Raw genomic sequence first — 142,509 nt, 5'->3', positions numbered from 1 at the left:
AGCGATGAAACTATGTATTTTAGAAGTGTAATGATTGGATTTATATTTATAGAAAGGTATTTTAGAAATGAAAGGGCAGCTTAAAAATGAAGAGTGTTGTTATGATTATGTTGAAGATTTAGTTGTTTTGTTAAGATTGTCTGTATATAGGTATTTTGTCCTACCCTGTTTCTTGGTGGGGTTGTTAATGGGAGCAGCCAGGGACTATAAAAACCTGTATGTTGGCCACATTGCAGGTTAGTTGGTGTGGCTGCTGCTAAGACCCAGGGCCATTGTAAGCAGGATTGTCTCTATGTTAAATGTTGGAAAATAAACACCTGGTTGGTCTGCACTATTTCTCTGCCTCAAGACTCCTCTGTAAACCAGCCGCTAAGGGCCATCCTAACAGCCGCGATAATAACTCAGAAATATAGTTTGGATGTACAGTATTTATATTTCTTTCCTACTTACGTTAGGTTTCTGTTTATATCATAGATTTGTGGTGCCTTTGTATCCTAAAGAAAGATATAAAACTTAATATATTTCACAACGAGATATTAACATTCATGGAAAAACCTTACATAACCTTATATTAAATCAGAAAGTACGGCGGCCACCGTAAGAAAGTCTTACAGTATTCAATTATGCCGCACAACTGATCAGTACAGTTTTGCGAGGGAACGCAAAAGGTTTTGCGAGGTAACGCAAAAGTTTTTGCGAGGGAACGCAAAGGTTTTGCGAGGTAACGCAAAAGTATTGCGAGGGAACGCAAAAGTTTTGCGAGGTAACGCAAAAGAAAAAAAATTCCCCATGTCCCCTAGGGGGCTCCGTAAGAGTGAAATGCTTTTGTATTTTAAGGCAAATTTTACTCTTAGAACACTTCTTAATGTAATAAACATTGGCATTCAAACATCACAGTGCAGCAAAACAAAGCTAGCAGTTGGCCAATTAGCTCTAGCAAATTCACCGAGCTCACGCTTCAAACAAATAACAAAAAATCATATCTTCTCACAACTAACATTATTAATAAAACTTACCACGTTGGGCAACACTCATAGGATGTGATTTTATGGTATATTTAGCGTTTTAGCTTCAGCTAACGACAATCTCAGTGCATTACTGGCCTGCCGTAAGTTTCTTCATTGGTTTCACCTTCCCTCCCGTCCCAAATGCAAAGCAACTACAGCGCCCCCTAGCGGAATGGGAGGAGAGAATCCAACGCCAAACTTTAATAGCTTCTAAAGGTTTTTCTATTTACTCCTTATTAAAGGGCACAAATCTGCATACGGATCACAAACGTTGATGTAAAACGATAATGGATGCACAATGAGCCGGACCGTCTCACTCGTTGCTTCAATGTAAAGCTTGTTACCATGCCAACATCTCTTCAAGGACTAGTCTCTGAAATCCATGGTGGCCAGAAAAGCTCTTTAAAGAGTCCTTCGATATCAAACAGTCAACAGTCTGACTTCTTTTCAGAGTCTCTGCTGCATTCGACTACTTTTCTCATGTGCAGACCTTTAAAGCTATTAGTCTGTCTCACTGTTTCTTTTCTGTTTTTGTAACTACGTTGCCTCCTGAAATGAATGTCACATACATCACTCTTGACGGTCACATAGAGGTTGAAAGATACAGATATGTCTATTTTGTCTTCATGTTTGCAGGTTATGTTCTGATCCTGTCCAGCAATTCCACAGTGTTTTGCCTGATTGTGATCCACAGAAACCTCCATGAGCCCATGTATGTCTTCATTGCTGCTCTGCTGATGAACTCCATGCTTTTCAGCACCGCGGTCTACCCCAAGCTTTTGATCGACTTTTTATCTGAGAAACAGATCATAACGTATGAAGCGTGTCTCTTCCAGAGTTTCTTGTTCTATTCATTGAGCGGTTCTGAATTCTTGCTGCTGGCCGCCATGTCTTATGACAGATATGTGTCCATATGTAAACCTCTGCAATATCCAACCATTATGAGGAAAAGAAGAGTGATTGTTTTCCTGGTTTTGTCTTGGCTCGTGCCTGCCTGCCATCTTGTTGTGCCGGCTGTTGGATTTGCCCACTCAAAACTCTGCAGCTTTACCTTGAAAGGCATTTACTGTAACAGCTCATTGAATTATAACTTCTGTGTGCCTTCAAGAGCGCTGTATATTTATGGCCTGGTGATTCTGTTCAATCTCAGCCTTCTTCCAATAGTTTTCATACTCTTCACCTACACAATGATTATCGTAGTGGCCTGTAGGAGCGGTGGGGATGTGAGGAAAAAAGCTGCACAGACGTGTTTACCTCACCTGCTGGTTTTATTAAACTACTCCTGTTTGCTGACTTACGACGTGATTATTGTCAGACTGAAGTCTGAGATTTCAAAGACTGTAAGTTTCGTGATGACGTTGCAAATAATAATGTACAGTCCTCTTTTTAACCCAATCATATATGGACTGAAAATTAGAGAAATTTACAAACACCTGAAGCGGTTGCTCTGTCACGCCAGAGGAAAATAACGGCGGCTTTAAGCTTTAGTTTTCACTCCCACATTGTCTAATTGATGACGCCTGTCTTTTTAAAATCTGTAGGTAACGTTTACCTACAGGTCAACCTACAGTGTTTCTCTGATTCATCGGAAAGCTTCTTATGTTCCTGCTAGTCGTTCTCTCTTCAAGTTTTACTTCAAAGCCGGAGACAAAACGTGGCAGAATGAAGACGAAACCCTTAGCTGCTCAATTGGACGTTCTGGCTGAGGAACAGATACTCTGTCATTGTTTCTCGTTTTACATTGTGTGGAAATACGTTTCAAAATGTGCAGCAATGTTTCATTATTAATGCCTTTAAAAAAGCACCATGTTAGTCACCACTCTGTCTCAAACTGTTATTTTAGATTCTTTATGGCTTTAATTGACACTGATGATGATAATGAGTCTTTGTAATCCAATCATATAAGGTATAAAAATGAGTGACGTGATTTCTCTCCTAGGAAGGTAGAGAAATGACTTTCAGCCTCTTGTGCTTCTGCTGTTTTGTCTTTTATCCTAAATACATTTTTAAAACTTTTCAAATATTATAATTAAGGCCCATCCTTGTTTAGATTTTATCTTAGAATATTTTACAAAAAGTACCGTTTAATATTTACTGCCAAAACAAAACTACTACTAGAAAATGTGTTCTTCTCACTTTGACAAAAATATTGGCTGCACAGATTAACAACTTTGTTGAAAGTGTGCTGCCTAATTTTATTGTAAAAGAGCTTCTTTTTTTTCTCTTTTTTTTAACAATAAACGTCTCACAAAATTTGTCATGTTCCCTGAACTTTTTCAAATTTTGAATGGACTCAGACGAACACAACGCCTGCGTCGGTCATCAGGAGCGTTTTTCAGACTAAAATCTATCAGAAACTGATCAGAAGGGGCGGGGGAAAGTCTTTCACTTTATTTTAAGAACATATTTTATAGAAAGTAATGATGTATGTAAGATGTGACTCTATTGCAGTTAAAATACTGACACCTTGGTTAAAGCTGCAGTAAGTGACAGTTTGAGACAGATATTCTACAAAAGGATCAAGCTGTTGCTGTCTGAAGAAAAGGACCGCCCACAGACCGAAAACAACCAATCAGAGCCTGGAGGAGGGTCTTAACGCCGTCAATCAACCTTGTGATCAACCGCTGCTAAATGAAACGACTTACCGTCACAGGAAAACCGTTAATCTACTTGTCAACGCAGACAAGTTCATAATTGTGAAGTGGATGAACAGTAATATGTGTTTTCAAGACTTTCCTCCATCCAGCTGAAACAGTCTTTTCTATTAAAACAATAAACAGTGCACTCACTGCAGAAAGCTCCACCAAGTTGACATTATTTATTTATTTTTTTTTCTGCAGAACAGCTAATCCAGTAAAATAATGGGAGAAACTACTTAATCTGGGTTGAACTGTTGGGGCGTCACTGATTGCACTCACTATATTTGAAAAAAATGACCAAAGGAGAAATGTACAGGGACATTAGCTGCATTTCCATCGACCGTAAAATTGTCCAAATTGGAAATAATTTTCTTTCTTCTTTTTATTTTAACAAAAATTACATTACATTTCACTCATCCAATATTTTATATTGAGTTGTAGTGTATTTTTGATGTGAAGTAGTGTAATTTAACATGACGCTATGTGCTGTGAGAGCTTCACTATGGTCCATTAAGGTGAATTTCTCCCCGCCTTCGAGATGCAGCTCCTCCTCAGGGCTGCAGTTTTTAGGCTTCTGCCTCACATAGCAGCTCTCTGCTGCACCGCTGACTCGCTCCTTCAGACTAGCCAGCAGTTTTACAGTTTTCTGGAAGTTTGTTCCAGATTTTTGGTGCATAGATGCTAAATGCTGCTTCTCCTTGTTTGGTTCTGGTTCTGGGGATGCAGAGCAGACCAGAACCAGAAGACCTGATAGGTCTCAGCAGCAGATCTTTAATGTATTGTGGTGCTAAACCATTCAGTGATTTATAAACTAACAACAGTATTTTAAAGTCTATTCTTTGAGCTACAGGGAGCCAGTGGAGGGACTTTAAAACTGGTGTTATGTGCTCTATCTTCCTGGTTTTAGTGAGAAAACACAACACCAAGTCAAGTTCTGATCAATGCAGCTGTTTGATTTGTTGGACAGACCTGTGAAGACGCCGTTACAATAATCAATACGACTGAAGATAAACGCATTGGATGAGTTTCTCTAGATCTGGCTGAGACATTAGTCCTTTAATCCTGGAAATGTTCTTCAGGTGATAGAAGGCCGTCTTTGTAACTGTCTTTATGTGGCTCTGAATGTTCATTCGGGCTCAGAGTCCATCACTACTCCCAGGTTTCGGGCTGATCGCTGGTTTTTAGTTGTAATAACTGAAGCTGTGCACTGACTCTAGATTGTTGTTCTTTAGGTCCAAAAATAATTACTTCAGTTTTGTTTTTGTTCATATAATTTGTTCCTCCATTATATAGTTCAATTTCTTTTAAGTCATATTTGATATATGTAAAAAAAATTTCTGACAACTGAAGGTAACATAGCTACTTGATTGTGTTATAAAATGGCACTTTGTGTCTGGAAATCAAGTAATGCTGCCCCTTTAAGAAGAAGTGAATAAAAGATGTTAAAAGCCAGATTCTGGAGCATCCACCAACATATAACCGCTGCATTTGTTTTTATTGTTTATTTTTTGGTAAAACTGATTTATTTACAGTTTCAGTGGAAACCAAAATGGATTTAAGTTGGGCAGAGATATGTAGTGTGGTTGCATTTGAGCGTACAGACTCAGCATGAAGGAATATTAACCCGTTAAGTAGAAACAGCACAACACTGAGTGAATGTTACAGTTCAATGTGAAATGTCATGTTTACTGCGTGAAACAATGTCAAAAACCTGAATCACTGCTCTTCAGTAACACGTTTTCCACACTTCTACACACTTGGAGTTGTTAACATGCCAACAGCTCCACTTGGAATAGACTGAATCCCACAGCGGTTAAAGGAGTGACTTTAAATAGGTGATCTTACTCCATTTTCCTTCAGAGCGTACAGAGGAATGACGACCCGTACACAAACGAGACACCAGTAGAATTTTTATTTTTTCTCATGAGCAACACTTTTAGACGTTAAGCCTGTCTCACTTACTTGTTTCTGTCAGTTTTTTAACATCGTCCTGCTTGCTGATTGTAACATGAATGTAACATACATTAATCTCAGTGGCCATGTGGAGTTGGAAAAATATCGGTACGTTTATTTCTCCATCATGGTCACGGGTTATGTTTTGATCCTGTCCAGCAACTCTACAGTCGTTTGTCTGGTTGCGATTCACAAGAACCTCCATGAGCCCATGTATATCTTTATTGCTGCTTTGCTGATCAACTCCATTCTTTTCAGTTCTTCCATCTACCCGAAGCTTTTGATTGACTTCTTATCAGAGGAGCAGATTGTGTCTTACCAGGCTTGTCTCATTCAGGCGTTTGCATTTTACACTCTAAGCTGTTCAGAGTACTTGCTGTTAGCAGCCATGGCTTTTGACAGATTTGTGTCAATATGTAAACCTCTGCAATATCATATGATCATGAGAAAAAGAACGGTGAGTGTTTTCCTCGTTCTAGCTTGGTTTGTACCTGCTTGTCACATCGTTGTGCCCTTCATTGGAAATGCCAATTCCAAGCTCTGTAGCTTCACTTTGAGAGGCATTTTCTGCAACAATTCTGTGAATTATCTTTTCTGTGTGGCTTCAAGAGTTTTGCTCATGTACGGCCTAGTTGTCGTATTCAACATTGCTGTTTTTCCCATGGTTTTCATATTGTTCACTTACACAGTTATATTTATAGTGGCCTATAGAAGCTGTGGGGATGTGAGGAAAAAAGCTGTGCAGACGTGTTTACCTCACCTGCTGGTGTTAATCAACTACTCTTGTTTGTTTGCTTATGACATGATTATTGTGAGACTGGAATCTGACATTTCAAAGACTGCACGGTTTGCAATGACGATGTGTATAATAATGTGCAGTCCTCTTTTTAATCCAGTCATTTACGGACTGAAAATGAAAGAAATCTATAAACACCTGAGAAGGTTGTTCTCCCAAACGAGGGGAAAGTGACTATTTGTTTTAAGGTTTTGTCATTTTTTTGGTTCTCTTTTTTTAAGCCCTATATATTACATTGTTATATTACCTATCTTTGGTGTGATTCTCAGATTTGTTTAATAAACAAAGCAAAGCTATTCACATTAATCACTGTCTCTCAAATATTTATAATAATGAGAAAAAAATGTTTGCCTTAATATGAAATTTTTTTTTATATCTGAATTGGTTGTTCAATAAAGCTAAAGAAAGTTTGTTTATTTTATGTAATGTTTTGGCCTTTCATTGTAAATACATTTTTAATTGTTCTACATATCTCAATTATTAATGCCTGCCTTTGGTGGTGTTGTATGTAGGAATGTCTTTGGGCTAAAATCAATTAAAAGATGAATTCTAAAAATCTCTCCTTTGTGTAGCTTATTTATTTTAAATATTACTTCTTAAAATACGCCATGAAAAATATTACGTGGAATTGTTGACGTTTACATTTTTGCGTGCTCCAGGGGGCGCCACTGCTTCGGGTGATTCAGCAGATTTGTGGGGGGGTTTTCCTGTCGACGTCAAAATTTACGCTCGATATGATTTTCGGTGATCATTGCTTTGTTTTTTTCCAACTTGAAATAACCAAAATACATCCATTGAGACTGAACCGCTCAGGCCCTTCTTATAAAAAATGTTATTTGCTGTATTTTCCATTTTGTTCTCCCTTTCCAGCAGTCTTTTCCCCCCTTCTTTGTTATGAGGTAAGAGGCCACACCAACATTAGCTGTTAGCTTGACTGGCTGCTCTATTCCAGCCACATAATTGGCCCATATTTGAACGAAGGATAAATGGAAAAGTATTTGTAGGAGTGTAAGAGTACAAACATTTCAACAGAAAGAGAACGACATTAAAACAACAAAGCTTGTGAATAAACAAGAGGTCTCACTTTAACCTAAACTGCAGGCGTGGGTCTGGTCCAGGTAAGCTTAAAATGTTTTTATTCAGTGACGGTATTTGAAGTGGAGAGAGGCTAGTAGCGTTAACGTATTACTCAAGTAAAAGTAAAAGGTTTTGTGCAGCATAATTTCTCCTAAAAATATTTTCCCCAAAACGGTACTCAAGGAAATGAGTAAATGTAACTAAAATGTACGGTAACTATGGCTATGACAAATTCATCTGTACTACAGGATTTTAATTTAAAGCAAGTTTTTAAACAGCAGAATTACATAAAAGCTCTAGATGAACATTTATTTCTGACAACCAGTCTAAACATTTCTCAACAAGGCCATGGTAATACAGAAACCCCATGAAACGAGGTCTTAGATCTTCTGAACAAACCTGATGTCTGAAATGCCAGGAATGGAAAAAAAAAAAACACCAGAAGAAATGTTTAAAATGAATTTTTTGAAATATTTAGAGTCAAGAAGTTCAAGGAGTTGAAAGAAAGTTAGCATTTCTTTTATTTTGACAGATGAGACAAAGGACAAAAATCCTCCCACATGTAAAAATCTTCTTTATGCACTACTCTCATTGTCGAATCAGTGTTATAGAAGATTAAGAGGAAAGTTGTAAATATCCCTAATTTAATTAACACGAGGAAAATCATGTTTTCAGTTTCACCTACCACATCCAGACCTGATTACTGCCAGAAATTTCAATAGAGAAATCACTACAATAGAACCAGTGACGTGCAGTGAGCTTCATAGCTGGTGAGGCACTGACGTCATCAGAATCAGATTTGCAAATAGATGCATAGATTGACAGCAGTTTACAGGTTATGTTTCACTTCTGCATCCTTACACATACAAACTGTAGCTCACAAAACACACATATTATCTCCTGCTTCGATTGAAAGTCCACTTGAGAAAACTTTTTTAGTGTTGTAATGTAGTCATCCATGTCGAAAGTCGGGATAAGCGAGAGAAAAAAAAATCACTTTCTCTATTATAATCTATCGCTGCACTTGACTTGCTTCCCGAATCGTTTAGCCTAGCTCGCTGTCACTTACTCGGCAGTTGAGGAGTGAACAAGACGAACGTCTGGGATCTTGAGCGCCCCCTGCCATGAGGCAAGAGAACTGCCTGCCTCACCTCGAACCTGTTCTCTGCCGTTTATAATCGCTCATTACACGAAACACGTTACACAAACACAGTTGGTGACAAAAAGCACTGTACATTATATACATAAGCTAAATTATTGGAAATAAGTTCACATATTAAATTTGTTTAAACCATTTTATTGTACATGCTACAGCTACGTGATGGTGTACTTTCTCCATGGTTCTGCTATTAGGTGACATAGTAGCACTAAGTCATTAATTGTGTAATGGGAAAATAAGAAAATTCAGCGATTTTGAACAAATAAAAATCGAAATTGGTGAAGCTACATGAAAAATAAATATTTTTTAGTACAAACCACCGGATGAATATAACAATTTAAATTACGTTATGATTATATATTTTCTTTCTTTCCATGATGGCTGGTGAGGCACTGCCTCACCTGCCTCCCCTGACCGCACGTCACTGAACAGAACCTGTCTGACAACATGAAGCAGGGTTTAAAAAAAAAAAAACCAACATAATCTAAAGTCTTTGACATGTAGAAATCTGGAATTGGTAACAAACCAATTTCTGAAGTTTTCTTGACTATTGCAGCAGTTTCCAGCAAACGTAGGCATCATGTTCAATCATGTTTAGGCGCCATGACAGGCATCAGAAGTAAGGGACGGGACTATTGAGCAGAGCAAATGCGATTGTTATTTTTGCCAGTATAGCTATGGCTTCCACTTGTATAATTCAAGCTAGCACCCTAGTTGAGGCTGATAGACGGTGATATTTACAAAAGTTGGAATAGCTTACAAATCGGTCCATACATTCTTCTTTCTGAAATGTTTGTTGATTTGATCAAATCTACCTGAGAACACGTCAAATGATTTATACAATTAGGTCATAAACAGCATTTCCCATTACACCATAACTGAAAAGGTACAAAAGTCTAGATGCTAACCTTTTTTTTGTACATGCTAAGCTACGTGATGGTGTACTTTCTCCATGGTTACGAATTATTAGGTGACATAGTAGCACTAAGTCATTAATTGTGTGGACATTAATGTCATCAGCCACCTGATATCTGGAGAAAGAGAGGATTAAAGAAGTCTGTTTTCTCCAGCACATTGTGAAAGATCTCACATGGTTTTCGCTAATAATTTTCACAAACGTTGCTTTTCTGTTTAGGAAAGCATGGGACAATTCTCAGTATTAAAGTCAGGGACAAACTGTTATTCTTTAATATTTCTGTGAAGGATGTATTCCCATCTCTACCGGCTGTCAAAAATGAATTATTTCTATATTAATAACTTAATTTGCGAAACCCTGAAACCAGGTGTACCTCAGAGTTACAAAGTTACCAGAAGGTTGTTTGGAAAGTGACGAAAGTTGTTGCGTTGCATTGCGAGTGTGTGTCTAAGTTGAAAGGAAAGAGCCAGTTCCACTTAGCGTGATGCAACATGTTTAGAGAACCTCGGCATGAAGCGGTCTCTCTTGACCTGTCAGAGTTCATTAATGACTGTGACTGGTGTCCTTTGTTTGGCCTCCCATGTGTTTTAACTGCACTGAGGTAAACAGGACCGGCCTCAGAGGACTGGCCTGACTAGAACCAAGTCAGAACAGTTAATTATCACCCAGTGGCTACGATGAGCTGAACCACTGGGATTTACAAAGTGTTGTTAAACTAGTCCAGTTAGGGAAAACTTTCTTTCACCCTCATGTCAATGTATCTATGCATAATGTTAAAAATAAATAAATAAATACATAAAACATATTGTTGATATGTAATAAATGTTAAAGGATTTTAAATCATCAGTGGCTAAATTTTATGGATATTTGCCTTATTATTATGGAGAAAAGTTGTGTTTTAGGTGCATTTTGTTCCCTCTAAGACTCTTCATTTAATCACCCAACATGTCACTGTATGGTGTAAGACATGGTTGCTTTATTGACAGCTGGCTTTTAAAGCCCAATATTGCTGTATTATTGCTGATTGTGGATTTCAAAAACATTTGTCTTACAAAAACAGTGAAGAAACCATGATGTGAAATGTGAACAGACTTTGACACTTGGAAACTATCAGTATGCAAAATTGTGCATTTTGCAACTTTCACCGACTAAAGACCTTGTTTTAGGGAAAAACTAATCCACATATATTGCAATGGATAAAAAAAAAAATTAGACAAAGTTTTAAGGTAAAAAAGTTAAAGATTTTTTTTTACAACAAAATCAAAGATGCTTCTGATCTGGTTGTTCAAAAAAACAGAAAATACGAAATATAAGAAGGCCTTACCTGAACAATAAAAGAAAACAAACTAAGACAAAGACTTTGGATTAATTTTGGAAACAGTGATTATGTTTATTGACAGGTATAAATAGATGCAAAGCAGGTGTGACAATCAAAAACTAAAACTAGGTGAATAGACAGCAAAAACACAAATAGAGAAGGTTTCACTTGGCTGTAAATGTTTATAATTCAAACTTTTTATATGCTAAAAATACTTTGTTGAGGTGTCAGAATTCTTTAAAGATGTAATGTTATATTCAATTAGTGTACTCACTGTAATATCTTAAGTATTTTGTATGCAAACCAGACTCTATTTCGGTCCTCGCGGTTGACAAAGCTTTGTCTTACACTGCATTGACTGCGACCATTACTAGAGGGCAGCATAACTCTTCTGCCACTCCTAGATGCAAACAACAGTTAATTTGGAGAAGACGCATCCCGTCGCCTCCTCAATGTAGATAAAATATGTTGTATTTTCTCTGAAGAAAACCAGCCTATGTCTGTTGCAAATGGTTTCTGGTAAATCAACTCTGGGTCGATACTGCCGCCTTGGCTTTGCCTCCAGGTTAAGCCACCAGTCAAAACGCAGGTATTTCTACTATAGGGTGAATCACACTCTGTACGCGGGATATTAATAGTTGATTTTATTTCAGGTTTGACACCTGATGATGTGGAGAATCCAGCACTGTATGGTCTTGATACAAGCCCTGAGCTCAGTCAAACGCCGGTAATGTTGTCTGATACACCTACAGTACAGACCAAAGGTTTGGACACCCTTTCTAATTGAATTCAATGAGAAGGTGTGTCCAAACTTTTGGTCTGTACTGTACAAATAATCAGTTTGTTCGTGGTGACCTTCACTAACCAGTTTTACTGACTGTTGTGGCCGCCAGAATGAAATAGTTCACAGTTAATATAGTTGGTGTGTTGCATGAGAAGGCCCTCGTTAATACCATGGGAGGCCTGAGGATTTCTCAGACGTACATGAATGAGTCAAAGCAACATTACAGGGATGTGATTGATGAGAGAATGACATGATACACTCTTTATCATTGATTCCTTTTAAAGTGCTCTTTAAAGCCACTATGTGCTCTGCATGCCCCAGTGTGAGTTATGCTATTACCAGTTTAAGAACTGGTAGATTGAACTTGACCCACAAATCGTATTTCTCTGAATTGACTGAACAACAGAGCACTGTTAGTTTGTAGGTGTGAAATATATCGTATAAACTGTAGTGCTGCTGCGACTTACTCGTTCCTATTTATGCATCGTAAGTGAACAGCTGCAGTGACTGCCCCATGAAAAGGCAAAGAAGAGGTAGTCTGTGTTTAGAAGTTCCCTGTAAAAAGGCCTATATGGACCTAAGAAAACTCATTTGCTGTCATTAACTGTACAACCCAACCAATAAAGAAAAAAACATGGCATGATGTTATAGTTTGAGATAGAAAACAATGAGTAGATGGGGTTTATCCTGTCTTTGAGTTGGAAGAATTGGCCGTTTTCTACAGGACATTTAAACTACTGATTAGTTTTGATATTTTCAACCCATTGGTATCAAAAACTTCTGTATTTTCAAACCGTTGGGTCATTAATGGCATTAATATCAAATATTATCAGATACATCCTTCACGTTCCATGTTCAAACTCAACTTAGGCAATTTGTTTCCAAAGAACCAACAGTCCTTGAAGCAAGTTTGTGACACTGATTGTTACATTTTGGCATCCTGGAAACTTTGAATTGCCACTGTCATTAATGTCCTCTGTGGGCACGTTGGTAAACAGCAGGGCATCCCTCAGGAACTGGATGTCCACAGCCAGTCTATACCCACTAATGAGGACCCAGTTGGTCACAGTGAGAAAGACTCTTGGGATGCTGTTGCATACATCTAAATGATCAGAGAGATGCTTTGAACTGACCTAATATGATGGGTCATACAGGTCATTACAGATTCCCTAGAGAGCACCCAAACACTTCTCCTTAATTACATCTCTAGTCACAAACAAAAGTAATTGTAGAGTTGGTCAACAGCTCAATGTCTCATGAGATTTGGACAGAGTCAATAACTCTAGCAAAACTGGAGCCAAGCCACTAAACTTTAACTACAATAAAAGTTGGTGTTTTATTTTCCTAAAACTAACTAAATTAATTCACAAGTCACATGAATCTGCATCATTTCATTTGGCTCATACGTTTTATGCAGCCATTGTGAACTACATTGTTCTTCAACACATACTCAGGCATTGTCAATATTAGCACCGGAGTTTTGCAAACATACCTATTTTCTGCTCCATTGCACCGCTTGTCCACATACAAATAGTTCTTGGTGACAAAGACGTTTGTAAAGGACAGATTTACCTTCTGACATTATCTTGTAAACCTATGTGAGGAAAATGATATTGATGTTACTAAAAAATAATCAAAAATCAATTTTATGCAGATTATCTGGATGTATGAGTCACATTGGTGTATTGACACACATATTGCATGGTTGACAAAGCAGTGGGTAACCATCACTCCCGCCGTGGAAGCCATGTCTTCGTCCATCTTTTCCTGTGTGCGGCCTCTCCGTCTCTGTTTCTGTGATTGTGGGATCAGTGGTAATCTCCGAAGAGGCGACCCACTGACATTTGTACCAGGATAACTCCTAACACACACACACACACACACACACAGGCACACAGCTGCAAGCAGCTGGCGTCTTCAGCACCCAGATGTTCCAGTGGGATTTAATGTAACGTAACTATGCATTTATTCCATTTTTGTGTACTTGCTGACAGAGCAACGTGAGGACCACTTGCTACCAAGTTGCCCTTAATATCCACAAGTGGGGTCCTTTAAAAAAGTAAGGAAGTGCTTTTTAGTTCTTACTTTCAGAAAGCTCAAGGAGTATTTGCATATAGTTTAACACCTGGATATTTGGGTTAAGACCTAATCTGGCATCAGGTTAGGTTAATAGATTATGTAACCAAAGGTCCTCATAAAGAACAGTGTGTGGGTTTGTGTGTCTGTGGCTAAAAGCAGCGACCGACTAAGAAGCTTTGTGATCCGCTGAGCTACACAGAATGAGTAAAACAGGGAAGGAAAGGACAAAATTTGAAAAAAGGAATTCCCTCACAATACAAAAATGTAAAAGAAAGCTAGTGCAATGAATTGAGTCCTACACAAAAGAAAACATGGAAAAGATTTGTGAATTTCATCGAGAAAGAGGGATGAAGTGGCGGCAGAGAGGGAGAGGTTGGTAGATTAAGCTGGGTTAGAGAGGATTAGTGTCAGGTTGGGTTTGGTTGTAAACTAACCTCCATGTCAGTCACTTTTGGCTGCGGCTGACATGCTCACACTGCCGATTCACTCCGTCTCAAATCGACACGCTCAGGAAACCCAAACCTAAGGGAGAAAGGCACATTGGATGCTGTTGTCTGTGAGCTGACCGGATGTAAGTGAGTTTGTTTTTTTATGCATTTAAATGTACAGATGAGAAAAATACAAACTAAACCGATTAACATTAAGCATTTATTGTCTTTCTCACAAGGAAAAATGCCTTTTTATTCAAGTTTATTCAGTTTATTTTACACAAATGTGATCTCAAGGCACTTTACAAGGCAAATGAATCTGACTTATAGCCAGAATATGTAAACAGATCAATCCAATCAAATATACGGGTTAGTTAGAATATAGTGCAGCTTTTTGGTGTCTAAGAACAACTGATGAGATATTATCAAAGGAAGCCTTCCTGATTGCAGGGGGTCACTGACTTAGGAGCAACTCCTTCTACACAAGCTTATGGTCACAGTGGACTTCAGGAAGCAGGTTATAAGAACATGTAGAATAACCGGGTAAACTGGTATAAAACAGGGATTTCCTTGCCCTATTTCCAGGCCTTTCAAAAGCACCACTATTTTTCTTCCTCAAATACTGTCAATCAAATTTTAAATCACTGCTTGTTTTTATTTAATTATCCATCCAACCACTATTTTCCTCTTTGGGCTGCTGGGATAGCAACCTAAGTAAGAAGGTTCAGACTTCCCTCTCCCCAGCCGTTTGGGCCAGCTCCTCAGGGGGAACCCCAAGACGTTCCCAGGTCAGCTAGGAAGCGTAGTTCCTCCAGTGTGTTCCGGGTTTTCTTCTGGGTCTCCTCTCCGTTAAACGTGCCAGGAACACCTGACCTTGGAGGCATCCTAATCAGATGTCCAAGCCAGCTCAGTTGACTCTTCTCGACCTGGAGGAGCAGCAGCTCTACCCTGAGTCGCTACTGGATGACTGAGCTTCTCACCCGTTCTGTCAGTGACCACCCAATATTTGTGACTACAGATTCGGATAGGAACGTAGATCGACTGATAAATCGGGATCTTTGCCTTTTGACTCAGCTTTCTCTTCACCACAACAGACCGGTACAGACGCTGCACCAACCTGGATATCGATCTCCCGCTCCATTTTCCCCTCATCTGTGGACAAGACCATGAGATACTTAAACTCCTCCACTTGGGAACATGATTACATGTGCTTGTTTTACCACAGATGCTAAAAGTGATAAGCATTAAGGCCAGCAGCTGCCTTCAACCTGTCCACCTTAATTTGAGCTGCTTTAGTCTATGACAGAAAGCTCAGACGAGCCATCTGTCAACAGCTCCAGCCACAAACTGAAATCAAAACCAGGGACCAGAGTGATATCGATAGGGTATTGACAAGAAAATATTGATTAGGCAGCAGGACTGTCAAGCTTCACATCACAAAAATATCATATACAATATTTAGATACCTGAACTACTAAGCTCATCTTTTGTTTGAGAACATTGGGGTTTTGTCTTGTTCTTGGATTTCCATTTGTTGCTTATATTTGCTCTTTGATTGAAGCAATATCATGGTTCTCTTTGGCACCAGTTGACCTGCTTGAGAAACATGCATACCTGTAAAACATGTGATGTGTAAATACATTGTTTTAAGTTTGCATTACAAACAAATATCCTGACCACACAGGGAAGATTCGACTTGCTCTGTAATGTTTTTCAGTGTTGACATCATAATGTGTTTTGTGTGATTTCTTTACAGGAGAAATAGCGTTTTTTTCTTCTATGGTGGTTCTGCATGATCACCATGAGAGAAACTATGGAGGATGGTGAGAAAACAAACACATTCAGAGACACACACCTGTTTGAGACCTTCAATAGAGTCTGACAAATCTCAACTCAATGAGCTTCAGTTCTACTTTGATAGTCAACTGAGGTTTGGGTATAATTAGTTATAATTAGTATAAGTTAGTCAACTAGAACATTGGTTCACTGATGCAGACATGTTTTTTTATGGAGATCTGAGGGGGAAAAGTCTTCACTCTTATGGAGGAAATTTTCACCATGATTTTCTGACATCACAAAATCACTGTTTAGAAATGTGTTTAGAAATTTCACCTTGTATTTGGCATTACAATAATCAGTAGCAAAATGATGCTTCTAAGGTTTCTATTATGGTATGCTTGCAGGGATCAGCGAAGTATTATCCAGCGTTGTGGAGGATGTTAGTGAGGCCGTCAACAGAAACATTAGTGGCTCTCAGCTTCTGCATGAACTACTGAGCGCTCCATGGCTGCGCGCCTTGCTAAAGGTCTTTCTATGGTTTAACAAAGCATGTTACCTACTATGGAGCTGGGTAATTCCTATACAATTGCATGTTTTACGTCTTCAGATTTACGAGTGCCTGATGCAGTTCCAGAGATTGTCGCCAAGCCCCCTTCTACCTTGTGCCTCCGGACTCTTATTTGAGGTGAGAAAGGGTGGATTCACACCAGACCTGTTTAGTCCAATTCGATCAAACTCTAGTTCGTTTGCTTAGAGAGTTTGTCTGGGGAGGTGTGAATGTGCCATCCAGCTCTGATGTGGACCACTCAGTTTGGTTGAAGTGAACACTTGTGTTGTTCGAAGCCTGGTTTAGTGGACAGACTCACCGCGTAGTAATGGCGCCTGCGGGAGCGTCGCTAGCGTTAGCGGCTAACAGGCCACGTCCAGACTAATAATGTATATCAACAAAGAAATCCTACAACCGCTAGAATCTGACACCACTCTCTTTTTGTTTAGTTTTTGTGAAGAATAAAGTTGCGCTGGTCTTCTTCAGAGGTTTTGTGTCGATTCCTTCAGTAGCAGCGCCACCACAGGCGACGGGGGGAACAGGTTTTTCAGTTAGTTTTAGTCGTTTGACAGTGGATTGTGAATGCAAACTACAGTTCTGAAAATGTAACAAATGTCACAATTTTAGTCCCCAAGTGAACCGAGTCTACCAGACTATCCAGTCTGAATGCATCCTAAGTTTTCAAGATGATCTGTTTCTTCTGACATGGCCCTTTCTAGCTGTGTTGTGTTTATATTGTCATGTTTTATTTGTTTTTCAACCAATTATTCTTACAACTTCATATCAGGACCATTAACATCAAACTTGCCAAGTCTTGTTGGCCTGGCAGTTGCCCAGAAGTGCTATTGCAGTCACCCAAGCTGATTTAATAGTATTTTTTGGATTCTAGAAAATCTCAGTTTATTTGTATCAAACTAATAAATACACTAAACTTTGTAGCTATAATAAGGCAAACCGCAAAAACATTTATTGGGAGGAAATATGTTCATGTCACTCTGTTCCCTGTCATATTAATTCAGGTATGAAACGTTGTCAGAACGTTGGAGAAATGTATGGTTCATTGTTCATCCATTTTCTTGCCTGTTTCGTCAGATCCTGGCCATCTTACAAAGAGCGCACCGTCCTTCGGCTGAAGCTCGTGAGCTCTACAACCTCCTCAGCTCACCACATGTCCAGGTCTGATTTTGAATTCCAGCAGAACCTCCCTACCTCATTCAGACAACATCACTGTTGATGTCTGAACACGCATGAATGTGTCCACTAGGCCCTGTTATCGTCTCACGACAGCGTGGCGCAGTCTGACTATTTACCCGTCCTTTCTCCGCTGCCCGATGAGTTACCAGAGGACGAGGAGGCCATGAGGATCGTTTGTCTTGTAAAGAATAACCAGCCCCTGGTAAGATATAAGTATGGTTTCTGTAAGAGAAAAAAATAAAGAAAGAAAGAAGTTAGTGAATATAATGTAATTTTGATTATCTCGTAACCAGTGCTTAATTGATTTCCTGAAACAGTTCAAAGATGTAACATTTCTTCATTGTAATGGTCATGTATTCCGAGAATTTGAAGCCCAAACAGAAAATGACAACTGACCAAAAACCCTCTTAAAACCCTAAAAAAAACCTGAGTTTCTTCTTGTTCATGCTCCAAGAGTGAAAAGGGTTCCAGAAGTTCAGAAGACCGGGTCGGAGTGGTCCGTAGCCGTTGGAGCAGTCTTCGTCGACTCACTTTGGAGCATCTGATCCCTGCAAGGAGGGCGTGGTCTGGGGAGGAGCTCAGAATGGCAGAGAGCGAGGCCAAGCGTCTGGCTCTCCATGGAAATCCACCCTGCTGCTTTCTTTCCCATTACGAGTCAATGGGAAGTGGTCGTTTATGTCCACAAAACACAGAACTTTGGAAGCGAAGGCTCAACCACTCGGCTCCGGGTGTCTTGAACCAAGAAACAGGTTCTGGTAAGAAAAGAACCGACCGGTGTTTTGTCTCCATTGTCACCAAAGTCACAAGGGTGAAAAATTATGATGACTCAACCCATCACCAGTCATCATCGCGTCCATCCAGTGTTCTTGGCATCAACCTTTCATGATGTGGATCCATCTTTATCTTTTAAACATTCCATAGGAACAACATCCGCACATCTTTCACATCAAATGCACATTCATTCCTTTCATCATTTCCTTCATGACAACATTAAACCTTGGGAAAAACACATCACTTGACTCCATTGCCGTGCTTTCATGGACCTTCTTACCTTCTCTACTTTTCTTCTTTTGCTCTCACCTACTGGTACTTTCAGAGAGACTCATGCCCAACAAAGAGGAAGATGCTTCTAGCGGAGGGAGCAGTGATGACTATTCTTACCCTCCCCCTCCAATCCCGGCCTACTCTGTCAGTCTTCCTAACTCTCCCCTCATGTACAAAAAGGTTGCTCCAGGAGGGGAATCGAGGAGCATTCTGACTCCTGGTAGGGTCAACACAGCACCGGTCATTCCTGCAACTCAAACCTCTACTAGGCAAAAAGGAGTCAGCACTCTCCCAAATCCTGTGAGGCATTGTCAGAAAGAGTCTTTAAGGGCTACATGTGCGGTCAACTCTTCTCCACATCACAACAAACCACAACAGCAACCGCAGAAACATCATCAACCTCCTGAGTTCGACAAAACCTGCAGCATGGAGGAGCTCAGGACCACGGTTCAGACCGTGGCCAGCAATGTCGAGCACAGTAGCCAGGACGTACGCCATCTGGAGCAGAAAATGGTGGCGGCGACAGAAATTATCACGGACCGCGTCGAAGAAAACGTCCAGGCCCTCAACCTTCTCGCCGAGGTGGTCGATAAGCTCCAGGGGATCATTGTGGCCAGAAACCACCCCGAAACGTCTCCTCCATGCAGGCCGAACCAGAACCGTCAGCCGCCGCCGCCGCCAAGAGTCTCCTCGTTATCTCCGGTGACGATCCGCAAACCTCCCACGCCTTATCCACGGCCGCTCTCGCACTCGTCTGCTTCCTCCATTTCTTCTTCCTCCTCCTCCTCTTCTACATCTGCCGGTTCCTGTGCAGACAGTTTTGCAGGATACCGCAGCCCAAAGGGATTACACGGAGGAAACAAGCCCTGCAAGAGATCAGAAGCTGCAGACCATAACGGACGCATTCGATTCCACAATGGAGCGGTTGCAAGAGCGCAACAAGAAGACAAGCAGGACTGCAACATCACGGGCTGCTTGACAACAAGCAAGAAGAAGAAAGATAAGCAGCTATTTTAAAAATAATGTCTGCATCGTCATTAGAAACAGGGGAAACTGATTTACCAATCTTTTTCTTACAAATTTATATAAACTTTTTCTCGCCACAAATTCAGACAGTTTTGCATTTTACTGGATCAACTGAAGAATGTAAAACGAAATTAAACGAAAGGTACAAAAACTTTTATGTACTTAATTTGAATTTTCATTAGGTTTATTTGTGACAATTGTTCCCATTTTCTCATCAAAACCATCATTTTATGCTGCTGTTCTGTTTGGGGCTTAAACGTAAAATCTTCATACCAAATCATATTTAGGCAATTTTCTTTCCGACATCCCATTATTTTCTTTTAAAAAATGACAAATAATATATTGATAAATATTTCCAAAAATTAGCTCTTATTTCAGTCATCCATACTGGCAGCATGCTTGTAAAACAATATGGTGACCTTTATGGGCAAACATCACTCTAAACAATGGGAACCGAAGGAGAGAAAAAAAATCCAGCTTTTACATAAATTAAATCTTGATAAACAAAATATTTGGTAAAACATTAAAATCAATGTGTACTTCTAGTAAAAGTGCAAATGCGAAGCTCTCATTCTCAAAGCTAGCTTTCATAAAACTTGGAATTATTTGTACAATTGTCTGAAGCACAACCTCCTGGTTGTGTCTTTACATGCCACCCAAATGTTTGGTTGGAAATAATACATTTTCTTCAGATTCCTTCCTGAAAGACGTATCTTTTTTTTTTTCTGAAGCCATTCTGATTATTATTATTTTCTCCCACTACACTACTGGGTTTCCACTCTTTTCTACATTCCTGTCTGAAGGCATTCTGCATAGTTTCAGAAGGCATTACAGGTGAGTCACTTCTGTCTGTCAGGGGGCGACTATAAGGAGGGAGGAGGTGACGGGAGACATCTACATTGCCCGAGTGATTCATGGAGGACTGGCAGACCGCAGTGGTGAGAGAAAACTCTTCACAGCTGTCTGTGAGCCTGCTGGAGAGTGTATTTGATTAAGAAAGGACAAAACAAATATTTTCAGGAGTTATCACTGACTTCCTTTTCAGGACTCCTTCATCCTGGTGACCTTATAGTGGAGGTGAATGGAAACTCAGTGGTGGGACTGGAACCAGAAAAGGTCATCCAGATACTGGTAGGTTTATCTGAATGTGGAAAAAATAGGCCTGTTTATAATTGTAGCCAGCTTAAAATGAGCTTGAAGTTAAGAAGAGTGTTTTTTTTTTTTTCTTCTTACAGAAAATGGCAACTTTGCTTGAATGACATTAAAGGGGCAGTATTATGTAAAATTGACTTTTTAGAACTTTACGTCATGTTATAATGTTTTCCCTCATCAGAAACATACCTGGAGTGTTGCCTTGATTCTTTCATGCATGGTTGAGAAATCCTTTCATCTCCATTCAGCCATGCAAAACACCTGGGTGGATCTAGCTCCGCCTTCAGGGACAAAGCTCCTTCTCCATGCTGCAGTTTAAAAGCTTCTGAGCTTCCATCTTACAGAGCAGCCCTCCCCTGCAACTCCCCCATTCAGCTCCTTCAGACTAGCCAGCAGCAGCACTTAGCAAACATCTGTTGGAGCTGAACATCAGCTGAGCTCATTATAGGAGCTACTTCTCAGAACAATGCTTGTACAAAGGGTTAATGGAGGAAAGATGTTGTGATGACTTCCTGAATGCTCAATTTCAAGGTGTTAAATTACAGTCAATTTTTCTTTAAGTCATATTTGATATATACAGCAGTTTTATAACAACTGAAGGAAACATAGTTACTTGATTGTGCTATAAAATGCCACAAAGTGCCTGGAAAATACATAAAGCTGCCCTTTTAATGCCCTTTCATGGTTTCATCTTTGTGCCACTCTATCAGTCACTGTATTTTAAAAACTTATTTTTTAATTCTATGTAACCTTTGTTTAATCTGGTCAAAAGAAATCTGAATATTATGTTATTTGGCAGCATAAGAATGAGATTTTTAAAATGAATATAAATGATAAAAAAGCATTATATCATTTACTGCATGATGCCACAAATCACACAGCAAAAGCTGAAGAAAACTTTATATGTCTATTTTTATTTATTTATTATCATTTGTGACAATACAAATGTGTGGATTAATTCTTTTGAGGGAAACAAATCTCAGTAAATTCTTGTAAAGGTAAAGAAATATTTACATATTTCCACTGTTCTGGAGAGAATTGACAATTCATTAAAATCAAATGCATCCAGTGAATCACATTTGTATATTCTGCTTGGTTTCCTTTTAACTTTTAATTTGTGGGATGGATTTTATTGACTTTGGTAGTGGAGTTAAATGTTGTAAATATCATTTGAACATTATTACGTGTAGCTTAATAATAACTAGGAAGCAGCAGAAATCCTGAAGCATCCTTTGCTTTTTATCCACTATCACCCCTTCTTGTAAGTCATTTTAGATTTAATTTGTAGACACCAAATTTCTGGTAATGTTTTATCTGTGCATATTTAGTCATTTTTCAGTCATATTTATTGCTCTGTCTGTGTTTCTCCCCGTCAGAACGGTTCGATTGGAACTATTTTGTTCAAAGTTATCCCGAGGTCAGCGCAGGTCACCAGCAGCCAGAAGCCGGTAAGAAAAAGGTTTAAACTGAGTCTAAAGTAAGTACAAAAAATATGTAAAGCATTAACTTATTGAATTGAATTGAATAAGTTCAATTATATATATCAAATGCCTTGGAAAGGTGCATGCAGAATGTTTTCCAAAATGAGCTGTAAGGAAGTGGAGATCCAATAAAGTGTCTCCACTTTGGGATGTGCAACCTTAGGAGATAAAGGACTTAAAGTTAAAAACGTCATGCGTGTTGGTAAAGCTTTAAGCCAATCAGGAAACAGTGCTGCAATCAGACAGGAAGTTGGAGGGCAAGAAATGTGGAGCAGCAGAGCTCTGGTTCAGGTGACTTTATTTATGCTTTATTTACTCTCATAGGTACTTTTATTCTGATTCCAGGTGATTCTGTGGACTTTAAGGTGACTTTAAGCTTAAAGTGGTTGTCAGTGTTATGTTAAAGCTGTATATTAATCAAACTGTGTCACTTCACAAAGCCGCTAATGATGAAGTTTTATGTATTTGGGGGGAAAACAATTTCAACCCATCATATGCTGGTTCAAAAGGTTAGTTTGTAATCTTATAGCATGTTCTTTCACGTTCTGTCTATTATAATTAAACAAATGAACTACATTTCTTTCCTCACAACCAGTACACTAAATGCTGTCAAGTGGATTTTTCAAATTACTTTTTAACCAACTGAGTACAGACCAAAAGTTTGGACACATAATTGTGTCCAAACTTTTGGTCTGTACTATATATATATATATAAAATCATCTAAAAGCACATTGGACATGTGGAAAACGAAATGCAGCGTTGCAACATTTGGACAACCATTCCACAAAAAAAAAAAAAGAAAAGAGAAGATGCTAGCTCCATTTATGCTAAGTATCCGTAGTGACTATTAGTACAAAACTTAAATTCAAAAATCAAAAACTCAAGACTTTAAGGTGAGCCAAGCAAAAGGCGAATTCAACTCAAATAGTCACCTGATGCACTGTGCATTCTGGCTTACGGAGTCCAAAAAGATCACAAAAGTCAAAATGCAGTTCTTTGTTTTATTCCACTGTTCAGACAAGCAAGTTACAGGCACCACCGGATTCTTCTGCTTCTCCTGCTCTGATCCCTGCACCTGTTCTCTGTCTGATTGACTGACTGATGACTGGTAAAATACTGTATGACCATCCACGTGCATGATGAGCTACCTAAAACCTACATATTTATACCGTGAAACACCCACGTCCCAAACTGAAATTAACTAATTAAGTGAATTACTAACCAAAGAACTTATTTTAAATAACAAATTAAACAAAAATTCTAGTTGCAAATTAATCAGAAAGTAAGCAAAAATAAAATAAGATACATAATCTAAATACTAAGATTTAACTGAAAATAGAGAAATGGCTCCTACAGTATCTCTCTGTTGATCTTGGTGTCTGTCTTTAAGGTGTACATGAGGGCGATGGTGGACTACTGCCCCCTGCAGGACTCCTCCATCCCCTGTCCGGTTGCAGGAATGGCTTTCAGCAGAGGCGACCTGCTGGAGGTGGTCGACCAATCAGACGCTCTGTGGTGGCAGGCCAGGAAGCTGCCCTGCGGCGCTTCCTTCGCTGGGCTAATTCCCTCTGCTAACATGCTGAGGAGGTGACACACACTAACACACACCTTAGGACTTTGTTTTGACTTCCATTCAGTCAGATATGCTTAACTCAAACACTTACCCCAATCCTAGTCGAAACCTATTTCACATTATATCTCTAAATCCAACCACTAACCCTGAACCCTAAAACAGAATTTCCCCTCATGGGGACCAAATGTCCCCACAAGGAGAAATGGTCCCCACATTCCCACATTGTGGACAGAAATAGGGCCCCACCAGGACATAAAAACCAGGTTCAAATACACACGCACGCACACACACACACACACACACACAGAAACCTGCCAGCAGCTCAAACTGCCACCAGAGGGAGCAACAGGTTTGCCAAAACGTTAACCTTTCATCTTTGCATTTTATTAACCTTTTTTTTGTTGTCGTTGAAAAGTCCTTTATTAGATTTCTAAATAATTCAAGAAGAATTAAACAATTCAGTATTAACCCCTCTAATACACAACTACTATTTTTAAATGTTTAAACACGTTTTCTTTATATTTTATACCCTACTCCAGTTTGATTTTCAATGTGAGACACGGATGGTAAATCTGTTAATTGATATTGCAGCAATTAGCAAAATAAAATTAATTGATTGGTTGATCCATTAATAACTTTGTCACCGCTACAGGCTTACTTTATTGTCGCTGCACAGAGACACAGCAGTGTATTTGGCTACAAATCGTCAATGCTTGGCTACAGAAGTGTTCCTGGTGCAGGTGAATAATAAAAAATAAATGGACCCTAAAGTAGAGACAAACTGTCTTTTAATTCATACCTGCACAGAACTAGAATTATGTTAATTCTAACTATCTCCCCACACAAACATTACCAGAACTTAATCTTTCACTTCAGCATTCTGACGACTTTGCCTCATTTTTAATCTCCATTCGGTGGCTCTCTCTTTCATGGCTTTAAATGCATGATTTGTACTTGTTGAGTGCTGGATCTTTACTCGACAACTTGCAGCTGTAGTCATTTCCCTGTTCGTCTCTATTTTTTCTTCACAGTAAACACAAGGAGCAGTGGTGGTGTCATCCATCCCAGGTTCACACGTGCATCAGGCCCTGTGAGAATATTTATCATTATCTCTGCATTCATGTGGGTTTCTCCAGCTGTATTCATCACATTTTGACATTTGGAAAATAAATTTGGCTTAATAGAAACACAGCGATTTTGAGGAAACTCTTTTTCTGCCGATGAAAAGTTTCAGCGACAGGATGAGGCGGTTTTATCGGCAGCATCGGAATTGGTTTATCTCGCAAAAGTGCAACAGAAACACTTTTTTTGTAACATGAGTCACGTGATCAGCAGCCAGATGTTACCACTGGCGAACACCACGCAGAAGAAGACGACAACAGGAAGTAGTTGGAGGATGATGGCGCAGCATGTTTCGAATGACTTACCCCGTGAACAAACTTATTCACCCGTGATTTTAATTGCGGTTCAAACTGAATGGAAACAACGCAATTGCAAAACTCTATTTTTTTTTTCAACATCACCAGAATATCGACAAGGTTTTGCACACATTTATAATGGAAAGGCAGGTAGTGACACATCCAGGCCCTCCAGATGTTTTACATTTTTAGCCAGCTGATCTGAACTGTCCAAAACTACAGCTGTTTATTGTCTGATATATCTTTTCTCTGTATCTCTAAAAGGCGACAAGCCTTCTACTTGTGACTGTAGTTTTGATCTTCTTTGATGCCACTTTTAAAGGTTTCTCATTGCAAAGTCATAGTTCTTGCAAACAGACTACATGGTTACAAAATCAACAGTGGAAAAAGTGCAATAAACACTCCTACAAATTGCTGCAAATGATAAAACTGGTGTAATCGGGACATAAATCCCATTATAAACTACATGGAGTAATTTGTTATATCCCTTTAACCAATTTATTTACCGGTTATTGTCTTTCTGTGAAGTCTAACAGTGTTTTTTAAGGGTGTAAAACCGAAGCTGCTATTGCCTCCCTTGTTTGTCATTTATATACACATATTACAGATATAATTAACAATGATCTAGTGGTTTTCTCCATATTTCTGCCTTGTTCCATTTAAATAGCAGCTGTTTGTTTCCCTCGCTGCCTACTGAAGACAGCCTGGCTGATAACGGTGAGTGTCACACCCACTAAAGTTACCACAATGTTCGCCATCTAAAAGTGTCTTAAGTTAAACCTTTTTTTAAAGGTTATGTGGATTAAAGGAGAAGCATTTTTATGATCATCTCAGGAATAAATGTGTTTCATTTTGAGACATTAGCTGAAGCCCCAGGTTGAAATTTTCGTCCTCATACAATTCTAGATTTCCCACAGTGTTTTTCTTTGCCATGAAATATTTTTTTTACAACAAATCAACATGGTGTATTTTTTTAAATTGAAAGACGTATTTATCCCCCACACTTAGAGTTGAAAGTAGATATGGATATAGACAGACACAATCAGTCCAAATGTACCTGCTAGAATTAACAAATTTTCTAATTATTTTTCATATTTGCTAAATGTCAGACAGAAAAAAGTTATTTTTAAATCAGATTTCTTGTTACTTTCTTTAAAGTCATACATTTACAAATGTTTCCTTGTATTTGGGTAAAATGTTCTTTTTAAACTGTATGACTTTGGATAGCTTTAATTTTGCCTCATTTCTCCTGATAAAACTGATTTATGGTTTTTTAATGGTTCAACGTCTCAGTTGAGCTCAAACGTTTTCACTGAATCGCTCTGAAGCCGACAGAACTTTAACGTAAACAAACGGTGCATTGTTCGCCGAATTAATCTTGGTATATGTAAATTTCAGAATTACAAAATAGAGTGAAAATAAGTCTATTGCTATTCTAGCATTTAGTAAATAACACCAACCTTGGCAGAAAAAGCAAGAAAAGATTTATTCTGATATCTGGTTTTAACTGCAGGTGTTAACAGTTGATCTATGTTAATAAACTCTGTGAAAAACGTCGGTGTGTATTTTATATAATCTTGTTGGTTCCTTTTAAAAATAAGTAAAAAAAAAAAATAAAAAATCATCTTAACTCCACGTTGTTTCTGTTAAATCTGCTGGATCTCTTTTTGACGTAACAACCACATCCTGATGCTCTGCTGTAATTTTTTTTTTTTTTTAAAGTCTTTCTTGATTTCGTCATTCGGTCACCAATGTGTCGCGCTGCCTTGTTGACTCGTTGCTGTGTGGAAACAAAGTTTAACTTTCGCATTCTGTGGGTTTTAGACGAGGATCTGACGCACGCTGATGGCAAAAGGATCCTGACAGGTAACGGCGCCGGTCCGATCCAGTTTGATACGCTGGAGACCGACTCCTGCTAAAGAAAACGTGTTTCTCCTTCCCACAGATATGGAAAAAAACAAAGACATAAACTTTGGTGGGTAAGTTTGTCCAGAACAGTCGTAGTTCATCTAATTGATGTAATCAAACAGGATTTAGACTCCTTAGTAATTCAGATTTCCTCATTTTTAACCCTGTAGATAAAGTCTGTGGAGTTGATCGACGTCTGTTTTATGCAAACAAACAAAGTCAGAAATATTTGGGAATTAATAACTAGATAAGAAGTTGTTGAATATGGCGGGAAGCAGGAGTTAACCTAATAGTTTTGAGATTTTATTTATTTAAATAAACAAAAGAAGCCATGAAAGTGAAGATTTTCTTGGTTAGCTATAATTTTAAGGGCAACCCTTTAACCAGATGAATGTTAATTTTTACTATAACAATTCAGTTTTTCTTATTGTGAACAATAAAGAGAATAAAGACTGAATGTTTCTTGTCTTCAGATGAGGAGGACCCAGATGTCACTGAAGGAATTTACCTGGGTGAGTCGCCTTCTTCCTGGATCCACAGCAGAATTAACCTGTTTATCATCAGGAATTTTATTTCAGTCAGACTGTTGAAAATTGTCCAGTCAGTTCACTAACTGTATCACATTTGTTTCTCATTGTGAGTTTCCAAATAAATGGAACGAAATCCAGAACTTACTTCCGAGTTCATGAACTTTCTCTGCCAAACTCGCCTCCTCTAATGTCTGAATAGTGCGGAGTACGACTGGAAAAGTGCAGTGCTAGCGCAGTTAATTTATATTTTACATAATTGAATGCAACTGCACTGCAAAGACATGAAATCTTACCGAGCATTGTTTCTAGCTTAAGTATCTTAGTAAACTTGTCATAAAACAGAACTAACTTACAAGTAACTTGTCACCAAGATATAGCAGCTTGTTTTAAGTCCATACTTTCTTAATATTTATTTTAAAAAGTGCCTGTTCCCCTGGCAGATTATTTGACTTATAACAAGACCTTTTAAACATGTTACAAGTGAAATAATCTGGCAGGGGAATGTGCACTTTTTCATAAATATTAAGAAATGATGGTCTTAAAACAAGCTCCTCTATCTTGGTGAAAAGTTACTTGTAAGTTATTTCTGTTTTATGTCAAGTTTACTAAGATATTTGCACTTACATATTTATTGTCTAGAAGCCAGACGAACAATTGTAAGACTTTTGTTTTCTTGCAGTACATTTTCTAGTAGCAAAATCATAAAAAGATGGCATTTTTTCATCCTGCGACATCTAATAATGTTAATAATAATAACAACAATAAGTCACCAGTCGTTAAAGCTAAAAGACATACTTTCATTGGTTTTGATAACTTGTTGTATCAGATTTAATGCTGTTATTTTCAGTCAAAAGCGTAACAATACTTCTGCACTTCAGCTGGCTTCCGCCGGAGCTTCCGCCTCTGGAGGAGGACGTCCTATAAGAGGAGGCGGCAGTCCTGCACCTCCTGCTCGCCCAGCAGCAGCGCTCTGTCCTCCCCATATGAGGAGGTGGCGTTGTACCAGCGCCTCCCGCAGGAGAACCACCGCCTCATCATCCTCATAGGTGAGAGAAGACCTGGCCCAAATCACACCCAAACACCCATATTCTCAAAATGTTTCATGTTCTTGTACTAAACCATATCAGGACAGAAGTTTATTTATCTTGATAGTTAAATAATCACTGCGCCATTTAAAAAAAAAAAACAACAACAACAAATAACACGACTCCCTCGACTGATTTCCTTCTTTTTGTTTTTTGTTGCGCTCGGACATTTTAGATCATTCACCAAACAAAAAGTTAGTCGGATGTGAGAAAGTATCTCTGCGTGTGTGTCCTCCTAACACAGGAGCTTCAGGAGTCGGAGTCAATGAGTTGAGGAAGAGACTCATCAAACTGAACCCGTCGACCTTCCAGGGACCCGTACCGCGTATGTGACCTCAACTCGTTCACCACAGTTTAGTTTAACGGCTTCACTCTGTTTTTACAGTATTAAAAGAAATGGAAGAAAAACAAAACAAGAAAATTATGTTTTTATCGATGCTGGGCTTTGACATGACGTTTACAATTTCTGTGTTTCGGTTTATTAGACTTAAATTAATTAAGCTGAACCTAAATTGAACTGAACAATAATTTATATATCCCCAAACTATATAAATAAGACAATAACAATTTCTCATCACTGATATTTGAATATAAAAAGTGACGCAAAAATAATGCCTTAATTATCTAATTTGCACAACAATACACACTTTGATACCAAAACAGTTTATTTTTATTTTTATTTTTTTATTGTTGGCAGTATTCTGCTCTCCACTACAAGTCTCATGAAGACCACAAATTATGTGTTAAAGGTGAATAGAAGTGAATTTGACTGCAACATTTAATACAGCAAAAATAATTCAGGAAAAAGTCAGTTGACATTTTCAACAAATAATACTGGGCGTCCAGGGACCAGAGAGAAAGAAGATTCTAAACATCACGATGTTTCATTTTAGGGCTCTATTAATACCATGAATAAATGACGACACACTGTGTTCTCCCAGACACAACCCGTCCAATGAAAGAAGAGGAGCAGGCAGGTAGAGAGTACCACTTTGTCACCAAAGAGCTGTTTGAGTATATGGTCTGCAACCACAGGTAGGGATACTTTACTTACATCATTTATCTCTGGCGTTGCGCACTACTTGTGATAAACTGAATTTTGCTTTATGCTCAGATTTGTAGAATATGGGGAGAGTAAGAGCCACCTGTATGGAACCAGCATTGATGCTATTGATGAGGTGATAAAACGAGGACGGATGTGCATCATCGACGTTGAACCACCTGTGAGTTTAACATGGATAGATAGACAGACAGACAGATGAACAGCTTGCTAGGTAAACTGCTACCTAGTGACAGCTAGCTTACTAGACAGCTAGATAAATAGGCCGCTAGCTAACGTGATAAATTGACAACTAGCTAGCAAGCTATGTACAGTAGAAGAAAATATTTTTAAAAATTAGGAATCTACAGAATAAAGACTAGTTAGAGTGATTATAGCTGTGTAATTTAAATAATGAATCTGAAATTGATCCAATGAATAAACTGTGGTAAACGGCAGCAGTGCAAAAGACAACAGACTGTTCATGATGTGATCTAGTAGTTAGATTTACAGGCTGATTAAAAAAATATATATATGATACGCAGAAAAATTATAGATGTGAATTATGCATAATTGTACATGATATTGTTTACGGTATAAACAGTATCATGTATGTAGCGTGTAAAATCCAGGGGATGAGCATCACCATACGTCTGTCATGCAGTAAGATGGAAAACAGGACGAATGATTTCCCAAGTGGTTCTTTGTGACAGACAGAGATCATTACGTTTTGTTTTTATCCTATTTGATTCCCAGGGCATCCATCTGTTGCGATTAAGGAACCTGAAGCCGTACGTGATTTTCATCAAAGCGCCGAGCCCAGAAACACTGAGACAGACCCGGAAAAACGCCAGGATCATCACCAGCTACGCTGTCAACAGGGCATTCACAGTAAGAGCCCCCATGCGTCTCATTTCTACCGTGATTTAACAGGTTGGACTGGAATGGAGCAGCATTACAATGAACAAACCAGCAGTGCTGAATGTCATGGAAGTAAGAGATGAAAGGTTTCCCTTTCTTGTGACTCAGGAGGAAGACTTTCTGGAGCTGGAGGACACGTCTCAGCTTATCGAGGCCAAATACAAACAGTGTTTTGACAACGTGGTGGTGAATGACGACCTGCAGGACGCCTGCATGCAGCTCTGCTCCATCATCCAGCAGGCGCAGAACGAGCCTCAGTGGATCCCAGTCAGCTGGCTGCATGGAGAGGAGTAGACCAGGAGAGGACGGGGAGCCGACGAATTAAATACGGCCAAACGGTGACGGCGTTGTGGACGGATAGGAATAATGTCACTAAAGCTTGCACACAAGTATCATTAGGTATTAATATTATAATAGTTTCATTAAATAAAAGATTTTCTTCAGTCTCAACTCTACCAATGTCTACCAGTCGACAGGGTTATTTCTGTCTGTCCGTGATGCTAAACTGTTTACCTCAAGTTAAATTTTGAGTCACTGAAGTATTAGCACTTAATAAAATGATGAATTAATTGACAACATAGACAAGGCAACATGAAATCTAAAGACTTAAAGGACATTCTGAAAGGGTTGGACAATGAAAGTTCAGTTTAATAGTTGATTAAAGATTTCATTATTAAAGCCTGTATGGAGGAAAAAAGATACACTCTTCGGTATGCACTTCGGATCTCTAAATACCTGTCTTTATTTTAGGAAAAATTTGAGGAATGACCTTCATGAAGTCCATCAACCCCTGTTACGATGAGGCTCAGAGCAAGTACTCTTGACTGATTTAATCAAACTCTTAATCCTTTTGCCTAAAAAGTCTAGTTTGCTTGGGGAGGTGTGAATGTGTACTCAAACTCTGATGCAGACCAAAAAGAAAACAAACTTACAAACCTAGATTTCGCTTTGGTTGAAGTGAATTCTGATGCTAGCAGACTGGGGATCGCTCCAAGACAGGAAGCGAACTATAGTGCAGGGCATTCTGGGTAAACAACCAAAACAAACACAAGAATCTAGCGCTATCGGGAGAAATGGTCTTTTAGCAAAGACAAAGGAAAAATCCTACAACCTGGCGGTACTCCATTTTTGTTTCAAATTTTGTCAAGAAAGAAGTTGCACTCATGCCTTCATGAATTTTTGTGTCGTTGCCTTCAGTGGTTCTTGGTGCATCGCCATCACAGGTGAGAAACCTACAAACCTGGGTCTTTGAAAAGGTTTGGTTAGTCTGAATCAGTGCCGTGTGAAGGCAAACCACATCGGCTGAAAACGTAACAAATGTTGCAACTTTGGTTCCCAATCCAAGAGAATCGACCGGACTGTCAGGTGTGAAGACATTCTTAAAGACAGGCCCAGTCTGGACATGGATATCACACACTGATCACAAATTATTATGATTTGTTAAAAAAAAAAAAAAAGGGGGGAGTAAGCGCAGATGGAGGGTTTTGGTCACTTTGCTCATAATTCAAACAGCAACAAGAGAGTTAAAGAAAAAACAAGGGAAAAAAATTCAATTGAGAGAAAGATGTAAAGGGTGAGAAATACAGAAGGTACGTCAACGTAGAGCATTGAAACGAAGACCTGCAAATGAAACTCTGAGACCAAAACCCTTCAGGTTGCTTTTTGTTTCCAGCGTTCCTCATTAAGAAACCGTCACGCACACAACAGGAAGCGGAGCAGCTTGTGACATCTCTCGTGTGTGGGAGGAGGAAGCCGCTCGTTTAGCCACACAGACAAGGTGTGAAGAATCCCCAACAAGGCCCCCGTTGTTCTCCTCAGACCTGCCCTGACCACTGCCACTCATTTTAGATTACACGCATTCTTTCGGTGCAACAATAAGCTCGAAATCCGGCCGCCTCCGAACGCTTCACCTCCAATTTGTTTAAACCTTCTAATAAAAGCGACAGCGCAGAACGCTAATGCTATGTCGTCCTGAAGCTTAAAACGTGAATCTACAAAGTATTGACTCAGGAGGGCTGAAAACAAAAGCACATCGTTGATAGAAGACGTTCTACTTTACTGTAATACTCTACTTTGTGTTGGTCTTTGACCTAAATACCAAAAAGTATCCGGTCGTTTTGTTTGTGGTTGTAATGTGACAAAAGTGTAAAACCATTCAAGGAGTGTGAATACTGTTGTCTGCAGCTGACAATGCAGAAATCATTTTTCTTGTCGTAGCAGCTAAAGAGGGAAACTTTTATTTATGAAAAGTTTCCCTCTTTATGTAAAGAAAGTTTCTTCATTTTCCTTGCATATGGAAATAGAGCTGACTTGTACCTTGAAATACGAAAACAACCAGTGACGTCACATTGGATGCAACTATTTTTTTACTTTTTTTAAATTTTTGTTGACACAAGATTTCTCTGGTAAATTCCTATTGATTTTATAGGACTTTAGAACGTAAAATGGTTAATAACAGTTATTGACAGTAATAGTATTAAAACATGTTTGTTTGTTTTTTTATCACCATCCTTGTCTTTTAAGGGTTAAGTAGGTTAATTCATTGTCATTGGTCAATTTTAAAGCTATGGACTTCAGAACAATTCACCCAGTCATGATGTCACTCAGGATCTCTTTAAGCTGCTAATGTCGTCACAATCCTGAGCGATGAAGCTAATAACAAGTTATTTAGGACAGAAAGATCATTTGTACCTACATTATCACACGTGTCGTATATTGTAAACCATAAAGCTGGAGAAACATGAAAGTTAGGCATCCAAGATGGCAACTTTATGTCACAGCTGACCTCCATGGGGTTCTGACCCAGTTTAACCAGCTGCTCTTTTGTTGCATTACAGAGTCACTGTAAGTGAAGCACCTCCTGATAGATTAATAACTGAAAACTGTTTGATGCAAAAAAAAGTCAATTTTTTTGTTCAGTACTATTGAATTATGTCTAAAATAAAAATAAAAAAACCCAAAGAATTTCATCCACGTATCCACAGCATATGATCTCCTATGAGAATAACTTTTCAGACTAAAAGTACCTTTTGAAAATAGCAAACTTTAAGCAGGCCTCAAACATACTTCTTATTAAGCTCCTAAAAAAATTTAGAGGTTGTTAGCCTGTTGTGATATTCTAATCTTAAATGTCCAGTAAGCTACTGTTTCACTTCATTTCACTATTCTAATTTATTGTACAGCCATAGTTTGAACAGAATACGTTATAAAAAATAAAAAAAAGATCGAAATAAAATAAATACAAACCTTAATGTTTCACTTTTTATTTTAAAAAAGGTCATTTCTACGTTTGAATCTCAAATGAAAAAAAGAAGAAAAGAGTACACAAAGCCCTTGTTATTGTCACAATAAGTAAACACAGTAATGATGAGCCACATGATCAGGAGATAATTAATATGGTCGGAAGAAGTCACATCTGTGAAGGAATCAATTTCGGGCCTCTTTGGTTTCCCTCATGACAAACCCTTATAAAGCTCAAGAAGACCAACAATCCCTCATCAGTCTCAGGACCACACACCAGGAAGTGACCTGTAACCATGACGACTCGGCTGATGGTCTCTGCTGTCCTTGTTGGAGTGTTTGGCTCCCTCGCTGCCATCCCCATCCCCTACCACGCTTTCTGCAGCTCTCTCTGGTGAGTACAGCCCATTGCCCACTTTCTGTCATATTCTATCATATCAGACACAGCTCAAAGTCCTGTGTTTCACTTTTCTCCTTCTAGGCTCTTTGAAATGCCCTGCACCAAAATCAGCACCTCACTAGTGAAGCAAATTGAAGCCTTCAGCCCCGTGATCGGCTGTGATAAATGCCATTATCAGGTAGAAGCTTTTCAGAGTCAACAGTGTGGTTAAATTCGACTTAATTCACGTTTACCGTGAATAAAACTGCTGTTGTCCTCTCCAGCTTGTGTCAGCCACTCCTGTGATTCTCAAAGCCAACCACACGTCCCCGGATGGCCTGCAGGCCGAGAACATCACGTTCACGCTAAATCCCACCATCATGGCCAGCGGTTGTCGAGTGTCTGTAAGAAGCTCCGTTGTTTAATTTTTTTGTTGTTTTTTTAAAAAAAGAATTTTTTTTTTTAGGCCATAGAGGCGTTTATTTGACAGTTTTCAGACAGGAAACGGGATGTGAGGGAGCGGAACTGGAACCTGTGACGGCCGTCGCTCGGGGTCGCCATGTTTTGTGTGGCGAGTTTATTAGCGGTTCTTAAAGCGCCACTTTAGAGCGGGAGTCTCCAAGCTATCTCATGCCACGACCCCCGAAACAGCGTTAGCTTCTGGCTAACCCACATTCAGTGTTACAAAATATATAAAGAAACATTGACTTAAGAATGTTTTTCCTCAGTTTTATTTACTATTTAATCATTATTACACTTGTTTAAATTCTGCCTCATACTTTCGGCCATAAAAGTATGTTTTCTTATTATTTATTTTCACGGTTTTCACTGCTGAAAAAGACAGAAGGAAACGTCCAGAAGGACACTTTGACTTTTTACAAAGCAGCTTGTGGACGTTTCCTTCGGTCTTTTTCCTCGTTAGAAACTTGCTATGCTAGCTGGAGGAGCAAAGCAGCTTGATAAATTTAAATTGATCAATAAGTTATATTAACTTATATTTCATAATAAGAAATAAAAACTAATTCAATTTTATTATTTATAAATTTGAATTAAAAATTTCTCATTAAAATATTTTAAGATTAGATTTTTCTTTTACGTTATTTATTTTTTTTTTTTACAAATTTTTCTCATCGTCCCTCCTTCTGTTTGTTAAAGACAACATTATTTAAAATGATAATATTTTACATTTGCTGATTGTAAACATAAAAAAAATTGTTTATATTCCGTGGAAATTGTGAGCTTTTGGTTAATACAACATGCAGTTTTTAGATTATCCACCAGGGGGCATCAGAGAAGAATATTATTACATGCAGCTGTTTTCTTTCACATTTTTGGGTTTAAGAAGATCTTAAAACACCTGAATCAAAACTACAGCTGTTTTTAGGTGTTAGGTGTGTGGCTTATACCATATGGCTAAAATGTATACACATTGAGCTTTTTACAAAGCTCTTATGATTATTTTGGTCATCATATAGAAGCTTAAAAGCATATTTTTGTAATATTTTTGCCAGGGTCAGTCCATTTCTCTGGGCTTCACCAGCCTTCTTGATGACGGACTCAACTACTGTAACCTTTACAATCTGCTCTCATGTGAGTAAACAACCTGAACCGTTTATTTTCCATTACTATTGTCATATAAAACACTAACTGCTTCAATAAATCTGTCTCATCCTTACTGACCTAACCCTCCATCTCGTTTAAATCTTATTGAAGCTAGTGATTATGCATAGATGTAAAATGATGTGATATATTCATCACAAGTGTCTATATTTCAGCAAGCGGCCTCACATCGTCTCCCGGCTTCATAGAGATGACAAACGAATGGGCCTGCCTTGGGTATGGACTCGCCACCTGCAAAGTCTGAACAGCTGACATTTCAAAAGAAGACCAAGATCGAGTTCTGCATTAACAAATTATGTGTCAGAAAATAAATGTTAAGGCAGAATGCATTTAATGTAGCTGAACACAAGAATGACAGTGTAAATTCTTCGTACAAGATTGGTAATATTAAGTTAAAAATCTTCATGAAAAGGACACTTTAGCTCCTGCAAAGCTACCTCTTGTGTAGCACGTTACTAGCAGCTGCTAAATGTGTGTACCGCGGTTCTCACCTTTAACATTTTCTGTCAAACTTTGATCTGTATTTTGCTGAACTAGTTTAAAAAGAAAAAGTCTATTAAAAGTCCTAAATACACAAATAACCAAGTCTGAATGTAATTGTTCATGATGTCACTGACGATACAAAGTCTGAAGGAATCAAGGTACGACACTGGGCTGGTTTAGATCACATTTGGCTGACAGGGGGGTACGAAGAACTCGTAACTAAAACAACAATAACAGCACAACACATGACTTGTTTGGAAATTCTCCTAACCTCACATGTCCAGATGACATATAGAATACCAAATTTGTGCAAGATTAGTCAGATCACTCCACACAGAATCACTGAGTAAGAAGCATATCATAGGATTTCAACGTAAAATCTTTTATCTTGGTCTTCATATCATATCTTGACAAGATGACATGAGATCTTGTCCATTACTTCAAAGTTCAAATTTAAATTTGTCTTTCTGCAGAATGTTTGCAAAACAGTTTCCACCAGAAATCTCCAGACTACCCAGCCAAACATCCTCTGTTAAAGGAAAAACTTTCTTGGCTGCGTTTTAAAACTAGAGATTCACCGATCCAATTTTCTTACTTCCGATACTGATATCTGTGATATAGTTTTGGCCAATACCGATCCGATACTTTCTTTTTAAAAACGCAGACATAAATGTACTGAATTACAAATTTATTTCATAACTTTGGACCAGTATAGTACACTAAAATACAACAATAACTTCACAAATTTTAGCAAACATGTAAAAACAACACTTTGAATAATACTGAAACAGACAAAAACAATAGGCTGACTACCTTGGTGAAAAATAAGCTGCAACAAACTTTCTTTCAATTGGTTCAGAAAGTGCAAATAGGAATTATGCATGTAACATAAGATGAATAATTAAGAATTAGTTTGGGCGACCAGTAAAAGGTGTGGAGTCGATAAACTCAGACTACAAGATGAGGTGTGTGTTTGAATCAAATCCAAAATATACAACAGGCCCTGTTCATATAAAGCTCTGTGCTTTAAATGAAACAGATTTGATCAGCATGCGGTGCAGCAACATTAAAAAAGTTCTGCATCAGACGAGTTTTGAGCCTGAAGGCGAGTCAGTCCCTTGTTAAAACACCTAAACAAGTGAACAGATTGCAATGTCGTGAAGAATGTTATGAGGACGCACTTTGATTATCATAAGGTTTCCTAGAATCCACGAGCAAGCAGAGAAACGTGACAGTATGGAGTAGAAACCAACAAAAAAACAACTATATCAATTCTCATTTCCTGTTCAGAAATTCTACCCACCTCAAATATCCATGTGATTTATAGTACGAATGACCAGACCAGATGTAATCCTAAACACACAACCATTTAGTTGTGGGAAAACTAACTTTTTAAGATGTTTTAATCAGCTGCTGTGTGGTTTTTTTAAATTTTACATGTTAAATCAGATTATATGTGTAAGTTCTGAAGGCGCAACATCTTTTCTTCTATTCCTAAGCTTTGTTTTCCTCTTCATATCATTGTGCAGAAGATTTTCATGAATCAACAGTTGTTATTACCCATTTATCAAAATATAGAAAACCGTACAGTAAGGTATCCTAATTTTCCCACATAATAGACACAAAATGACTCCTATACATTCAAATAATAATCATGAGTTTCTATTTAAGAAAAAACGGAGAAAAACAAGTTAAATAAAATATAAAACAGATACAGAATAGAACTGTGGCACTTTTGATATTAGCTATGGAAGTAAAAACGGGAAGAGAAACTTGTCTATGGAAGTAATGAAACGTTTTTTTCCGACAGCAGAAAAAGTCTGTCAAAGGTTTGCGTGTCAAATAGGAAATAGGAACCTAAACGTTATGTGAATTAACACAGCTGTTAACCACAGTTTCAAAATTAAAACATCCTGTAAAAGCTGAAGCAGTGGTCACAGCACGTTGGTCTGAACTGGAGGGTAAATCATAGACCATGTGGGTTTCTTCAGATGACTCAAGGTTATTATGCAGTTATGCTATTGCCTGATTCCATAATAGTCTGGAAAAAGTTTATCAAATCACCACTACACTTCATTTATTTACTTATTTATTTTTACAACCGCTAGCAAATATTTAGCTTCAAACAGTTCAACCACATTGAACTTTGACTTTCCAAGAAACAGACACTCTTTTTACACCACACACTAACTTTACCAAAGCAAAAGGAAACTAACTGAAAATCATCTAAAGTCATTCAGCCAAACATTAACAAAATATTTTCTGCACACAAGGAACGAGGAAAGGTGCACCGGCTTTTAAAATAGAGCGTGTCCCGTCAGACCGTCAGTTCCCAAAACCACACAAAAGCACACGTGGGGTCAGTGCGACTCTGCTGGACCACGCACAGTTTAAAAAGCTCACAGGTTTCCAATGGACTCCGTCTCTTAAGACCATGCTGGGGTTTTAAAGAGTCTAGTGCAATCACAACTCAAAGAGCGTTATCAATGCGCACATCTTCAGAGCGAGAACAAAAGGATTCAGATTTAAATTTTTTTTATTAAACAAATAAAACCCCATTGAGATCAAGACCTCTTACATAAGGGAGACCTGACCAAGACAGGCAGCAGCACCATAGACAGGACAAGTGAACAGAAAAAAACCAAAATGATAAGCATCCAAAGTACATCTTTCTATAGCGCAATGTTCCCTAAAATTACAAAATGTTGCAAGGTTTCAGAAATCTCTGACAACTGAAAGCAAGTGGCACCCTCATTATGAAAGCAGGCTACAGAACAGTGCACACTGCGGTTCACCACTGGCTCACATTGATTGTGGTTTAGTTGTGGATAAAAAGTGGACAGCAGCAACTTCACCCAGAGTGGAAAGCGAGAACATCAAGAAGACGTCGACACAACCAGAGCAACCTGGCAGCGGCACAGACTTCCAGCTCTTCAGACACTATGCAGCACATTCCACAGCCCACGACAAGAATCTTGAAGCTGGTGCAACATGCAGTCAGCCTGTTCCTGCTGGTGGTCCTCTTCTCCATCCTGCAGTATGTATTTGACATGCACTTTGTTTGCTCCTGCAGGCCTGGTGTACATGCCAGCGGTATCTACTACTTGACTCTCCCTCCCTTTATCCTGACTTTTGTCGTCAACATCGTTGAGCCTTTTTACCGCCGAAAACCTTCTTCCAGTAAACGATTCTTCAAATTCCGTTTCCCAAATAGATGTGTCTGCCACTACATCGTAAAGCTTATCATAAGGTATATCAGTCTCACAGCTCTCTGGATTTCTCTGGTTTTCTTCGATGGAGACTGGTACTATTGCCTGAAGACAAACCTCAACTCAACTCTGACCGGAATGCCTTGCAAAGCAAATCTGACCTACGAAGAGAAACGCATCCAGGACGATTACAAGACCAAGTCGCTTGTGAGTATCACGGCACTGATTATGGAGCTCCAAGCAGATTAGTTTTGATGTCAGTTTCAAGTAACTTTAATAAACTTGTTTAGAAACAGAACATTCCAAACTTTAGCTGTGATGTTGGCATTTATTTAGTGAAATTTGCTGTCAGATTGAAGACAGGAGTACAAGAAGGTTTTGAGTCTTTGACTTTACAACATGCATTACCTTAAAATACAATATTATAAAACATCTAGTTACAGTTACCCTTAAAGTGGCTGGATGGTAAACAAAAATGTCTTAAGAAGAATGCAGATTTTTAAAATTTGTTTCTTGTTTTTTTTTCAGGACATTGGTCTTTTCCTGTGCTGTGGTTTTCTGTTTCTCTGGAGCATCTCAGAAGTTTGGAAAGCCTGCACACTGAGGTACAAATGCGGCGCTCCCTATTACAGCGTGGTGTATGACAACCTGCTGGCGGAGGAAGTCGGCAACCATTTGAGTGAGCAGCTACAGAAAATGGCAAAAGACAAAGCGGAAATACTCTGTAAGGACTACATTAAAAGCATCAGGTACCACCAGCATCTACCAGACGGTGAGGATGTCATGCAGATTTCTGAAGTCTGGGAAAAAGTCTCAGCATCGGCCTTTTACGAGACAGAAGTTGAAAGAGAAGAAACTGGAGACAATGACCATGAACAAAAACGAACAGCATAGACACCAACTTTATTTGTATCATGCAGAAGGACGGGACTGTTTCATAATTCTGTCATTTTCACTTTCATTTACAAGCATATGTTCTATTATTCTTTTTTATTAATTAAAATGTTGTAATGATTTAGAATTGATTTGGTTTCTTTCTCATTTGTTTCTACTCCACCCTGTCTCTCTGTTTGCTCCTGGATTAATGGAAACATTATTGTCACAATCATAAAGCATCCTCATGATATTCTCTTTATGATTCACTTGTTTTCATAAGGAGGAGTTGGCTCATCTTCAGATTGTCCAAGGTTCTACAAACCCATACATCTCTTGTTTTAGTGTTGCTACACTAGCCACCAATCAGATCTGGGTTTCATTTTAATATTTTTGTCAGACCTTTACAGGGTCCATTGTATATTTCAGATTTGATTCAAATATAAGCCTTTTTCTGTATTCTGAGTGTATAAACTCCAAAACCTTCAGTGGTCTCCCAAACCCAGAACCAAGAGGAGAGCGATCTTTCCAAGACGTTGGACCCAGACTGTGGAATGGACTGTGTAGAAACTATTAAACAGCCGCTAAAAACATTTTTATTGCAATATGCTCTTATATAAACTTGAGCCTTTATTCTTTATTGTACATTTCTTCCAATTTGTTTACCGTTACCCTTTTAGTCGAGCACTTTATGAGCTCTGTCTGTGAAAAGGTGCGACATAAATAAACTTCTGCTTACGTACTTTACTTTACCGCATCGTACCAAATGTTGCATTCAAATCCAGGGTTTAATCATAAAGTACGACACACTAAAACGACGTAAATATGATCTTTATAAACAAGTTGGAGCAGCATAGACTACAAAAAGCCTCAGAATAGGTTATAAAATAGCGCGCCAAGAATTTAAGCGTGCATTGATCACGCTTGCTACTTCAGAATTGGAAAAATGCAATAATGATAATATGAACATTTAAAATGAACCAAACCAGATACCGACTGAATTCTTCCACCTGTCACGCTGAAGCTTTTATTTTGCAGAGATAAATGAGCCGCTGTGACAACAGAACGAAGCCCACACCTACAGTGTAATGTTTACTCATGGTGTTGTGTTCGACATGCAGAGAGGAAGGCAGGAGACAGTCGCTGCAGGATAAACATGTACAGGAATTATCTGTGGAGATAAGAGGCACACGAGCAGAACATCTGGACCGGGACTGAGCTAAGCAGCAAGAGGATCTTCTACACTACAGAGGCATGGCTACAGTCGGACAAATCATTTTTTTCACGTAAGATTTGCAGAAATTCGACTGATAATGAAGAGAACTTTTTGAACATTTTGAAATGAGTTATCTCTACAGATGATTCTGTATTCTTATCATGCCAGTTTTGTTGCACGATATCTAGGACTATGTTATTGTGCTAAAATGTTGTTTTATTGTCTTCCCAGATGTACTTGCAACTGCAGTTTCAGGTTATGAAGTGCAAAAAAGTGATATGCATATATAAAGTGATATATATATATATATATATTACTATATCATAGTGTTCAATTAAATATACGTATGTAAAATGCAGAGCCACTCATGCTGCTATCAGAATGAAACGATGAACTTCTGTTTTCAAAATATTTTTATGAGAGGACGTCAAACAGATTACAATAAATATATGATTCTTGTTGAATATATGCACCTTAACATAACACTGACAAAATAGTGTATCAAACAAATGCAATACAATGCACTAGTTTTGAGGATTTTTTTTTTTCTAAGCAAAACGTCTTTGTTTGAAAAATAAGAAAGAAAATATTGCTGGGTTTTTGTTTTTTTTTGTATAACCATTTTTCTACATTCTTGTAAAGTGCATGTAATTTCCTCAAGGTTCTAAAAACAACCTCGTGTCTTTAACCCACATGGATACTGAGGCACATTTATCAGACTTCCAGCGTAACAATAAATAACATCTAGCAGTTAAGGATGTAAGAGCAATAGTATCCTGAAACAAGGATGTTTCCGTCTCTCATATGTAAATGGATTATTAAACCTGCTTCCTTCCAGTTTCCTGATTGTTTTTCTCCACATGTAGCATGGTGACCCTCAATGTCCTGTTAGCAGCCTTCATCATCCTCATCTTGTCCCTGGCCTTCTCAAGTAAGACCTGCAGACCTATAATTATTATATTATTATTAGTAATAGTAGTAGTGACTCAGTCAGGGTTAGTAATGGCAGACATGCAATGGGTGTGTTCAGTATGTTCTGTGTTTGTTTATACTGAAGAGCAGTTGATCCTTGTGGAGTTCCAGGCATGCAACCATATGTTTCTTTATGCACAGAGCCGTCCTAATACGTAAACCTCCGTCTGATTCCTTGTTCTTGTTGAAGTTACCCTGTTAACAGTCACTTTCCATTGGCCATAGAATTGTGCAAATTGGAACTTGGAAAATAGATTTGCCGAATGGAAACGTGGACATTTTGATTAAAACAAACTCACGTTTTTCAATTAAAGTGTTTTGTGGAGGATGAGGTAGTTTTTCGGGTGTACTGAAATAAACTGTTACAAAACTGCAATGGAAAAACTTTTTATGCATCACACAAGTCCTGGGACCAACAACTGGATTGTATTTAGTTGCAGAAAAGACAAAGAAGACAATAGGAAGTGGTAAGACCCACCAAAGTGTTTGAATTATCACGTGAACAAACTTATTCAAGTACGATTTTAGTTGCGGCTCTTATTGAATGGAAATGGAAACACCACAATTGAAAAACTATGTTTGTTCAATGTTAGCAGACTATCTTCATATTCGTAACGGAAACGCAGCCAGTGTTGAGTCGCACTTCTAAAACGTTTTTCCACCTTATACATTAAAGCATTGGGCTATAAGACACAAAATACATTTTGAGACCAAACTGTCGTCCGCAGAATCCACGTCCAAGGTGATGAGCAGTAACACCAAACCGGTCGCCAGCCTCGGCGAGGACCAGGTTCTCAGCTGCTATGTTTCTGCAGAAAGTCAACCAAACAGGCTGGGTGACGTGTCGGTCAGCTGGGAGAAAACGGATGTGGGAACGGTTTATCGTTACGAGAAGGGAGCACCGGCTCTTGCTGGGCAAGCTTCAGAGTTTAGAGGCAGAACTCAGGTCTTCCCTGACGCTGTAGCCATCGGTAACGCCTCTCTGCTGCTGCGGAGTGTGAAAAGCAGTGACGAGGGAGAGTACACCTGCACCGTTAGGTCCTCTGCTGGACGAGGGACAGTCAGCATTCAGCTCCGGACAGCAGGTAACCTTTCAGTTCCCCTAAATGACTTTTTCTGAGAAAATGGTCCTGTGCGTAATAAAAACGTTGGTTTGCTGTCGCAGTCTTTTCAGTGCCGACACTAAAGTTCTCTAACAACATCCTGACCTCTGAGGCGAGCAGCTGGTTTCCTAAACCAGATGTTACGTGGCTGAACCAAACCGGGAATGAACTGAACGCAAACACAAGTTTCACTGAACGCTCACCAGGGATTTACAGTGTCCTGAGCTCTCTACAGTCAGTGAAGGTCAGCGAGACCTACAGCTGCAGGATCGAAAACAACTTGGTGGTGGCAGTCACCGAAGCAACTATAACAGGTACAGTCTGGGTTGAGTCTTTATGATGCCCATCTACTGACGTAACAAGAGCTCTTGACCACTGAACAAAGGGAAAATTTACATCATATTTACCATTGACGAAACTCATGAAATACAGCATAACTCAAACAAGTATGTTTGTCCTGGATTTCCATTGTGCTGCATCAAGTCCAAGTAAACCAAAGTGTTTAACGCTACCTTCAGTCGCTCACCCATTCATACACTAATGGTGCTAAGCTACATTGTTGCCCTGAGGCATACTGACAGATGTGATGATCCTAAGTGTTTACTTAGAAGGTAACCGGACCTGTTTTCTCATTTCTTTTAGACATTTCACTTCTTATTCAAAAGGCTTTCTCGGTTCTGAACATGCTTTGGAAGTATTAGGCATATAATGTGTCGTCAGAACAATCACACCACTAGAGTAGTTTTGATCATGTGTGTCCCTGTCCCTACCCTCCATTTGATTCACTGCTTGGCTCTCTGTCACTTGGCAAACATGTTGCCCAGTGAGGCCATCATGTGAGTTATTTGGGTTCCATTTTTCCTGTCTAAGCTGGTCTCTGCGATCTTCCAAAGAGAATACCTCGTCATTGAGGAAAAAGTGCTGTTGAAATATTTAATATAAAACATCTACTTGTCTAAAATCTACAATTCTGTATTCAGTGTCTAATCTTGTGTGTTTTCCAGGCGCTGGTGTTTTGGGAAGGACATTCTTCACCTTCAGTGTCGCTTCAACGCAGCTTGTGTCAATTTATCTAATTATTATTACTAGTGTCCTATGCATGTTTTATGTGGTGTAGGTCAATACAGCCTTATTATCTTTGCTTTAAAAACGTTGTCAAATATTGTCTATGTACTGGGTACATTCAAGAACAGAGTAAGTGATGCAGTTTATTTAAGTGTCGATTACTAAAGTTTAGCTGTCCGTTTTTATTGTAACATATGTCATGGAATATTGTGCTGATTATTATATATATATATATATATATATATATATATATATATATATATATATATATTATATATGTAAATAGTGTTTAAATAGTGTCTGACGACAAGAAAATTATTTAGAAGTCTGTTTTTCTTGCCGTACTGTATTTATTTTTAGCTTCTGGTCTTCTATTAGATGACGTAAATCCCTGTGTCGTTTTGGATAAAGTAACTGCAACAGTACTGGAAAATACGTCACAAAAAGTTGGATTAAAGGGAATATGCAACATATAAAATGATTTTAAAAAAGTAGCCAAATAGAGACTTTATTTGTAGCTAGATATAAAATTATTACAAATTAAAATCTTCCAGTATTAAATGTTAAGTCGAACACAAAGAATAATTTTTTTGATAACCTAATTTTTACATTTTCTTTATTTTCACAATAAATAGGATCAGGTGGCGCTTTTATTTTGTTAAACTCGATATAATATTGCAAATGTTTTTAACAGAAAGACTGACTAAATATTATTCCCGTTGCTCAGAATAATATCTTTATTTCCATTTTTTCAATCAAGCCCGAAAGAAGTTGCAAAACAAAATCCTTTCTTTAAATCAACAAATGTGAAAAGGTCCATTTGAAGTTTAAGATACTATGATTTATGACGTCCCTTTTTCAAATATAAAAAAATGTGTCCTTTGTTTAATTAAAATACTGCATTCTCTTATTACTGTTGGAAATATTTTCTGACTTTTTATAAAATACTTTTATAGTATAATCTGTATGGCAGTAAAGACTCCAGGAATGTTTATGGAAACTCCCCGAATAGCGAAGAGGAGCTTCCCATTGGTCCGTTAGTTAGTGAGGTGTCATATGTCCCATGCGGCTTTGAACGCAGCTTACTTTACCGAGGAAAAGTGGATTTTAATTAGGCAGAAAAGTTTGTAGAAGTAGTTTTATGAGTCGTGTGAGGAAAACAGTAATTCGGTGCGACTTGCAGAGAACAACAGGGATATAGGGATGAGTTTTCTCTAAACTCTGACAACTCGTTTGAACTCGGTGGGTTTCACGGTGAGTTTTGCTCTGATTTTGGCACAGGACGTCCCCCAAAACCAACGATGTCCCAGTCAGAGCAGAAAGAAACCGCAGACAAGCCGACAGTGAGCTCGGAACCGGAACCTAAAAGTGCTTCTGTGAACCCCAGAGCAGTCTGTAGCGTGTGCAAACACTTGTACCGGGAGCCCAAAATCCTCCCCTGCCTGCACACCTTCTGCTCCGACTGCATCGGGCAGCTGGAGCCGTTTTCGGTGTCTCCGCGGGGCCGCTTCACCTCACAGGAGGCGGCGGAACAGGACCGAGACTCCCTCTCGTTCACCGTGCTCTGCCCCGAGTGTGACACCGAGGTGGATATCCCTCAGTCCGGACCGGCCGGGCTCAGCACAGACCACCTGGCGCTGGACGAGGTATTCCTAGAGACCCTGGTGAGCGACGGCCCGCTGGGCTGCGACCTGTGCGGCGAAGGAAGCGCCGAGAGCCGCTGCGAGGTGTGCAGCCTGAACCTGTGCGAGTTCTGCCGCCAGGCACACAGGTGGAGTAGGCCCTACTTTCTGGACTGTTTCTCAAGGAGTCTGACAAAGTTACTAAATCTGTTTTAGTCTCTCCGTTTTAGCTCAAAACGCCACCAGATTTTGTTAACCACACCCGAGAACACAATGTGTCGCTATGCTCTAAAAAAAAAGACTAACTTTAAACACTTTATTCTGAAAATAGATCTAAATTGAATTCTTATCATTTCAAACCCTTTCAAAAATATTCATGCCTCTTTCTTTATTTTATTTTTGAAGTTACAATCCCTAACTGTAATATTCTAGCGGGATGAATAGACCAACACAAATTATATTTGCAAACTTGAAAGTAAACCTTTTATTTATTTTTTAAACTAAAGCTATAAAATGTTAGGCCTATAAAACTTTAGATTTGCAGCCTCTGCACCAGAGTTACAGATGTAAGTATTTTGGGGCACATCTCTTCTAACTTCAGAAATGTAATTTTTTGCCTCTTGATTCTTGAAAACAATTAAATACAATAGGAAAGACTGCATAAGAAAACATCTGTAGTTTAAATGGATTAAGAAAATATTTTAGCCCACAGTCTCAAGCTTTTAAAGTAGATGTCATTTATTTTCTTCATCATTAAACGTTTGGATGTCAGCCATCAAAATCAGTGAATAAGAATCATAAACAAAAATCTGTTCTCCCTCCTACCTGCAGGCGGCAGAAGCGAAAATACTCCTTTTGGCAATTTTCCCCCCTTTAATATATATAATGGCCCTAATACTTTGTTGGACAGTCTAGATGTTCTATTCTTTGTGCATTGTTGACCACACTGACTTATTTGACCTCTGTTATTTGGCAGAATCTTTTTTTTCTAATATCTTGCCATACATTTTGAAGAACCGAAAGGAACAAGTAGTGATGACAAGGTTACGTCTTGGACATACAGGGTTAAATAAAACTTTACATTTATCGACTGTCATGGCGAGGATCGAGCTGGTCAGATTGGTTCGTGTGGAGCGACTGGAGGACTCGCTGCAAAAGGTCCCCAAAAAGACCCATTTACATATTGATATTCAATATAAGCTATACACTTAGATTTTTTTTATATTCGGATGTAAAACATAACTTTTTTATCTTTCGCGTTCTAATCCTCCTGTAGGTGGAAATTTCTCAAGAAAATTTGCAGGTTCGAGTAGATGAAACCGCCAATCAGATTAGAGCTTTCTCGCGAGAGTACGCCAGCGCTGTGGAGGCTCACTGCTTGTCTCTGCTGCGCCGCCTGGAGGAGATCAGGGTACAGCGCAGGTAGGACATTACTGCACGTTGCTGCAATGTGCAGTAACGTGCACATTGCACGTTACTGCAATGTGCACGTGCAATGTGCGCACATTGCACGTGTGCACATTGCACCCTCCTAGGGTTCAGCTCCTGAACCCTAGGAGCTGAACTCCTAGGGTTCAGCAACCAGCAACCCTGGTTGCTGAACCCTCCTAGGGTCAGGGTTCAGCAACCATGTCCTTTCAAAGAGCTACTGCTACTTATTTTAATTCCAATGTTAGAGCAAATTACAAAAAGAGAAAAAAAGCTATTCTTTTGGAAGGAGAAGAGAATCTTTTTTTTTTATTTGGAAAATAAATAAATATAGGTAAAATAATGTAGTCACTGTTGTAGATATTAAAAGCAGATTCTGTAATGAAAACACAGCTACTACTCCCTGCTGTTTGGTTTACCATAGGGCTGTTGTAAACAAATATTTTAGTAATCGAGAAAGCTATTCATTATTCTTACAATTAATTGGATAAAAAAAAGAGGTAAATCTGGCATAACAGTGGTATCACGATCAGATATCAATATCATAGATATCAACCATTTCCCTCTAGGAATTTTAATCATCGAGGTACTCGAATCATTCGATGAATCCTAGTTTACCATAAACACTTCCTTCCTTCAGAAACCACCTCCTCCTGCAGAGGGCGCAGCTGCATCAGGCCCTGCTTGACGTCAGAGGGAGCGTGGAGTTCGCGGAGCGGCTGCTGAGCTGTGGCTCCGATGCAGAGATCCTCAGCGCTAAAGGAGTGACCCTGAGAAGACTGACCAGCCTGGCGGAGAGTGGGTACGACCCCCACCCAGCGACAGTTGCCCCTGACGATGGCGGCAGTGTCTGCTTCCTGCCCAGGGAGCCGGCAGGAGAGGTGGAAGGATACCCGTTGGTGGGCGTGATCCACTCCAGGACAGTGGACGTCAGCAGGTGCACCGTTGAAGGAGAAGGTGAGCAGCTGACTGATGAAATTACGTGCTTCTATCGATGTAAGAAAAGTTTGCATCTCTTGTGGATTTTCTAATGCCACGCAGTTACAATTCAGCGACGCCATTTTTTCCTTACCTTCCACCCGTCATGGTCACAGGTCTGCAGCAGGGAACGGTAGCTCAGCGGGGACATTTCACTCTGGTGTGTCGGGACTCCGGTGGGGAGCAGTTGGCTCGAGGAGGCGAACACGTCCTGGTCAGCCTCATCCACAAAGAGAAGAAGAACTGGTGAGTAAATATGGCCGCTCCGCCAGCCAACGTTGATTCAGAGAAAGTTAGAAACTTGAGACATCCAGCAAGTTTCTCTTGAATTCTTTGCATAAAGTTGTGTATTTTATAAATTATTTAATCTATCATTCAATGTGAATGAACTTTAACAGGCCCTTATGTTCAAAGTAAGTTGAATAAGTCAGAGTAACACACTTTTGTGTGCAGTTTTGTTCTTTCACCTAATACAGATAGTCAAGCTAGAAAAAAAAAATCCCATAGAAATAATTTATATATTTTCACAGCTCATTCTCTGATTTTCCGATCTTCTGCTATTGAAACAAATTATTTTTGTCCCTCAGCACAGTGGAGACGATAGTGGTAGACAACAGTGATGGAAGCTACAGCGTCTCTTACAGAGCAGAGGAACCAGGAGAGTACTCTGTGTGGGTCTGTGTCAGAGCCCAACATGTTAAGGTGCTGAACCAGTCCAGGTCCAGAAAACCTTCTGCTGTAATGTTTCTGTTTCTCCTGTTTCAATCGCTGTTAATTTGACTACAGTACATGATTTCTATAGCGTCCTGGCAAAACTTGGAATAACTGTGCAAATGTTTTGGCCACTAGATGGCAGCGAAACACTTCCAGTAGATCCTTAAGGGAAATCTGCCACAACACAAAACGTGTTGAGTTTGGGCTTATTTCTGAATTGACTGCTCACAATGCTTTCCTGCAGGGTTCTCCATTTATTCTGAATGTGCAGAGGAAGTTCAGGCAGCACAACGGGACTTTTCACTGCTGCTCCTTCTGCTCCAGCGGAGGCGCTAAAGAGGCTCGCTGTGGCTGCCCAGGAACCATGCCAGGTACATATAAGAAAATTATAAAAAATAAACAATCGTTTGCATGATTTTCATCTAGGCTTGTTTTAGACAATTCAAAACCTTCTGCAGGAGGATTTAAAGGCTGCGGTCACGGCCACAAGGGACATCCAGGGAGGCCCCACTGGTCCTGCTGTGGCAGCACAGCGGAAACGTCTGAGTGTTTGCCTCAGAGCATACTGGCCGCAGTTTCCCCTCGTGGACACCTGAGAACTGTGGAGCTCTGATGGGGAGTGGAGGTGAAGCAGCAGCAGATCAGAGGATCTGAGAGGTAAAACTCAGGCTGCAGGTGAACACAGGACCGTCAAGCTGCTTTTCATTTCTTGGACTCCAAATCATGAGAAATACTGGATATTATACAAACAGTGGAACTTTTTATTTTTTAAAATAATCTAAAGGCAAGAAAAAGATTCTTAACTTGCAGCATATTTAAAAACAATCCTAGTGATGTACATCTTTAGTGAAATAGTTCCATTAACGACGGCAATAATCTGAATACTTCTACACTAAACATTTACTTTTTCCTTGGATTTCCAAGTGTTACAACATGGCAGCTGTGCAGCAGACTGTATCAGGTGAAAGCACAGATATATTGTAAGATCTGGATTTTTTTAAATGATAAAATTATGCAGGTCATGAGAACATTTTTCCCAGAATGATGATTATGTTAAAACGTATCTTCTCCCCAACTGCAGCTCGGTTTCTATACATGAGCAGAACTTTAAATTCTTCTACTGAACTTATTACACACCTGTTCGCCTTCGAAGGATGTTTCCTGATGCTTCAGATCTTTGTCATAAATTCAAACTACATAGAGGAACTTTTATTCATTTGTTTTGGTCTTGCAGTTGTATTCAAATGTTCTGTAAAGCTGTTCATCTGATGATACAAGAGATCATTGGTAAACATTTCTCACTAACTCCCTCTTTCTGTCTTTTTAATGTTGCTTCAGACACTTAATGCAGATCCTAAACATTTACTAGTAATCCTCTTATTTTGTATGTAGGCTGTATGTATGTTTTTATATGGACACTGCAGTTCTCCTTGTTGATTTGGGGTTGGTTGATTTTGTTCACTTTTGTTGATGTTTACATAAAGTTATGAAAATCAATTTTAAAAAAAAGTATCTTCATTTTTAAGCGCTGTTATCACATCAGACCAGGGTGTCCAAACTTTTAGTCACATGGACCAAAATCGTCAAGTCAAAAGTATCACGTTCCACTGAGGTTCTGTTGAGTCTATAACGTTATGAGAAGAAACATAACAGATGCTATAGTCAATGGATGCTATAGTCAATGGATGCTATAGTCAATGGATGCTATAGTCAATGGATGCTATAGTCAATGGATGCTATAGTCAATGGATGCTATAGTCAAGCTATATAAATCAATGGGTCTTTGCTTCAATATGGAGTTATAGTTGCCTCTTCTCAGGTATTTTGTTGGCCTGAATTGACTTTGTTTATTGAGTTGTGTGACTGAACCAATTCACAGTAAAACAGATGTGACCTGATTTTTTTCTTTTCTTAAAGTGTTCACTGCATGTCACCCATTTAAAGTACATTTTGCATGAGCATGAAAAAACGGAAACTTCCCTTTTATGGCTGTTGTTCATTTTCACATGCAGGAACATAAAATCAGGGCTGCAGCATGGATTCTTTTCCACGGACTGATTATATAATGTGTCAGTCCAACGGGGACGTAGTTGACTTTGACCATGTTTTGTTTTGTTTTGTGTCCTTGTTATCAGAATTTAAAGTTTTTAGGGCCTGCATTAGACTTTCTGTGGTCACTTTGGTTGTCTTTATCTTGTCCGTTGCTGTTCCTTGTTTTCATCATGTCACTCTTAGATTCTGAGACAAAGAGTGATCATCTAGTTTTAATAATCATCATCATCGTCATTATGGAAGAGTTGTGGTCTGTTCTTACTGCAACGTGCATTTATTCTCACTTTAAGATCCAACAACATTTCAGTGAAATGAACTCTTAAATGTTTCCACTAAGTTATTTAATTTGAACATGACTTTTTTAGAGTGCCGGAGAAGGCACTCTACCCGGAAAAGGGTAGAGTGCCTTTCAGGGGGGGTGTCCTGCCCCAAGTGGAGGAGTTCAAGTATCTCGGGATCTTGTTCACGAATGAGGGTAGAAGGGAGCGGGAGATCGACAGGCGGATTGGCGCAGCGTCTGCCGCTGTACCGGTCCGTCGTGGTGAAGAGAGAGCTGAGCCAAAAAGCGAAGCTCTCAATTTACCGGTCGATCTACGTTCCCACCCTCATCTATGTTCATGAGCTTTGGGTCATGACCGAAAGAACGAGATCGCGGATACAAGCGGCCAAAATGGGTTTTCTCCGTAGGGTGTCTGGGCTCTCCCTTAGAGATAGGGTGAGAAGCTCAGTCATCCGGGACGGACTCAAGAGTAGAGCTACTGCTCCTTCACGTCGAGAGGGGCCAGTTGAGGTGGCTCGGGCATCTGGTCAGGATGCCTCCTGGACGCCTCCCTGGTGAGGTGTTCCGGGCACGTCCCACCGGGAGGAGGAAGACCCAGGACACGCTGAAGGGACTATGTCTCTCGGCTGGCCTGGGAACGTCTTGGGATTTCTCCGGAGGAGCTGGAAGAAGTGACTGGGGAGAGGGAAGTCTGGGCCTCCCTTCTGAAGCTGCTACCCCCGTGACCCGACCCCGGATAAGCGGAAGAAGATGGATGGATGGACTTTTACTTTATTAGTTTTAGTGTCTCTAAAGAAAATAAGAACCAAATATTTTTCTTTTCCACTCCTACAAAAAATGTATTTCAAAATAATGAATGACTTGCAAAGAAATTCGACATAAATACCAAATCCTCTGCATAATAAAACTGGATCTTGTATAAGAAATATATTCCTCTTTTAAGGTTTGATAAAATACATTTTGGTCTTTTAAAAGGTGATTAAAACCTAATTTATAGTAATAATTTAACCTGTTTTTAGTCTTTTTATTCACAAATACTGTTTTCTAAAAAATTACCTGCATTTTTAACATTTAAGTGAAATACTTTAATTTAAGGTGTTTAAATATTGCAACACAATGTTTCTACTATGTTTATAGGGTGTGAATCTTGTTTTTTCATTGATCCTTTTTTCTGTGCAGTTCATCATGTCAAAATTTTGTTACTGATGTGTGTCTTGTCATTCTATTTTCTTAAAATTTTCAATAAAAGCAAAAAAAAAAAAACGCAGACATTTCAACCTTTTAATTCAAAACGTCTCAGACAGCAATGTATTGTGACCGGATTTTATTCAGCTGATTTTAACTCTGGACAAAAGCTGCTGGAAAAGACAAGTTGACTTACAATCCAGAAACCACTTGCTGCATTCTTGTTGGTTGTGCAGGAGGCTCTACTTCTGCTTTTCAAAGCTGTACAGATGTATAATTGCGCATCGGTTTGCAGCCATTTTCAAATGCGAGTGTAAACGTGATGGGGACGTGGCTAGCGGCAGCTTAGCTGCATTTAAAGTAACAAGAAGTTTTTAAACAGCTCATTCTGAAAGCTCAAAATAGTCCGAACTGATTAAACTAAAATGACCTGAAGAAGCTGCACAGGGAGCTTTTTTAACGATAAAAACTCCCCCTAAAATTTAAGATAAAACAATGTGAGGCCATTTTGGGAAATTAAGCACCATTTTTAATTTGAGCTGAGGTGGAAACCTGCTGAGGGGGAGCAGAGGAGTCTGACATGAAGAAGAAAACATGGTGAAAAGTCAGGTAAGCTAACTATGTTATTATGGGTTTCACCTTCCTGTCGGAACCAGTCTGTTGGTTTCTTTACCAATAACACAAGTGTTTCATATACTTTATTCTATTTTTCTTTTTTCTTTTTTTTTTTTACAAACAACTACCAAAGTAGTTTGAACGTGAACTGAGCAAAGTGCTAATTCTTCACCGTTCATGCTGGGCTCTGGAGAACTCCAACAACTCTAAGTTTGTTAATACTTAGCAGATTTTCACGTCTTTATGCTGGAAACCTTAACCAAACAGCTATCATAGCTATTAATATTTTAAACAATAAAAAAACCCACACAGACTCCAAACAACTTTTAAAAACTATTTGTCGCTCTGTTCAATACTCCCGTCCATCACTTCCTACGTCTGTCATGGCGCCTCGAATGATTAAGTAACGCAGTTGCAAAGGGTCAATTTTTTGGGTCATGTGGAACTGAACTGATCGTTTCCATAGAAACGAGCAGAACTAGCCTCAGAACTAGTGACCTCACTGTAGCTATGACCTCATCTGTGATGTCATCAAAAGATCAAAGAACTTCTGAGGATATGAATGCTTGAATTTCAAAGCTCATATTCAGTCAGCTCTTCAAAATTCAACGGCGTGCCTTACGAAGATTTTCATCATGGAGAAAATATTAGTTAGTTCGATTTTTCCACTGGGCTTTGGCATCGGCTATTTAGTTACTACCGGAATGAAGAAGATTTGTGATAAAATATTTCCTGGGAGTGATTTTGAAAAAAGTGTCTCTAAGGACAAGAGCACTGAGTCAGAGTACGATGTCTTTGACGCCTTTCTTTTTGAACCTTCCCCGGCTGGGGAAGTTTCAGAGGAGCTTTCCTCACTGGAGCAGCAAGTTACTGGGGAAACTTGCTGCTCTGAATACGATGTCTTTGACGCTTTTCTTTTTGAACCTTCCCCGGCTGGGGAAGTTTCAGAGGAGCCATCCTCATCAGAGAAGCAAGTTTCCCCGGCTGGGGAAACTTGCTTTCCAGCAGTTGAGCTTTCCAACTCAACTACTGGGAAGGAAACCTTCCCAGTAGTTGAGTTGGAAAGCTTTGACAAAGACAGGACAAAGAGAGGATTTCAAGAAGTAGCTGTCCAGACCGCTGCCACAGGGAACGATTTCGCCAATCTTCCCTGTGAGAAGACGACCGTTGAGTCTGGACACTTTAATTTGACAAATGCTCACCCAGAAGCCTGGACAGAGGAAAGCATTTTCGAATCTATAGGGGTACATCTTTTGCTACTGTTGTTTTTTGTTGCAAGTTTTTCGGGCTTTTTATATTTATTACAATTATGCCCGTACGTTAGTGTGTTCTGGACTTTATTTTTTCTACGTGTTGTGTGTAGACTTGCTTTTTTATTCAGTTAACTTTCAAAAATGAGAATTATTACAATTGGTATTTTTCTAATTATTTCCCCGCTAAAAAGATCCCAGTTTTAGAAAACCCCATGTTATGATGAACTGGACTAAATTGTTCAAAGTGAGTAAATCTGTCATGAAGTGTGGTGCGCTGAAGGTGGGTCCAGCCCACAAGGTGCTTTGAGGAATATTTATCTTTCCCCAGGTTGACTTTAATGGGCTTTAACTGGGTTTTCAGTGGGACCCAGATGCTTTATCCTTGTAGGAACAATGGGGTCTTTCTCACCTAACCTGGAAGTGAATTACATTCTTAGATATGCAATCTTGATCAACAAACCAAAGTCCTAAAATGTGTTAGCATAAAACATGCAAAAGAAAAAAAAAAGCTTTTTAATTTGTAATTTGAAATATTGTCAGAAGTTATTTTTTACCTCACTACAGCAATTATTAGAACTTCATTAACACTCAGCAAATGGTGCCACAACAAGAAATGTGCTGTAAAAAAAATAATAAAATAAAATAAAAAAACAACAATTATTCAAATGGCATTTTGAAAACAGAAACTAGTTTACTATAACAAACATATAAACAGATCTACAAATATAGATATATAAATATATATCTATATATGCACAGACATAAAGACACCTACATATATCTGTAAAGGTCTATATTAATGTATAAATCTAAATACTAAATAAATCTAAATACTATCTATATAACATACAGTACAGACCAAATGTTTGGACACAGTTTTCTCCAAACTTTTGGTCTGTACTGTATACATATATATATACACACGTGTGTATATATATATATATATATATATATATATATATATATATATATATATATATATATACACATACACGTGTATATATATATATACATACATATATATATACACGTGTATATATATATACATACATATATATATATATATATATATATATATATATATATATATATATATATATATATGCAAGTGGTTTTATTGTGTCAAGACTTTTTGAAACAAACTCTGCTAGCAACTTAAATTCTTTAGTGAACCGAATTTATTCTGCCGCGTTGGCGCTCAAATGAACCAACGGGAGCTCAGCAAATAATGGCGCCGTAATATTTGAAAATGTTATGGCCCAGAACAATACGGAGTTTAAAATCGCTCAGCACCAAAATATTCTTAATGACGGTAGGGAACTTATTGTGTGTGTTTTAACAATATCAGAAAAAACGGTCACAGGAAAGGATTTAAAAAAAATAAATAAATAAATAAAAATATTTTAGGGGTACGCCGGTCATCCGATCTGTTACGAGCAGGACATTTCTTTAACTGGCGATTTAAAATCTCCCTAAAATTTTATACAATACAGGTAAAACAGACGGAAGAGAAGTACTTACAGATTGTTTCGTAGGACAGTGAACCTGCAGACTCCGCGCAAACGGACTGATGAGGAGAATACGTTGGAGTGTGAAACCGCATATCCATCCGCCGTTAATTTTACGTTTTCCGAGAAACACAAGATTAATTTTGAGAGTGTTTAACAAATTTTAAACAAATTTAATAAATGTAAAACCGATGTAACACTCAAAAACGTGCTCAAACAAAAATAAATAAATATTGTCGTCCTCCTTATTCAAAAGTTCTTTGGAACTATTTTCTTTAGTGGATGTTTAAAATGCCTACTTCAATTCACCAATCTTTATTGGCAAAGGTGCCAAGAGCACAAGTGTCAAACTCCAGTCCTCCAGATGTCTTGCAGCCGGGGCCTCCTCCCGGTGGGACGTGCCCGGAACACCTCACCAGGGAGAAGTCCAGGAGACATCCTGACCAGATGCCCGAGCCTCCTCAACTGGCCCCTCAGCGGCTCTACTCTGAGTCCCTCCCGGATGACTGAGCTTCTCACCCTGTCTCTAAGGGAGAGCCCAGACACCCTACGGACAAAACCCATTTCGGCCGTTTGTATCCGCGATCTCGTTCTTTCGGTCATGACCCAAAGCTCAAGACCATAGATGAGGGTTACTCGAACCGAGTTTACTAAACATCGAGCTTCAAGAAAAATTGAAAGATAAAACCTCTGACCATTTACTGTTCATTCCCATCAGAAAACCCCCTTTGAAGTGCTTAAATAGTAATTTTTTAATTAGACAGTAGATATTACTGGTCACATTTGAAGAGTTGATGTTTTTCTTCACAGTCCTTTTAATAGAGTGAATAGAATATGGACATAGTTGTATGCTTTTAATTTTAGTGGAGAAAATCATTTAATGCTTAAAGACAATCAAGAGCAACATTCAAAGAGGAATCCAGTGAGTTCATCAGAATTAGTGCATGAAGTGGCTGAAATTTGCTCCGTTTGCTTCGTCCTGAATCTCTCTAAACTCTCAAAGTCCTTCTTTGAGTTGTGACAGGTGTCTCTTGACCCGGAGAGCCGGTCGTTTGAGAACAAACGGCCTGCAGTCACCTCTGTGGCTTGTTGTTGGGTTAAATGTTGCCCTGAATAAAAACGTTGGCCTACATTACGATGCGGACCGCTGCTCTTCACCTCGTATTCAGCCGTTTTAAGCTCTGTTTACGACGACAAATATAAGCCAAAGCTGTGCGCTGACTCAAAGTGAGGGTCACCGGGCGTTTTCCTGAAGAATTTTTAATTTTGCTAGGTGTGATGTTTACAGCTTCATCATTAAATCCAGCCTAATAAAGAGCTGCTGCCCACATTTCTGTTTTACAGCCCTTTAAAATGCAGAGTTAATTTGGTTTTTTGTTGGCAGTGACATTAAAACATGAACACGGGGCGTTTTTAAAGGCCTCCATTTCATTGTTCGTTCAGTGCCCCGCGGTCAAGAATTAAACACACGGCGAAGGATGAAGTTTCTGATGTGGCGCCTGAATCCTTGTTGAAGGTCTGCCGTCGGGCTTTGCAGGAACATTTCCGTCCAGCACCTCCAGCAGGCCTCACTGTCATAAATCCACAGTCTCCCTCCCCAGGACTGGGTGGGAACAACCAGGAACGTCGACGGCTTCCCAAACTGCTGCCCCATCCCAGACCGTCTCTTGGCTCGGGACCTGAACGCCCCCCTTTAGGCTCGTGAAGCGGAACCAGCCTAAATCAAACGTGTCCTCTGTGCGTGGCGATCACGGACGCAGTGCGGCTTTAAACGTGACATGAATCTAAGAAAAACCTGACCGCACATTACTGCGTTTTATAGCGGCCGCAGTATGCACACGGATGGCTCGCTCAGCCACACAGGATTTATTTGTTACAAATGAAGCTGTGTGAGAAAACTTCAGACTCTTGTTTATTTGGGGAATAAAGCATGTCACTGGTTACCACTGAGTTACATCCTGTCGGGGTTTCACAACATACAAAAGTAATCCACCTGGTCCAGGTCGGAATTAAAGTGGGGAGGAAATTTGTATCGAAACACCTAAAATGTTCTTTATAAGTTTAAGCGATGGTCAGCACAGCGCGCTCCCTCTTCCTCCTTTTCTTCTTCTTCTCCTGCAGTTGGCCTGTGGCATCGGCAAAGAACATCACGTCCTCTTTGCTCTCGATCTCCCGCTGGAGGAACTGGAGGGCGGCGCTGTTAAAGCCCAGCACATCCTGAAGCAACAGAATTAGAAAATCAAACATGTTGCAGAGAGAGAAAAACCATTGGTTTTGGTGCCGATCAAAAGCAGTCGACTTGCTCTCTATGCAGACGATATGTTGAATTATATTGTGGTTGTAAAATCATAATCCTGCCTTCAACTTCAAGGTTATGAGATATAAGGATCTTTTTTTTTGAGTTAGAAAAGCTGAAAACTTTAAATTCAGACTTCAATGACTGATTTTAAATTCTGGAAACTGGTAATTACCCATTAAAAAACAAAGTCCGTCTGGAAGGCCTGTTAAAAGTTTTACCTTTTTAGACATAAAGGTTGGGAGCGTCATGTCTTTGTGCCGTTAAAGGCACGTCGTTTCTTGATTAAGCTCAATGTAAATTATTCACATTTAAGAGCTAAAATGGTCTCTGTAATGTCTGTTGATGTAAAGGACCAAGATGTATAATAAATACAAGTAAAAGATTGGGCTGCGATCACTTTCCATGCCTTACAATTTTAACTAAATATCTTAAAGTAAAAAAAAAAAGAAAAAAAAAAAAAGGTAAATTCATGAAACCAAAAGAAAACCAAAACATGTAGCTTTAAAGCCACAGGATGCGTCTCTACGCAGATGATGACTTACTCTGATTTGGCAGACTTTGGAGAGCGTACTGGTCTTCAGCTCGTCGATGACGGACACCAGCATCTGGTTACTGGTGATCTGACCAAAATGGATCCTGAAAGCAAACAATCAACCGTTGCTGCAACTACAATTAAAACAAAAATTCAGAAATATTCATATGAAAATGTAGAATATAGCAATATTGGGGCAATTACGTGGATTTGATTGAAGAAATATAAAAAGATTTTGTCTCTGTAGAAGTGTCTTCACCTAGGTTTTTTTAAAGTGCATTTCAAAAAATCGCATTTGAAAAGGTTGTTGGAAACTGCAAAAATTCAAAATCGGCCGTAAATTGACACATTTGTTGTTGTTTTCTCGGTCAAACGGCTTTGGTCTCACTTGAGAAGGAAGAACAGGCAGCGGCAGACCAGCTCCACCTCCAGGCCCTGCTGGATGTAGGTGCTGAAAAGCTTCAGCAGCTCGGGGACGTAAGGAAACGGCAGCACCAGCAGAGAAATCTCCAGCTCACTGGTGATCACCACAGACGGGAAAATAATAGTAATAGTGAACATTTATAAACACTTTGTTTATAAATGTACAGAAAAAAAGAGAGGAATGGCTCTGTTCATTCTGTTGTTTTCTTTTACCTGGATCTGACTTTTCTTATGACATCTAAAACGTAGCGGGACGGCTGCAAGAGAGGAAAGAGTGAGACATCAAGGTTACTTAAAAAAATAAATTAATTGTTTTTCCTTTTGCATTTAGAAATTTACTTACAGTAACGTTTCCGAAGGCAACGAGGATAGGGTTGGCTTCAGGAGGAGGCAACTGCAAACCGAGCCAATCAGATGTTTTTAGTAGCGGTCATAGCTCAGCTCTGCTGTTCTGGAACAGTATATGCGAGCATCTGACACAAAAAGGAGGAAACAAGTTCTTACCTCTTTCCCAGCTTTCTCACAGAAATACTTGTGCTCCTCCCACTTCCTGGTTTCTTCTCGGTAAAGCTCCAGAGCCTCCATGATTCGCTCCGCCTGCAGGCGAGTGGTCCACGGTTACTGTCCCCGTTTAGCTTTAGAGATGCTAACGGAGCAGAAGGCGACTTACAGCTTTCACCGTCTCGATGCTCTTCTTCCCAGCTGGTGCCGCCTCGCCCTCCGTCTCTCCTGGTACCTGCAGATGCAGCGGTGTTAATCCACGGCTCGCTGCCCTCAAACAGCAACAAACGGCCTCTCTTTATGAAACTGACTTGAGAGAAAATCGGTACTACAGCCCTGATTAGCATTCTGTAGAGAGCGAGATTACACTGAACATCAGGAAAAGAGAAACTGTTTTATTTAAGGTTACTATTAAATTAACTACAACCGGATGTTTAGCTGTTTAAGCTTAAACTAAGGATGCAAGTTATCAACTGAGTTAATCTAAAGTCGATTTATCTTATTGATTGACGAATGATTTATTGATAAGAAAATAAATTGTTGTTTCAAGAGGGCCAGCCGTCTTTCCATAACATTCAGAACTAAATTTTTCATAAAAAGCTGATGCTGCTCTGTCATGCAGCAGTTGGGCTGAATCAGTGCTACTAAGTTGATAACTTAAGGAGCTTGTTGAGTGTTTATATTTCAAAACAAAACCGCATAAAGTACATTTTGCTTCCCATGCTGGACTCGGTTTGGACCATGTGTCTTTCCAGTTCTGGTAGGGCCCCGCCATCTTTATTTCTTATCAACTGGCTCCACTTGAGGATGACCATTGGCGCCCTCTTCTGGATGGCAGCCAAACTACAACACTAAGAACAGGCCTAAGTTGTTAGTTAACGAATTGGAACTAGTTTTAGTCTAATAAACCATTGTCAATTAATTATAAGTCGATTAATAGCATCCTTTGCTATAAAGTTATTTTAGCTAAGGTGAGATGAAAAAAACAATCAAGTTTGGAAACTTAAAAACCGTGGAGCTCACCACAGGTGCGTTTCCTTTGGCCATGCTCTCTTCAAATTCAGCTTCTCTCTCCTGTAAACACAAACAGAGCGTAAACACAGACGTAGAGGCTCTGAATGGCGGGCCGGCCACATCGCCGCTCCCAGCTCACCATCTCCCGCTCCTCCTCCAGGATGATGGGTTCCCTGGTCCGCTCCCAGAGACGCAGCGACTTGTCGTGAGACGACGACACCAGGTGATCTCCGTTGGGGCTGATGGCCAGACACCAGACCTCCCGATGGTGACCCTGAAACCCAAACGGAGCAGGTCAGAGTCGGGGCCGTTAAGCGGAGCCGCCACTTCGGAGGACAGAGTCACCTCCAGGGTCTGAATGTGCTCAAACTTGTCAGCGTCCCACTGCTTGATCTTCTTGTCCTTCCCGGCAGTGAAGAACAAATGAGTCTTGGGGACGAACTGGAGAAACATGACACTGGGGAGAGCGGAGAGGACATGGAGATGAGCAAATCTTGGAAATCTGCAACGCTTCGATTAAAGGCGGGGGAAAAAGAACGAGACGATCGAGAAGACAGAGCGCTGCTGTTCCAGAAAACTTGTACTTGGTTTCTTACTGCGTGTGTCGGTCCGTACCTGTCGTCATGAGCGAACAAAGATCTGTGACAGTCACCGAAATCCAAACCCCAGATCTTTACGTTCCTGTCTGCAGAGCCGGTGGCGATCAGAGCGCCGTCCTAGTTAAAGCAAGCAGAGTCAAGGGTCCGGCAACGGAAGCAGGAACAGATCAAACTGGAGTTAACTTTAGTAATGTTCTTGCACTAAAAGCCCTTTGATGATTGGCTAAGAGTTTGTCAGAATTTTTACCATCTGGAGTGATTTGGGATTATAAATTTATTTCCTTTGGATTTTTATTCTGTTAGATCTTTAATTCAACATCTAGTTGTTGTTGTTTTCTTTACTTGCTGTGTGTATGGCGCCACCCTCTGACCAAGATTAAGACTGTGGCAGTAAACACTCAACCAACAAAAACAGATTGCTTTCACATTCACAGAACGTCTGCAGCCTGAGTCACTCACATGTGTGATGTCCAAACAAAGGACCGGCAGCTTGTGTCCATACAGAGACAAGAAGAACTGAAACCCAAACAAGGACATCAGGCGGTTTGGTTGCACAGTTTCTTCGTATACGTGGCGTATCAAACGCTCGTTGATGTGATCTCTTGTGAATAAGAGAGCTCTACCTTCAGGGTGTCCGTGTAGAAGACCTTGACGGTGCAGTCCAACAGAGAGACGGCCAGCAGTCTGTGATCAGGGGAAAACTTCACACACAGAACGTCTTCCTCCAGCTGCAGTGTGCGAGTGTGTTTCACCGTCAGCCGCCTGGCAAAGAATTACAGAAAAATCGCCGTCTTTAAAAGTCGCATCAGCCGAAAAACTGCAACTGGCGCAAAAGCCTACTAATAAGATCACAAAATATCTGCTCTGGTTCAGCTACTTTATTTATTCTTTGTTCTGACATGTTTTCTCCTATCTCTTTCCCACTTTCTCTGGAAAGGAACCCCTAGAATGAACAAGGAATATCAGAAAAAAATGACAAATAAAATCAATCCAAGATTAAAAGTAAAAAAAACCCACATATGTTTAGTGGGTTAGGATATGTTCTGTGTTTTGTCTTTGTCCTAAATGCATCCATCTGAATTAGTACAGCTTTATTTAATTGTTGTTTGTTCTTGTATCTAATTGGGTATTTTTTAGGTCAATACCTCGGTTTGCTGGTCTGTAATGTTTGGTTTTTATGCACCAATTTATAAAAGAAAGAGCCTAATCTGCTGATTCCCAGTTTGGCCAAACCCAACTCATTTATTCTGACCAAAAAGACATAAAGAATAAAAAATTGGCAGCAATGGAGTAACTATTGGAAACTGAGCATGTGCAGAAGTGACCTGGTGAAGTGCATCCTTAAAAATATAGAATAAACTAAAAATGAAACATAATAGTTTTGTGCAAAGTGTCTTGATGATATGTTGTTATTCAACCTGGAACTCACTTCTGCTCCGTTCCTTTGTCTTTGACGAGCTCAAACTCCCAGAACTTTACCGTCTTATCAGCACTTCCGGAGATAACTCCCCTCTGCAAGACGCACAGAAAAACCATATTGCAGTAATTTACTATCGAGCAATCCGGACTCATACGGTGGCGCCCGAAGCAGAGTTCTGGCGGCGGTCCGGTTTACCTGATCCGGTGCCAGGCACAGTGACCACACAGCTCCACTGTGGGCGTCCACAGTTTCCAGAAGGCTTCCTGAGGCCAGATCAAAGATCTGCAGCTTCCCATTCTGACGTGAGAGGAACAGAATCGCAGAGTTGAAGGAAAGGGACGGACTTTGGGGATGCGTTGACGCTGGTCATGACCCACATGGAGTCCAAATACCTTCGTTCCCAGGATTATCTGTCTGTCTCCGGGCACAAAGAGCGAGCAGAGCGCGTATTCACACGCCATGGTGCGGATCACCTGCAGAGTTGACCTGTGACAAGAACCTCCAGTTCAGGGCAGAAACGACTAATCGTGATTAATCGATTAGTGAAATAATCGTCAACTGAGTTAGTAGTCGATTAATCACTTGAGTTTACAGACTCAGAAAAAGTCCATTTGCTTAAACAAAACTCCTCTTCTAACATATTTCTAATAGAAAAACAGGTAGGGATGCACAATATATCGTCAATACCATCGGTATCGGCCGATATTAGTCATTTTTTTAACATATTCAATAAATCAAACTGGACCGATATGAAGAACTGAGATTTTGTTCATCTTGTTGCCGTCTGTTTCTGGTCTTTTTATTTCAAAGGTTTTGAAACACTAGAGAAATATACGTAATATATACATCTAATATTGATAAATATCGTCATCGGCTGTAATAGCAATATTAATATTAGATATCAATATCTGCCCAAGTTTTCTTATCAGTGCATCCCTGAAAAATAAAAAAGCTTAAGATGCTAAATGAACAATCTGAACAACGTCCCAACGTTTTTTATCCGATTAACCAACTATTCTGATGATTAATCGATGAAACTTTTTTTTTTGGATTGATTGATTATTCTGACCATTTATCGAATTTTTAAAAGTTGGCAAGTAGTTGGCAATAATCGATTACTACAATTAGTCGTTAATCAGAGTCCTCCTCCGGTTAGAAGACCGATCCATAGAGATGAGAACTAGTTCCCGGGTTTTGCTTTCCGGTCGGATCCGTCACCTGTTCCAGACTTTGACCGTGTCTCCGGAGGCCGACAGGACGGCCAGGTTGTCGGAGCTGAAGGCCAGCGTGCGGACGTCGGTGCGGTGACCGCCCAGCGTGAGCCGGGCCGTCTTATTGGCCGTCGGGTTCTTGTCGGAGGTCTTCAGGCTGTAGGTCTCGACGGTGTTGTTCTGAAGCAGCAGCGCCACCTTCAGCTCTCCGCCTGCACACGACAGGATGTCCACCCACCTGAGGAGAAAACACGGAAGTAACCGTAGCAATAAACGTGTAAATCCAGTCTAAACGATGTGATCGACATCATCTCCTCTCTTTGTATCTCACCTGATCTTTGCAGAAGCCTTGATGTTCGTCAGTCTAATAATCTCGTCCTTCAGCGTTCTCTCCACCACCGGCTCTGCTGTCTGATCGCCTGCATCTTCCTGCGTTCTGCAGCAGGGGGCAGCAGAACACCAACAATCAGCGTCTGATCTGGATATCGCATCCAAACCACCAAACTCGCAGAAACTGACAGCAGCTTTAGAGCGAATAAAAAGATGACAGGTCAGTGAAAGTAGAACAAAGCACACAACTGTGATAATAATTCCTTTAACTACTTGTACATTAGTGCTATTTTGGTTAAACTGTATTAAAGAAGGTAAGATAATGCAGAAAAGAGGCCACAAGACAAAGTATCTAGTTTTCCCACAACAAAATCATCTTTTTTTTTACTTCAGACAGGTCAGCCCAGGACTGTCCGTCACATCAGTGGGTTTGTCTATGCAGAAATGTGTGAATTATCTGCTATGAAGTTGTACAGGTGTTCCTCAGGGATCCATCCTCACATCCCTGTTGTTTCCCCCTCTAGATTCCACCTGCATGCTTTAATAGCGTTCACATTTGTACCTTGTTACTGTAAATTATACACAGTGTTGATGCTCACTGGAAAATTATTTGGGTTAGCCTGCATTTATTGTAAAAGCTGCACAAGTCTGGAACTCCTTTTTTGGTCAGACACCTATTTATTTAAATCTACCCATTATTTTATTTTCTTGTTATTATTATATTCAGGGTTTCCTCCTAGTGTATTTAAATCTATACATTATCTACACCTGCTTGTCCGTGAAGAGACACAGGGGGAGGAGAGCTGCAACCTAAACAATACCTTAGACGTAATGTTAAAGTCTAAAATTAATCCATTAGCATCATTAGCATTCCAGTCTTCTGACGTTAAACTTCCACATATTTATTAAGAGTGTTTGCTTTATGCCTAACCCTTTAACAGAATGTCTGAAATTAAACTGACGGTACGAACAGAAAACATGTCAGCCGCTCAAAGGAACGAGTCCCAGCAGCATGTCTGATTCAAGCTCACTTGGCTGCTTTCTTCTTGGCTTTCTTCAGCTTCTTGTTCATTTTTCTCTGCACTTCCTCCTCAGACAGCACCGTGAACACTTCCAGTACCGCATCGTTTCCCTGGTCCAGAAGGGAGAGACACGTTGGTCAGGTAAACCGTAAACACACCCACCTAAACGTTTTACAGCTTAAAATCTCAGACTTCTCCAAACGCAGCGTTCCAGAGCTACCAGTCCGCTCCATTCTAATAAATAAATAAAACAGTATAGAGTAATGGCAAATACCTCGACAGCAGGCAAAAGAACGAGGGAGGAAGGATATGAAGAGAAGGAGAGAAGAAAGGGAGGATGGAAGGCAATAAAAAAGTATTTAAAAGAGGAAGGACACAAGGAAGGGAAAGAGGACAAAATAAAAGGAAGGATAGTGGTAAGGAAAGACAGATAGGCTCAATGAAGGGGAGTAAAGAACAAGAGACAGACAGTGTAGACAGGAATGAGAGACTCGATCAAAAGAAGCGACAAATGAAAGAAGGGATGTAGGGGACAAGTCTGCATAAAATAGAAATCTTTTTCCAAGCCTTTTTTCACACTTTTCCAGACGGGGATGTTATTGAAATCAAATAATATCATGTAAAATCACATAAAAGACATCATTAAGAATAGGGTGACAGCATCACAGCTTCCTCTGATATTTCCCAGCAAAGCATTTTATTAAAACCAGAGAACAGAAGATCAAACTGTTAAAAATAAAGAAAGAAAGAAAAGAAGAACATATTGTGTCCATTGGGAGGAAAGCAAACAGTTTACAGACACTTTAAAGGCTGAAGGAGCATCCAGAGAATCCTTCACTCACATGGCAGGCGATGACTCTGGCCTTGGAGTCTGCTGTCAGCGAAACGACCCGATCTCTGGCTTCCCTCAGGATGGAGCCGGCCTTCTTACAGCTCAGGACGCGCTGAAGAGGAAACCGGAGCAAGACGGCACAATTACAGGCTCACACAACAACAACAACGGGAGCATTTAGGCATCTGGCATGTAATACCATCAGATGGACACGCTTCCACATATTTAACCAGGAATCCAGTATTTTCACTTCCGATACCGACACTGATCTGATCCAGAAAAACAGAGCTGAATTGACTCAAAACGTTTCTTTCTTTCTTATTTTTTTTTTAACGCAGAAATAAATGTACTGAATTACAAATTTCCGTGATAACTTTGCGTCAGTGCAGCACGCTTACACGGCTTCACACACTGGGTCAAACATGTAAAAACAAATCTTTAATTTGTTCAAGCAGAGAAATTATAACAGTGCAATGTAAAATAAATAATTGGGAAACTGACAAAAACAAGAGGCTGACATGTAAAAAAATAAACCAAATAAATAATAATAATAATAATAATAATAATAATAATAAAACATGAAATTGCTCAGAATACAAAACGTAGAATTAGACTGAGTAGATCTGCCCTCATGGATCAGGCACATTGTGACCAATACCAATATATGGACCGATACAGATATTAATATTGGATCGGTGTATGTGTTGTTTTTTCATTAAGAACAAATTAGAGTGTAAATACATGAATATTTTCTTCTTTTTGTCGAGTTCCAAACACAAACTTCAATGTATTTGACAAGGATTTCCCAGGACAAATCGACTCAAAAAGACCTCCGTACCTCTTCCACGCTCTCCGCCTCCTCCTCTTCTTCTTTACCATCATCATCCTCATCATCCTCCAGCAGAGTTTTCCCCTTCTTCACTCTGGGCTCACCCGCAGCCTTTCCCTAAGCGGGACGTAAAAAGACGGAATGAGCGGATGAGGAATCAGGCTAATGAACTCTGTCGGTTCTGGTTCTGTTTCGCTTATGAGCCGATGCGGGCAGCTGGCGGGCCAAAGCAAATAGGGCCTAAAACGTGGCATCTTCAAAGAGAAGACGGGTCCAAAACACGTCACAGCTGCCGAGGCTCTGAGAAAAGATCCAGGGTGCTGTTTTTTCCTTCTCATCAGTCGAGCATTCAGCAGGTGGAAGGCTGCGTTCGTATCTATTTCTCGGGGATAAAATCTCACCTCCTCCAGGCGGCGGATGTCCCAGGCACGCAGCTCGCTGTCGGCCGACCCCGTCAGCAGCCTGTTGTCCCGGTCCAACAGAACCATTCCCCACACCTGAGAAGAAGTCCACACCGTTACGCTCACTCAGTGATAACGCAGCAGAGCCTCACCAACTAGATCCAGCTAAGATTGGTTAACGGTAATTGTTTACTGATGCCTTCAATCAGACGCTTACATGAATTTCTTGAGTATTGTGGCCGCCTGGGCTTTGAACTTCTCCCAGTAGTTTGACCCATTTGTGTCCAAGCCTTCAGTTCAGCTCTCATGTCTTATGCTGCTGCTACAATATCCCCAATCTTTCCTCTCAGAGCGGCTTTTCAGCCCATGTCTGTGCACCAACGATTTCCCTGTGGATAATCTCTCACCAGCTTCAACTAATAACTTCTCACTGTATTTTAGGGTCAATTTGCACATTTCATACCACGGCATGATGGCGTGACATTCACACGTTATTCATGCTTAAATTAGAATTCAAGACGTGAACACTGGGATCTTCACGCGTCTGGAAATTGTTACCAAACACGATCCAGATTTCTCTTCCTGATATCTGGGCTGCTTTTTCCTTCGTATTTCCCTGATGCCACACAATGGAAGCAGTGCGTTTAAGGTGTTTGATTAAGGTCATTTAAGTTGGATATTGTGAATTAATCTACCAGAAACTACCCTGACTTTGGCTAATTGTTTAAAGTTCAGTATACGTAAACGGAAAAACCTCTCAGGGGAAAAAATGCACCGTCGACTAATTTCTGTTAACACAATCTTTTCTTGTCTCGCTTGTATAATGCAAGTTATATTAGTTTAACTATAAGGTGAAATGTTTAAGTTGAAATACTGGAGGCAGTAGAAGAAGCGCTCACCTCGCTGCGATGGCCCACCATGGTCTTGAAGCAGTGCTGCGTGTCCAGATCCCACCACTTCACAAAGCTGTCCTTGGAGCTGGACGGCAGCACGGGTCACACAGAAACACAGCTTTACAAATACTGTCGCGGCTTCCTAACATCATCACAACTCACTCCACTGGAAAGTGAAACCCAGGCAGAAGTCAAATCCAGCGTCCGTGTTTGAAAAAAAAGCTCAGTTTGTATCTGACACAAGCGGGAATTTTTTTGTCCCAAAATAGATATCCACATGTTGTAAGTTTATTTTTTTAACTCACTTGACTCTGTTACACATTTCCTTGAATCTGTGCATTCTGCTTTTAATAGCTGCACAGCAGGGGTGGGTATTTATCTTATTATTTATCAATATTGTGAAAAATTCCTTATAAGAGTTTTGATTTTATTGTTAGAAATGAATACATTTCAATCAACGATGCTTTAGAAACTACTTAAAACTTTTCCAGGGCTTCCCCCAGAAAACCTGCTAAGCCCGGCGGTAAACCGGGGCCCGGCGGTAAACCGGGGCCCGGTGGTAGGGGCCCGGCGGTAAACCGGGGCCCGGCGGTAGGGGCGCTGGGACAGTCGTCCAGCAGGCTACAGGGTTTTTGAGTTGAAACATTTTGAAAATTGACGGGAAATTTGAAAATATGACTAATTATTTGCAAATGTGTTATTGGGAGACATTAACAAAACCCACACAGCAACTAAAAGATCTTAGAAAAGGCAAACATAAAAAACCCAAAGAGGTAAACAATGCTTAGCCCGGTGGGTCGCAAGTAAAGTCTGGTGGCCCGCCAGGCTTACAATACATACAGTTACCAAAAAAAGACGGTAAAGAAGCAAACAGTAGATTTCTCTATCATCACTTCTATCGTAATCATGATAAAATAAAACAGTTACCATATCACCCCTGAGGGAGAATAACATTTATTTCTTTTTTCTATTCTATTCTATTCTATTCTATTCTATTCTATTCTATTCTATTCTATTCTAAAGAATCCATTTCTTTGAATATGAATTACATTTTTGATTACTGTAATTCTAACTGGACAAAGTCAATAAGACTTTTATACGTTTACAGAACAAACTCCAACAGTTGTTTAAGCTCAGATTGACCAATGGAAGACACTTTGTTCCACCTGCAGCAGCAGCAGCAGCAGCAGCTAATGGCCGTTACCTTGACAACAGGAGGTTCTTGTCTTTAAGGAACAAGGCCTGCGTGATGACGTCCTTATGTCCCCTCAGCCGGTACAGTCCACACTCGTTGATGATGTCCCACACGATCACATCTGTGTCCTGAAGAGGAAAACGGGAAGCAGAGAGAAAAGCTGCAACCAACCAACGAGAACCAGAATTCGACCTTGAAGTGCAAGCGAGACAAAAACGGTTGCTGTGACTTGAGAAAGTCTTCGCTCTTCTTGAACGTCTTCACATGTCGTCACGTTACAGCCACAGACCTTACTGTGTTTCATTGGGACTTTATTGGACAGACCAACACAAAGCGCCTGGGAAGTGGAAGTATAACGATACGGCTCCAAACGTCGACTTCTGTGAACAGCAGTTTCAAATCTAGCAGAAGATTCTTACATTTATTTTCTTGGACTAGAGGGGGAGAGGGCTGCTGAATGTTAAATGTTCATTACAAATGTAATGTTTATTGATCTTTGAGAATGTATCCTTGCATTATTACACCATTATTACCATTATATCACTTGAAAATGGTCTCAAAACAACAATATTATCGCAAGAACTTTGGGGAAAATTTATTGTCCAGCGGTATTTGTTAACGTGAAAGTATTTATACTTTTATATATCATACGCTTTACATTGATTTAGCATAAATTAAAGGAGAAACGTCGTTCTGAAGGTGTGTTGGTGTAAAAAAAATTACATGCAAACATCACTAGATCAAATCAAAATAAGTCATTGTAGGCACCTCCGCCCAGTCGTTTTTTGGTAAATTACCATGAAATTTGACAAATTGTGACAAAAAGTGTCAAGTGTGTGACTCCACTGCAGCTTTCAGGTGTTAATCGTGTCAACGTTACCTTGGAGCCGGTGACGAGTCGTGCGCCCAGAGCGTCGTAGTTCATCGCCGTGACACCGGACTTGTGTCCGTTGAAGGAAATGTTGCTTTCCCCGCTCAGCAGGTTGAAGATCCGCACCATGCCGTCCTCGTAACCCACGGCGACGTGAACGCCGTCCGGAGACGGGCAGAGGAAGCTCACCTCGTGCTTCTGGCCCTGCAGGATCAGGACCTGGGCAAGAAAGACGGCAAATTCTGTCTGAGTCGGCTGCGGACGATTCGTCAAAGCCGAGCCACCGCCCTGAAGTCTCACCTTCTCTCCTTTCCGGACGTCCCAGATGAAGACGTGTTCGCACGCGGCCACGGCAACGTAGCGGCCCTTTTCCCCGCCACGAAGCGTGACGTAGGCGATGTTGGCCCGCTGGCTGCCGATGACGCCGAACACGGCGCTGGCGGCGTAGCGGAGGTACTGTTTGGTCAAACCCATGACCAGCAGCCGGAGACGGTGCTGGATCCTGCAGCACAGCAACACAGGAATCTTTATTTACTCATAGTCCAAAGACAACGACTCGGTGAGATCAGCATGGCTTCCACAAGTGGGTAACGTTAATGTTATAACACATGAATAGGATTTGAACTAAAGCTAAGAAATACAAAAATAGAGCGCTGTTCAATCCATTGTTTAAAAAAATGTAAAGTTATGGCAAACTGACAGAAAGATGGCCACCCCATTAAACTGACAGGACATTACAAAAACATGCCACACTATTCAGATAACTTTTTGGCCAAAAGAAAAAAGAAGGTCAAAATCCTTTATTATCAATTTAGTAAGAATTCAATACTTTGTGTTAGTTTAAAATCCCCAAAACACACAATGAAGTTTAGGTTGTACTGTGAAACCTGCTGGTGGCAACATGATGCTGTGCTGTGGGCAAGTTAGAAAACCTTTAAGGGCTCTGAATACTTACTGTCAGCAATTTTCTACATTGCCTGGAGTCATTTCAAATAACTTTATTTTGCAATTAAGGTATCACTAACTTGTTTTAGGAGCCGTATTGTGGCTCTTAATATAATAAACCCACAATATAAACGTTCAAACTCCCAAATGTAAACTACACGTGTTTGTTTCACATGCTGAATCCTGTCTGTGGAAACTATTCCTCCACTGAGCGTTTTATGCTTTAGTTTCCGGCTACACAGTTCAGGCTTTTCCTGCTTTCATATATTTATTTTTTTATGTACATTTCTGTACACGATTTCAGTCGCCATGGTATGGGGGGAGGCTTGTTTTGTTTCATGGGACACTGTACGTGTGAAGTTTGACCTTTCCTTGCTTGAAACAACCAAAGGCCAATTAAACTCCGCTCGCGCAAATGTATGAAGTACTATAAATCGAGCGCACCCTTACGGAGCCGTCTGTGCCTCTATACGCACGTGGCTGTGTTCAGTTTAAATGAGCTTATCAGAAACGACAGAAACGTATAATTATGTATTTTAAAGCCTCAGACAACATTCATATCTCGCTACAGTACTTTTACGATGTGTCAGTCTGTGCTCTTACCTCTGAAATGCGGCGTAGAGCTGCTAACTTGTGTTTTCTTCCTCGACCCGCTGTTTCTGAGTCAGACCTAACGTACCTACCGCAGATCGATTTCAAAACCTCTAAATGCTGATTTTTAGAACCACTCCTTTACTTATCTGGTACAGTAACTACACAAAAATATTACAGTACACGAGGATTGATGATTCTAGACATACTTTGATGCAGAAGTTACCGTATTCGTGTGTACTTTTATGGTTGTCAATTAAGCTCGATCTTTTGCTTTTGCCTGCGACACCAGGACAAACTTTATGACGTCACCGTTGAGCGAAAATAAAGGAAATATTTATCGCATGTTAGTTTTTGAGGACATATTTTATTCGTGAGTATTTCTTGGCTTGGATTCGTAGCCTTGCTGTTCAGAAAGTTGTATTGTTTTCCCACAAGTTCCAGTACAACTACAACGGAAGTGCTAGTGTATACTAGTCAGCTGATTCACAACTAACAAACGAGTCAAACACACGACAAATAACACGATATCTACCGGAATATCTATTGGTAATGTTAACAAAATAAAACAGCGTTTATCAGCTATTAGTTTGTCACAAAATTCATGTCAATCCACTCTCTGTCGGCAATTTCTTAATAATCTCTGTTGCCCCACATGTCCTATTCTCCCTGTTTTTCACACACATTTATTTTTTCTTGCTTAAACTGACTTACAACCATCTTCTCCCATTTGTTAATGCACTTTATATGTTTATTTCCTGAGGCACCAGGGGGAAAAAACAGAAAACTTTTGCTGTATGCTGCTTACTTCTTTCTTCATATTCGCCTGCTTGGAAATATCTCAAGATATGAAGAGTCATAATATAAGAACTATAAAGTCAACCAAAATGCTTTTGAAGGGACAAGTTCAAGAAATTCAGCTGACATACTGAAAAGCATAACTATAATTAAGCTGAATGCTAGATGGCTACCCAGTTAACGTAGCAAGCCACCACTACCACAACTCAATTAATTAATCAACATAATGATAAGAAGGAATAATAAATGTGAAATGATGCCTGACGTTTGAAACTGAGTCCATTGATTGTTTAACAGTTCTATGATTTTTACTTAACCCTAATAATACTGCAAAATATCAAATTAAATGTTACAAATGCCATTTTTGTAGAAATTATATGTTACAATAATTTAGCGGTATGGGAAATAGCTTTATTACAAAAAATAAGATGATATTTTTCTGTTTCCCCACAACCCTTGATTTTCTACATATTTTCCAGACAGAAAATGTATTTGTTGAAAACATATTTCAACATAAATATATTTAGACCGAAAAATTTCTCGGGGGGAAATCAAAAAGGACTGGAAAAACAAAAATGAAAACAAACTCACTGGTTCTCCTTTGCTAGTTCATCACTTTTAGTTTGAAATTTCCCAACCGGATGTTATTGGTACGCTGCGGCTTCGATGTACGTCATAGCGTCATTCTGCTACTAACGTGATTGCTAAGTGAGTGAACCATGATGAAGGGGACTTTTTAGCTCAGTTTCTCTTGCTGTTGGAGTCAATTTCTTTAATAAAATGATGACTCAACGTAAAGACAATCCCGCCTGAGCTTTTAAGGTATTGGTTCAATATTTCTATGCATTTTTATTATATATACTTTTTTAGCGTGGACACGATAGGTAGGTGTCTGCTGATTCAGCTGGACAGCACTGCTAAATGTTTTAGAAATATTGCTTTTCATCTCTGAATAATTAAGTGTGAACTACAGCATTTTGAGACAGTTATTTATTTAATTATAAATGTTTACTAATAGAGAGTTCTGATTGGTTCATTTACTTCGAGGCCTGCTCTCAAAAATTCATTACAGAAAATGGACATGAACCTATACTCTATTAGAAATTTAAGGATAAAGTCCTGCTTTTTTGTTGTTTTGTTTTTGTTTTTTGGCTAATTTGTTTGATTTTGTATTAGCCTAGATTTAATTGGCTGTAATTGTAAAGGAACTTTGCAAATTAAATTTGATTGTAACCTTAACCTTGCCTAAATTTAGCTATTTTAAAAGACGCAAAACGACGACAACAATTTAAATTATAAAATTCTTGTAATAGTTAAAAAAAAAGTAACCTCTCACATTACCACATTTGCTAACTTTTAAATCTCAGGTTGCAACGATGTGTATCAAAGTGAAAACGATCGGTGCTTCTCAACAAGTATTGCAAGTAAAATCCCAAAAAATAGTCGACTAAATTTGTGTTCGGCCTTCCCGGGTCTTTAGGGGTGTGCCTGTCCCAGAATTACTCGTCTAGTTTTTCTCCATTCTTTCTTCGCAGAATAGCTCAAGCTCCGTCAGGCTGGGTTCTGTGTTCAAGTACTTAGATTTTCAGTTGGTGTTTATGGTCTGTGATCGATGCCATCACACATCAGCTCTTACAAATCATTTGTAATCTGTTAAGTAAGACTAGTCAACCCAGCAGCCATGTTTTTAGACTGTGGGAGGAAGCCGGAGTACCCAGAGAGAAATCGGGCATGCACAGGAGAATCGACCCCACAGCATGCCTTTTTTTCCGTCTTATAATAATCGGACTAGGCAGAAGCTGAAAATAGTTTCTGATTTTCCAGCAACAAAATGCGCATCTCCCTCCTCCCTCCATTGTTTATGTTTTTGATCAGCTGATAAATGTAGAAACGGCGGTCACTCCCCAAGGAGAGGAAATAAAATCACTAAGAAAATAGTAACGCACAGTGATTTGGATAAGTAACTTTTATCTGATTACTGGATTTGGAATAGTAACGGGTTAGACTACTCAGAAGTGGTCAGATGAGACAAAAGTGACGAGGTAGCACAGATATGCACATGTAGAATTATTTTGACTACAACTTCTGCTTTGTTTCATGCTTCAGTGCAGGAAAACGGTGAAGATCTTTGTTTTTTTGTAAAGATTACCTGCTGAAAGGAAATGGTTTTTATTGTTAGAAAGATATTCCAAAATTCCAGCACACTCACTGATGTTTTTAAATCGCAAAACTTGCAACAAGAGCGTCTCAAGTCACCTGATTAGAAAACAGAGTCCACTTGTTGTGCAGTTTATTCCGGTTTAATATACGGCAACTCTGTGAAGCCCATCTGAGGCAAACGAATACAGACGATACTGGCACACACAAAAACACGCACAAATTACTAAAGTTTTTTTTGTACTGTTGTAACCAATAATCAATCTCCTCTTCAGTTCAACCATATAAGTGGAGACTCATTGTTGATGTAATCATTATAAAATAACTTGCATTTAAGTTTTGGCAAAGATCAATGTGATTTTCACAGGAGGTGGAGCGTTGTTGTTAGCGGCTGCTGAAAGTAACTAAAAAAGTTACTTTTAATGTAACTTAGTTACTTTCCAAATGAAGTGATCATTAATCTAAGTTACTTTTTCAAGGAGTAATCAGTAAACAGATTAGAGTTACTTTTAACACACCAGATTGCTTCAAGCTACTTTTTTATCTCTTTAGTAAACAAGCCTTTCCTCCCCACTCATATCAAACTTTAACATGACTTCTTTTGACTATTTTCTTCTTTTTCTTGGTGCTGCGCCGTCAGGGTCAGGCATGCTCCAAATTTTGGATCTGCTCTTGTAAGATTTAATGGAGATCTTGGTTTAGAGTAGAAACATGTGTCCAGTTGGTAAATGGAACGGTAACTACGTCTACATTCTTATTCCATATGACTCATATTTAGGTTGTAATTTTTCAGTCTTTTAAATGTGATGGAGTGATTGAAGTAAGGGAAAAAAAAAGAAGCACATGCAAACATTTCAGCAAAACTGGATAGTTTAGGCCTTGAGGTAAAAGTTCTGGCAGTACAAGTGAAGATAAACGATTTAAGACTTATTTTAATGGACTTTGATGTTGAACAAAACAGACATGTGGATCATAAGTCATCGAGCGGCGGGGTTAGCACTGCGGTGACAGGCTCCATGTGCTTCGCAGCTCCTCTGAGACGCCGCGCGAGCTTCTAGCGCCGGTCGGTGGGATGGATCCTCTGGGGGCTCGCTCCCAGTTTGTGGATATCCAGTCCCTTCCGGTGTGGCAACAGCAGCTGAGTGAGGAAGCCAAGGAGACGCCGCTGGACCAGGGGGACGGCCTGCTGGACCAGGGGGACGGCCCGCTGGACCACCAGGCCTTTCCCTCGCCCTTCCCCTTCAGACCGGACATCAACCACAAGATCATCCTCTAGTGAGTCTACTGTGTGTTTCTTCACGCTCTCGCTGCAGAGTGTAAAAAATACAAAAGCCGTTGTGTTTTCCAGCCTCAGTTTAGGTCGTTCCTGCTTCCCTTTCTGAATCTGTTCAGAATCTGAAGTAAAAATATTCGTCCCCATAAACCTTTTGGCCAGAGGCGCAGAAAGAAACTGAATCTATAGAGAATCACATTTCCATGTAATGGGAATTCTGAATTCATCCAAAATACTCAAAAATCCATTTTTGTCCGCCTAATTTTTTGTAAAATGATCTTTTGAATAATTCTTTGTTTTTATTTGTGTTATGTTTAATTTTTTTATTATTATTATTATTACTTAAAGAAAAACAGGCGCTAAGTCAACCTCATACTGATCATTTAAGTTACTGATGGAATTTGACACATAATGGAGACGTGAAAAATAATTTTAAATTAATGTTCTGTTTGTTTACATCATCTGTTCCTCTGGTCAGTTAAAGACAAGAGGAAAAGTAACAGAATCTCTAGACTGTTGGAGAATGAAAAATTGATTCCTGAATTAAAAGTCGTTTCTGGATCAAAAATGTTCAGAATCAAAAAGTGTTGTAATCGAATCGTGACCCTAAATATTGTAATCAAATAGCTAGACACCGAAAGATTCACATTTCTACTTTTCACACTCTGTCATATTCTAGACTCAGTTTCTTTTATGAACTTCTCGGCATTGTAAAAGAAAGGGAAACATAAAGCAAGACATCAGTAGGAGATGGAAGGAAATGGAAGCATAGATTTCAAAATAAACTAGCAATAAAATGTACAGAGTTTTCTAGGTGTCTCTTTGATGACAAATTGTAAGGAGATATTCCCACCAGGCACTAAGCAGTTGTTGTCGTTGGCCTGACTAATCTTGGAGACCAACACCAGCCACGTTATCTGTCCTGTCAGCACTTTGATCCTGGGTCACGATTAGCCTTTTTTCACGCTGACGTTATTGTTTAACCATCGCAATCCAGGCCTTTGTGATTGGACACGACGAAGCAGAACCCCTCAGAAGAGGCTGATAGAGACATGTTATTAACAGATTGGACTCTGGACCGCGTTGCAAATGCCGATAGCAGAAGCATCTGTATTGTCACCATGTTTCTGGTAATGCTTAATATTAGCATTGTTTCAAAAAGTATTTGAGCATTTTTATGCTGTGTTAAAGAACAAATAATTGAGCAATTCATGAGGTTGAAAGAGTTGCAGAAGCAAATACAAACAAATTCGTAGGACCATTTCTGCTGTTCATCTTATTTTTGTATAACTCCTGCAGTTCTCTGTGACGCGCTGAATATAAACCACTGGACCAGATTGTTTTCGTAGCATGCGGCTAGCGGATGTTTCGAAGTCACTTCCGGCTTTTAAATCTTCGACAGGAAGACACAAGAGTTTCGCAATCATTTGTGGCACTGCTCCGAAAACATTTTAGTCCTCCTGCCATGAGAGGGTCGCAGGGCTGATGTCACACTGAGTGTGAGAGAGGGATCACTATAAAGATGGCTTCCTATTTTAAAAGCAAAGGCAAGGTGGTAACAGTCGGCCGAGTGACATGGATTTTAAAATCATATTTTGTGGTAATTTTTTATCTGTGATGAAAGTGACAATCAGCTGCTTACGACTTCCTGTTTAGGTGACGGTGTGGCTGCGGCTCCATGTCACAGCAAACTTGGCCCCATAAACAAAAATAGTGCTTTAAAAAAAGAAAACGATTAAAAAGATTTACTCAGGATGCCTGTTCCATGAGGAACTGATATTGTTTTGTCTGAGTTCGCAATATTGTATGAAATAAGTTCAAGTGGTTAAATAAAAAAATCTGCAGAATGTGACATTTTTTATACTTGATTAATCATCAGAATAATCAGTATAATACTTGATTACTAAACTAATCATTAGCTGCAGTCGTTGATGTTATGTTTTTGCTGCCAACGTGATCGATCTACGCTCGCAGTGAGACTGATCTGGGCGCCACGTGTCTATGTGAGTGAACAATAATTTGAGGCGTGTGCTTTCAAAGCTCTCGCTCAAAATGGGGACGCGTAACAACGCCGCTGCTCTGAGCGTCAGCGAGTCGGGTTCTGGCCAAACTACGAGATTAAATCAAACGGACCACTGGGAGGGGCGTCACAAAGGAGAAACTGGAGATTCGTCTTTTCCTCAAGTAAAAAAGAAGAAAAAACAGCTTTTGTATTGAACCAATTGACAGGGTTTGGATACATTTATGATGATTTTTCACAAGCCTGACTTTTTTGGTGGCCCCTGCGGGTGCTGCGTGTGTGATGCCCCCATGGGCAGAACGACGGCGCCGTTTACCTTCAGACCTTCCTGGGATGTCCTGGAAATCTCGCCCTCTTGCTTGACGTGCTTCCAGGGAAAACATTCTTTCCTTTTCTGCAGCTTTTGTGATTTATGATTCATCAGAAATGGCTAACTTTGCGATTAGGTAGCAACTTCCACACCAAAGAGTGTTGTCCTTAGTGCAATCTGCCGACCTTGTCTAAGTCTTTGTCTGAAAAAAAAAGACCAAACATTTTTCCACACTCCTGCAGTTTGAGGCAGCCATTTCACCAATACTAACTTGATTAGATTGTGCCCAGAGTGTGTGAGGAGTGTAAAGTACCTCTCCACGTTTCACACGGACCGGTTTAGAATCAATGGACACCTTTAAAGACTTTAAGGACGACCGCATCATGTCCCCGGGGCCTGACTGACAGCCTGCCTGTTGCAGCAGCAGCTTCTCTGTAGGAGCCTTGTTGTTGCAGCGGCCCCCACCAGGAGGAGGCACATTCCTGCTCCAGTAACATGACCAGAGCTCAGCAACCCGCGGCCCGCGGGTGGCGGCACCTTTTAGCTCGTGACCGCTTAAAACGAGCTCATGCGTCGCGGCTCTTTGTAACGGCTGCTTACACCGACCGTTTGGGGAACACGAGTCCCGGAGTGTGATTAGAAAACTGCAACATTTACACAAATGCTTGACCTCCACTGCTGTATTTGCAGGGTCTGTCAGCTCAATAGGTTTTCTCTGTACGTTTGCCCCTGATTTACAGAGTGAATAGTTACATGAGGAATAGTCTGCCTAACAAACTGTGTAGATGGGTGAATGCGTCGTCATTAGTGACAGCATTTGGCCTGTTTGACACTTAACCTTTTGGGGGGTTTCCTCTCTTTTTAAGCCATTTACCGCTCAGAGTCGCCCTCTTTGCTGATTCACTCCGTCCATTTGGACCTTTTCTGCTTTAATTTCCTTTTTCTACTAGTTGACTCACAGTTCTGGTCAGAACAGAAGGTCGAGTTGAAGGTCAGAATAGCGTGTTAGTTTTGGGCTTTTGCAAAATAATGTTACCTGTTCTTTTTCTGTTATGTCATGTTTACGCCACATTCTGCTGAGATGTGCTCAAAACAAACAAACAAACAAAAGCGAATCCCCCTCCAAGAGTTGGTGCGCTCCAGCATTTCTATCCAACACAGACCCACTGATTAATAATAAACGGGTCAGTTGTTCCCATACCTGTTACTGTTAACTACTGCTCTCCTTTTGAGTAATACCACTTTATGAGGCCTTTTCCACCATCCCACACTACAAAGCAAGTAATAAAAGTGTGTCTGATTCGTGCTGATATCGTATCGGGTCAATATTGGTCAAAGATTTGCACTGGGACACCCCTAATAAAGTCATTATTGTGAGTGTACACATATATTTGAGGCTTGTAGTGTGTGTGGATTAGAGAAGAAAACACAATAAATGTGACATTGACTAACTTTAGACTGGAAAAGTCTGTGAAAGTTTGTCTCGCACAGTCATGGCTCGGTGGAAAACTAGCTGGTAAAAGGCACCATTAAAAGCCCATACTTAACGTTGAGTACATGTCCACTACGAAGGTGTGTAATCATTAAATCAGAACTGCTTGTACCTCTTAAAATCAATTTAGTAAACCCCAAACAAGCTTGTTTTTTCTCCCTCTGCAACAGCGATCTCAAACTCCAGTCCTGGAGAGCCGCTGTCCTGCAACTTTTAGATGTGCCTCTGCTGCAGCACCTGAATAGAATAATTAAGGCTCTGGAGAACTGATCTACACAAGGTGGAGGTAATTAAGTCATTTCATTCCAGTGTTTTGGACCTGTGGCACATCTAAAAACTGCAGGACATCGGCTGGAGGACTGGAGTTTGAGACCCCTGCTCTGCAATCATTTTCCAATCATGTTTAATAATCCTTTGGTCAGGATAGACTAAATCTTCACGCCTTGACTGTCTAAAGGAAGTCTAAACGACCCTTTTGTTTTGTTTTCCTCCCTTGTCTCTGCGACAGCACCGGGGACGTTGCCCTGCTGAACTGCACTGCCATTGTGAACACCAGCAACGAGTTGCTGAACGACAAGAATCCAGTGTCGGATGGCATCCATCAGCTCGCCGGGCCTGAACTGAGGGAAGAACTCGTGAAACTCAAAGGTAGAGACCGAGGGAAGAGCAACAGAGAGGATGAAAATAAATCCAGAGCCAGGAGACGAAGGGGCAAAAGTTTCATATGGAGATTTGTGCCTATCGAGGTCAGGAGAGCTTATTTTGGTCATTTTATGTGACAGTCCAACGGAAAATAGATGCACCGATCTGATATTAATATTGTTATCGATCCCGATATTGAAAAAAATTCCAGATCAGGTATCGTTGAGAATGTGACCGATCCCTAAGGGCCGATCTATTTAGTCTAGTTCTATGCTTTGAGCTCTGAGCGACAGCATGCTTTATTATTTACTTTACCTTATTACACTTCTAATTGCAGTGACTGAACAGATTCAAGTTGTGTTATTTTTACATGTTTCACCAGTCTTGTGAAGCTGTTGGTGTATGTAAGTGTGCTGTACTGGTGCAGAGTTATCGAATAGTAAGAATTATTATTTATTTCTGTGTTTTCTTTTTAAAAGAAAGAAAGGTTTTCAGTCAATTTAGCGCTGCGTTCCCGTATCGGATCGTTATCGGCCGACACCAAACCTCAGATATCGGTGTCGGTATCAGAAGTGAGAGCGGATGAATCCCTGTACTACCTGGTGTGTTTTGTGTGCAGGATGTCGGACAGGCGAGGCCAAGCTGACCAAAGGCTTCAACCTGGCGGCCCGGTTCATCATCCACACGGTGGGACCGAAGTACAAAGCCAAGTACAGGACTGCAGCGGAGAGCTCTCTGTTCAGCTGCTACAGGAACGTCATGCAGCTGGCAGCGTAAGACCCAGTAGTTTAAACTCGGTCCGTCTGATCCGGGCCGGCTTCTTCACGCCCGCAAACACACACTCTGGTTCCATCTGGTTGGGAAACAACCCTGAGTGATGTCCAGTCCTTCACTTTTGTTGAACATTTCTTTCCTCACAGTTGTGACCTGGTGCAATAAACATGCTTTTTTTTTTTTTAAGAAAGAAAATCTAGTTCTTCCAGAAACAATACAATTAAAGCGTTGGATCATTAATCAAATCTGCAGCGGTTTTGGCTTTTAGAGTCAAAGTGAAAGGACAATAAACTTAGAAAGTTTTGGAATTGGAACGTTAGAAAATGAAAAGCTACTCAGATGTTCCCTCTTTTCAGAACCTTTTAAACTTAGCTAGTTTTAAAATGCTTTTAGTTTTTACTAAATAAGAATCTTAGGCTTTCTACACATGTAGCTGGATCTTTATAAAAGTGAATATGTCTGCCACATTGTTTGAAAAAGTAACGTTGTGCACGCTTGGATTGGTTTAGGAAAAGTGTTCATCCACACAAACCCACTGAATTACTCCACCGATCGTTGTTTTAAACATGCCAAACCCATAGGGGGCGGTGTAGTGCAAAGCTAAAACCTGTGCCAGTCAATCACAATCCTCCAACACAACCACAACTTCCTGCTAGAAATTAAACATGGTGCCAGAAGATTCATTTGTGTGGCCAGACAGAGAGGTTAAACTACATTTTATTATTCTAAAATTAGTCAAACTCAAGACGGTGTCGATTTGGACGCCATCGATTGGGATATATGGAGGTTGAACAGCAGCGTGCCTCCATGTTGGGCCTGTAAAAACAGCCAGAAAGCGTCTGGAGTGTCGTGCGTTCACCTCTGAGTCTGCAGTTTCCATACAAATAAGGAGGATTCGCAAATATCCTCTTTAGTCCGTTTTTGTGAACAATCGTTTTTATGACGGTCAACAGAGTTTACATGTGGATGAAAGGCCAAATCCCATAAAAATCTATTCGACCTCCCTTGGGAGTTAGTGTGGACTAACTCCCAAGTCAAACCACGCTGTATTTCTAATATTTGCCCGCCTTATTATACATCACTATCTTGAATTAAACATGTCCCTGAGGTTTGATTGCAATTAGATTTCTTTCTTTTGCAAACAAACCCGTAAAAAGTTTTTTTTTTCTTTTTTCTTCCTTTCCTCTCAGAGAACAGTCGATGGCGTCTGTCGGCTTCTGTGTGCTGACCACAACCAAAAGAGGCTATCCACTGGAGGACGCCGCACACATCGCTTTCAGTAAGGCCCATCGAGAGTCGTTTGTCTCTTAAGACTGTGAGGAAAACCCAGACTCTTCTCCTCTTTTACTCTGTGCTAGCGTAGCCGTGTGGCTTAGCAGACACGTTGCGACAGAGGAAATGGAAAGTAAAAGAGTTTAAAAGGAACCACACCCAAGAACTAGAACCACTACCTGCCAGGGGCAACAATACATTCCACACTGGATTGAGTGAATCGGTGACAAGTTACTGGTATTAGCTGTCATGGAAAGAAGACATGTGACTTTGAGCTCAGTGCAAAGGAAAGAAAACATCTGGGTGCTAAAAGCTAACAGGCTAGTCAACTCCACAAGGAATGTTTTGGCTGCTTGTGGCGATCTGAGTCAACTCAGACTGAACGTGTTCATATCCGTGAAAGACTGTTAGTTTACGTTAACCGTGTTTTCATCAACAGTGTTTATGTGCGTTTTGAAGTAATGCATTAAAAAAGGCCGATTTAAAACGGCAAAATTCAAAATAACTTCCTCAGTTTTGAAAAAAAATGTTTTTAACGCCAACTTGAGGTGGTTTTTTGCTTTTCTGAATAAGATTTGATTAATGGGAGATGGAAACACATTTGCCAAATAACCAAACGCTACCTGGTGAGTCTGTGCCTTACCAGGGGAACAAAACTCAAGAGGTGTGTGGTCCATGCTAGCTTGCAATTGCTACCGTTATTATCGCCATACATAGCATCTACATTTGACAAAATCATGCTTTGTGCGGCCCAGTTGATTCCCTCCGAACCAGTAGATGGAAATGCACCCTTTTGGTGTTTGTTTTTGTTTTTTGTTCAAAATTCTCGTGAGAATTGGATGGGAACAGCAATTAGCAAAGTAGTTTCAGCCGAACAACATCTATGTTCCCAAGTAAAGCTAATGTTAGTTCACCTTGTTGGCAGTATTAATCTGGTAATTCAGTTGTGACTCATTAGGCCTACAAGAATGGCAGAGACGTTTAGATCTCGTATCAGACTTTTGGACCGATTCCAAAAAACATGTCGACATGTAACACAGTTTTAGTTCTAGTTGGGGGTTTTTGCAATTCTTCTAGGCGTTGCTTGGTCTCACTTCTAGGTACATCACCCTAACATCCATTACAACCAGAATTGCTGATGGACTTTGTAACAGCTTCATTTTAAAACACCTATGTGAACAAGTGTAAGTTGCGATGGGTATTTTTGATGCGGGAGCTTTGTTTGGTGTGCCCATCTCATTAATACGTCCAGTAACAAGCGTGTTCTTGTGGTTTGCCGTGTTTACAGGAACAGTGCGCCGTTTCCTGGAGAACCATGGAGACAGCATCGACACGGTGGTGTTCGCAGTGTCGGACACGGAGGAGGTCTGTATGACACCGACACATACCAACGCTACAGAATCATTCACATATACTAGAGGAAAGTACATTCAAGCAAAATCTGTGTTAGAAATTGTGTTTGGTCTACGTTTAAGTGTTCAAACACGGTGTCAGCATGTTGGAGCGACTCTGTAAATTATTGTTCATCGTTTTTGTTTTGGTTGAGGCATTGCTGCTGTTTTTTGTTTTGTTTTTTTTTTTGGACAATTATTCCTTCCATTTTCTGGATGCTGTGCAGATGGTGGGATCTTTGCTTTTTCTTTTCCTTTGGGCTGTTGTTACGATGCGTTTCCGTATCAACAAGGTGTTGGTTTTACAACTCGGAGCAACAAATTAGCATATCGAAAGCTGAAATAGTTCCTGAACTATGACCCCAAATCCAGGTAGAGTTTAAAAAGAAGGGTTCATGGAGGAAGTATAAACCATCTCTTCCAATGGTCGTATCCTCAACTCCAACGTCTCTCTGCTTGGTTTTATAACCACACAGCCAGAGAGGAGCGGCAAAAGCAAACGAGGTGGATTAGCAGTGTCATCCAGGACAGTGTTTTTCAAAGTGGTTTTTCAGAGAACTGAAGGGAAGTTTTTTATTAGAAAATGTAATGTTTTTATTGTCAAATATTATAAAATGCTCCTCAAGCTAGCGTAGCAAGTGCAAAATGGAAAAGTTTCTGACAAGAAAAAGATTCAGTCCAACTGCTAGTCATGGCCGACTGAAATCAGAAGGCAAGAGGCGAAATTTCTGCTAAACAAATTGTTGAATTGCGAATGAAGGTGAGAAAAGCACTCAGAAAGTAGTTTGGTACAGTTGTCTTCTACATGCTACTGTGTGATATTGTTTGGAAATTGAGCAGTTTGCAGGTCTTAATAGTCTTCAGTCAGAAGCCGCTTCAGACGTGATGCGAGGCTGACTGCTACTGGATCTCCTTCCAGTCCACGTCGTCACCATCTCTCTGAAAATACTTGGACTATAAGAGTTACAACATTTAATTGCCGTTTTGGGTTGAATCAAGTATTTTTGAATTGAATTGAAGCGCTTTGTTAGAATCATCTTTTTTCTAAATGTGGTGAATAACGAGCTTACGAAAAACTCTTAACGGTCCTCTCTAAAATGTCTGTAAATACATGGAAAAAAAAACAAAACAAAAATGTGTGTGTTTCTAGTCTGTGCACAAGAAGCTTCTCCCGCTGTACTACCCTCGCTCCAAGGAAGAGGAGAGGCGCTGCCTTCCTCTCATCCCGGCTGACATTGGCAACTCGGAGGGCGAGCCCGTGGTTCCGGAGAGACAGATCCGCATCGCGGAGAAGCCAGGCAGCCTGGAAGGTATGTTCTCCCGTCGTTGGAGCAGAACTATCCGTTTGGAAAGGCGGAGGAAAAAAAAACAAACAAACGTTATTTTTCAGGCGGTCGGTATCGAGATTGGAGAAACGAAATCAGATCAAACATTCGTTCCTTTTGGCTTAACAGTCAGCAGAACAAGCAGATGCATGCACAATTTGATTCTTTTCTTGCTTCCAGTCTTCCCTCTCAAGAGAAACGTGATTTGTTGTTTTTTGTTTTTTTATGTTACAGATGTAGGCTTTTTTTATTTTATTTTGGCCTTAAAAAAAAACCAGTAGAAATTAGTGACAAAACACCAACAGCTAATGGGTTAGAAATGTTAGATGAAGTGTGGAAGCAATTCGACGTGTCAGTCAGACAGTGGAAACAAATCTCCTGTTTCCTGCATGAAGCCCAGTGAGCAGAAGTGAAGTCAGGACTGTGTTTATCGAAAACCATAATTATCAGTAAAAGTCTGACTTTAGAAACATGCATTGATGAAACTTTGAGGTTGGATATCCAGATCACTTGTGACTTTTGGACTTTTTTTTGGCTAAAAAACCCCAAAATGTCGTCCGGTTCTTTTGGGGTCATCATCTTGTTCTCATAATCTCCTGAAGATAAAGTTCTGAGAAAGAGAACTCGGTTCTAAAATATCTTTAATGACGGTTTAGCAGATAAGTTGAAATTATTTATAGACAAGAAGCGCATAACGGAGATATCTGAAAATGAGGATGTGTTTTTAGATACTCTATTCTAAAAAAAAAAAAAAAAAAGTTAAACGAGAAGATGGAGAGATTCACTGATGGGGCTTTTTCTGGTTGGTAGCGTTTTCTGTTTTCTTTGAGTAACGACCTGCTAGTTCTGGATGAATTTCTACTCTTTTTTTTTTTTTTTTTGCCAAGTCTTACTGCATGCAGAAGAATAAATCTGCTGCAGATTTTTGGGTAGTTTAAGGTTTTTGAATCCAATAAAACCCCCTCCCCAAAAAATCACAAAATTATATTCATGCATCAAAGCATATGACTCTAACCTCTGTCTGGTTTTTATTAAATTAAAGTTTTTTTCAATAAGTGCTTTAAAATCTGTGTTGTGGGGTCATGGGGTTCTACAAGTAACATTGTGGAGGTTCTCAGTTTTAATGCATTTAATGATTGGAGGAAAAATGTCAGATTATTCTGTATTTGAGCTGCAAATCACTGATCAAAAGTGATCAAGATAAAACAGGCTGAATGTTCTTTTAATTTCCTTTCGGGATCAATAAAATACTTCTGAATTTGAGTCTCTGACATCGTCTTCCACTCACATAGTTAACAGCCTTTTATTGTTACTAGTAAAACATGCAAATTTATTGGTATTAACAAAAGTTTTCTTACTGCAAACGTTTTAACATATTCAAGTAAAAAAAAATAAAAATGTTGATCCAAGGTTCCAGCGCCCCCTGTGGTCACAAACAAATACATGTCACAATTTTTGATTTTTCTTTCTTCCATGTTTTTATCTGTAAAACTAGGCCAACATAAAAACTAGCAGAAACAACAGAAACGGAGCACAAATATTTAGTGTAAGTAATAGATTCTTCAATTGCTTTATTTATAAGCAGAATATAAGATAAAAATATAAACTTTAGCAAACAGGAATTTCTAATTTTTGTTGCTTTACAAATTTCAACATTACATCATCTAGGACCCATCGCTAAGCGGTTTTGATGCTACTAGCATCTTTGTTTTGTGGCAAATTGAATCCCACTGTTTATTATTTATTTATTATTTACACAGGTTAAGGTGAAATGTGACTCATTTGTTCTTATGTAACGTGTCTGACTGGAGTAGATGTTGCGGGTTTGATTTGAGGTTTCTATATGGGAGCAGCGTTTGAGTGAGAGCGCCGCAGCATCACAGTGAAATGAAACCCTCCTGCTCCTACCGAAACATTCGTTTTCAATTCATCCCGAAAGAATAGATCCCAATTATCCCAGGAAAAGTGCATATGCAGCTGTTTGCTCCCGGCAGAAACGAGTCAAAGAAGCACAAAATATCAGCCGAGCCCCCCGCTCCGCGCCGGCCTTCACAGCTCCATGTCCTCTGTAATCTGCGTGACCTCTGGAGCTGCATGCGCTCTAATTGTTAGGTTTCTGGGAGCTGGACTGTGACAGCCAAAGCCATTGTGTCAGTCAGTGAGGTGGTGGGTTTTCCAACTTGAGTCTGTTGTCTCGATTGAGCTGAGCTGTGATGTCTTCTGGCGCAGAGCTTCAAAGTTGGGAGATGTGGCTTCAGAAGGTGGATCCAAAGCAAGCAGGCTTTCTGCAGAGGAAGCCCAACAACAGCCTCACACACACACACACACACACACACACACACACACGGCTCTGTCAGCGCTGATCTAATGTTCGCATGTGGTTGAGGGGGGAGGAGGGATTGAAGCGGTGCCTGGATGCTGTCAGCTGAGGTCATGACTCCGATGGCACACAAATAATGTCGTGTACATCTGTGTCTGTGTACTGCAATAAATGAGAACAAGCAAATGTTCTGACATGAGTGAGGTAAGCAGATTGTGTTTTTGAAATAAATAGAAAACTGACTGTAGGTAGAAAGGGGTTTTTGTTTCTGTGAGGAAACATTTAGGTCCAACATGCAGGATCAGCGTGTTGGATGCAGTTATTTAAGTCTTTTAAGTCTTATATAACTTAAGATTTTTACATTATTTAAGACTTAAAAGTCTTAAATAACATAAAAGCTTAAAATGTCTTGAATTCATTTTTTTTTAAAAGTAAGATGGTTCTTGATGTGTTAATTGCAGGTCCTAGATTTAATTTAATATATTCTGTGCATTTATTTTTTTCCTCATGGGCGTTTCCTGTCCGGCAACACTTTGAGTCGCACTCAGCATGTCTCGAGATGATTGAGGCTGCTGCTAACTCACTGCTAACGTACCCTCGCCAGCTAGCTAGCAAATTTATTAGCAGTTGGCTGGACGAAGTTTGTACATTTCTATGGAAATATAAGTCTTAAATTACATTCATAATGGTTCTTAAAAAGTCTTAAACCCATTTATCTAAAATTAAGGCCTTAAAATGCACTAACGTCGTCTTTCTTTTTTAAAGTAAGGTGAATTTTGTCTTGATATGACTACTTAATCTGATATATCCTATATTTATGTATTTATTGTTATGTTACTTTTCTATCAGGCAAATGTTTGAGTTGCACTCTGACTGCGGTTGAGGCTATCGCTAACTCGCTGCTAACACAGCCTCGCCAGCTAGCTAGCAAATTTATCGGCAGTTGTCTGGACGAAGTTCGTACGTTTCTGTGGAGATACGGGTCTTTAAATGGCTGTTAAGTCTTGAAATTGAGTTGGTGAAACCGGCAGAAACCCTGCAATAGAACCGAGTATGATCTGTTTTTGTCCAGATGAGTGTGAAGAGGAGAGCCTGGACCTGGATTTGGGGCAGGTGGGGAATCACGCCTTCGCTCGGATGGAGGGCGACGTGGACAAGCAGAGGAAGCTGATCCTCCAGGGCCAGATGTCTGAGGCAGCCGTACAGAAACAGCACCAGAGAAAGTAAGAGTCCCAGCAAAGGAAATATTTCTGAAATGAAATGTCTCCAACTAAATATATCCCATTAGGTAATAGTGCAATAATAGAGATTTATGATCAATTTCCAATCTCTAGTTCTTGTAAATCTTAAATCTGTCAATAACACAGATTATTCAGATTTCTTTGAAAAACTATAAATACCAGCTTTTCACCATAGTTTGGCCCGTCTTCTTGACTGGTGATGAATCATTTGCATTATAATTAGAGGTGATGTCACACTGTGTGTGTAAGAAAGCATTTACTGCGAAACAGGTTGTTCCTAATTTAAAACAGCTTCAAACTCTTGTATTAGCTTGGTTAGCATTACTGTCTCTGTTTGTTCTCTTGAAATGCCACTCTTGTCTTAACTGTGAGATTCCCAAAAAGCCGCCAATATTCCCAAATTCAGACTGAGGTTGGAAACGCAAAAGAGTAAATTGGATACACTTTGCTGTAATTTACACTGCCGGTTTTCTACTAAGCTTTTCTCACAGTCACTTTGGTTCTTCACCACTCTGACAGAATGTACCAAGTCGAGTTCAAAGTGCGCGGCGGTGATGATTGGCCGACGCCAACAAGCTTTCTGCTGTAGCAGCGACAACAAACCGTTTAGCTTTCACAGAGAACAGTTTCCTTTAAAATGGCTCCTTGCGCTGTTTGTAGTTTCTCTGACTTATTTGTAAACACCTCACGGAAATCCTCCCACAGTAACAACCTCCGCACCGAAGACTGTTATAGATGCGTGTGATGCATTTAAGGGTGATGGGGGGAATAAGCATTTCTGTTGCAGTTTGTGAAATACATAAATTTTGGTACGGGTGAAAACTCACAAAAACTTTTTCTGAAAAACACGAGTTCTTTCAAAACTGCCTTGTTTCCATTAAGCAAATCTATTTTTGTAATTCCAGTTCCATGGTTAATGGGAACACAGCTGTTAATGCACCAATCAGAAGAATCCTGAAGATTGGTTAAATACCAAGTAAAGCCTCTGATACTCAAAAATAAATCCACATAAACAGTTTGTTCTTTAATGTACTGTAGTAATATTAAGGGTCTAAAGCTTTACAGGACTAACAGAGAGGATCATCTTTCATCTAGTAAAGTTTTTATTTCATGTTTTGTGATATTTAATTGTTGAAATAAAACAAAGTTTATACTAAGTTAGCATGCTTTATAACCCTTGTAAAGAAATTGGCAAACAGAAAACAGGAAAATTGGCATCAACAACAACAAAAAACCCAGATTGGTGCGTTTCTCTACACATCTATACTTGTATTTTTTACTACCATTACTTTACTGAGTGCAAAAGCAGGTGTAGAAACGAAAGAATGCCTCAGAAGGAATCCCAGATGGACTTCCAGAGTTTTCAGTGTAGCGTAGAACCACCGCGCTGAACGGCCTGCCGCGTGGAGAGCTCTGATTTCCTCCAGACCGCAGCAGAGAGGATTTGAAGCTGTCCAGCATCAGTCACTTCTTCACAGAGAGCCTCGGTTTTACCAGATGTTACAGGAGGCTTAAGTTTCTGTGCAGGTGTTAGTTGCATTACATTCACCGTGTAACAGAAAGCAACTTTTTTTTTCCTTTTCTTTTCTGTCTGTGTGTGTGTTTGGGTCCTGCAGCTACAGTCGCTGGTTGTGTCGAGCGAGAGCGGAGGATCTGTCGGACATCGCTGCGCTGAAAGCCTTATATCAGACTGGTAGGTGGGGGAGGCGGCAACGTTCAGCAGCAAAAATATGTACCGTGCAGCATCATTAGGCAGCCAATTTTTATTTCATTTGGAAACTATTTAAACTGCTTCACGTTACAACTTCAAACCTCCATGTATTTTACCCAAATTGTATGTTGTAGACTAACACAAAGATGCAAAGTTTCTTGATTTGATGGGTGCTTTTGTCTTGGATTTTACGAATTGCATCTTGATTTTAACATTCCCACACATCAGTAAAAGGTTGTTTTCCTGCATGCTCTTTCTTTAAACAGGTTTCCGTTCAGGTTGAACTGTTCATGAGGTTCTTAAACTGGGGGCTAAAATGCCAAACAAGCTCTCAGATTGCTACTTTTCTAGGAGTGTTTCACACAAAACACCTTCAGAGGTTTTCAACCTGCGAGACGAATCGCGTTTGGTTGTAGATCCCTGAATACTTGATTGGGACAAATTCAAGAGTTCTGGATTTTGAAACAAACGATTGAAGCTAAAACCTTAAATTGTCTCATGATTGTGTGACTTGATGTTAGCAGGACTGGGCATGTCACGATAACAGATAAATGATTGTGATGAACCATAATACTGTTGTTTTTAGACCAATTTTAAACAATATATGGCATAATAATGAAGGATGAGTAAACTTTAATTTTGTACAGAACATTTAGCTGGGAGATATTTTACATATCCAAAATAAAACACAACAGTAAAAAGAAAATAGAAACTACTTGCAACTAAAACCACAGATTCAATGTATTATGGAGTCTCTGTAAAAGGAATTACAGAGTAACACTAATAATCAGAATGGAAATTATTAATCAGTTGATGAATTGTGACAGCCATAAGTAGGACCTGACAGTTCTACCTCAATATTATATATTCAAAATGGAAAGTTATCAAAAATACTGGATGAGGATCTAGAAATGTAAGTGAACAGAAATATTGAATTTAGAAATATAAAATATAGGAACCTTGGAAAAAAAAAAAAAAAAAAAAAAACCTAACACAAACATGTTCTGCTTAAATTAAAATCGTCTTGTTTGACATTTTTGTTGAATGGAAACAGAGCTTCGAATCCAGACAAAACCTCCAGCATCTTTCCTCTGCATGCTGTCAGTGAGTGGAGCGTCAGAAACCAGCGTGTGTTGAGTGTGTGTTGAGTGTGTGTTGAGGTCCAGAGCCTCTAATGTGGTTTTGTTAGAGATCAACTGAGTTTGTTGTTTTTTCAGCTGTAAGGTGCAGTTGCTGTTCGTCACCAGGAGGAGGCAGTGTTGTTGTTGTTGTTTTTGTACAGTCCTCCATCTGGTTGTAGGATCTCCTTTTTCGACATGACACCTTTATTTACGTATTATTTTTTAACAGGAAACATTTAAAATAAATATTTAGTGGTTATAGTAGAAGGTGAATTTCTTTCCCTTTTCACTTTTTTATTGAGAAATCAATCAATCAATCAAACTTTATTTGTATAGCACATTTCAGCAGCAAGGCATTTCAAAGTGCTTTACATCAAATCAAACACAAAGATACAATGCAACATAGAATCAACAATAAAAACACAACATAGTCAGATTCCGTCAATAAATTTGCAATTGATTACGTTTCAAATACAACTCTAAACAAGTGGGTTTTTAGTTGAGATTTAAAGGAAGTCAGTGTTTCAGCTGTTTTACAGTTTTCTGGAAGTTTGTTCCAGATTTGTGGTGCATAGATGCTGAATGCCGCTTCTCCTCGTTTGGTTCTGGTTCTGGGGATGCAGAGCAGAACCAGAACCAGAAGACCTGAGAGTTCTGGAAGGTTGATACAACAGCAGCAGATCTTTAATGTATTGTGGTGCTAAACCATTCAGTGATTTATAAACTAACATCAGTATTTTAAAGTTTATTCTTTGAGCTACAGGGAGCCAGTGGAGGGACTTTAAAACAGGTGTTATGTGCTCTATCTTCCTGGTTTTAGTGAGAACATGAGCAGCAGCATTTTGGATCAGCTGTAGCTGTTTGATTGATTTGTTGGACAGACCTGTGAAGACACGGTTACAATAATCAATACGACTGAAGATAAACACATGGATGAGTTTCTCTAGATCTGGCTGAGACATTAGTCCTTTAATCCTGGAAATGTTCTTCAGGTGATAGAAGACCGTCTTTGTGACTGTCTTTACGTGGCTCTGAAGGTTCAGGTCAGAGTCCATCACTACTCCCAGGTTTCTGGCCTGATCGCTGGTTTTTAGTTGTAATAACTGAAGCTGTGCACTGACTCTAGATCGTTCCTCTTTAGGTCCAAAAATAATAACTTCAGTTTTGTTTCTTTTCAGCTGGAGGAAGTTTTGGCACATCCACACATTTATCTGTTCTAAGCATCTGTTCAGTGATTGGATGGGTTCTGAGTAAGCAACCAAACAGCATAAAAAGTTGCATTTCTGTTGCATTTCAAAGAGCAGGAAGTCCAACTAGATGAAAACAAATGATTGGAGGCATGTTGCTTCATCACCCTCTGTTTTTATTTTTCTAAGTGTCATTAGTTTCGTTTCTTTTTGTCGTCAAACCTGACTGACTTGTGGTGAATTCAGTCGGACAGCAGACGCCGCCGCTGCGTGACCCGAGAACAGAGAGCATGCATTCAAATTGGACTTAGGCAAACTCTGCTCTCAGAACGGTTTCAGATGTGTCATGAAGTTCAGGCCTGAAGTCGGTGGTTTGATGATGTGCCTGATAACCGGGCCGGCCTGTTTTCATGCTGACAGACTCTTAATGTTCGCTCTTCTCTGGTTTAAAAAAGAAAAGAAAAAAAGCCACATCATAAAATATTTTCTTGCCTTGTCTGTTTTCCTCTTCAGGGAAAAAAACCAAAACAAAAACGATATAATAAGAGACTAGAAATGCACCACATCAGAGACATTGCATTGGCACAAATAAATCTAACTATAGAGAAGCATACAGTAGAGCTTGTTAACTCGTTTAAGAGACAGATTAGTAACTTTTTTATTTCTTTTTGACAATATTAATCTTTTACAAGATATTAATCTTGTTTCTGTGTCCAGCCTGTCATTTGAGAGGAAAAGGCTTCAATGTTTTATTATTGGCTGTAGTGCTAAATGATCTATTCTTCTATTGAATTGATAGAAGACTTAAAAAGCAAATGTTAACAGTTGACATAAATGTTAATTATTTACATTATAGGCTGACTTTAGCGCTTTTATGTTAGCGATTAGCACAACTGATTTGTGCTTATTTCCTGTAGAGATCGTAGAACTTTAACGTGAACTGTGAGATCTCTGTGGAAGAAATTTAATCTCACTGGAATGATTATACATAGTGTGTATTTTTAATTATTTTTTTTTTTTACAGTAAACTTGCTATCCAAAGTATGCTTGCAGACAAACCAATCTGACTCACCACATTTCCGGGCGAATGCTTGAAGGTGAAACCTTCACCAGCGAATTTCTTTAACGTTTCTGTTTGTCTGTTAGGTGTGGACATATGCGGCAGGACGGTGATGGTGGTGGTTGGACGAAACATCCCAGTAACCCTCATTGACCTCGAAAAGGTTTCTTTAAAAGTCTTCTAAGCATTTTTTGGGTCCGACTGGCCCAATCGTCTCTTCACTTCATGTTTTACAGAGCAGGGTTTTAAAAAAATCCGTTTGTGTTTCCCATTCAGGCCTTACTGTACTTCATCCATGTGATGGATCACATCACAGTGAAGGAGTATGTGATCGTTTACTTCCACACGCTGACCGGAGAGCACAACCATCTGGACTCGGACTTCCTCAAAAACCTCTACGACGTCGTCGACATCAAGTCAGTCTGGACTTTTCCTCTCCTGAGTCAAACTGAACTCAGAGTTTAGATTCTTATTTTTGTCTTGACTCCATGCTGGGGTCTGATCCGCCAACAGGTAGTGATGGAGTTTATTCGTGGCTTGATAAACTAGCTAGCTTCCAATCGAAGATGTTGGAGTTAAAACTGATCAATGAGTTTCTAGAGGTAAATTTTTTAAAGCACACAAACCTCATCAAGCTGAATATAGTAGATGATTAAAACCACCAACAGACTTCAAAGACGTGGTAGCTGAGCCAGGCTGAGTAATGGAGACTGTAGCCAACTAGCTAATGGCTGTAATAAAAGAGATGCAGAGTTTCCTTTAAGGAGTGTCTCACATAGAGACGACCATCAGTGCGTTTGACAAACTGAAATTTAAAGAGGAGTGGCAAAAACAAATGAGCTGAATTAGAACTGCTTGCCAGAAACCGATGACATGCTACTTTGAAACGCCGCCTCTGAAAATGTAACGGTTAGCATGTCATGACAGTCATGTATGACTAGGGCTGGACAATAAATCAATAACAATATACAGTACAGTCCAAACGTTTGGACACACCTTCTCATTGAATTCAATGAGAAGATGTGTCCAAACGTTTGGTCTGTACTGTATGTCTCGATACGAATGTAATCAATATCAATAGATGATACATCTGATGGAATATTCACTCAGCCGCTCTGCATTCTGGGAGACGTAGGCTGAGGAATGAGAAAGGTTGGCGACATCAACTCACAGACTCACTCTTTGGTTGCCTAGCAACAACCTGTTGAGTAACTGGCGCAGCAGCAGTTTCAGGTTTTGCCGTCGTGCCTCGTAGCTGCTGAAAAATAATGATCAATATTGATACGGAACCTTTAAATCGTGATGTGTTCTTCAGCCATATTGCGATACGTTTACAGACTGTTGCTGTCTTCAGTCAGAGGCTTTTTCTGATTCTTTGCAAAACTGACTGCTACTGGAGGTCCTTCCTGCCCACACTGTCACCATCCACAGGATCTGTAAATGAGTTATGGCAAAATGTGATTTTCCTTTGTTGAACTGAATTGATTTGAACACTTCATTAGTGTTGAACTGTTTTGTTTGAGAAGAACGACTTACTCTAAATTAAATGCACTTTTTGTTTTAAGACACCAAGCACAGCAAATGCTTCTTTTGGCTTTAACGATTTTTAGTTTTTTTTCTCTTTTACTTTCTGTCTTTTTACTGATGATCGGGTGAAAGCCGTCAGAAAGTCTTAAATTATTCAGACCCTACCAACGTGATTTGCTCTCTGGTTTCTGACATGCTGGGTACAGACTCCTGAAATTCTGACTGATGGTGAGTTTTTGCTATTCTCACTTTTGTTTGGAGTTCATCACATGTGATTGACTTCTGTTTATCCACATGTTTTTTTCCCAGCATTGACCACTGTGCTCTTCCTTTTAATCTCAGTCACTCTAACTTTTAAAGTTGTCTTTCTACTTCCTGATCTGGATTTGAGCCTCAGGATTTGGATGCTGTAATTTTTTGAGATATCGTTTCTGTTTAGCTGAATACTTCCAGCAATAATTGCGCTTCTCCCTCTATTTAGTCCACATAATTGAAATGATCAGTTTTATTCTTTAACTAAAATTAGGCTTATGTTTACTCAAGATTTCACACTCGGCCACCATTACTTTGGATGGGGTTTTTTCTCTTTCTTTTCCAACACAAACTACCTTCACAGAAGTAAAATATGTATTTATATCCACACACAAACAAACTTCCTGCCATGATAACTTCAAGAAGAACTGAGTCTTTGGGAATCTCCACGCAGCCATTCCACCTTCAAACACAACATGCTGCTGTTCTCTCTGCTTTCTACAAATGTTCATCCGTTTGGTTTCACCAAATCTTTCTCATTCATTTTTTTCTGGCAACTTTTTCCACTAGTTTCACTACGTGCTGCGTAATAAATTCACATGCAGGACGGCAGTTTTGTTTTTGCTTTGCGAAAGCGGCCCGTTCACACGGTGGAGAGTTAAGATGGCGGACCGGCCCGGTGCAGCTTTCAGGCAGCCGTCACAGAACACGAATGAAAAACTCCTCCGTCCCACTTCCCCTTTCAGTGCAACGGGGAAAGCCCACGCAGTCATTCACAATAACGGTGAGCGTCTTCACGCCCTTTGCTGAATCATCACAGACCTTGGTGAATGCAGGTGGAATGCAAATTATGAATATCTCCTGACATTTATACGTCCTATGTGGCCACACATAAGCTTCAGGTAGAGATTATTTTGCTGAAAGTTTTTTGGGAATGAGAGAATGTAATGTAGACGCCAACATTTAGCTAGAAAAGCTGCTTCCTGTTGGAGGTATTTTCATAATTCCCAGTTACCTGGCAGGCAGCAGACACATTTTGGCTTAGCGTGACTTAACGTTGCGGTATGTAACTTTTACATATCTGTTAAAACTCACAATGTCATGACAGGATAGTATGAGTGAAATCCCCTCTCCTGAAAGGACGTGAACCTCTGACAAAGTGTTGGGGTTTATCACTGCGAATGCGCTGCGGCCATTAGAGATTTGGCAAAAACTAATAGTGGGAAAGAGTTAAAAATAGTCAGTGGGGGAGCTGATATTATCACACGCTTTATACAAAACATTTAGAATAGAGCCAAAACTCAAAACAGAGTCTGGAAAAATGTAAAAGACGGATAAATGCCTGTGGCCGACATCATAAGCAGCTGAATGCCACAGTGATCGGCGGTATAACTACAACATGTTCGTCTGTATGGAGGGTTTTGTCAGCATTACATCATACGCTTTGTGGTTAAATCAGAAGTTAAGGCATCGAGCCGGGTCCTGTGTGCTGTGGCTACAAATGGGTCCAGCGTCTTTGTAAAGCAGCAACTTCAGGCATGTGGCGCAAATATCCATGCACAGCCTGACATACGTGATCAAAACCGTTCAGATTTGCTCTTTTACGCATCACAAAGCAATATTCACCTGCTTTTCACAAGCGCACCACTACGCAGAGGAGGCGGCTTGGACACAATGACAGAAAACACAGCCGGTCAAATATTTGGAAGATTAAAAGTAATAATAAAATGGATGGCAAATATTGTCCGGCAACGCCAATTTTTGAGCAGCAGGACAACCTTAATATTTCCAGCCAAAATCTTGTTATGGCGCAACACCGTTATGTCTGGATGCTCTGGGTCTAAAGACCGGAAAATGAGCTGCAGATTATTGCTGCGTGTTCCACAAATTTACGGTCTCACATGAAACGCGTTAATTTTTGGCAAAAGCAAATCGGTGCTCTTTATATGGAGTGTTTTAAGATCAGGCTCCTGGGCTTTAACGTCAATTTCTCCATGGTTTCCTGCGAAATAACTTTACGGACCCGATGCGTGGCTCATTCGATTTCTCCCCCCTCCCATCTCCTTTGCCTTGTTGTTGACTGATGAGGCAAGAATGCCTCGCCAAACGACAACGGGTAGCAACGTGAGCTTCACTACCTTCACCGTACAACGTTGTTTTTCTGTCAGAGATTTGCTCTACCCAGGTAGCGCTTCCGCATGGGTGGCGCGATCTTGCCCTGGCGTCATTTCAATTCTGTTAGCAGTTTTCTTTGCACCATAGAACAAGCGATTACATTCACTTTGTCCAGTGAGAACTGATGCATATTTGGGCAGAGCAGAAAAAGGTTTTGAGTCCTGGACTCTTGGTCACACAGGGAGATTCCCTGTCCAGTCAATGACATTCACACTGAGTGGTAGAGATCAGGGAAGCTTGTGTGTGCCAGGGAATACACCCTCCTACACACCTGAGGGCTCGTTCCACCAGAGGGATTGTGTTCCCCTGGGGTATTTCTGTAATGCTTGGCCGAGGCTCTACTGTCTGTACCTGACTCATTTCCTTTGGTTCACTAAGAGGTTCTTGTGGGGTCTTATCTCCGTTGCAGTCCTTGTGGTGATCGTGTGGTTTCGACTTCTCATCGCTCAGTCAATCCTCATTTTATCAGTTTGGTTCAAGAAATTGATAAAATTGGGCTGTTTGTCTTGTAGAGAGGGTTGAAAGAGATCGTGAGGTTAACAGGGCAACCCGGTTCTCTGGAAACTGAACTACGGTACTGACCTACTTGTATTTGTCATGTAGACTAAGCAGGTAGAACTGGTGGTAGTTGAGTCTCCATGATTGGTCACACCAGAAGTTATCTCCAATAGTAAGATATAAATTGGGGTTATTCTGGTTTATATAAATTCATTCATCATTTTACTTCCACTTTACAGTTATACAACTTTACCTTGGTCTATCACATGAAATGCTGCAAAATATGTTCAAGTTTGAGGTTTGATGTGACGCTTGAAAAGATCTTGGAAGTATTTCTGCAAGGCACAGCAAGCGCAGATGTTTAATTGTTCAATTTTGCCCAATTTCAGTGAACACAAAGAGTCAATAAACACAGATGAACATTCAGCAGCTGAGCTTTGGGCACTGTCAGGTTCGCTGATGTCAGATGTTCATCGTTGCACTTCTGGCATATCAGAGACTTCAAAGCCCCAGTTGTTGAGATAAAAGTCAAGAACCGTGTCTGTGTGTTGGTTTAATCTTAAAACGAAAACATGATTTTTGTCCCGACACCTCAGCATCGGTTTGTAATCTCAGCATCGGTTTGTGACCTCAGCATCGGTTTGTGATCTCAGCATCGGTTTGTGATCTCAGCATCGGTTTGTGATCTCAGCATCGGTTTGTGATCTCAGCATCGGTTTGTGATCTCAGCAGTGCGTCTCTGCTGTTTGCAGTCTGGGATACTGCAGAGAGTTGTGCTTATCTCTGAAGGACGATTAGAGCTCTGGGTCAACCTCTTGACTCCGGCGAATGGCTCAAGATGTCATAAAATGATGAGTCCAGCCCAGCGAGGCGGAACAAAGGAATTCACCAAAGAGCTGTCTGGTGAATCAGGTCTTCCTCATTAGGAAGATGGAGGAGATTTTGGCTGATTGTCATTATGTTTGAGGGGTTTCACCAACTTTTCAGCAGTTCAGCCTCAACAATGGCCACGTTTGTTCTGTATATGTTCTTATTGCTGCATTTGTTGATGACTGATCACTTTCTCTGACCCCACTAAGTTCCCATGGTTACAAAAACATCGGCTGAGCTCACGCGGCTGATTCCTGTTCTGGCCCGTGGACCTGATACGTGGACACTTTTTGACTGAACATGTGTCTCTAATTGCTGGGAGAATTGGGAAGCCGCTTTAATTTTAAAACGACATAACTTGGTATTAGGACCTTGGCCAGAGGCTGTTATGTGGAGAAGCCTATTTTGTATCTGTCTTTACTTATTTGTCACGCTTTTTTAACGAGTTATTGTACATTTTCAGTGGGTAACACAGACACTGAGGTCTCTGTGGGAAAGCTGGCGTTTTTGTACGACTCTGTGGTAATTGTTTCCTCGCTGATGGACAGGTTGGAGCTGACTGTGGGGGAAAATTTGTCGTTTTTGGACCTCAAACCCACACTTTTAGAGGCACAGCTACAGTGACTTCACTTTGCACATGTTGTTTTCTTAATATATTACTTATTATCTCATCCTTCTCACAGCCTCCAAGTTTGCACCGATTCCTTCTTTTTTTGTTTTGTTTTTTTAACTTTAAAAGCGAGAATGTTATGCTGAAAGAGGCGGATTCTGTCTCATCTCTGCTGTTTTTTGCTGTGTTGCAGGTATAAAAAGAATCTGAGGGCCTTTTATTTTGTACATCCAACGTTTCGCTCAAAGGTAGGAGTCGGCGCCTTCATGGCTCTTTTTTGTAGCTGCTGCAACTTTCCGCAAAGCTTTCTAATTTGTCGATGCCTTACGGTGGAGGTGGTGTTGATTTGGAGGAAAGAATCTACAAAAGTGACAAAAGATCATCCATTGCATTTATTAGTGCCAGGTGAAGATAGTTTTAAAAGTACGCAGGTTTTCTCTTTTAATAAACACTTAAATCACAACTACTAGAGCGACATGTTTAGGGTCTGCCACCACAATAACACTGTTGTGTTTCTGCCATGATGCTCAGACCTGATGCCACTTGTTGCCTAGCAACGGTAGTTTTACTAAAAGAGATCAGTGACACTACTTTAGTTTCTGAACAGTAGATTTTTTTTAATTTGTAGTGAAAAATATTTCCTATTTGTCATATTATTACAATTCTTGTATTATTTCAACCTTATTCTTGTAATACTATGACTTTATTCTCAAAATATTGACCTTATTCGGATATTGCTTCGACTTTATTTTTTTTACAAATTTATTCTTGTAACAATATGAGTTTATTCTTGTAATTATTTTTACTTTATTCTCATACTTTTATTTCATTTGACTTTTTTTTTTATGTGACCCTAATACTTTTGTCGTAATCCAAGTCTGAGAAACAAACTTAAATCATATAACATCTGCTAAATAAGTCTTCAAAGGTTCTGCGTATTCAGACGTTTTTCACTTTAACCTCAAGCGTAAAACAAAACTCAGTTTATTGAATTAATCAACACAGCTAAATTTCACCTGTAATCCTGATATTGAGGAGTTGATATCGACCTTTATTAACTTAAATCATCTCCAAGTTGTGAATAATGTTGTTCTTAAACAAACTTTCATCTTTTTGCCACATGTAGCTTATTAGACAATCTGCAGGACTTCCATCGCAGTTAGATGCTTACCGCAGTCAACACACAAAATTTTATACTTCTACATATTTGCCTTTTTGGCAAGAAACGTTCCAGCTTGAGTGGGTTCTGGTTTATGTTCGTTTCTTCATTGTTTAGAGGAACCGCAGTGCTTTTGCAAACGGCTAGGCTTTTGTTAGGATCATTAAAGGGTCATTAGATTTAATCGACTTCTGCTGCTTTCCTTAGAGAGCTGTATTTACTTTACCTTCCGTTATGGCGGGTTATCAATCTCAGCAGCGCAGAAGAAACACGAATCCATGACGCTGCTGTTGTCCTTGTGTCTTCACACTGCGCAGGTCTCCACTTGGTTCTTCACCACCTTCAGCGTGTCGGGCCTGAAGGAGAAGGTCCGTTACCTGGACAACCTGCCGCAGCTCTTCACCTGCATCAAACCCGAGCAGATCGACATTCCTCCCTTCGTCCTGGAGTACGACGCACGAGTAAGAGCGCGCGCCCAGACCGCTTCGCACGGAGAAATGTGAATGTGGTCTTTATAAACTGTGTTAGAGGAAAACTCTATAGACAATTTAAAAAATATTAGTGCAGTAGTGTGAAAATCTATCTGCAACCAGTTTTTAATTTTTTCCCCCACACTTAAAACTGCAGTATGTAGATAATATAACTTTTTTTTCTTGCATATTTGTTGAAACTGTCAGTCTGGTATAAAGCAGAGAATGTGTAAAAAACAAAAAAAATAAAAAATTGCTCCTCCATCATCTCCCACTAACAAGAAACAACCAATCAGGGCCAGGAGGCTGGTCTTAGCGCTGTCAATCACCTCTTTACTTCCTGCTCTCTGCTACACTGCTGTTAGCTTGCTCTGTTGTGAATGCTAAGGCTAGCTAGCATGACCACAGATAATGGCGGAAAAAAACGTTTTTCTGAAACTAAGTTGCACATTTAGCAGCTTACATTAGATTGATTGACAGCGCTAAGACCCGCCTCCTGGCTCTGATTGGTTGTTTTTGATGCATTTCCTCAGATGGCAGTATCCATCAGGAAGGAGGTGGAGGAGATTGATCTTTTCACAGATTATCTGGCTTAAATTTTATTGTGATGAAATGGTGACGGTTTTAATAAATATGTTAAAAGAAACAAACTTTTCTTTCAAATAAAAGTTTTACAGTTATGTCCTGCAGCTTTGAATAATTTTCAGATTTTTTAAAAGTTTAGCGTCAGACTGAGATTCAGTTTAATATTTTCAAAATGTTGTTTTAATTATTACTATTTAAGGGGTAGAAAGCTATTCAAATCAACCTGGACCTCCATAAAAAAATAAATACTTTGACTAGGACAGTTTTTTTTTTTCCTATCCGTTCAGAGGTAGACTACCTGATGTGCTTCAGATTATTGTCCTATTCCATAACCCAAATTAAGAAATAATGTTTTCATTATTTATAGCTGGTTGCTCCCCATTCATCATACTGCCACCACCGTGCTTGACTGTAGTCTATCTGTTCTTTCCTGAAATGTTTGGTGGGTAATGACTTTTTGTACAAAGGGCCACATTGGTTTGGATAGATTTCTCACCAATAAAAATACATTTTGTGTTTGATTTAGCTCAGTGACCTGAAACATTTAAACATGCTCAAAAATGAGGAAATCTGTAAATTTACAAGCTCTTGTTGGAATCTTCCACCACCTTCAAAACTTTTTTTCTTTTCCTCCTCTCCGTTCTGTCCACATTCCCTCGGCTTGAAAATACAAACCTTTTATTTATTTTTTTGCTTTGTTTTCCTAAATGGCCGATGATGGTAGTCGGGTCTGGTTCTGGTGATCGTCTGAACTGTTCAGAGGCTGTAAACTGAAACGCTTCACATTCTAATCTGAAATAATGAGACTGCTGCCCTGCTCTCCTCCTCTCTGGTTATGAATTCACAGAAACTGCAAACCCTGACACAGCCGGACTGGGTTTAGTCAGAGAAATAAGTAGTTGGAGCCCAATTCTTACGTTTGAAAAGGTTCACTTTCTTGGTTTTCCAAATGGAAGGAGGCAAGGGAAGTCCAGGATTTATAGTGCATTCTAATTTAATAGCATTAAAACAAGCCTGTGTTTTGAGTCACCCAGGGCGAACACCCGCTCTCCATTTACTGTAATTTAATGCAACCCTAATTCGACACTGATTTTTCTGCGGGGTCTCCAAGGCCGAGCTCTGTAATGTGTTTACACCCATGTGCGTTTAATCGCAGGCACTTCTGAGCGCGCTTTCATCTCAGTTTGATATTTCTCCGAGATGACGGGGGGAAAAAATCAGCGATTGATTGGAGTAATACGTGCTTGCTTTTCTAAAAATGTTACCTATTAATCAGTCTGCCTCCACATCCAATTAGGATGACGAAGTCCAGAGCGCTCTGTGTCGGTTCCCGAACCGCGTCAAATCAAGACCTAAAACAGGAATCCGCTGGATATCTGAGTTAGATGTAGACAAAGTAGTTTCTTGTTATTTTTGACCAAAAAGGCAAAAAAGGTTGTGTGTTTATGTTCCTTTGTGTTTATCCTTTATTGAGATGTTGTGATGTCTGCTGACGTGACATCTGATCCAGTTTAGCAAAAAAAAAAAGCTTGATTGTTTCTGTCGCATAGAAACGGCAGTCACTCCCCAAGAAAATGGAAATAAATTACAAAAGAAAATAGTAACACACAGTAACGCAAAGTGACTTCGACAAGTAACTGTAGCCTGACTACTGGATTTGAAATAGCAACGCGTTAGATTACTCGTTACTGAAAAAAGTGGTCCGACGTCACTGACCGGTCGTCACTTTAGAACCTGTTCAGGTTGTCTAGCAATCTCCTTTGTCTCTGCGCACTTAGCAGGAAGCATCTAATTGGGTTGTCCTCAATAGTGAAATTGATCAACAGGCCTTCCCACCTGGGTTGTCTACTTCTGGAGTTCCTCCAAAGACATCATGAGCCTTTCAGCTGCTTCTCTTATCAGTGCTCGTTTTTGCCTCCGTGTTGGTTTAGTCTTCGAGGGCCAGAGTTATCCAACCTTTAGATGTATCTAGTCCTACTCACTTTAATTAAATGGTGAAACTGCCTCAGTAGATTGCAGTCAGGCTCTACAGAGCTCTGCTAATGAGCTAATATTGCAGCCAGGTGTGCTGAAGTAGAGAGATAAGGAAGGTGTTCCCCAGAGGACTGGAGTTTGAGACCCCTGGTTTAGATAGACGGCCATGTCTTGGTAGGTTTGTAGCTCTGCCGTACTGGTGGCCCACTGTCACACCCTAATGGGTCAGTACTACTTGCATGATTACAGGAATTCATGTCTGCAGGAATATTCTTCGGTTTCTCGGGGTGAGTTGCAGAATTTGTGTTTTTTACGACACATAGCATGCCTTGCAATATGAAGGTGACCAGCAACGCTGCACCCCACGCTGACTAACTGCATCTTAACACCTAAAATAACGTAATCATTTATGGCGGGCTTTCTTCGGCCTGAAAGAAAATGTTTATGTCTCCTAAAGCGACTCAAGTTTGTTTTCTTTAATTATGAGAATCTGTGCGCTAAGGAAATTGCAGAACAGCTCTTGCTTCTTGTGCTAACTGTGCACTGAGTGTATCTTCTCTCCTCTCTCAGGTAAACAGACCAAACCATCCCAACGAGGCTTCTGGTCTGTGACAGGACGCGGCTGGACCTCTTGAATTCAGCCCCTCTAAGGAGAAGCTATTATTGGACGTCCGACTGCCTGAGCGGTCTGAACTCACAAACTCCATCAGGCTGTGAACTGCAGTGGGGAAAATCTCCCTGTTGACGTTTCCCGCCAAAATCGTATGAAGAGAGTCGTCTCAGGTTTGTCGGTCCGGGATAGTTCCTGGATTATTCCTCGTGTAAAGTCTTTTTTTTAAATATATATATATATATGTATTTTCTCCAAAGCAAATAAAGAGTGAGGTCACAAAACATTTGACTACACGTAAAATCACACACCTTATCCAGCCAGTAGCTGAATCTAGAGGCTGCAAGTTTTACTATTCAATGCAGCACGTCGCTATGACAACAAGAGGAGCTTAAATCTGCGGGGCAGAAAGTAACTTTTCATCAGTCATGTACATGTAAATCAGAGGTTAAATCCCGGACACGAACTCTTCAGTGTGCTGACAGCGTTTTCAGACGCTGCAGTGTGAAATCTTGTTGGTCTTGAAAAGCGTTTCGTGTTTCAACGAAACGTTGCAGCATCTGTCAGCGTTTAGAATAAAATGAGTCAATAAATAGATTTTTATCCCACAAGTTTAGTTTTTTTTTCCTCCCCAGCTGATTACTGCAGTTATGCAAGAGTTTCAATTCGTAGCTCTTCGTGTAAACCGATGAATACGAGGATAAGAGGACGTTTGTTGCCCTTCTTGCAGAAGTTAACATGCATATTTTCATGGTAGACTTAAGTCCAACAGAAAAATATCTTTTTTTTTTTTTTAGCTCATCCCCATATATACATTTTTGGTCATGTTGATAGTAAATCTCTGGCTGGAAGGCGAACCGTCGCTTCACTCTCCTGTGTTCTGCAGCAGCTGACAGGTTTTCTGAAATGAGTTTTCCTCCGTTCATCTGCTCATTAAATGGTCAGAGCCAAGAATTGACAAGGTCGTTCCCATTTGTTTTTTTAATTCATTTAACATCCTGGTCACTAATCAGAGCTGATCAATAAACTTAATCTCCAGCTGAAGTAATTGATGCAAAGCTAAAACAGGGTGTTATCAGGAGTGACATTTGCAGAAAAGAAAACTTATCATCAAGAATAAACGGTTTTCTTGAGGGAAGACTGAGACTGATTACGTCCTGCATTGTAAAAACAGTTTATATCTTACAAACTGAATCAGGTTTGTAAAAGAAATCCCATAAAACTACCTATTTATTTAAACACACGTGATTTTTCCAAATAAGTGATTTTATTTGTAGAAATTAAACTTTGTCTCTTGATACACCCACCATTCATAAGGAAAGTTCAGTTCACTGTTGATTTCTTATGTCTGTAACATGTAAGTGACTTTTCAGCAAGATACAGCAGCTTGTTTTAAGTCAATAATTCCTTAACATGGATGAAGTGCTAGTTCCACTGGCAGATCTTGTTTTTACTTGTAACAAGACATTTTTCCCATGTTTTAAGTGGAAAAACGTGGAGCTACTTCTTATCAATATGAAGAAATTACTGAATTAAATAACTCCCATATCTTGCTGAAAACTTACCTGTAAGTTAGTTTTGTCTTATTTCAGGTCTACTAAGACATTAGCACTAAAAACTAGACCAAAACTACTTGGTAAGATTTTGTTTTTTCAGCGTCCCTGTGTTTGCAGCAAACTGAGTAAATCAGAGTTGTGAAAGCCAACAGCTAGTAAAATAAAAAAAATCTCAACCTGTTTTAGCTCCTTTCATTCAGTTAAAGTGAAAAATGTTTGTCTTCACGGAACATAGCGCTGGAGCTACACTTTTACAAGAAACCATTAAGCTTGTTGCTGCTTTAACGGCCAACTGTGCTCCGTGTTGCTGCGAGAAATTGGAAAAGCAGAGGATATTGTGCTGCCTGCAGAAATGAAAACTTGTTACAGAATACAAACTTCCTCCTCCCCTTGACGGATGAATCTCAGCTCATCAGACGGATTGATATCGGCTACGACGTCGACGCAAGTTTGAGAACGATTACTGGTAATAACTTCCCAGATCTAAACTCTCTCTTTATTATTGTGGAGCTTTTTTATGGCCCCTGCTTTGGTGTGAATTTTTATCACCGTCTGTTGGGACTACTGGCTGATTTCTCCCAGCCGAGTTCGCCATCCAGGTGTTTTCATTTAATTTTAGCTCCGTTGGAAAGGCTCGAGCCTCTCAGGGTGATTCTCCTTCCTGTAAACGTCCTCATTTCAGAGCGGATGAAACTCAGAAACTCGGCAAGAGGTTCATCGTAGGAAACGATGCTAACCTGCTCGTTTAAGAACCGAAGGTTTACGACAAAAACGAAGCCTTCTAGCTGGAGTATTTGTGCGTATGGAAGGAAAAATGAACCGTAACTGTGCTGAGGTCAATGAGAAGAAGTGCAGCTGTTAGAGGAAGATCCGTTTTACAATCACTCGTTTCGCAAACTGTCGGCAGAACCGGGATTTTCTCACACGATGTTTAGCTGAGGCAATTATTGACTTTATGGAAATGTGATCTTTTTGTTTTTAGAAATATATCTGTCATTTTATCGTTGTTGATTCAGACTGTCCAAAGCTTTCGGGGTCTGAAAGAAGTCTCTTCTTTTCTGTTTGGATCGTCTTCTTTTTTTAATTTTCTGATAAAAAATTCTTGACTTTCATCAAAGCGTCTGGATTCTTCTATCGTGATAATTGGAGGCCAAACACGGAGCCAATGGTAACTTAAAAAATAATAAGATTTTTGAGATGCTGATGTTTGTTTTCTTCTTTTTGTTTTCTGTGAAACAAAAAGATTTAAAGTCAAACTTAACTTTAAATATTTGACTTTTAAGGTGCTGTGACAAACAAACGTTGGGGACCCAAAACAAATGAATGTTTTTGTCTTTAGAGTGAAAGCGCTGCATTCAAGTCAAACTGTGGTTTTCCACTGTTTCCTATTTGGCCGATGCATTTCAAAAAGTGAAGTACTTCATCATTAGAAAATCACTCTGGTGACGTGAACTATGTACAGTATATGCTGGGTGGTAATTTCACCAATTACAGAACATCATGTTTAATCTTCATTTTCTGGAACGCTCTAGTAACTGCTGGGTAAAAACTGGCACCAGTTTTAACACTTAAAAGTGACAACAGCCTACTGATGCTAAAGCTAGCATGTAGTGGGTTTAAAAAGAAAAATTCATATTAAGCATAAATATTTAACAGAGCTGTTGACATCAATCTAGGTAACCAGGATGTATAGTGACTTTATAACACTAAAATTCAGCTCGTCTAACAGAGAAGATTTGATGAAAATGCTAACGACTCTGTAGCTAGCACTAGCTTGCACTACTTTGCAGTTATGAAGCTAAAGCTGCTGCTTCCTGTCCTTTACGCTCACATTTGTGAAAAACAGTGATGCTACACTTAAAGCTTCAGTATAAATTTTTTTATAAATACTTTATAAATAACATACTTGTTGAAACTGTCACTATGTCGTGACAGCAAAATTTGACAATCTGGGGCAAAATCAAACTCCTCTGCCTTGTTAAGTTGATTTTTATTTAATTTTTTGTAAAATTGAATTTGACCTCGACTATACCTGATTATTAATAATTAATTGAAAATGCACAAAGCAAATTTCCAGCCATTTCTTTACTAGGCACTTTTTGAAGTTCTAAACCATAATAACATCTATTAATAATCTAATAAAAACTATATTCACCAAAAGAAAAAAAATTCTCTAGATTGAAGCGTGCCAAAAACACATCAAAGTTTGTATTTTAAAGCTGAAATGTGCACTCTGGGATTTTAGTGCTGCTTTATAGTTATAATCATTTTGTCTCTTTTTCAAAAATAGTAAAACCATGTTTTACAGGTAGTGCACTCTCTCTGCTCCCAATATGAATAATTAATTACTGCTTAAAAAACATTTTCAATGCCGTTCTTCTCTGCTAAAGATTAATCAAGATCTTACAAAACCCAAAGATTTAAAAGAAAATCTGACTGCTGTTGTGCTTTAGTTCATGGGTCTTTGAGGAGCTTTGATTGAGACGGAAAAAAACTAACAGCAGATTTAAAGGGTACACTTACTATGTGAAGACTGCAGGACGTTTTGATGTAAAGTAAAACACTGGCCCAGTTCTTCTCCAGTTCTCGTCTGTTGTGGCTGGAAACCGAGGCACACTCAGTTCTACGCTCAAAGAGTGACTCACTGGAAGAAATGAAGACGAGTTTTAATGAAGGCCGTCTTTAGTGTCATCAATGGTCGTCTTCTGAACAGTTCTTGGAAGCCGAGTGTTACGGTTGGAAACAACAACAATCCACGGCTACAAAAGCGTGAATGTTGACGGCTTCAGCAGCATCTACACAGGTTGTTTGGTTTTAGTTCTGGGGTCAGTCTGCACATTTTGGGCCAAAACCTGTTTGGGACACAGAACCCGTCTCTGTCCTGATGGCGGGACATTCCCGTAATGTCTATACTTGTATATAATGTTTAGAACAGATGAACGCGACACCTTGAGGCATTGGTAAAATTGTTCTGATTTATTTTGACTTTGTGTCTAGCAAGAAAGCAGCATATACGTTTCCACTGACCGTGGCACAATTTGACATTTTGAAAATAAATTTGCTTAACGGAAACAAAGAAATGTGGCGCTAGGCTGAGGTAATTTCTTTTGTGTGGCTGTATTGAAACATTTTTTAATCGCAAAACTGCACTAGCAGCGCTTTTCATATCACACGAATCACATTATCAACAAGCGGATGTTACAACCAGAGGAAAGATGAAAAAGACGACAGGAAGTAGTTGGAGGATGACGACGCGGCATGTTTTTAAATGACTTATCACGTTAACAAGGTTATTTACGAGGGATTTTTTTAAAACTTGCGTTGTGTTGTTTGACAGAAACACAGCAATTGTGAAGTCGTGGGAGGCTTTTTCCCACAATTAGCGGAATATCAACAGATTTTTGAACACATTTGTAATGGAAACAGGTGTGGCCTTAAAATACACCCACAGGTGTCTCCGTGTTCGTCAACCTGTTAGAGGTTTCCATATTGTGATTGATTAATTCTAACTGACCTACAAACAAGACAAGTTTGTGCTAATTAAACTTTAGATCGAATTTTTAAAAGTAGAAACCACAACTACAAATATGTGCTCATGTATGTCTCTAACGACTCAATATTGAGCTGCCGCTGAATATTGAAATCCGAAGCAAAGAAAAGCCGGCATCTTTTAGTTCACGGCTTGTTTGTATCTTCCGTCACTTCCGGGTTGCAGTGAGTTTCAAACGTTGCGCCTTCGTTTCTCTCCTCCCTTTGCTGCTCCGTCTGTCCACGCCCACAGCCAATCAGTGGACAGGAGCGACGCTTGCGTCACCCAGCAATGCAGGGCAGGTGTTCTGTCAGATAGCCATACATTGTCAGATCGTCATACGCGTATGACAAACTGATTGCTATATCTGTCAGATCAGCATACGTTTGCATACGTTTCAGCATACGTTGTCAGATAGTTATACGCTTAGCTCAGACATTTATACGTTGTCATTACCATATGATTTTATTTAATCAGCAACATAGAATCATGACGTAGATAAGGATTTTTTTCAAAAGTGAAACACTGGTTTTGCCCCAGTTTCAGTGTGGGTAAAAATTGCGTTTTCATACACGACATGCTATCCAAGTTAGCAGACATGTTATCCAACCCAAAAATATTAAGGAAGTGGGGGACGTGAATTTAAACAGGGCGTGTTTTAGGACGTGTTTTGTAGTTTACTGCAGCTGCAGCAGCATTAAATTTAATCTATTTAGTTACTTTTTATTGTGTCTCTTCTCGCGTATGACAAGCTGACGACTCCTCTCAATATGGCGGACCTCCTGCAGAATGCGCATGCACACGCATGCGCTCTTACCATATGTATGCTATTCTGACATGTATGGCTATCTGACAGAACACCGGCCCCGGAAAAAAAGCCGGTGGAAAAGCTCCGAAAGCCGAGCCGAGCCGGTGGGAAAGGAGCACAACATAAAGCAGTCAAGCGAAACTTGCAGAGGTGCTGGATGTTGTGACTAAAGTACATTTTGAAAATTAGCACCTAAATGTCAATATTTCTTTGTTTACATGTGTTTTATTCACATTGTACTTAAAAAAAAAAAAAACAACATTAATGTGACGGAAGATATTTGTGAGAAAAAACACCGAGAGCACCGTGGGGGTGGAGACATGGCGGTGTCTGCATTAGCGGGACAAACAGCAGGTGTTGCATTCAGAGTGATTTTTTTCCTCTGGTCTCACCTTCGCTTTGCAGAAAACTGAGTCATGTTCCGGGAAGGGAAGAAGAAGTGCTGATTAAAGCCGCTCCCTCCTCCTGCTGCTGCTGCTGACCACTGTGACCCTCCTCGGCGTCTCCTTTTCAGCCATTTTTAATCTTTGCTCGGATTAACGTGCCGAGTGAGGGAGGAGCGAGAAAGGATGAGCGACTCCATCTTTAATGGAGCTCCCCGTCTGACGAGCTGGGACTACCGGAGCCCAACAGAGACAAATGTGTCTTCAGTCTGTTTTACTCACATTGAGGAGCGAGAAATTTGTTTATTTTTAACTGTAATCCAGCACAGTAGATGCATTTAAATGTTGCGCCTTACAAAATTCTTAAATTTATTTATGTAGCGCCACTACACAATAAATTTAACCTCAAAGCATTTTACAAAAATGTTAATTCAGGCACACATGCATTCAAATAACTTATAAAACATTATTCATTCATTCATTTTCTATCCAAGGAAACACTGCATTGACGTACATCCTTCAACGTGTAGCAACAAGAAAAAATTTATTTTCTTAAAGATGCCCATTTTAGAGTGAAAAAAACACTTTTTTCACATCACACGAGTCACGTGATCAACAACCAGAAGTTACTACTGGCAAAAACCACAAAGAAGACGACAGGAAGTGGTAGGAGGATGATGGCGTGCAAATGGTTTATTTTTCTCCACGAATTATGGTGTTAACAAACTGATGTGACTTTAGTTGTGTTTCTTGTTCAATTTACGTACTGCATTTGCTAAATAGTTTTTTTCCCCCAACATTAGCGGAATATTGACAAAGCCTAGCTGACATTTGTCATGGAAACACAGTTTATTGTTTCTTGCTTTGCCATTAACTTCACAGAATCTCCTCATACCAAAAGTGCATGTAGTGACCGTGGATAGCAAAAAAAAACAACCAAAAAACAGGAAGAAACACAAAGACGATGTTTAATCATTGGCAGCATCATCACAGCCGATGAACTCTGCTGGGAAGGAGAACGACAGAGAAAAAGAACTGAAAGAAAACTAAATGCATCAAATAATGCAAATCGGGGATTAGTAGAGGAAAAAAGTGAGGAAAAGTGGTTGGTATGTCTAAGAAAAATGGCTTGTAACGTTTTTTTTTTTTTATCAAAAATTTGTGACATTCCCCGGTGTTCAGCCTTTTTTACTCTGACACCACTAAATAAAAATAAGGGATTGACAATAATGTTGTTCATGAAACCTTTTGAGCACAAAAGTGGCTGAGAAACATCAAGCCGAGCACATAGGTCTGCTGTTGAGTCTGAAAAACGGAACGGCTTCGAAGAGCTCATCCCGCGGCCATGTGTGGACGCAGAGCGGCCGGCGGATCGTCAGGGACCTTCGGGTTCAACTCTTCCTTTGAAGCCCAAACTTACAGTTTTGTATGAACCCTGGCTCAATAGAAGCAGGTCTGATCTCCAGATGACGCACAAAAAAAGTAAAAACTGTCCGCATTAGTAATTAATAACAGGACACGATGCAAATAAGTCTTTCAGAGTGCGGGTCTGGAGAGCGGAGCGATGACGTGTCTCCTCCGCTGAGCGTGTGTGTGTGTGCGTGTGTGTGTGAGTGTGTGTGTGAGTGTGTGAGGGTCAAACCCAGAGCCGGGCACTCTGATGAGGCTGCGGCTGGAATGCTGTGCGGCTTCCAACGTCCACATTTCCTGTCCTGTATCAAGATCTGAACGCCGATGTTGCGAATCACGCTGTAGTTCTGTATTTCTTCAGGATCTTTGGCCGGAGAGGAACCTTTTAATCTTCTGCCCATTAATGAGTAAAAGTCAGCATAAATAAACAGGAGGAGGACAAATTCAATCTGTTAGAAAAACATATTGTTGTGCTTTTGGACTCCATGAGAAACATATGGAGGTAAAAAATCTGGACCGCAGCTCTGCAGCCAAACCCCGTCACCCTGTCGGCGAATGAGCCGATCTGACTTTGATCGTTTTATTGCATTTTATTACATTTGTGTTTCAGATGCAATATTTCAGCACTGTTGGGGTTTGGAAGTAAAACAACTTATTATAGTAAAGGCAGTACACCATGTCTTTAACACACCGTTTTATGGGAACCGTGGTCCAGGAATGGATGTCTTCATTAACCGGCTGCCCGGTGAGTCTGTGGATGTGGACAGATTAATGACAAATATCTAAAACGACAACCTGGATACCTTCTTTCACAAAACATTTTCATCTGAATCCCGACCTCTGTGTTTCTGAGCATTCATGAATCTCAAGGTCGACGTTGACAGAGTGGAGCAACGTGGTTTTCGATTTGTTCAAGAGATAAATTCAAGAGATAAATTCAAGGTACATCGTGGGTGTTAGCACAATTAGCAAAGAGCGTTTTGTCTTCTGTTTTCTTGAACAGGTAATATTTCTTTTCTTTTATCTGTATGACTGGTTTTGCAGTAATTAGGATAAAATAAATTGTTATTGTTATGTTGTTTCTATGTCTGTCCCAAAAAACCTTGAACTCTTATTTTAGTAGATACTTTTCAAACTTCATTTAGCAGCTAGCTTTTCTTCAGTGCTAATGCTAACTAGCATGTAAACACCACCAGATGCGGAGATTTGCTTTTAACTGTGTTTTTTTTTAAACTGTTTTCACATCACCGTTAATCACAGCGTCTCTGTTAGCATGTCCACTTTGGAAAAAAATGTTTCTTTTCTTGTGTTTGTCTAAAGTTACTGCTGTCAACGGTTTCCATGTTCGTCACGGTAGAGGCTGATGAGGCCGCAGTAAATATTTAAAACCGTTAAACAGACATTCAGCTAGCACCGTCTTTTCAAATGAAACAAAGTTAAATCTCGAAATCAAGATGCAGTTACTTTTTCTCAATTTTCAATGGGACTTGAATCTTCCAAATGAGGCACATGCTTGCATATCCAACACGGTGAATTTTGGAATATAAGTCCTCAAAAAATATTTAGAGAGTAAATGGATTGACTCATTTTCAGGCACAAGAAACGCGTGTTTAATTTGAGAAAACCCGCAGCAGTAAGCTTTGGTCATGTGGCTAAGAGGAGTGAAAAAGAAATAGTTAATGAGTCATATTCTGCATGTTTCCGTTATCATCTTTCTCTGATTACAACCTGCAACAACTGCTGTTTCTGAGGGAGTGGGCGACTACCAACATACCAACATCAAGCAGAAATACCAACAAAAAAGTTAATTTTTTCTGCCTGTTTGGCCGTTTCCATAGACGTGATGCAGGATGACGGCAGCTAACGACAAAGCAACTCATAGTCAAGACGGCACCAGAGGTCATTGGGTTCAACCTCTAATAATAAGCACTTTCAGGCTGGCAGTGTTTGATTTGCAAAATGATTCTGGGTTCTGGGAACCAGGATGTCTTCCGGCCAATCGGCGATTAAATTTTATATATAAAAGACCCAAATTATCTGATGAAGTTGTCATGCTAGTTTAAACAATTATAATCCTAATATTTTCTCCTGCAGCACAAATGCTGCCCACATGTTTTTAAGACCCTTTCCAACTAACCATAATGCTTGAAGACGTCTGTCCATCTCTACTTCTAAACTACAGAGAACTACATGCTGCCTGAGAATCTGAAAGCATTTTTACAGGGATAAAAAGCGCAGCTGAATGTGTGCTGGTCAGCCGAGGTTGTCAGATTAAAAAAAAGAGCATGCGCTGATGAATTTTCTGCCGACACGTGTTGTGAGATTGATTCAGAAAAACAGTATAGACAGAAACAGATCCAGATGTTAGGAAACTGGAAGGATCCAGATGAAGCTCCATCAACGTGGAGCTGAACGCACCAGAGGGATACCAAACAGCAAACCTGCATTAAAACATGCAAATATATGCAAACATCTCTACATGAATGAAAAATACGGATGAATCCGGCCACTTCACAATATCCTTGTGTTAAATTTAAGCATCACATATTAGCCAACGAGCAATTAAGCAATAAATCGCATGATCAATTAAAATGAGCTTAACGTTTTCAAACCTGATGATGAATATTTTTTTAAGGCGAAGTTGGTTTACAGACCGAACCATAATCTATTTTATTTATGGTGTCGGTTGTGTGAGTTTTTCTCTGTGTTGTATTTTGGATATTTAATGTCACAAAGTGTTTGTCAGAAAATAAAATTTTATTACTCTTTCAGAAGGCAAAAATTATCTTTATATCTTTATCAATATATTAGTTGAAAGCGGTCTCAAAACAACAACATTATCATTTATTGCGATACTGGAACTGGAACAATTTATCGCCCAGTGAAGTTTATCGAGACAAAGTACGATTTTTTTCTTCCTTTTCATTCAAAACTTTCCTTCATGTCAACGTCTGACATGTTCATTTTAAACTGTAAACGAATCAAATGAATAATGATGAATGAATATTTAACCTTATTAACACCATGCAAAGAGCTACGTTATTGTTTTTTTGTGAACCATCTTGTACTACGCTGTAAAATGATAAAGTGTGATGTGTCAGGACGCTGAGGCTTTGCTGCATCGGCACACATGCAGCAGCTGCAGCAGCAGCAGCAGCAGTATGTAAGGAGCAGATAAGCTGCTGCCATGATAAGAAACTCAGCAGCACATTCTCTGGTGTGAGCTGATACCGACAGAGACATGTAAACACTTTATCCCTGCTAATCAGCCGCGACTTTTTAGAAAACACAGCACTTCTCGTGCAGCTAAGTCCAAACTTCCTGCTTCTGTGGACGTTCTTCTTCTGGAAGAAAATGAAATTTAAAGACCAAAAGATAAAACAGCCTTTTGAACCAGTTTATGTCGTGTTCTGTGTTTTTCTGTATGTTTATTTCTAGTTTCCTGTGTTTATTTTGAAGTTTCCTGTGTGTCTGAGTCTCCGTGTTGTCCTGTCTCCCCTTGATTAGTTCCCAGGTGTGTCTCGTTCCCTGATTACCCTCTTGTGTATTTAGTGTCACCTGTGTGTGTCTGTCTTCGTCGGATCCTCGTCTGCGTCTACGTATTGCTACGTTAGAGTCCAGTCTGTGTACGTCTGGTTACGTGTCAGTTACGTCTTGTCACGTCTGTGTTCGTCCGTCATCGCCTGTTGCTACCTGTTGCGAGCATTAGCCTTCCGCTCAACAGTGCTGCCAGGTCTGTGGACTGTTTTCTGTTGATTCATTATCATTAAACTCCTCATCTCACCTCATCTGGGTCTGCTGCGTCTGCCTCACCACCACCAACCCCACTTCATGACAGTTTAGAGCTTTTAAATGTAGCTGCCCATCAATCTGGAAAGTTTTATAATGGCGTTCCTACACAATGTTTCCAATCCTCTTCTTAGTTGTTGTTGTTTTTTTTTGTTTTTTTTAAATAACATTTTAAATGTTATGGAGGTATTTTTAAGAATAGATCAAACTTGTACAACATGTTTGAAAGAGTACATTGCATTTTAATAGATATACTTTAAACAATACAAAAGTAACAAACTTTTTAAAATTAATCACCCCAGCAAATTCATGTATGGGAGCACCGATAAATCAGCACAGATTTCCTTAATTTTGAGAGATCAGTGATCAGCCAATATATTTTCCACCTCAGCAGAGGTCTAAAGGTCGTAACCTGACCCACCAGGTTATGTCTGCAGTTACCAATATTCACTCCAGTGTTCCCAGTTCAGCAACCGTCTTGCTACATTTAGCAACGTTTCAGACCAAAAAAAAATCGGTACCAACCAAAATCAGAATCGGCAGGTCAGGATTTCCCAAGATTGGCCAGAAAACTGCAATCAGTGCATCCAATGAGCAAGATGCTATAAAAGAAGAGAAAAGAAAAGCAAAAGCCCTAAAATATTCTCACAGGACCTACATTTACAAAAATCATAGGAAACCTTGTGATTTTCCAAGAAAGCCCAAAAAAAAACATGTCAGAGCAAACGGAGACAAACCTGAAGTCGTGTTCTCGAAAAGATGCGTCCAAAACTAAATTATTTGAGCACCAAAAACAAAAGACATGTTTGGCATAAACTAAAAATACAGTGACATGACTGATGGTGATCTCAGCCTGTTTTGCTGAAATGGAACCAGAAACATTAAAGTCACTGAATTATTTCCAGTTTCTGGTGAGATAAGATTCCTCAGAGTTACTGAGGACATCAGAAAGACAACTGGAGTCACTGCAGCCAACAACAGCTACAGAAGATGGATTTATTTTGATACACACCGTTCCACACATGTTTGTTCTATTTATTTTATTCACCTGGTTTTCATACATGGTGAGGATAAGATGATTAATTAGCGTGTAACTTCATACGTATTAGTTTACTGTAAAACCTCAGATACCAGGTAACCGTTTGCTTAAGCCAAATAATGTTAATATTAGTATTTTTCCCATTGACATGAATTAGGAATCAACACCGGCCTGATTATGAATCAGCAGAAAAATACATCTGTGCAGCTTCACAACAACCACAGAGCAGCAGAGATGGAAAACAAAGAACAACTCAACCCTGCAGCCAATAATTCATATAATTTCAGAGGACTATGCAACTTGATATAATCATTATACGCAACATTAGGAGTCTGTACTGTTGTTTCTGTTCTCAAAGGACTGTGCTGCACTGCTCAGGTTCCTCACAGCACCTTTTGTTAAGTTACATCTCAAGCAGCCGAGTTCTCACTGTTTTCTACCCTCCGCTGAAACTCTTCCTAAATGTTTCTGCAGTTCTTCTGACATTTGGAAGATTTTTAGATTTATTCTCACTGAAACTGGGAACTTCTTTTAGGTTAGGATTTCATTAAGAGGTCAAATGCTTTACAGTTTGTTTTTGCAACCAGTGGACCTGATACTTTGTTCTTTAAAGGGGCAGTCATCACAACATGTCTCCTCTATTAACCCTTTAGCAACATTTTTTACCAGCGTTGCACTGAGAAGTAGCTCCTATAATGAGCTCAGCTGATGCTCCGCCAGGCGTTTGCTAATTGCTGCTGGCTAGTCTGAAGGAGCTGAGTCACGGAGGAGAGCTGCTCTGTGTGGTGGAAACTTGGAAACTGCAACTCTGAGGAGGAACTTCTTCCTTGAAGGCTGAGCTAGGTCCAACCAGGTGTTTTTCACAGCTGAATGGTTGCCGTGGAGATTGAAGGACTTTTTTCAGTCATGCATGAAAGAGTCAAGGTATGTTTTGATGAGGGACTAACATTATAATATGATGTAAAGCTCAAAAAACTTGATTTTTATAAGACAATGCCCCTTTAAGTGAATCATATCAATTATTCTTTTATCTAAAATAATTTTTTTATTGAACATGTTCTCCTGAAATCTGACTTAGTAATGGCACTTCCACATTTAACATTCTTTTAACACTTTTTTTTTTCTTTTTAAACTCCTAACTAAGCGTCTCTTGTAACCATGGCAGTAACTAAGCTGCTAACATCAGCAGGTTCACTTCTCAGTACTTTAAGTTTTGGTTTTCAGTATGTAAATACTGAAGGTTTTTCTGGGCTCAGGGGACTCATGGCTGTTATTCTCAGAGTGTTTTCCTGCAGCAGCTGGCTGGAGTAATAGATGTGGTTATCTGGATCATATTTAGCAAAAATTATCCAGATAACAAACATGAACACAGTGTAGGACTCTTTATAACTCTATGCATTAAAAAACAACAATAGAGAAACAAATCCCTCCAGCAACACTGGACATGACATCTGATCTGACAATCCCAGACTGTGTTTATCATGTAGTTATGATTCAGATGCTCCACAGAGAAAAACATTTATTTTTATCTTGAAGCTGAAGGACGTCTCAGCTGCGGTCGATGAACTTTCTGCAGCTGTTTAGACTGACCTGGGAGGTCGTCTGTATCACCAGGTCACCGAGATCAGAAACACTCTTACAGCGAAGCAAAACTGAAATCCCGGTGTTGCATAATGAAGAGAATTATTATGTCAAAAGGTTTCTATTCCAAGGAGTTTATGTCAGCAGAAATTAAGCATAACGTTTCACCGATTCAAACGTTTCAGAGCATTAATGAGCATCGTAAATTATTTATCTCTTTTTTTGTTTTTTAGAGTAAAGCTGATTAGAAAGTCTGAGTCAAATGTCTTCCAAGGGTTTTGTTCGTCAAACTAAAGGTATGAATTCTTAAATATGTGTTTAAAAAGACCAAACATATTTGGGAAAAACTTTAAGATCATTGAGAAAATGAAAATACAAAATACTGCTTACGATGTGCAGTACGTATATTTCAATTAAAATACTGTTTCTCACAAGTTGCGTTTCCGTTGACCGTATAATTGTGCAATTTGACATTTTGAAAATGAATTCTATTAAGGGAAACAGCAAATAAAAATAACTTAGATAAAAAGTTCTGCAGTTATGAAAAGGTTTTTTTTGTTGCTTTTTTGTTGTATCAAAATTGGTTTATTTCGCAAAACTGCATTGGAAACACTTGTGTCACATGATCTACAACCGGATGTTGCTACTGACGGAAACCATGAAGAAGACGACAACAGGAAGTGGTAGGAGGAGGATGGCGCAGTGTGTTTTTTAATGATTTACAGTGTGAACAAATGTATTCAGGTGTGATTTTAATTGTGTTTCTTATTTAATGGAAAACAACAATCATGAAATTGTATTTTTTCGCATTATCAGAATGTCGACAGAGTTTTGCACACATTTCTAAAGAAAAGCAGATTTTGTCATTCAGACATTTCCTTTTTCCTGTTTCTGCCTCATCAGAGGCTCAAACCAGTTTGTAGGGGAACTGGAGCTGGAAGAAATAGATAAACCATTAAGGGAAAACTCTCACTATCTGTTCAAAAGGAGGAGATATTTTTAACACAAGGACCCAGAAAAAAAACTCCAAGGTCCTTCAGTCACCAAAACAGCAGCAGTTTAAAATATCATAAACATGACCCAAGTTTCTTAATCATTGCAGGAACAGAAAAAACATATTCATTTGAAAGTGTGACAAAGTTCTTATTTAAAATCAAAGCTATAAAATAATCATAACTGTCTGGTCTTTAATGGGTATTTATTTTTAAATGCTCTGATCTGTTTGTGTAATTTAGCACTTCTCAGGTTTGTAAAGTCAAAAACTGTCCTCAACTGCAGGCGTATTCCCACCAGCCGTGTTTAGTCCGCTTTAATTTCCATGGGTAGCACAGATAAACAAAACACCTGTTCGTTTGGGGAGGTGTCAAAAGGAAATGCCGAGCGGATTGGAGACTACTCCAAAAGCAGAAAGTGGACTATAGCTCAAGGCATTCTGGGTAAAAATAACTAAAACAAACGAGGATCTAGCGCTAGCTGGAGAAATGACTCTTGGGCTTTTACTGAAGACAAAAAAGAAACACTACAACCGCTAAACTCTGACGCTACTCCCTTTTGTTTACATTTGAAGAAGGAATTTGCGCTCAATGTCTTTGTCTGAGGTTTTTGGTGTCGTTTCCTTCAGTTGTTCTTAGTGCAACTCCCCAGGCGAGGAGGGGAACAGGTTTTTCAAAAAGTGTAGTTCGTTTGACACGATGCAGCCGCTGGAAATGTAACAAATGTTGCAGTTTTGGTCCCACATCGGACACCTACTGCAAAAACTCTGACAAAGAGAAGACGGGCGATCTACAGAAGGGTTGGTTGGGACAGAATTACCTCACTATTACCTCACCAGTCCTCAATTTACCAGGTTATGGTTCAGTCTTAAATAGAAAACAGTGTAATAATAAAAGGAACACAACCAGAGAGGCCTGTTTATGACCGCAGCACAGTTTTCACTGGAAGGCTGTAGAACGGCTGCTGAAAGGCGGCTGTTGGCGAGGAGCTGAGTCGGGTTTCCTGTTGGTGAACCTGATCCATCAGGTCTCATTAATATGTGAGGATATCTGTGATCAGGATGTTGAGCTAAGGAAGGACTGTGATATTTCTTCCTCTGGCTTATCTTCAAGAGTTCAAATCCCAACACTACAAGGGTCATGTTGTGTATTAGCATATAATTAAAAAAAATGGCCCGTCCCAACAGAAACGTCTGCGTCATTGTTTATTACATACAAACAAAGTGGAATTGGAAAGGCTGTGTTTGTAAAGCCAGTTACAACCTCGCTGTTTTCACAAGTTTTTAAGATGGAAAGTACAAGTCAGGCCCGACTAATCCGAAACATTTGGATCAGCAACTGTGACCACCTTGACAAAAGCAGGCAGCTTGCTGGAGTTTACACAATGCCAGGAAGTAAAGAGGTCAGCAAGAACGACAAGGCTATTTCTGAAACAATACGAAGTTACTTGGAGATAACTTTTTAGTCATAAGACCACTCAAGGCACTTTACACTGAGGCCACACACCAATACATACACACACACACACATCGCTAGGCAAGTTAGAGTCAAAGTGCCTGGCCAAGGGGCACGTTGGCGTCTGACAGGAGAAAGCTGGAATTGAACCTACAACCAAGACAATCACAAGTCAACTAGTCAGTCGCCCACCTTCCAGTGAAGAGATTCACAGAAAACCTTTAAGCTCAGACCTGAACCTTCAGAGACACATAAAGACAGTTACAAAGTCGGCCTTTCATCACCTGAAGAACATCTCAAGGATTAAAGGATTAAAATCTAGAGAAATGCATTTATCTTTAGTTGCATTGATTACAGCAACAGTGTCTTCAGCTCTGCCTAAAAACCTAATCATCCAGCTGCAGCTGATCCAGAACGCTGCTGCTGGTGTTCTCACTAAATCCAGGAACATGGAGCATCACTCCAGTTCTAAACTCTTTCCACTGAGAGAATAGACTTTAAAATACTGTTGTTGGTTTGTAAATCAGTGAGTGACACAGCAACACAATGCATTAAAGACCTGTCGTCATCATATCAACCTTCCAGACCTTCTGAAACCAAACATGGAGAAGCAGCATTCAGCTTCTATGCACCACAAATCTGGAACCAACTTCCATAAAACTGTAAAACAGCTGAAACTCTGATTTCCTTTAAATCTAGACTAAAACACTCACCTGTTTAGAGTTGCCTTTGATTAATAGTAAGTGGAAAATTGATCAACATTTTTGATGGGTGTTAATGATCAGGACAAAATGTTTATTGCTGGTTTAAAAAATGGCGACTATATGACGCCTTTATGATGTTAATCAGCTTTTAGATAAGGTCTTTGATTAACATCAAGTTGTATTATTGTCTTATTTTTTTTTTATTTCTCTCTCTGTTATTTTTCATCCTTTACTTTCCAACTGGGGGGTTTTGATATCTGCCGTTTGGATTTGTAATTGTTGGTGTGCTGCTGCCATTCCTGGACAGTCGTCTCAAAAGTTCATTCACACCAAGGTCAGACTGTCTGATGCTCAAATATTTGTTACAAATTCATCTAAGTCTTAAGGTTTTGTTTCTGTACCTTGCTTGGTTTAAATGACTCATAGGTTTAAACGGCAGTGGGTTGACTTTAACCCTCCTGTGTCCTTTTGGCAAACACACACATTGAAAACAAAGAGGCACAAAAGTCCCAGTGTTACATGAGTCACGACAGAGTAATTATAGGCTTTACGGTGCTCAGTGTGGGTCGTTAGAGTGTCCTGACAATAGTTTAGAAAGTCTTTAAACAAGTTTAGCTTGTTTGGTTGCCAGTATAAAGAATTTGCTCTTAAACAAAAAATGTCAGCATGACTAGCCCTAATTCACATCCAGGTCAATGTTTGGCTGCACTGTAAAAACACAAAATCTTACTAAGTCGTCTTGATTTCTTGTGCCATTTATTATCACACTTTAAAATAGGACGAAACTAACTTACAAGTAACTTTTCAGCAAGCTATACAAGTTTGTTTTAAGTCAGTATTTCCTGAATATTGATGAAAAAGTGCTTGCTATAAGTGAAATAATCAACATTCATCAATATTAAAGGAATATTGACGTAAAATAAACTCGTATATCTAGTTGAAAAGTTACATTTCAGTTACTTTTGCCTTATTTGAAGTGTATTGAGATATTTGGATGCGAAACTAGACCAAAACTACTTGGTAAAGTTTTGTGGTTTTGCAGTGTTAAACACAAAAATCAGCTCGTGATTTTCAGGACACTTACCTCCTCCATGAGGTGGAAGGTGGATCATTTGGGATTACTTTGGACCACAAATTAAAGTGACCTTAAGAAAATTCTGCAGAAGCGACATTTTAATTAGAGTGGGTCTGAACTTTCCACAGCGACGCTGTTATAAAATGATACAAAAAAAAATGACAGATGAGAGTTATAACTGTGGCTGAATAGTGTTTGTTTTTTTCCTTCATTCTGGCTTCTTTTTATCCAACCAGTTTTCTCAAACAATGTGATCAAGCAACAGTTCAGCGGCTGTTATCGCCGCCTCTCGAATCTCTGCTTCACAGCTTGAAGGCCAAACAAATACCTACGATTGACTGAGTGCTGCTGGAGGGAGATGAGAAAGACCCGAACAGATGGATGTGATAGAAAGGGAATGTTCACTGGCGGTATTTGACAAAAGAAAAATGCATACAGCGGCCATCAGCGCTGCTTTACATATTTTATAGGAAACAGACACAAGTAAAACACGGAGGCCGCAGCTCTTCGACTTTTCAGGTCAAGAGTCGCCATGTTAAGTTGTTTTCTGGTGTAAATGTGCAGACACTGTGTGTTATTTCAGATTCTGCTTATTGAAGAGAAATGAAATATGACCGATTGTCAGGCTGTGGTTGAAAAGTGCCAGGCAAGAGTATTTCTTCTTCTTCTAGATCTTTTTCACATTTTATCATGTCACAACCACAAATTATGTATATTTTGGGAATTTTATATGAAACAGCAGCAGATGATGGTGCATAATTGTAAAATAGAAAGAAAATGGCGCACAATATGTTGGGTAAGTCTGTACAATAAAACCATGCATCCATACATCGTCTATCCTCGGTAATCCTACACTCTAAACTTTGAAAAGTTGACGTTACTTTAAAAAAAAATCTTGGAAACCGACTGCCTTTAAAAATGTAAGTAAGTAAGTTTTGATTACTTGACATATACTTGTTCAGTGTACCTAAGAACTTAATTGTGTCAAGTTAATTTAACTTAGTTAAGTGAAATTGTTTCAACTTAGAAAATAGCAAGTAAATTATTCTCTTCTTAACTCAAATACATCAAGTTAGTCCAACTTACTTGAACAGTACAGTTTACTTAGCAGAATCTAGGAAACGGATTGCCCTGAATAAATTAAGAAACCACAACAAAAGATTTTAAGTTCACAAGATTCAACATTTTACTTTAACAAAATGATATACTTAGCATAACATAACAGTCAACAACCCCACATGAACCTGGATGACGTCTGTCATGGCATCTGAATCCTGAGGAAAATAAGAAAACTACACATTTAAAAAAAAAAGATTGAGATGAAAGTTTAGATTTTTTTTCCACAACCTGTGACAAACAGAACAGCAAAACATCTCAGAGACGTTGTAGAACTTTTTCATCGTCCTCGAGGAAAACTGAGTGACATCACAGGGTCGCTGTCCTCATGGCAACAACATCGTTGGTCTACAAGAAGAAAAAAACAAAACAAAAGCATATTTTGAAGAAACTGAATCACATTTTTTTTTTACAAACAAAAACCTTGTCTCACACAAGCTCATTCAGATTTTAATGCAAAAACATCCACTTTCAAGTTCAGATTCCTTATTGGATACAGGTCTGGCCTTTGACTAGGCCAGTCTTAAACATGAATTTGCAGTAATCTAAACCATTCCTCACAGTTTGGGCTATGAAGGTCATAAGTGCGGCTCGGGGGTCATTTGGACTGACTTTGTGTGGCCCACGACTTCAGACAAACAGATGATACAAATTTTCCAGCCCCTTTGCAAAGGTAGCTGATGCAGGTGGAGACTTTTTATTTTTAACCGAATTAGAGCAAATTAAAACCTTACAACACAAACTTTGAATACTTTGCCTCTTTGATTTCTCTTGTGAGGATCACGTCTACCCAGCAACCGAGATCTGCTTTTAATTCATTTATTACACTTCAATGAACAAAAAATGACATAAATCTTGTTTTGATTGCTCAGAAGTGACAAAAACAAAAAAAAGTTATCTTATTTGTAGTTGAGACCTTTCAACATTTGTGAAGTGGACCCACTTTTTCAAAACCCATTTTAATGTTTGGGATCAACAGCAAATTACACATAACCCTCCAACAAAACAAAGGGACTACTTTACTTGTTTAATGTATTGCGACTTAGCTTCAATGCTGAGTAGGTAAAAAATAAAATAAAATCACTTTACTTTTCCTTTTTTTTCCCCCTTTTTGTTTTGACCCACCACATAAAATACATAAAAATAGGATGTTTGTATTGATGAGTACAATACAAACATCCTTGCATAAGTATTCATATATTTATGCAAGGTGGTGTAAATTGCAAACAGCCCAGTGGTGTGTGCGTGTGTGTGTGTGTGTGTGTGTGTGTGTGTGTGCTGAGGAAGTTTATCACAGATCTTTCTGGGAAACAAACCAACAGTGCGTGGAAAGCTCCGAGAACACATTGAGTTCTCTCTCTCTGCTTTGTTTTTCTCTGTTTCAGCCACAGGTTGCTCGCCCGCTGCACACCGCCCCATCACCTGTTTCTCAGGGTCCCGTCCCATAAACGTCACACGTGTGGCGGCCGGCCGTGGCTGCTGGAGCCGGAGGCTGTTTGCTCAGCTTGTCTCCGTCCTTTGAAGGGTGAAACAGTTTGCACAAGCAGCTCCACTTCTCACACTTCTTTTCCACGTCTGATTCATCCACAGGTCAGAGTCCAGGCGCTCGCCTCGCAGGGAGGAAGTTCAGACGCCTTATTAGACCTTCAGGCGGCTGCTCCTTGCTTGCATGTCCGCAAACACTTCAGTTGTGAAAGCCATTCCAGGTAGGTAAGTTAGGAGTCATAAAGTGATTGTATGAAGTATGTATCCAGTTTTAAATCTTAAATAAAATCGTCTGAATGCGGGCCTAAATGTGGCAAAAAGGATTCCAGATTATTGGGTCAGAGACCCAAAAGGTAGTTTAAATGAGTTTTGTATTCTCATATAGAGAGTAACGAACACTACTTCTTCTATTTCTACTTTGTTTGCAAGCAGACAGACGTTCTTGTTGCGTTGAAAAAGCCACTTCTTTCCCACATTAACTCCCTCGACGTTTGTCTGATTTCCACACATTTATCGTTCAGTTTTTGCGCCCGATCAATTCGCCTCTGGACGTCTGACCCCATCTGTCGGTATGAGCAGAAAGTGTTTGTGCTGGCAGACTAACAACAGCATCTGCTGGTTGGCGCATTGGTGAATGGATGCCCATCGCCGTGGCAACGTGCCCCCCTCCCCCGACACGAGTCGTCAAGTTTGACAACGCAAACCCGCAACCCGCCCGTCTGTGCGCCAACTCAGATCAACTACGGCACATCATCCGTGAACGCCTCATCAAAAACCCCGGAAAGCAGATGCTGTCAGGGCTGCGGCTCGTTAGTCTTGGCTCTCTCACATGGCTGCTGGTGGGAGATGTAGAAAACATGAGCCAAATGCTAATTAATCTGTGTGAGATGCAGCATGTAAACCAGCGACGCCTTAAAGTGAATTAATAATTTAGAAAATGCTCATCGATCATGGAGTCTTTGTCTGTCGTCGACCTCGTCACAGCCTTTGAGTACTTTCCTTGTGAGGCTTCCGTAGTGTGTTTACATCACGTCACCTTGCTACTTGCACTGACTCACTCCATGACGCCATCGCTTCTCGTTTCCTGAGTCCCAGTGTGGTCCTGAGGGCGGAACAATCCCCAGTAAAAGGGCGACGCTCTCCAGTCCTCAACCCTTACGTCCCAGAGGATTCGAGTTTGTCGAGTCTCTGAAGAGGACTTCCTGGGAAACCACCACTTCCTGTTTCAGCAAAACTTCCCGTTTGTTTTTTGTTTTTTTGGTCAATCACTCAACCTCTCAGGAATTAGTCTCTGACCCAACTCGTACTTTTTGATCGCTGTTATTAAAACTCGCTTAATCTTCCTGGATTGTACGTGATCTGACATTCTTTACAGTTTCATTGTTATTTCACTGGATTATGACCCTGGTTTAGTACAGGATTTATGAGTATTTTGAGCATGATTTTTGGGGCGAGGACGGTGTGCTAAAACGTCCCTTGTGTTTAAAGCACTGACTATGTGAGGATCTCCAGACAACACAGTGTGGAAGGAAATCTCCTACATCTTGCAGACGAATGATGCAGATGATGCCAAGACTAACGAGCCGCAGCCCTGACAGCATCTGCTTTCTGGGGTTTTTGATGAGGCGTTCACGGATGATGTGCTGTAGTTGACTCCACAGAGCATCAGCTGAATAGAAACAAAACTGAAGTAAAAAAAAAAAAAAAAAAGGTCCCAGTTATTACTGCTACAAACTAGAGATCAGGCTTGAAATCTGGTGTTGTGATGGAGCTGAACATTCAGAGACACATAGAGACGATTACAAAGACAGCCTTCTGTCACATTAACAAAGATTCCAGGTTCCAAAGAGATTTTGGAAACTCATCCATGTGTTTGTTTTCAGTCGAATTGATTCCTGCAACATTGTCTTCACAGGTCCGCCTAAAAAAGTCAACCATTTGACATTATGACTCCATTTGATCCAAAACGCTGCTGCCCACTTTCTCACTAAAATTAGGAAAACATAGCAAATCATCTTAGTTTTCACTGACTCACTGTAGCCTAGAGAACTGACTTTAACATAGTTTAAAAGTCACTGAATGGCTTAACACCAGAACATGTCATACTTTGTTCTTTAAATTAGAAATGAAAGCAAACATTTTCTTAATGTTTCATAAAGAAAATTTTTTGTAAATTCTACGTTCTATTTTCTCATTAAAAGTCAGAGTTGGGTTATTGCCTGGAACACATGATTTCATTTAGGATAATCGCTCCCTAAAACAGAGGAAGGACATTTAGAGCTGCACAGCACAATTAGAAAAAATGGCCAGTTTTAAACTCGCCATTCCAATTGATCTGATCAGGAGGATGCTCTGTGTGTGTGTGTGTGTGTGTGTGTGTGTGTGTGTGCGTGCGTGTGTGTGTGTGTGTGCGCGCGTGTGTGTGTGTATATTGCAGCTCCTCCGGCATCATGACAGCATCCATCACTTCAGTTATTCTCGGCAGTGATAACGATCACAGTGCTGAACGTCCGTAGTTTAACAGGCACCTGTCCTGCTGAGGAAGAAGCATGAAGCGCTGACCAGCTGTGCCCTGATGACACTTCAGTACTAGGCTGAGATATTTCACATGCAGATTCTGACTATTTAATGCGTGGCTGTTCGCTGTTGAGGCTCACGCAGAAGAGCAGTGATGAGGGAAAATTTGTCAGAGGTTTCTAAAGTAATCTTCCCGATAAATGATGACTGACTTTAAACTGAGACGGTGTGATTGCTGCAGCGTTTGGTGAAGGTGTCATAGTGAAATCCTGGCCTCTCCGCAGCACTTTGTGTGCCTGTCAGTGATGCAACGCCTTCAGAAAGTATTCGCACCGTCTGAGCCGGAGCTTTTCAGCAGAGATCTGGAAGCAGCAGGTCAACTCTCACATCGGTTCAACACTTGTCTTCCCCTAAACAGCTTCTGATATTACAGCCTGACATCTGGGTGTAGTGGTGGACCTGACCTTTCAGAGACACATAAAGACAATTACAAAGTCAGTCTTTTGTCACCTGAAGGACATTTCCAGAAATAAACAAACGTTCGAGCAGGATCCAGAGAACCTCATCCTTTTGTTCATTTATGTATTAACAGTGTGTTTACGGGTCTGCCTAAAAAATTATTTTTTTCATTCTACCACGGTAATATAATGCTTTTTTTTTGTTTTTTTGTTTTTTGTTGCTTGTTAATTGTGTTATCATGTGAAGCAATCTGTACTGCCTTGTTGCTGAGATGTGCTCTACAAAATAAACTCGACTTCCTTTTTCTTCCAGAATCAATAAAGACTACTTGTAAAAAAAAAAAAAAAAAACTCCTGGTTTTAAAGTAAAAAAAACCACTAAACTTTGAGGGGTATAAGAGCTTTTTGCTGTTCCAGTCCTGAAGTGGAAATTCTCATGAGTTTGCTTTAAATGGAAGATGAACAGCAGGCAGTAAGACGTGGGCACCCTTCCTCTGTTAACCATAAACTCCTCTGTAAACCAATGCGCTGCTGAGTCAAAGAAAACCTCTAAAGTTGGAAATTTTAAAGTGTAACTGTACTACAGTGAAAAAGCCCCGCAGCTCTACGGACAGGAACATGAATTACGCCAGTGACACAGCAGGAGGTTCCTGTGTTCAGTCTTGAAATGACTAACGTCTCTTCCTGACCGAAACATCTGAATCTCAGTGTCACTTTGACGATTCCTCAAAATAAAACTTCAACAGTGAATGAAACGGATCGACCGCCTTGAACATTTCAGCTCCATGACCTCGACTCAGGGTCATGAAAAATTATTTAACTCCATAAAAAATTAAATTAAATTAAAACCCAACAGCCAAACAGTAGAAGCAGAGAGGAAGAGGAGCTGTTGCTATAGATCAGGGGCAGGTATGTGACCCCTGACCCCCCAAAAAACAACCCCACAGCCTCCCACTCTGACCATTGTCTCTACCCTCTGCTCATTTGTTTCAGTATTTTTCCAGAAATAGTTCATTGTGTGACCTGGCCCAGTGCATCAGCGTGAGTGTGGACGTGTGTTTGAAAGCATCGTAGATGGATGCGTGTGTGTGTGGGGGGGGGGGGGGGGGGGAGAAAAGGGGGGGGTGTGTGTGAGGGGAGAGGTGTGGGCTCTAGGTGTGAAACTGGGTGACAGAGACCAGTTGTCACCTCTATCTGAGCTCCAGTCTCTGACTTACAGGAAATGTGAAGCTAAAGGCTTGACTCTGAATCCTCGGCGAGATAAAAGGATGTGATGTCACCTGGGCCGGATTTTAGCAGGGGCTTACCGGGGCTGCAGCCCGGGGCCCCGGCATTTCGGGGGCCCCGAAGGATGTTTTATATTTTTGTGAATGGATAGTGTCAGAATTTAATCAATGACTACCATGATTTTGACAGCACCGATGAAAAATGTTCCAATTTGTTCTGGCAAACGTCCATCTTGAATGCTTGCTTGTTATTGGTCCACTTTTGACGCATCTTACGCATTGGGGAGGAGGAGCGTCAAGGGAATATTATTTTACAATGGCGGACAACAGGAAATATGACAGCGGAGCGCAGAAAAGAAGGAAGAGAAAAGAAAAAGAGCATCGCGCCAAAGAGGCGACAAACAAAATGCCTAAACTGACAGGCTTTTTTAAACCTGTTAGCGGAGATGGAGCAGAAACATTATTATCCCCGCTCCTCAAACCCTTAGCTATGCTAACACCGGCACTAAGATCCCGCCAGAACCTATAACCGTGACTGAGTCGGTGGCTGGACTGGCGTCTGTGGAGTCAGAGTCGGTGGAAAGACGACTGTGGATCCGTACAGTACCGATCCGGCGCATTGGGGGGAAATTGACGAGTCCGTGCGAGTTTACTGGGCAGAGCAAGGACCGGAGAGCTGTCAAAATATGAATGTTGGCTTTCAAGCATCAGAACGGGTGTACAAGCATCAAAAGCGTCACTTCTCCAAATCTCACTTTAAAAGCAAGATGTTAAATGGTGAGTACATCGAAGACCGTGGCTGCTCTACTCTCCATCCACGGAGCTGCATTTTGTTTTGCATGCCGCATTTTCAGCAATGCTAATACTCAGTCAAACTTTGAAACTGGTTTCAGTGACTGGAAACGCAACTGAGCATAAATGCCTAAACTTTAAAAATCCTTCAGAGGGCAGCACTTTGGACTTACCTGGGTCAGGATATTTTCTGAAAACTACAGTATGCCTGATCTCTTTTTTCCAGAAGATATTGTTTATATCCATGTTCTGTCTGACTGGCAGAGAAGCACTTTTTTGACATTTATTTCCTCCACTATTTACCAAGAACTTTAAAACCAAAGAAAAAGTTTGAGTTTTGATATATTCCACTTGTACTTGTATGAACTTGTAAATGCTGGGGATATTTGTATAAATATTGTTTTACTCGCTTTGCTTTGTAAAAGTATATTTGAGCATTGCATTTCTTGCACTCAATCTGTTTTATAGTTTGTGTTGAAGTCCAGGCAACAATAACTATTCAGTGATTTTATTTTGTGATGCAAGCATCATATTCTAGTTTCAACCCCAACATGTGGTTTAGTCTTTCTAGAAAAGAGTTCAGAGTTATTTGTAGTTTGTGACAACTGGCTTATTAAAGTTGTAAGTTGTTAAAACTTACTGTTCGGTCATTTTCTGTTCATCCTCTAAAACAAAACAAACAACCAGGGGCCCCCATCCTGACTCCAGCCCAGGGGCCCCCATCCTCCTAAATCCGGCCCTGGATGTCACCCAGCAGCGTGAGTTATTACCTTTGGTTGTTCTGACAAACTCGAACCTTCAACTGAAACGGAAAGAAAATATAAAAAGTAAAACAGTCATTATTAGTTGCAACTTTTTGGCCAACTCCCTTTTTTCTTTGTAAAACTGTCATCAGTGGCTACGCTAACCTGAATGAACAGCATCTTCAGTGGGATATGGAAATAAGTTCTCTACGTCTCTCTTCCTCTGACTTCATTTAAAAACACGTCACTCACAATGGAAATACACAACCTTGAGTAAAATCCCCTTAGTAAGAACTTCCACACTAAAGAGTGTGACTTGATTACTGATAGGAACAAGGTTCCATATTTCAGTCTCTGGCCAGCTGGTTATTGCTTATGGCTGAAAATTATCTGAGTCACATCACACCCTGAATTCTCTGTTGGTTTGCAATTTATAAATTGAATCTTGTTGATGAATTAGTGATATACTAATCTTCAAAGACGCAAAAAAACCTGACAAACATAAATGTAAACAATTGAAAATGGCCACCTGTTCCTCTATAAAAATAGTAAAATATTTAATACGTGTGGAAACAATAACTTGCCAATAAAGAACTGATTTCTGCACAACAGATTCTATATTCTGGAAATAAGACATTTTATTTTGCATCCTCTAAAATAAAACATTAGAAACTGCTCCGGAAGTAAAATCTTTCGGTTTTGAATTATTAAAATACCGACCTAATTTACATGTTCATCAATTTCTTGAAGAATATAAAGCACACACAATCTGGCAAATGTAGGGCTGAATAATAAATCAATAACAAACTATATATCACGGTAGATACGTGATCAGTACCAGCAGAAAATACATCCGAAAGAATGTTCAACAATTTCACTGTACTCCGATCCAGAACCGCACGGCATTCTGGGGGATGTAGGCAGAGGAAAAGTTTTTTAATGTCTATTATTATGGCTTTAGAAGCTAACTTCTCTCCGGCAGCTAAGCTAGTTCGGTGGCGTGACGTCAATTAACTAGCTCGCTCTCTGGTTACCTAGCAACAATCTGTTGAGTAATTTACGTAGCAGCAGTTTCGCCACCGTGCCTCACAACTGTTGAAAAAACAAAACAAAACAACAAACAAACAATAAATAAATAAACATTAGTTATTTGCAATGTGTGACATCAGTCTTCATTTTCTGCTTGGAGATGCTTGAAGTTATTTTCAAGTCTTAGTTGTTTTATTCATTCATTTATTTTTACAAATAGTATCAGAGTTTCCTCATACATGCTGGTCAGATCCACCAGAGCATGACTCTTCCCCCTCCATGCTTGTGAGTTCATTCCACTGAATTCAGATCTTAATTTTTGCCAAACATGTCTTCTGTTCTGGTGCACTTCTTACATTTTTACATTAGTTTTATTGGTTTTCTCAGGCAAACCTCACTGTGACATTTGTGGGTTTTTTTTTTTTTGTTTTCTTCTTGTACACTTTCCATAAAAGTCGAACATGTGGTCTCTCCTGATTCAACAGTAGAAGGAGGCTGCTGTACTTCAATCATTTTACAGTTTTTTGGAGGCTTTATATCATTTGTTTCAGATGTTTGTTGCAGCTGTCCCTATGTTGTGGCAGTATGGGATGATGCAGATAAACTGTTAACTGTTGTCTACCTTCACACAGTGCTAACTAGAGACAACCAATCAGAAACAGGAAGTGGGCCTTACCGCTGTCTGTCAAGCTCCTGTACTTGCACTAATCCCTCCCTATCCCCTGCTCTCTGCTTCAGTACAGCTGGTTCACCACAACATAGCCTGCCATGCCATGAATGCTAAGGCTAGTTAGCATAGCTACCGATGACAACAGTTTCTATGTTATTAGGACAATTAGCACCGTGTACATAAATGTGATTGACAGCGCTAAGCCCCTCCTCTTGGCTCTGATTGGTTGCTTTTGGCACATTTCTTCACACAGCAATAATAGCTCAGGGAGGAGGAGATTGATTTATTTCCCCACAGATTATCAGTTTCCCAACGCACTTTCCCAACCGTTTTAATCATTTTTAATAACACTGCAGCTTTAATGTCTTGCATTGTGCTTCAGGTTGAGCTTGTTTGGACGGCCTGACTTGTTGGGAGTTGTTCTGAACGCCCTCCGCTTACAGACTCTAAAGAGGAAAGGTTGAGTCCAAAGTCTTTGTTTAAGTCTCTTAAATCTCTTCAGACTTAAATGTTGCTCCAGTTTTCCCTCTGAAGGCCTTCAGATCTCACCGTGGCGTTCACTGACCCTTCAGCAGTCAGGAATACGCCAATCTAAACCTCTTAGGGCAAAAAGTGATGCGATGCTACGATTGATTTATAGTTCCATTTCTTCAAAACTACATTTTACAGAAAGTATTGAAGGGTTTTTTATTTCCATGTTTTAGTCCAGATTTGTAGAAGGCATTAAACTCTTCAGCACAATTAAAAACACAAAAGCACAAAAAGCAGGCCTCCATTGAATCATTTTCACAGCACCAAATCATATTTTTACAAAGTGCTGACTCAAACACACTCCACACTTTTAAGATTTTTGTTTTGTAAAGGAAATTTAAAGCCATGCATCCTTTTCCTTCTACTTGCTAGTTTTGCAGATAAAATACCCATAAATTACACAGAAGTGTCTGATTTTCCATGAAATGTGGAGAGTAGATCCACATGGAGCTGCATTCCCCTTTACTTCCTCAACTGTCTGGCTCGTTTATTCTCTACTCTTTTGTAGAATCACACTGGAAAACAAACGCTTTTATTGATTTATGTGAACGCTGTCTTGTCTACTGTGTGCAGGATAAGCCAACCAAAAACATCTATTTCAAATTGGGAAAAATATTCTTCTCTGGGTTGCCAAGGTATTCAGAAACACATTGAGTGAATCTTTCCGCAGCGAGGATGAAATTTTATGTGCGCTCATAATTTAACGATCGATAGAGAAGTTGGAACTGGAGAGTTTGGTCTTAAACTTTCCACCGACCTGAAGGACTTTTCTCGCGGTGCCAGGAAAGTGTTACAAGGAAACCAGCAGGGTCCAAACTGAGAAACAACAGAAAACCTGTCATTTTAACATTAGTGACCACAGGGGAGAAGTTTATACTGATATGTGTCTATGACCTTGTACAGTAATTGTACATACACTGGATTTATACCAGCATTGAACTACCTTTAAAAGGGCCGTGTTGAAAATGTACATATATAGTAAGTTGCTGACAGCTAAATCAACCAGAATTTTACCTTCTTTTTTTTTGTTTTTAAGAATCGGTACTGTTTACTTTCAGAATAAATTATGTTACAAATAAAATAGCTATAACACAACAAAGTAACTATGTTCATATTAGTTGCAAAAAAAAAATGCTGCATATATCAAAAATGACTTAGTAGAAATCTGACTTAGTAATTTAACGCCTTCAAATTGGGCCTCTGTCACTTTAAGAAGCTCCTGCTCTTTCTGAAACTCCGCCTTCAGGAAATCGTCTCAACACATCTCTATTAACCCTTTAACAACGTTTTTGTCAGCGTTCCTTTGTGAAGCAGCTCCTATAATGAGCTCAGCAGATGCTCAGTTCTACCAGGTGTTTGCTAATTGCTGCTGGCTAGTCTGAAGGAGCTGAATGCAGTGGAGGGCTGCTCTGTGAGGTTAGAAACTGCAGCTCTGAGGAGGAGCTTCGCCCTCGAAGGCAGAGCTAGGTCCAACCAGGCGTTTTGCACAACTGAAATCATTTCCATGAAGGAATATCATTATAACACCTCAAAAAAGTTGATTTTACACAATACTGCCCCTTTAAGGAGCAAAGCATCTTTTATTGATGGTCTTTTCACAATGTTCCTATCTTAAATAAACTAATAAACTAAAATTGGAAGAACAACGCCAGCGTGTTTTCACTGTGTCATCTGTCCTCTGACTTGCCGTCCAGGTGAACATCGGCGAACCAGACGCAGGTGCTTCGCAAGAGAGACGACGACGACTAGTGAACGTAGATTGTTGGCGTTTTCAGAGGTCTGCTCCTGCCAGAGGGAAGCTGAATGCGACGCATTCCAGGGATTCAACCTGAACTCACAATTATTCGCAGTTCCTCTAAACCACAACTTCACAAAAGAGGAACCTTTTGATTGACTGGTGATAAAAAAACATTTGATCTTTGAAGGTTCGCTCATGTAAAACCAACCACACTGTAACCACAGCGGAGAGAGAGAGAGGAGGAGGAGAGTCAGAGTTGGGTAGAACAGAATTAAACGTTACAAGAGTTTTCTGAAGCATTTGTATGAGAAGGAAGCAGAATGGAAAAGTCTAGAGCCCAGATTACTTCATCTCCGAAGTCAACGCTATGACTCACTGCCCTCAGATAAGTCACAGAACAGCAAACGGGGAGCAGAAAGTGACTTCAGTGGACCGCAGCAGAAAGTGAGGATGAGGATAAACTCATTTATTAGTCGCACTTGAAAGATCCGGCTGGTTTGGTTTTAAAGTGGACCGTAAATCCTGGAAAAACACAAAGGAGGAAACAAACCTGCAGACAGCATCGCAAAGGCAAACCTTCCTTCCCGTGTTTACATTGTAGGGAGTCGAAAGTACACCTCAAACATCTTGAGACAAAAGCAACATTCAGCCTATTATCCAATAAAAAAGAATCTGGAAGGGGGCCTCGGTCCTTTCGGTTCTTGAGTTCTGTGGAGCCGAAGGAGCTCCCCGCTAACCGCTTCTGCGGTGATGCAGACGGAAAACATCTCTGGTTTGGGTTCCCGTCAGGAGGCCGAGGAGGAGGCAGGACGCCGGCCAAGGCGGGAGACGCTAGGACTGGGATAAACAACGGCGGATTAACACCGCGTGGACGGGATAAGTGGTGATGAGCAGCTGGGATAACGTGGAACATGGTCGTTCAGATGTCGGCCAAATTCCCTGCTTAGCTAATCACCAAGTCGACCTTAGAAAGATGAACTGAATCTCTATGGAGAAAGATGATGCTGCAGAAACAACTGGAAGTGAGTGAAGGTTCACTCTTCAGGTTAACACTTAGCAAAATGTAGATGATTCAAGCGTACTCCTAGTACACTTATACTAAAGCTATATTTGATACAGAGGTGCAGAATGTATCGTTTATAAAAGACATACAAAAAACCTGATTGTTTTTATTACATATTTGTTAAAACTGTCACCATGAGGTGACTGTATGGTTGCGACAAGATCAATCTCCACCTCTTCCCTGAGCTACTGTTGCCATCTGAAGAAACACACCAAAAACAACCAATCAGAACATGGAGGAGGCGGGTTTTAGCGCCGTCAATCAATTTTTGTTAATGTGCTGCTAAATGTGCTAACAGAGGAGAAACAATTCACTGTTACAGGAAAACCATTCACCCACTGTCATCAGTGGCTACGCTAACTAGCTTTAGCATTCACAACAGACCATGCTAGATGCAGAGTAGCAGAAAACACAAGGGAAGAGAGACGGGGGATGAACAGCGCCACATGGAGGGGTGACTGACAGCACTAAGGCCCGCCTCCTGCCTCTGATTGGTTGTTTCTAGTCAGCACTGGGAGAAGGTGGAGTAGCTGGATTTTTTCCAAGAGATCATCTGTCATAACAAAATCTGTCACCCTGTCATGACAGATTCAACAAATATGCAAAAAAAAGTATTTTTCATAACATGTACATACTGCAGCTTAAAGAGTAGCTCAGTGAAATAGACTGAAGTCTATAAACAATATGAATATTAACAGTTAAACTTTAATGCTAAAGCTTGTACTTTGGTATTGTCTACTTATTACTCATTTTTGCCACAAAGCAGTAAGAATATCTTGCAGCTCTAGATGTTAATGTAGACAGCCTTTAAGTCAATTAGATTGTTGAAAAGTAACCCACAGTCAGATAACTAAGAATATATGAACAAAATAAAACACTAACAGAAATGAATCAAACATCCTTCTGTGTGTAATTAATCATTATGTCTCACTTAGTTATAAAGTTCCTCAAATAAATGAGCTTTTCAATCTAATTTACTGAATGGGTCTGTAATTTTGTAATTGAAACACGTCATGCAGATGAATTACACACAGAATGTTACTCTGTTAATTTTGATTTTCTCCTTACAACAAATGAAAACGTGACATTGAAGATTAAAATATTACAATGCAAAACATTTTTATTCAGAAATGTTCATTTAATATCTGCTGCAAGGTTATTTTCTACAGGTGCTTTCAACGTGACAAACAGCTCATTGGAATGTATATTCCAATGTAGTGAATCTGATTGATTATTGAAATTCAACTAAACAGAAAGTGGCACATAAAAAAAAAATAAAAAAAACTATCTGCAAAATTCAAAGGGGAAATGTTAAGTTTCGGTTTCCATTGGTACTTGACCATCTTTAAACATCAGACTTCAGTCAGGACATTTTTCTCTCAACTGTCTGATCTTTGGAGATGAGCTAAAAAATAATAAATTAGAACATCAAGACGAGAGGAAAGACGAGTTTTAATTTACAAAGTGTCTGCAATGTTCAAAATCATTAAAAAAAGTCAGATTTAGAGATTTTAGAATGTCAAATATTAACCTTTTTTTTTAAACAAAAAAATTTATTTTTTACAGTTTAAAAGAAAAAAAAAATCTAGTTTTATATTGACTCAATTTAGTTAATTCTTCAAAAAATAAATAAAAGTCAACCTGCAAATATTCTGTAGAACATCAGTTTTGTAAAAGCAAAGAAACAAATAAAATAAAATAAAAAAACACCAAGAAGTAATGCATTTAAAAATCTTTTTATTCATAATTTCTTCAAAACACACTTTCCTGGTGTACATTTATATTTTCTGTTCCAAAAAAAAAAAAGAAAAAAAAAAAAAAAAAAAAAAAAGGAAAACTCAAGTGAGGTAAAAGTGCTGAAAAATGAAATAGTACCATCGTAACCATCAGTCATCGTCACAAAGCTGACAGAAATGCTCGTCTGCATTTACTATTTCAAAGAGAGAGAAAAAAGTGCGACAAATTTCATGTTTTTCCTCACTTTTTATATATATTTTTTTTAAGTCACCACACCCATCCCTTCATACACACATGCTGACGTGCGCTCACACACACACACACACACACAAACACTTCCACGCATTTAGGTAAACACAGATCTGCCGAAAAAAAAAAAAAGAAATTCACTTCTCTTTACAAAGAAACTGTAGGAGAGTTTAGATCCTCCCATCACATTCTCATGAGACTTTCACTTCAGACAAGCAGAATCACTAAATATCTACACTGTAGAGCTCTGTACGCCCCCCGCCCCCGAAAATACGATACATCTACAGGTGTTGAATGATAAAACACTCTGTACTGATAAACAATGGCCCAAACAAAGAGAGGGGAGTGACACTGAAGTGACAAGTTTACAGCAGAAAGGTGGGGGCCAAAACATTTACACACACACACAAAAGAAAAAGCAGCCTATAAACCTCATCCTGTTTAATTCTCCCTACAGCGTCCTTCACAAAGAGTTTCTACATCCAGACGTGTCACCAGCCCCCGTTAAGGAAGGGGCACAAGACCCGACTCCTACGTGGGGAAAGCTTTCACCGACGCCAACCGTAAACACCAGAAAGCAGACCGGCAATGAAACTCCACCCCCCCCAAAAAAAACAAAACAAAATCAAAAAAAGACATTCCAGGCCGACATCCTCAACCCCAAAATGCAAAAATTTAATTCAATGCATTTTCTTTGACTCCGCTTAAAAACGAACGTTAAGAAGCGATGCCAACAGAGGCCTGGCACTCACTGGCGAGCAGGAACTGGGCCGAACAATTACTCAATTATTCACAGAATATACGCAGACAGTGGAGAGATTTCAGGCTGCGGTTGGCACCCCCAAGTCAAAGGTCTGGGAAGCGGTTTTATTGATAAAAAGCACAGACTGTCCTCAGAGTAATGTTAAAGTTAAATCTGGGGTCTCCCACTTCAGAGGATGGCTATGGACAAGAGTTAAAAGAAAGGGGTGAGAAACATAAAAAAATAGTCAGGATTTTAATCCAGAGACCGTTCCAAATGATGAACTCCCTCTACTGCGGCCACGTTAGCTACTCTCCATGCCTCTCAAGTGGTTGGGTGTGAAGTACAAGCACAACACTTCAGGTAGTTTTACATCAGGAAACCAAACTAAGCGTTGGCTCGACAGGAGGCGCGCCGATGGAAGACTGACAGCTAAACAGAGATATAAAATATGAAACATTTCCTCTGCCAATGGAACAACGTAGATTTCCTGGAGCATCCGAGGCTGAAGCCACCCGGCTGGCGGCGGAAACGCAGAGCGGACGCAGACCGTGAAACCAAACGGCTGTACAGGTGAAAAAGGAAACCAAGTACTCTCACTACAAAACTGGACAAAAATGGATGAATTTACCCATAAAAGAAAAATGGCAACAACGTTTCTACTATAATTTTGTTGAGTTTTAAGAAACAAAATACACTCCTGCCTCCTGATCAACATTAAAACCCCTTTAAAAATATTCAGCTCTCCAAAAAACAAACAAAACATGTGACAGGCACTTGATTGTTGCAGTTGCTGGTAGTGAAGCTGGCTTTGGTCCAGAGCTGACAGCAGGGAAAATAATGATAATAAATAAATAAATTGGGGCCGGCCCGGCCTCCATGTGACCTGTAGGCGAGAGGCCGGTCCTCCTCAACTACAAGAGCCTGATAAGGTTATCTGCCTCCACCACCGGCCGCAGAGACTAGCGGCAGCAGGAATCCGACTTCCAAGAACCGCGTGGATGTGGGCGTGGACAGTCCAACTATCATCTGCTCTGTGGCGATATCTGGAAGAGACGGCACGCCGAAGCACTCGGCTTCCAACGTTCACAGCTCAGAACAGGGTTCGCTGGAAATAGAAATGTGGAGGTTTACAGTCGGTGGGGGCAGTGGGGGCCTGCCTGTCGCCTTCACATTAATCAATACTCAAGTCTGAAAGGGGGAGACGTTCCGTCTGTCCTCCCATGACCACAAAAGGGGGTTCAAACGCAGTGTGCACCTGACGGACAGGAAGTGACTCAGCGCAGACGCATGTAAGGCTGCCGGGCCGGGCCGGTCCCCAGGAGGACTGGGAGGATAATAATAGCTGGAGAGTCGGCCGGCGAGCTGCGTCAGAGGAGGATCGCGTTTCAGGGAGCCTGAGAGGAACAACCCCTGTGGGGCCTAACCGCGTGCGCCGCCTTTTAAGGGAAGAGCAGCCGGTCGGTGGGCCCGTCACTCCGCTCCCCCGCTACGGGTCGCCATCCGACCAGAACAGACTGCGACTAGAGGTCACTCACAACTTCTTCTGAAAGCAACTTAAAAACAACGAGAGCAATGAGACATTTTCACTCCAAGCTGGGAAAACTGAACCCAGTGTTTGGGGGAGGGGGCCTGAAGTTCACAGTGGAAAATCTTAATACATAATAACGTTTTGCATTGTGTACAAATATCAGGCACTGCTGGCATGTATAGGGCTGGCACATTGTCAAAGATGAAAACAAACAGCTGATTCTAATCCTTACTTCCTGTCTTTCAGCAAGCGCACCCCAAATCTTCCCCAATATAATTTTGTTTCATTTTTTTTTCAGCCTTTTATGATTTTTTTTTTTTTTTAAACAAACAAGAAGGAACCCAAACTGAAGGCTACAGCATTTACATTTTCCCTTTTCTTCTAACAGTCCATACTCAAAACTCTGGAGGGGTAAACCTGATACCTCTAGGTTAAGGCACAAACATCTCCATTAAGATTAAAGGCATATACCAAGAAAAAGTCAAAAAAAAAAAAAAAAAAAATTATAACACTTAAAAACGTTAACACCTCTGCAGAAAAGGAATGAGAAAGAATCAAATAAGGAAAAAAAAGAAAAAAAGAAAAACATTTGTCCACTGAAAAATGTGCCTTAAGAGAAACATCGCATTTATTGCCACTGGGTAATTTTTTTTCAGACATTTTTCCCCCTTTTAATTTTTTTTTATACGTTTTCATGCCAAATCAATTCCTTCTCCTCCTCTGTTGAAAAGCAGCATCCGCAGCCAAAACAAGCCTTCCCGGGTCGCCCCCTCTGGAGCCCTGTTTCCGTTTGGTCAGTTACACGGCAGCCATGTTGGAATGTTCTGGTTCGCCACGTAGTAGTTGCTGAAGTTGTGGTCTCTGATGTAGGGCGCCGGTTGGTAGTAACAGGTGACGCAGGATGCATCCGGGATGGCGCTCTGCTCCGCCAGCACCCGGAAGGCCATCAGCGACAGCAGGTGCAGCGTCTGCCGCCTCTCGTGGCCCATCAGGCACACGGTGCTCTCGTTCACCACCTTGCGGAGGATCTGCAGGTAGTCGTACTTGCTCTTCTCCTCGCCGATGAAGTGGCTCATCAGGTAGGCCTCCACCTTGCGCTGCTGCTCTCCGATGTCAGGAAAGTCTATGAAGAAGCGGGAGCACATGTAGCGCTCCAGGGCCTTGAACTCCTCCTGATTGG

At 40.0% G+C, this 142,509-nt stretch overlaps 8 protein-coding genes and 1 long non-coding RNA gene across 11 annotated transcripts in view; 6 read left to right on the top strand and 3 right to left on the bottom strand.

The window, feature by feature from the left end:
- The first annotated feature begins 5,654 nt into the window (after nt 1-5,654).
- On the top strand, nt 5,655-6,569 carry LOC122839788 (olfactory receptor 4E1-like). The gene has a single exon (XM_044131754.1). The coding sequence runs from the start codon at nt 5,655-5,657 to the stop codon at nt 6,567-6,569; it is 915 nt and encodes a 304-aa protein (XP_043987689.1).
- Nucleotides 6,570-14,228: 7,659 nt separating this feature from the next.
- On the top strand, nt 14,229-31,245 carry LOC122839787 (MAGUK p55 subfamily member 4-like). Its single transcript, XM_044131752.1, has 21 exons — nt 14,229-14,299; nt 15,913-15,979; nt 16,340-16,461; nt 16,543-16,620; nt 17,575-17,658; nt 17,747-17,878; nt 20,603-20,684; nt 20,792-20,877; nt 22,275-22,346; nt 23,771-23,967; nt 24,985-25,043; nt 26,071-26,088; nt 27,196-27,237; nt 27,317-27,346; nt 27,753-27,791; nt 28,688-28,855; nt 29,139-29,219; nt 29,836-29,929; nt 30,009-30,117; nt 30,690-30,824; nt 30,963-31,245. The coding sequence occupies exons 2-21, from the start codon at nt 15,949-15,951 to the stop codon at nt 31,146-31,148; spliced, it is 1,845 nt and encodes a 614-aa protein (XP_043987687.1). The 5' UTR covers nt 14,229-14,299; nt 15,913-15,948; the 3' UTR covers nt 31,149-31,245.
- An 8,069-nt stretch (nt 31,246-39,314) lies between these two features.
- Nucleotides 39,315-41,140, top strand: LOC122839786. The gene is made up of 2 exons (XM_044131751.1): nt 39,315-39,992; nt 40,314-41,140. Exons 1-2 carry the CDS (start codon nt 39,519-39,521, stop codon nt 40,677-40,679), a joined length of 840 nt encoding a protein of 279 aa, XP_043987686.1. The 5' UTR covers nt 39,315-39,518; the 3' UTR covers nt 40,680-41,140.
- A 294-nt stretch (nt 41,141-41,434) lies between these two features.
- vtcn1 (V-set domain containing T cell activation inhibitor 1) lies at nt 41,435-45,206 on the top strand. Its single transcript, XM_044131750.1, has 5 exons — nt 41,435-41,944; nt 42,741-42,805; nt 43,575-43,931; nt 44,012-44,263; nt 44,954-45,206. Exons 1-5 carry the CDS (start codon nt 41,913-41,915, stop codon nt 45,064-45,066), a joined length of 819 nt encoding a protein of 272 aa, XP_043987685.1. The 5' UTR covers nt 41,435-41,912; the 3' UTR covers nt 45,067-45,206.
- Nucleotides 45,207-45,343: 137 nt separating this feature from the next.
- trim45 (tripartite motif containing 45) lies at nt 45,344-52,216 on the top strand. The gene is made up of 9 exons (XM_044132532.1): nt 45,344-46,851; nt 47,195-47,202; nt 47,700-47,794; nt 47,913-48,058; nt 48,705-49,021; nt 49,159-49,288; nt 49,630-49,744; nt 50,001-50,127; nt 50,215-52,216. The coding sequence occupies exons 1-9, from the start codon at nt 46,316-46,318 to the stop codon at nt 50,367-50,369; spliced, it is 1,629 nt and encodes a 542-aa protein (XP_043988467.1). The 5' UTR covers nt 45,344-46,315; the 3' UTR covers nt 50,370-52,216.
- Nucleotides 52,217-58,539: 6,323 nt separating this feature from the next.
- wdr3 (WD repeat domain 3) lies at nt 58,540-72,804 on the bottom strand. Its single transcript, XM_044131749.1, has 27 exons — nt 72,570-72,804; nt 71,322-71,523; nt 71,031-71,240; nt 70,160-70,278; nt 68,962-69,040; nt 68,063-68,158; nt 67,671-67,778; nt 66,843-66,944; nt 66,010-66,110; nt 64,980-65,084; nt 64,656-64,886; nt 63,830-63,923; nt 63,633-63,734; nt 63,447-63,529; nt 62,641-62,779; nt 62,477-62,533; nt 62,034-62,134; nt 61,764-61,875; nt 61,558-61,692; nt 61,428-61,478; nt 60,574-60,639; nt 60,408-60,500; nt 60,247-60,297; nt 60,117-60,160; nt 59,869-59,997; nt 59,491-59,584; nt 58,540-58,866 (listed from the first exon to the last, which is right to left on the bottom strand). The coding sequence occupies exons 2-27, from the start codon at nt 71,493-71,495 to the stop codon at nt 58,711-58,713; spliced, it is 2,832 nt and encodes a 943-aa protein (XP_043987684.1). The 5' UTR covers nt 71,496-71,523; nt 72,570-72,804; the 3' UTR covers nt 58,540-58,710.
- Nucleotides 72,805-74,014: 1,210 nt separating this feature from the next.
- Nucleotides 74,015-108,049, top strand: gdap2 (ganglioside induced differentiation associated protein 2). The gene is made up of 14 exons (XM_044131748.1): nt 74,015-74,177; nt 76,542-76,787; nt 81,116-81,255; nt 81,869-82,022; nt 83,214-83,302; nt 84,584-84,660; nt 85,837-85,996; nt 89,404-89,554; nt 91,189-91,265; nt 94,738-94,814; nt 94,928-95,067; nt 100,777-100,831; nt 102,060-102,203; nt 105,342-108,049. Exons 2-14 carry the CDS (start codon nt 76,585-76,587, stop codon nt 105,381-105,383), a joined length of 1,509 nt encoding a protein of 502 aa, XP_043987683.1. The 5' UTR covers nt 74,015-74,177; nt 76,542-76,584; the 3' UTR covers nt 105,384-108,049.
- A 16,517-nt stretch (nt 108,050-124,566) lies between these two features.
- On the bottom strand, nt 124,567-132,098 carry LOC122839781. Its single transcript, XR_006372106.1, has 3 exons — nt 132,067-132,098; nt 129,154-129,284; nt 124,567-125,166 (listed from the first exon to the last, which is right to left on the bottom strand). It is a non-coding gene; the product is annotated as an uncharacterized LOC122839781 (long non-coding RNA).
- A 9,471-nt stretch (nt 132,099-141,569) lies between these two features.
- tent5c (terminal nucleotidyltransferase 5C) overlaps nt 141,570-142,509 on the bottom strand; it is a 4,572-nt gene continuing 3,632 nt past the window's right edge. For all 3 annotated transcript variants that reach the window (XM_044131746.1, XM_044131745.1, XM_044131747.1), the window contains one exon: nt 141,570-142,509. This exon is cut by the window's right edge and continues 797 nt beyond it. In XM_044131746.1, the coding sequence (XP_043987681.1) occupies nt 142,124-142,509 (386 nt within the window). In that variant the 3' untranslated portion in view covers nt 141,570-142,123.

The sequence above is a fragment of the Gambusia affinis genome, linkage group LG11, assembly GCF_019740435.1.
Source record: "Gambusia affinis linkage group LG11, SWU_Gaff_1.0, whole genome shotgun sequence".
Taxonomy (NCBI): Eukaryota; Metazoa; Chordata; class Actinopteri; order Cyprinodontiformes; family Poeciliidae; genus Gambusia; species Gambusia affinis.
Note: the sequence above shows the minus strand (reverse complement) of the source record. Positions and strands in the feature narration are given on the sequence as shown.

What these genes read in the sequence shown, in the direction of transcription:
- LOC122839786 (XM_044131751.1), top strand. Translation starts at nt 39,519, where the DNA reads ATGCAGCACATTCCACAGCCCACGACAAGAATCTTGAAGCTGGTGCAA. An exon ending in ATTACAAGACCAAGTCGCTT is followed by an intron (nt 39,993 to 40,313) that starts GTGAGTATCACG and finishes TTTTTTTTTCAG; the next exon opens with GACATTGGTCTTTTCCTGTG.
- wdr3 (XM_044131749.1), bottom strand. Translation starts at nt 71,495, where the DNA reads ATGGGTTTGACCAAACAGTACCTCCGCTACGCCGCCAGCGCCGTGTTC. An exon ending in TGGTGGGCCATCGCAGCGAG is followed by an intron (nt 68,159 to 68,961) that starts GTGAGCGCTTCT and finishes ACTTCTTCTCAG; the next exon opens with GTGTGGGGAATGGTTCTGTT. An exon ending in GCCAAGAAGAAAGCAGCCAA is followed by an intron (nt 65,085 to 66,009) that starts GTGAGCTTGAAT and finishes CCCCTGCTGCAG; the next exon opens with AACGCAGGAAGATGCAGGCG.
- LOC122839787 (XM_044131752.1), top strand. Translation starts at nt 15,949, where the DNA reads ATGATCACCATGAGAGAAACTATGGAGGATG. An exon ending in GGCTGCGCGCCTTGCTAAAG is followed by an intron (nt 16,462 to 16,542) that starts GTCTTTCTATGG and finishes TTACGTCTTCAG; the next exon opens with ATTTACGAGTGCCTGATGCA. An exon ending in TATATGGTCTGCAACCACAG is followed by an intron (nt 29,930 to 30,008) that starts GTAGGGATACTT and finishes CTTTATGCTCAG; the next exon opens with ATTTGTAGAATATGGGGAGA.
- vtcn1 (XM_044131750.1), top strand. Translation starts at nt 41,913, where the DNA reads ATGGCTACAGTCGGACAAATCATTTTTTTCAC. An exon ending in CTTGTCCCTGGCCTTCTCAA is followed by an intron (nt 42,806 to 43,574) that starts GTAAGACCTGCA and finishes TGTCGTCCGCAG; the next exon opens with AATCCACGTCCAAGGTGATG. An exon ending in CACCGAAGCAACTATAACAG is followed by an intron (nt 44,264 to 44,953) that starts GTACAGTCTGGG and finishes TGTGTTTTCCAG; the next exon opens with GCGCTGGTGTTTTGGGAAGG.
- LOC122839788 (XM_044131754.1), top strand. Translation starts at nt 5,655, where the DNA reads ATGAATGTAACATACATTAATCTCAGTGGCCATGTGGAGTTGGAAAAA.
- trim45 (XM_044132532.1), top strand. Translation starts at nt 46,316, where the DNA reads ATGTCCCAGTCAGAGCAGAAAGAAACCGCAGACAAGCCGACAGTGAGC. An exon ending in TGGAGGACTCGCTGCAAAAG is followed by an intron (nt 47,795 to 47,912) that starts GTCCCCAAAAAG and finishes ATCCTCCTGTAG; the next exon opens with GTGGAAATTTCTCAAGAAAA. An exon ending in GAGATCAGGGTACAGCGCAG is followed by an intron (nt 48,059 to 48,704) that starts GTAGGACATTAC and finishes TCCTTCCTTCAG; the next exon opens with AAACCACCTCCTCCTGCAGA.
- gdap2 (XM_044131748.1), top strand. Translation starts at nt 76,585, where the DNA reads ATGGATCCTCTGGGGGCTCGCTCCCAGTTTGTGGATATCCAGTCCCTT. An exon ending in CCCTCATTGACCTCGAAAAG is followed by an intron (nt 94,815 to 94,927) that starts GTTTCTTTAAAA and finishes TTTCCCATTCAG; the next exon opens with GCCTTACTGTACTTCATCCA. An exon ending in ATCCAACGTTTCGCTCAAAG is followed by an intron (nt 100,832 to 102,059) that starts GTAGGAGTCGGC and finishes CACACTGCGCAG; the next exon opens with GTCTCCACTTGGTTCTTCAC.